Source organism: Polyodon spathula, chromosome 7, assembly GCF_017654505.1.
Source record: "Polyodon spathula isolate WHYD16114869_AA chromosome 7, ASM1765450v1, whole genome shotgun sequence".
Taxonomy (NCBI): Eukaryota; Metazoa; Chordata; class Actinopteri; order Acipenseriformes; family Polyodontidae; genus Polyodon; species Polyodon spathula.
This window is the reverse complement of record NC_054540.1, coordinates 12,168,028-12,312,206: the sequence shown is the minus strand read 5'-3', so window position 1 is coordinate 12,312,206 and position 144,179 is coordinate 12,168,028. Positions and strand designations below refer to the sequence as shown.

Genomic DNA, 144,179 nt, shown 5'->3' with positions numbered 1-144,179 from the left:
AAGACTCATATCGCTTCATAAACAGAAAAACTTCAAAGAAAAACAGGCACAGATTTTAATCTTCCCAACTCCAACCGGGGAACAGATTAATTATATTGCCACAAGCACTTTCAATAAAGCCGTTTGGCAGAACAATTAGTCACATTGACACTGTTCTTCTTTGTCGGTATGCATGGAAGAAAGCACTTATAGGCTAGCTTTTCTAGATCTGGATAATTGCCTACGGGCAAACTAATTTAGTTGGATCTGAATTTCAATTGATATCTTATCCACTAGTTGTGTGTAAAACTGAGGCGTGTAGCTTCATTATACCCTGACCGCCTCTGCTCTGAACATTACATCGATCCTTTAAAAAGTTTGGCCCTTGGCCTTTTTAAAACATGTGAAGTGGGGCAGCATTTTCTCTGTCTCTGCTATTGAGGATGTAGGGGATTATCTTTGAGTATATTGTAATTTGTAATAATCATTTACAAATGAGAAAGGAGAGAAAACCTTTCTCCTTTATTTACCACTTCTCGAAAATTTCTTAGAAAACAAGGTCCTGTACCAACAGTTATGATCTCCAGACTATTTTGTTCTTTGACCGTGACACATTATCTATTGTAAGCGTGTCCAGAATACATAAAGGTGTGTGGATATGCAGTAGTGTATTTGGCCATAACTGGTCATTTTCTATTACAATATGTAAAAAACGTAGAATTTAGTCAACTGCACAGGATTTCAGCCAAGGTAAGAAAATGGCCAGTGGCAGCTTGTGTATCCGGGTGCAAAGGGCACCGCCCCACCAGTTTAAATGAATAAGTAATAATAATGGTCTAAATTAAACAGTAGCTACTATTATTAACATAATTGTTACCTGCATTACAACACATTATTTCTCACCCCTGCCTCACACAGTAATGGGGTGGGAGGAACAGATCAGAAGCCTGCGTTTCCAATTGGCTCTGGGGCGCTGAAGCCTTTCTCCCCTGAAAGTGTATAACTGTCATGACTACAGTATGATATTCTAAACAATCGCCAATTTTAAAATAGGTGAAACATGTTTTAATGTCATAACTACAGTATGCTCCTGCAGAAAAGAAAAGAAAATGAAATAAATCTCGGAGATTCGTCATCTATTGTCTGGTCAAACATGGTACCCTACATTTGTTTTCCCTCTGCACTAAAAGTAATCCTTAAGCACAGGGAGATATTGTATTTATATCAAATGCTAGTTATTTACATAGCCTACTACTTCTGTAGACCTATTTATTTGAGTATACAGAAATCAGTAGCCTAGTATCTCTGGTCATTTATATCACAGGCTTTCGTTTCAGTAATGTAATGCACAGTTGCCATTACGGGAGGATAGCGGAAGAACAGTTAAATTCAGTACATCGAGTGTAAGCAGTATGCAATGTTTTTAAGTTATACATGTATTTGGGAGAGGTGAAATATGGGTGTTATGGTTAGGGGATAAAATAAGAGTTGGTTCTCCGACACCCCACCCCTCTCAAAGTTCACCAGCTGCCACTGGCAGTCTCAGTTAGTTGATTCTCAGCTGATCCAACTGCAGCTGAAAATGCAACCCAGTAGTGAAAAGTCCAATAACAATCATACGGTTTCTTTCCTATAAATATGGCTTGAAAAAGCTGTTAATTACAAAACAATATCACTTGTTTTTACCTTCATATCTTGACTGAGCCTGATTCTGTTTCATCTTATTTTTACTTCAAACAGATGTGACAAATTGCATTCATTGCTCATCGCTGATCCTAATTGCATTTCATTTCTGCAGTCGCCTAGTTTATCTTTGTGCTTTTGTTATTTTCACTCATTTAACAGAGTTTTTTTTCACTCCTGACAGATTTTCTTTGCAGCATAAAATATCCAGTGTGGGGTGTACACTGATAGCAAGCCCATTCTTGATTTGTAGCAAAGAAAATAAAAACTTAAACCCAGTTTGTAATTAATAGTTTTCTCTTCATTAGCATACAGAGACAGCTTAACAACTACTAATTAACATTTAAAGGGCAGTGGAGATTTGGAAAATAAAAACCGAAAAGTTCAAGCCCTCCCTATAAGCTACAAACTATCCTTAATACTGTCCTTGAGGGAATGTTAAAATACAATGACTGTATGATCAAGATTAAATGTTTTATGTCAAATATTGAGATCAGAAAAGCATACATTGGGAAGGGAGCTGTACAGCCCTTGAAATGAATGCACCCTACTGTAATTATAAAGGCATGGCATAAAATCAAGGTTTATTTTGGACAAAAAAGGAATACTTCTGAATCGTTCCAAGGTCACTCACAGTTTAGGCTCACACAAATAGTATCTAGGCAACAGACTTGCTTTGATGTCAGCAGGTCAGAGCTGTGCTCATTTGTTTTCAAGTTCTATCCATGGGATATGCTTCTTGTTTCACTGTTTCATTTACCAGAATCAAAGGCTGCTGCATTTTGTGATGTCAGTAATTTTCCTTAGCTGTTATGTTTTCCATTTATGCAGTACTGGTGTGTTGATCTATACTATGTCATCTTGAAAGCTGTTTAAATAATAGCATCTACTCAGTTTGTAAAATGATTGACTGTAAGAGCAGGGCACATTTGTCTATTTTACCAATCAATCAACTGAAATCTGTCAATCTGTGTTATAGTTAACCTAAACATAAAATAACTGTTTATAGTCTCCATTGTGGTTGTTTCCACACATTCAAAAGACACATGTTAAAAAAAAGCAAAACTTTTTAAATGTGGACAGTTCCAAGTGTAGTAATTTCGATGTAAACAACTTTATTTCCATTTTGACTGAATTTAAAAACAACATACTGTACAAGTAGAAGATAAATGGTCATTTTACAAGACAATTTACTCTTGCTTTTCTTTTCAACAAAATGTATTTTAAATCTTTGTCTGTCACATGTTAGGCTTAAGCTGTATTATAAACACACAAAATGACTGCCGTACACCACCAGCAGAGACAAAGAAAGACAAAAGAGTTTAGTTATTTTTACATAGATTTTCTGTTTTTTTTTTTTTTCTTCAAATACTAGCATGTTTTTATTTGTATATTAATCATACTTGGAAAAATTGCTATACTCATTAGTATTCTTTTGTGTACATTACGGGTATTCACTCGTACTCGTTATTCGGCACAGCCCAATTAGTGGTATTCTCTGATCTCCACAAAAGACCATTTTATTCTTGTTTTTTTTTTTGTTTGTTTTTTTTTTTTTGCAAAAACACTTAACTCAAGGCTTCCTCACAGACCACAAAAGCCATTTTAATGTTGTTCTGACATTTAAAGACACAGTAAAACTAATCACCCATGACTGAAGATTAAGATATCAGCTAAAACTGGTTGGATATTTAATTTACATAAGAATGAATGCCTGCTTTTTATTATATTCCTGCCTTGTATTCTATTTCCCAGCTTTGAAAACCAAATGATTATAGGAGGCTGTGTGGTCCAGTGGTTAAAGAAAAGGCCTTGTATTAGGAGGACCCTGGTTCAAATCTCAGCTGACTCACTGTGTGACCCTGAGCAAGTCACTTAACCTCCTTGTGCTCTGTCTTTTGGGTCAAATGTTGTTGTAAGTGACTCTGCAGCTGATGCATGGTTCACACACCTTAGTCTCTGTAAGTCACATTGGATAAAGGCATGTGCTAAATAAACAAATAATACTATATAACAGTTTTGTTGTAGCTTTTTATTAATGTCAAAGGGCAGAGACAGTAATTAACTTACAAAAAAAGCTGATGCTTATTATCTGTAAGTAAAATAGAATATAACAGGCAGGTTATCACTGTGTACATTTCATACGAATAGAGTATACATGTTATCTGTAATATTCTGTACCATAACCTCATAATTACTTTCAACATAAATGTTATCTGATGACCCAATTTATGGAGTGATGTTATATGCATATGAACAAAGGAGGATACCTTATAATTGGACAACCAATGAAATAATGAAAAATTATCTCCAGAGCATACTAAAAGACAAGCATCACCTCTTCTGCCTATCATTGCTTTCCAAGAAGAGCTTTCGTGCTACCCTTCCCATGTGGGGTCCAGTGAGAGGCTCCGGGGATACGTTTGGTTTTTTTAAATGGATTTACTTATTTAGAAGGTGAACAGGAAACAATTACTCACTGTAACAGAAGTTTCATTTCTTGTGAGTTTTTGGTACATTAGAACATGCAGTACAAACAAATAGACACATTGGCAATAGATTAGCAGTTATTTAAAATAGTTTACTGCTGCATCCTTATGCCATTTCTGCATCTCACAGGGAACTACTAAACTAGCAAGCAGTCCTAGTTCAGCACAGTCAACTTTCTAAATCCCAGGCTACATCCCCTTTGTCTCTACATGACAACCTTTGTTGTTCAGCCACACCTGTGAGCACCAGGGTGCTCCTGAAGGTTGCTTTGGAAGACAGAAGCATGTCAGGGCATATTCTACTGTGCCTTTTTCTGTTTCCAGTAGATATGATTCAAAATGTGTATGTTTTTTCCCCCATGTGGCTACATTTTGTAACTGAAAAGATGGTTTGCCAAAAGTTACATGTTTTCTAGCAGCTGTGGCACATCATTTACCCAGGGTGCAATAGAACAAGTGATTTACTTGATTCTCTAAGTCTTGCGATGAAAGCAAAACAGTTTAACAGTAATATCTTTAGACAGTCAAGTCTAGAATTTGAATAAATACATCCAGAGTAATAATCATTTAAATCAAATCCACACTGTACAGTTACTTGAGAAAATTGAATTCCATAGCAGAAATATTAACAAGTTGAATATTGTTGGGTAAAGAGCATGTGGGCTGTTGACTAGATTAGATTTGTATGTTAAAATGTTAACATTAACAAGAGTGATATGTAAATCAAGCCTTAAACTTAATTTTGTTCTTGAATTAGGAACAAATTAAATATGGAGCTTCAAGTCTTTTACCCCAGAAACTGAACTGGCATCACAAAAGTGCTTTGAAGAAGATTGGGGATTTAATTATGGTTGACACAGTTTGCATTTATTTGGAATTTTAATCAGCATAGTTTGCTTTACATTGTGGCAGACAGGTATAAATGAGTCTTTTCAGTCTTCAAATAGTCTTTGTTTGATACTTTCTTTGACAGTGTTTACTGCTCTTTCTCTAGTCAGGCCCTTCCCTCTCCATCCAATTCAAGGGGCTGAGATGCCATTGCATTACAGTGGCACCCTATAGGAAAGAATCCTGACCTCAGTGGTTGAAACACATAACTTAATGATTGTGATCTTTGCAGTATAAGCTGTAGCATGTATGCTGGTTTATGAGACATATGATTCTCTCAAAGGTCACTTCAAAACGACAGAGAAACTGCCTTGGTCAATTGCAACAAACTAATAGTAGCATACTAACTGTGGATCATCCTGTGGTTAGTACAGAGGACAGTGCTAATGCTAGTCTGCAGGATAGTTTCAATTGCAATGAACCAAGCATCAAGACGTCAGAAATGTCTTCATCTAGACAATGTGGGGAAGCTATAAAAAAGGCCAACAATTTGCTCGGATACATTGTGAAAAGTGTTGAATTTAAATCAATGGAAGTGATGTTACAACTGTACAATGCATTAGTAAGACCTCATCTAGAATATTGTGTGCAGTTCTGGTCACCTCGCTATAAAAAAGATATTGCTGCTCTAGAAAGAGTGCAAAGAAGAGCGACCAGAATTATTCCAGGTTTAAAAGGCATGTCATATGCAGACAGGCTAAAAGAATTGAATCTGTTCAGTCTTGAACAAAGAAGACTACGTGGCGACCTAATTCAAGCATTCAAAATTCTACAAGGTATTGACAATGTCGACCCAAGGGACTTTTTCGACCTGAAAAAAGAAACAACGACCAGGGGTCACAAATGGAGATTAGACAAAGGGGCATTCAGAACAGAAAATAGGAAAATGACACTTTTTTACACAGAGAATCGTGAGGGTCTGGAATCAACTCCCCTGTGATGTTGTTGAAGCTGACACCCTGGGATCATTGATGAGATTCTGGGATCAATAAGCTACTAAAAAAAAAACGAGCAAGATGGGCCGAATGGCCTCCTTTCGTTTGTAAACTTTCTTATGTTCTTATGTTCTAGGTATGTTTTAAGATGTTGTCAATTGCAACAGACATGATTTATCATTTGTCTGCCCCGTAGAGGATTGTAAAACAAATAATTAAGTTAATCCAGTGATTAGTCTGAGTAAGCGCTGTGCTAACTTGTTACTTGAATGGGAGCCTTTGAAGTGTATTTTCAATTTATTTTTAAAAAGTTGTTATTTTTTTTATTTAATAAAGCTTTACGTTAAACATAATCTGAACTGGAAAATCAACAAAATACATTGACTTCTATTTAAATTCTTTCAATTGTGACTGCATGAGAGTTACACTGTTGATACATTTCACAGAAATCCTGCTATTACAGCTCACTATGCTGAAAAGGGCGTTTAATATCATCTTATATTATCTTTTTTTTTTTTAAACGAATTCCTCTCAAATGGGATTTTAGGGTTTGTAGAATGAAAAAACGTGTAAGAAAACGCTTACAATAATGCAGCTTTAAAACTTTAGTTGAAATATGCAGCACAATAATTCAGCACTCCTCTTATTCTCCTGTCCCTTTCCTCACTGGCAGTTTCCATACACAAAGAAACATATATCAGTTTAACTCTGAGGTCTGTACTAAAGTTGGGGATCAGATGATTCCAAACTTTGTTCCCTGTAGTTTTTCTTCACTATTGGTACTAAGGCAGTACAGAGCTGGAGATGATCTGCACATAGTACCGTACTAGCTAGAACTCTACTTAATACAGAACTATGGACTCAGTTTCAAGTTTGTTGAAATACCACCTGAGGCTAGGTCAGGGAACATGAACTTGTGTTTACACTTAAGAACAAGCTTTGATCAAGCCAGGGGGAGAATGTAATGGACCTTCAACCTAACTCCTCTAAAGTTAATAATACCTACATTATACTAAGACATTGACTTATCTCTTATCTACAAAGCTTGCTATTTAGTTATATGTTAGGCCCGTTGCATGTTAACGTCTGTCTTTGAGGTCTGCAGTTAGCATCCACCCCTTCCTCACCATTAAATTCAAAGAGGTTGAGATGCTAATATATTACAAAACTGAATAGCACTCATGGTCACTGGAAAAATGCTGAAATTATAAGCTTTCGGCTAAATGCCTAGAAATTCAAATAAACCAAGACTGTGTAAAAGCATGAATATTTGAATGACCTTTCAAATTAATTCAAGCAACCTTGGGCATAATTTTAATATTCTGTTACATTTAGTTATCTAACTTTTGTCGTATCTGTGCTGAATGAGGTGGTTTGTAAAGGAAGCTTTCGACCTGCAGTAATTACTGAGATCTCTGTCGCAAGAGCTCTAAGGCTGTAACAGCCCCATAATCACTGTAATGTTGCCAACAAGGTTGAAGCTGTACGATTAACCCACGGAACACCCACTGTTGCCTGGCGGTGGCTACCCAAAAAAAATTTTTTTTTTTTAATTCATATTTTGAAATCAAATAATCTCTCCTAGTCTTTCTGTCCTAACAAAGACGCACATACATAACAAATTAAACAAATCAAGGGCACTTTTACAGAGCTGCATTTGTGACATACTTGATTGTGCAAATCGTTACACAGAATTCCAATTATCCAATCCAATCTAAGTTTTCCTTGATTTGATTACATTCAATTTAACTAACCTTTGAAATAAACACATCATGGTTTTATTCCCAATAAAAAGGCATAACACCGTTGTTCTTAGTTTCGTGTACTCTAATGTTTTCTAAAACATGCTGATTTGAAAAAAAAAGGCAGAGAACTTAAAAACTGCTATTCTACTCATTCCATTAATTGGATAACATTTTTGCCAACTGGGATGTAAGATGCCTTACCTAGACAGTTCATTTAACTGTTCATAAATAAAATAGGATTGGAACATAACAAGTAATTCACACAATCACAGTGATTTGGTTCAGAAATTCCATATTACTCAGCAATGTGGTGTTATGATTTTAACCCTTTCAGATACAAGGGACATGCATGTGTCACACTAATAAAATTATGCAGCTTTCTTATTTTAGAAATGAGGTGCATGAATCAGGGTTTAAAATATACTGACAGGTTGGATCTGCTCATACAAATCATCAGTTTCCTTGTGATACTTGAGTCACTGTTAAATGTATTTTAAGAAAAAACTGTTTGAACAATCGTTCAATTCCCTGTCTGTCTTAAGGGGTTACACATCCTGTGATTTTGTAGTATAGTTAACAATAATGAACGTTGTATGAAAGTGGTGATATAACCATTACTCCTGACAGCATTTATGAAGTCCTGTATTCCAGCACTATATAAAATGGTCTAAGCAGAAACAAATTAATTCTAGCACCAGCCAGCCTCATGTATCCAGGGCTTAGTGAGTCACAGACAGCAGCATTTCAAATACTTTCATACTTCAAACCAGTGCCGGACACCTAAATCACGTATCAGCCACAGTTCTGTCTTCAACATTTCATTTTTTTTTTTTTTTTCATGTTGAAGACACATTTTTCATCAGGATATATCTGAGGCTCATTTGATTGCCACCAAGCTGAATTCATTATCTATCATTCACCATTTCAAGAGGACACGATTATATCTGTGTCTCCTAGCAACATGATGAGGCTCTGATTTGAATGGTGTAGGTGTGCTGGAGTGTCTCTGACAGAATTCAGATGTTATACCCATCCTGTTTGTCATCTAATAAAGAAAAATGCACATAATAAATACGGTTTACGCAACAGTTTACGGTTTTCCATTCAAACTAGGATAATTGAAGTTTTCCAGAAATATAAACCAGAACTTGAGAGTGAATGTAATTAAAAGGTAGCAGAACATTTTTTTCAATGATTATCATGTTCACAGTTAATTGAAAAAAGGGAGGGAAGTATGCCACAGTTTTCCCTTTGACTTGAAGTCTGAACCTTGTATGAATCTTGTTTGTCTTTGTCAGAAGCAAAATTCACTTTAATAATTTCTGCATGACCATTAATATTATATTTAAAAATATATATTTAAGTCTTTTTGAAAAATATTCCCATATGAACCATTTTTCGCTTCTCTTAGAAACTGAACATCACTCTCCAGTTTCTCAATTAAATTATATCAGGCATGGCACTACATTTAAAAGGAGGTTGGATTGGAACTTTTGAGCATCCTCTGGATAAGAAACTGACTAGTTTTCAAAAATGTTCTGCAAAGCAGCTGTGGCAAATTAGGCTGCCAATCACAACCATTATCAGCATATGCAGAATGTTTTCCTTAGAGTTGGCAAATTAATTCTTGAATTTCAAATGTAATAGATGCGATATAATACAGGTGTATGTTTTGCAAGAGTCAGTAGCTAATGGTAGATGTAGTGTGCTGGAACACTGTGCTTTCAAACCAGCATAAATCCATTTATTTAAAATTTTCATTGATTTTACTGCATAAAAAAACAAACCCACAGCCACTAAGATGCATGGTCTTGTCTCCAGTACGGAAGGACACACAATGAACTGTGAGTTTAAGAAGCCAGCAGTGAAGCTGGAAGCCTCCTTGGCCCTCCCCCCATTCTTCACATTCAGTGCATATTACCAGCTGGGAAATAGGAATGGGATTTCAATGCTGTCAGTTCTATGATTCCCCTTCACCCACCCAAATCCAGCAACACAATTCTCCAGATATAGGACTCAAAAAAAAAAAGCACTCTTATTTGTATGTAAGCAGTGGAAATATTTAGATCCACTGCTCTTTAGATGAATTAAATGGAGCGTAGAGTGTAATCCCTCGCATGCCTTAACTGTTTTCAGACATGTTAGTGGGAGTTATTTAGGAAGTATCAGCATGCTTCAGCAACAGGATTGCAACATGTCTTTGATCTGTGGTTTGTAAATCTGGCAAGGTAGGTGTATAATATGATTGACATCCAACTTGCTGGCTTTCATTGTCCACATCCCACTCAGTCAACCACAGCATTTAAAGCAGCTGGTCAAAACCAAAAAATAAATTGAGTGCTATAGCAAAAAACAAATGTGATCATAATAAACTAAATGGTTTGGGCATTGTTATGGTATTAAATACCAATTAGATTTCAAACTGTTTCACTGAAGTGTGCAAGTAGTTACAAAACAAATACATTTTAGCACCTTTTAGCATTGACAAAATCAGAAAACCTTTCTAAAATCTAGGTCAACTGTCTTTCTTTGTCTATTGTTTTATTTACTTTGAAGGATACAGTGTTAAGGTTCACCGGGCACTTCTTATATAAAGGATATGTTATCACCAATGAATGATTCATGTGCATGTATGTAAAACATTCTGCATACCGCATTTTGTTTACTGCATTGTTTTTGAGGAAATCAAATGTATTGTGGAACCATAAAAAGCTATTGAATCTTGCTGAACAAACACGTTTTTGTAAGTGGAATGCCATGACCCTAGTTTTCTTTAATATGTCACAAATCAAGGGTTTCGTTCAATTACCGGGAGAGTGATGCTGAGTGACTGACCCCAACTGTTGTTTTATTAGAACAGTTGTTTTACCAGAATAAACCCAAATAATAAAAATATAGGAATGTTATAAAATGGTTACATATTTCCATTTTCTTATTCAAGAGGGGTACAAATCAAATTAAATCAAGCAGGGCTGTCTTTATATGCTGCTGGTGCATGTTGGGAAGGTATTTTCTACTGTTTGGCCTAAAAACAAATGATTTATATGATTTCTGTTTAAAATAATTTGCCTTTATTCTTAACAAATCCATTTTTTAACATCTTACCTTTAGAACACATATTGTGTTATTTTTGTACAGATTAAACAATCATATAAGTTGTGGCTCTTTAGAAAAGCGAAAATGATTGTATCTTTATAATCAGTCATATAGGAACATGTGTGCAGCAAGCTGTTAGATTGCTAGGAATTATGTTTTTGAAAATGAAGTGCGTATCCTAATGGATCTTTTGTTGTTTGTGACCTAAGGTCTACTTAGGAAAAAACTCCTCCTCTTCTACAGATTTTATATTTCGTTTTCAAAACTATACTGGATGCTATCACTGCACCAGAATGTTTTTTGCTGGATTATAGTAGGAATTTTACATTGTGTTTGTAAAAACACTTTAAGATTTGAATATAATTATTACATTTTTACTGTGGCACAATAGGAACACAGATGTCCTTTGTGAGGCAATTAATAAGTTAATAAAAAGTTAAATGCACAGCCTCATCATTATGTCACTCCATAAGAGACTTTAAATTGAAAAAGAATCCTCAGCCAATGCAGTTCTTACACATCTGTATTTAAACCTGCCTCCAACCTACAAGATTTCAACTTCACAAACAGATCAAAATGGGACCACATAGTAGAACCGGGTTTTTGTAATGAGATTCCACTTTTTTGTAGATTGCACAATGTATAACAATGTTGAGACCTCCTCAGCACATTAGGAGAGACAGTACTATAATGGTCACACTTACAGACCAGAGGTGAGGTGAGTTAGGTACAGAGAGTAGTAGACGTTGTATGAGATTTGTGGAGCAGGAAAATCAAACCAAAGAAAAAAAAACATTTCGGAGGAAGGTCAGCAAAATCCTTGAGGCGCACAGAAAAGAAAAGAAAGGTTTTCTGAGGAGGAGCTGAGAGTCCTTACAGCTGAGGTCACTCAGCATGAAGTTGGGTTATTTGGAAAAGCCTCAGCCAACATCAGTTATGCTACCAAAGAGGCCATATAGTCAATTCTGTTGGTGTTGCCAGGAGAAGTCATCCAGGTGATGAAAAGGTAAAATTCAGCTACTAGGTTTAGGATGACCTGTGGAGTGAGACGATAAACCCTTACAACTGCATTTCTCCAGCATCCCAAACAAAGTGACCCTGGATTTGAATATTCAGGATCTTCTCCACCTTGCCCTTCTCCTCCGAAGGTTTTCCTGCCTGTCCTCAACAAGAACCAAGGGTCACTGCACCAGAAAGTGTACCACAGCAGCCATCCTGAGGCCAGTGACGGGTCTCTGAAGTGTGGTTTTACACAGCTCTTACTTACTCACTTCTACAATGGTTTGCCCCTTGTCAGAGGAGGAGCAAAGTTTTTGGAGGGTTAGCAATTGCGCAAGTGCAACGCAAAATTCTTACGTCTCATTATAATGTTTGTGCCTGCCTAGTATTTCAGATCCCTGTCCACTTCCATGCTTTTTTTCTTCATTTGAATACATTTCAATATCATTTAAATGGATTAATGATGGCAAAGTGCTAATTTGATAGCGGGTGCAGAACGGCAGGTGAAAATTCTCCTTTACATACGCCTCATTTTTATTAGCCGCTAAAGTGCCACTTTACGGCCACTAAACATGGTTTGCAATTTTGGTCACAGTACAGGTGTTGTGCAGCCTCAAATCACTTTGCACGTATTATTAGATCAACCCCTTAATTTTTTACCCTCCCGTATAACTTTTTTGAAACTGTATGTATAATTGAATCCTTAATCTATATACATACTATTCATATACATACAATTTTAATATATGCAGACACTATGACTACATCCTGCAAAAGAGTCTCAAAATGTCACTAGCCAGACAGTGAGGTACATGTGATTTATGACAGCCCAACTAGAAAACACATATTCCTCTTAGCTTTTGTTAAATAACAGCTTGTGTGTTGTACCACGGACAACGTGACACTTGAAATAACTAAGAAAGATGATAATATTATGCCCCAAATACTATTATTGTAAAATGGAACGATGCTAGTATGGTAACAGCTTTGTTCACTTTTACCCAAGACCAAAATGTTTTTTGGTTTATCCTATTAGCTTAGAATGAAACATGACAAATTAATAGCATTCACCCAGTGAACATTTTTTTGTCAAAAAAAATTACTCATTTAGAAGCAATTTAAATATTTAATCCTTCAACAAATAACACCTGTGTGAGCAAAATATGCCTTGTTATCTAGGGACTCCATCACATCTGCCTTCGGTTGTTAGGCATCTGTGGAGACCATTTTTGCAATTTATTTCCTATCAGTGAAGTGACATATGAAATATGATACAAGTGCCCTTTCTGTCTGGGCTCTCTTTGTACCCACTCTGTAATATTTGTTCTAGAATTAATTGAATGCAGGTCATTTTATATATCTTTTTTTAAATGACAAAAGAGACATGTCAGCAGAATCAGCAGTGTTTTGTTTGTGTGTTTGCAGACAGGGAAGTTAAAAAAAACGGTGATAGACTGCAATTGAAATTAATATCATGGTACAGAAAGCCTTCATTCAATTCTAATTTCTAACATCAGCAGTAAAAGGCATCTTGACTGCATTGCCATTCTCATCGGCTGTGGCCTGAAGACGCATACTGCGGACAAGGGTCAGTAAGATGGGAATTTTGATTACAAGTGAAGGCCAAAAATAAAATATTTACTATGGAAGTTGTTTCACCTTCAATGGAACTACCATAGGGTATATTTGCATAAACTACTATTAGTCTATTGCCAAAAATTCTATTGTCTCCAAGTGTACTGAATCCGAAATGCAGTTTTGCTCATATAGGTTTTTCATATTTAATTTTTTCTTTCCTTTTACAATGAGGATGTAGTCCAGAACCCAAAAGAGCCGAGAAGATATATACCTTTGTCTCACCAATAGTACAGAAGTCAGAACCCGTAACAGCAGGTCATCAAAAGATATTTAGTACATGTTTCAGTTATAATTCACAGGGTGCTTGCAAGGGCTGAGGGGCTTTTATTAGGGAGTGTTAGGAGATGGGACAGACCCTCACTCTCGGATGACTGAAGAGGCGTTCTCACTTGGTCTGGGAGACTCGGTCTACCAATGAGGGAACAGGCATTCTCGAGTATGGTTGGAGAATTGGAAAACACACAAGATAGGGAATAGTCCCCTCCATTCTGTGTTGGAAAAGGAAAGGCTCTCGAGTATGGTTGGAGAACCTGGAAAAGAAAAGGGCAGTCAAGTGCTCGTCACCAGGATTCGCCCTTGTGGTCGAGGTGAAGCTCGGCTTCTAAGGCTGGGTACGGAGAGGTAACCACAGGGACCTGAGAAAAGGGAAGTGTTTAGAAGGTCCTCAAGGTGAGGAAGCGAGCCTGGACAGAGTAAGAGTAGGATTAGGATAGAACCAGCGGGCGAGGTAAAGTGTATGAGCTGCGAAAGAACAGCTGTGACCGGGGGGGTCCCCTCTGACTCCGTGGAAGAACCTGAGATGCATCAGCAGAGGGTGTTGAGTCCAGCCCCGAGGTCAGGGGAGTGAGCCTCACTTCTCCCCAGAGGGGAACCCTGTGCAGGGCAATGTGGCATAGAAAGAGAAGCGGTGAAGGAGGAGAAACAAATGCAGGAAGTTGTGCTCATATGTATATGGAGGATGGCGTAGCATACTATTGGAGAGTTGACTAAGAGAGAGAGGGCTCCAAGAGGGCTCTGAGAGGGCTCCAAGACAGAATGGGCGGAGCCAGGTCGACCCGGAACTATGCTGGCTGGTTTCCGCGGCGACAAGTGACTGGAGCTGGAAGTAAACAGAGAGAGACAAGGAGAGAGAGAGGAAGAGCTCTCTGCAGCACCCCCAAACTACGCAGGAAGGCTGACATTTAATGCAAGTGTTATTTGGATCAGCAGCTCCCATATTATTATTATTATTATTATTATTATTATTATTATTATTATTATTATTATTATTATTATTATTATTATTGTTTTTGTTATTTAAAATATATTGATTGCATTGAACAGTTGTATTATTTGCTTCCTCTACTGTGCTGATTGATCAAATTAGAAAGTATTTCAAACATGTACTTAATAAAAACATGTTTGACCCAAATGCCCCTTCATCATTTTAAGAGAGTAGTGCCTACCTTCCACCACATACTGGAAACTATCTGGCTGCAGTGACATGTTAAAAGCCTACATTATACTAATGTTTGCATTCTGTGTAATGTACTTTGCAGAGATAACTTCCTTGTAGTTGTCTCTGCAGAGTACATTAGAGTCATTAGTAGACATTATTGCAAGATTCTTAGTTTTCAAAAAGTTTTTATTGTTGAAGTAAACAATATTCAAATTGAGAGTGAACTTGTAACGCAGCATTTTGTTTTTAATGATATTTAATAGACAGAATTGCACTATTTAATAGTCAAGCAGTCGAACAAAATAAAGCACAGGAATACAGCCTTGAATCACAGATAAATACTCTATTTGTGGACTACAAAGTAACATATGACTTTATGTTTTAGTGAAGAAAACATGCTGTGATTTCTATATGTTATTACAATAATAGTTTCCTTTAATCTTCTTTCAAAGGGCTGTTTTGCTGCATGAGATAGTGGTACTGCAGTGAATTGTTTTCTATTTCGAGAAACAACCCAGGGTCTAAACATTGCTATTACCACATTCAATTCTGAGTGATAAATATGTATAAAGAAAAACTTAGATTACAAAAAAATTACATCATTTATTGCAAGATTGAAAATAATTCTGTTGCCAAACATAATAGCCCACTTTTTATATACTTCTGATTGCAGAGAATGTGAGTTATGTGATGATTGAAGGTGGGTACTGTTTTGTGTTGTTTTTTTGGAAGGGAAGATCACAGGCAAGAACTGCAACCCCTGGTATTACAACAGGGTGCGTCATTGTCCAGCCAAAAACCTTTTCCGCCTACTAAAATGAAATGCACTGCTCTTAACCACTCTTGTCATGATGTTGCTTGCTGTTGTCCTTTCAATCAATTAAAAAAGGGGATGATTCCTAAAAAAATAAAAACCAAGGCATCATTTTAAGTCTTTGATCTAGAAAGTTGCAGACCACGTTGTGCACATTAAAATGTACTTTTAATGTGCACAACGTGGTCTGCATACTGTGATCTCAATGAGGTTTGTGAAACTATTCTTTGTAAACTTTTTAGTGAAAAAATAGAAATTCCACTTATGATAGAGGCACAAAGGCACTTGTTTAAATTACTAATAGACAGCTCATATTCACGGTCCTATTTCACAAGTCATAAATGCTCAATGCCCACCATACCTCAGCAATCTAAAACAATTTGAGACCTTGATTGAAGACATACTGGTATAAGTTATAGCTGTGAGATGAGAGAAAGTTAAATGCTCTATAACCACGCATGCAGACAAGCATGACTCTTTTGCATTGTGGTTAAGATTCTCGTTTGCGGTGCACGGGGTCGCCAGTTCGTGCCTGCCCTCCACCCTCCGCGAGGTGAAATGTAAAACAGACTAGCATTTTATATTAATCCTGTGCTATTAGTGAGTCAGATGGCGTCCATGAGGATTGCGTGTATACTCATTTCCCAATGTAAGATTTTATTACTTGCATCTCTTTATGCTTGAAGTTTAGTTTGACCAGCCTTGATCTACCATTTCTAATATCATCACAGATATATACATCTTTTTTAATACACTGAACATAACTAGAGGGGAAATATTCTTGTTCACCATCACTTGGCACTGCACTGAAGTCTTCCTATACCATTCCCAGAAGATTCAGTCAGACCACTAAACCTTAGCATGTGCATTAATTACTTTTCAACTCGATTTTTTTCAATTGTCTTTGCCCAACTTAAATATTCACTAGTGATATTTGAGTGTATGCAAATAGCATGTGCAAAAATTGCCATGGTTTACATTCCAACTGTCTGGACAACTCAATAACTTGTTATTCACTTGCCTGGTATGGAGTATTGGATCAAGAAGGTCATCCATGTTTTGCAGAGACATTCCCAGCCTATGATAGGGATGCATGTTAATTTCTGTCAAACTGCCTTGTTTTCATTTCAGAGAAGGACATGACTGAATTACGTTGCTACTAGTAGGTCTCTCTAGTGTCATTGTAGGATATCTCAAGGTCTAATGAGGCGTCAGAGTTCAATCCCAGTTCTCCTGTTGAAGGTCACTTTCCTAAGTAACGGAATTAATGGTTGCCACGAGGTCACGGATCATCACATATATTTTCGCTCCAGCTCTGTTGCTAGCTGCTTATAAGGTTGTCATTGGCAACAATGGAGCACATGGTCAAACCTGTCATATCAACAGAGATGACTCAAGAAGCGAGAGCAGAAAAAATGAGCAGGAAAATGGCATAAATAATTTGAAAAAGGGGCCTGCCAGACAGAGGAAGACCATTTCTTTTTATTTAAAGTTGACTTTGGTTGCACAGTATTATATTTTATATCTTTTTGTTTACTGCTTTAAAAAAAATTATACTTTGCTATAGTGCCCATTTTTACGTTACTGTATCACAAAGTATTTCAAAATTACAAATGAATACAGTTTTCATTGCAGACATCCTAATAACTGTGCCAATTACATCACTTTTGACTTCAAAATTAGACAAAATATACAAAGAGACGAGGATTTATGTTTTTTTTTTAATTTGCTTGTTTTTTTTGTTTTTTTTGTATTGTTTTTTTTTTTTTTTTTAAGCAGTAACCCCAAGAAGATCACAGTAATATTAATTATGCATTTCTGTTTTGTTTTTTGTGACATACTGGTAATTTATGCAACTGGCAGTTAATTTGATGTCACAATGCCCTCTTGTGGTGGTAAATGTGTACTGTATTAGACAGTCTGGAATTGCAGCCTTTAATAAACTTTTTTTTTTTTTTTTTTTAAATCTTTCAGTCATTCATGTTAGTTATTAATCTCTCATTAACGTCACTTGGATGTGCATTTTAATTTTATGAGGGGGTGAAAATCTAAAGATGTGGTAGCCAATATTGAAAATGTGAGTTTTACAAGTTTGAGAATAGGTTTGGGTGTGATCTGGCTCTGTGGCAGCATTATCAGAGTTGTTGCATGGGAAAGTCAATAATAAAGTTTCATTAAAATAAGTAATGTTTTTTGCACAACCCCATCTTAGTCTTGCATTGAAAAATACTAGTTTAAATTAGTTGGGTCTTTCTATTTGTGTTTGAGAAGTAATGGATTCTACATATAAAACAGAAAAGCTGTAAGCTAAAGCAAGACAAACACATGTTTGTCAAGTCTGCGTTCTGGACCACTTTTGAGTGACAGGATCTTGGTGTGTTTTTAAATACAGGTTACCCTAGCCACCTGTCGTCGAGGAAACCATGATGTAACTACCCTCAGCACATGCATAATGAGATGGTAAGGTAAGGCTGATTTTAATTTAAAAAAAAAATTAAAAAAAAAAAAAAAAAAAAACGTTTTGAATGAATTTTATATACAGTTTAACCTGATCTTCAAAACCTGTTCTTTACTGTTCAACAAGCCAGTAACAGGAATATATTGACTTATATACTGTACAAACTGTAGAGGGGCCTTAATCATCTCATAAGTGTAAACATGCCTGTTTTGATCCCCCACCCCTATAATGTTGCATAATCTGGTGCAAAACAGCAAGACTCATAAAGTATAGCCCATAGCAGTAGTTCAATAGCATACCACAGTAGAAAATGTATTTTTCAAAGGTCTGTGCACATTCTGACTTTAGTGTCTGACATACATCAAAGTACTAGCACGAGTGCCCTTAACTTGCAGGTGTTCAGTTACCCCCCTGCTATCTAAAAGCAAACATAACATCTGCTTTTTTCCAGTATATATTGATTTGATTGTGTAGTCAGTATCAGCAACAAAAATTGTTCTGTTATGTAGGCCTGAGGTCAAATCGTTTCACCTAGAACAGCTGGCTCGATACTGACTCACGGAAGTGGGACTATCAAGCTGTGACAAGAGTTTTTTAAAATATTCAGGATACTCAATTCAGCTAAAGAAATATATAAATAAATGTTGTCAAGAAGATATATAGTATTTCCCATTAAATTGCAAAGAGGTCATAATAATTCCTCATCTTCATTTAGATGTGACCATGAGAGATGAAAGCCTTTTAAAACAAGTCTGTATAAGCCTTTATGACACTTACAGTTTGCCTTTCACCAACAGAGGACATTTTTTCCAGAATGCTGGCATGTAAAAGCACTTTTTTAACAAGATTCTTGTGTTAAAATAACTGTAGCCATTAACAATACATGTTTCTGCGAAGGATTTATAAGCAGTACACATATTGGTGTCAGCTAAATGTGGCTATATTATAGTTTCATTATTTTTTATTACATATTGTAATGAAGGACCCATGCTGGCTGCATAGACTCATTATATTTGTATAAAAGACACTGACTACAACTTTTCCCCTTTAGCAAAACTGTAAGTTGTCTGCCTTTAGTGTAGAGGGTTGGCGGTTTGAATCCAGACTGGGGATGATGTATAATAAATAAATAACAAACAAATAAACACAATCTGTTGTTTAGTTATGGTTTGTATATATCTAGTCATTTTATTATTTATTTATAATAAACTCTTTTTTTTATAATAGCAAACAACTTTGGAATCACTAATGGCCAGGCAAGAATGGGAAAGAGAATATCTTATAAAGGTACTTAAAGGTTAAACATTTCATTAAGTGCTACTAATCATTTTGCACCTCAAAAGGCAATAGTTAAAGTTTATCAGTTTTATAAACTACAGGCAACTAGAAACTTGCTGGAATCTGCTTATTATAATTAGCTATATATATATATATATATATATATATATATATATATATATATATATATATATATATATATACACACACACACACACACACACACACACACACACACACACACACACACACACACACACACACACACACACAAAATGAATTACCTCAGATACTTATTATTGTCTCTCATCTCATCTGTCTCAGAATGAAGCAAGTATACTTTCTCTTCAAGAACAATATGAAACGGAGCTGCATGACTAACAATTAGCCAAACTGATGCAGCTATTGTTCTCACTGCCTTAACTTAACAGTGCTTACCTGCCAGGAAAAATGAGGACGCAGAGGTATTTAACTGAAGAATTTCTACTTCCCGGGCAAATTTCTTTAAAATATAGCAATACATGGGTGACTTTTAAGAGGACTTCCAGGTCCTTGCAACTAGAAACAGATATAGCTGCCAATGCATGTAGCTATCAAGAACTCTTTTACACAGCCAAACATTTATTTAAAAAAAAAAAAAAAAAAATGTTATTTAACTACTGGAACGACAACATGGAGAGAAAGTATAAAGTCTCATTTCAATTTTAACTGCTATCAATAAACTATATACCATATATAAAGTACCATACTAATGAAGATAGTCACTCTTTGGTGGCATGATTCATAAACAATATGGAGTAAGATAAGAAATATGTTTTTACTTTTGTTTTATAATATGCTCTTGTGGAGTGGGTGACTCCAGTGAGGATATGCATGGAGTGATGGATCCCAGTTCAGTGGGTAATCAGGAGACTCTGAATGAGACCAATGAAAACAAGCAGGATCACTCATTCCACCTAGAAAGAAAAGAACTCTGCTCTCTTAAAAGCATAGCAAAATGTACAGGCGCATATGGGAGCACGGTAAAGCACTAACGGCATTAACAATGGCTTTTTTTCTAATTGAGTTTCAATTGGTTATGAATAACAGCACAAAGAAGGATTGTAAAATAAGGAACATGTATTGTATTAGTAGAGTAAACCATGGTACAAACTGCAGGATGACACATTTCCCATGCTATTTTTGCAATGACCCAGGAAGTGCAAGACAGTCTAAAAGCATGGCTTGCAAACAGATATTTCTTTAGCCTAGCAAAGTACCAGATTTCGTGTTTTAAAATTATATTACATGTTTGCTGAAATATGTGTTTCTTTCAAAATTGCACATTTGAGAGCTAAATAATAATGTCCATGGCGGAGAAAATGTATGGAACTATTTGCTACCTACAATTACTTTAACAGTTCCCATTCCATTATGACTTTGTAGCAAAACTCTGTAATGCATTCTGTAAAGGTGAGTTTATAACAGAAGAGGGAGCTTACTAGCTAAAGAGCAAATTGTTGCCATACTGCTGTCATGCTAGATGAGGAGGCTGATGTCCTTTTAAGCACCCTTTTAGCACATGGCAGTTTAATTTACAAAGGCTGTCGTCTAAGCGCTCCCCCGCAATTCTCAAGAATCTACTATTTGATTTTAAGTTTCACTTTTCGAGTAGGTAACATTTTTCTCTTACAATTAAATTGGAAGTAAACACTTAATATGTAGAATAAAATGATAAGCTATGCATTACTGTTGCAACGTCATAATCTTAAGACAAATCAAATGTTTATATTTGATTTATTGACACCTGTTTCTCACTAGCATGTGGAAATGTTTTTAGTGCTGAAGAAGTTCCCTATTTAGAGGTACTATGTGCAGCAGACTCCAACAAGGGGCAGAATGGATTAGATGATATTTGTGTAGAAGGTTGAGGTAATGAGAATAACCTTTGATAGATGCAATGGTAACATCAATCTCTCTTTTCTACTTTCACCTGAAGAAAAGACCTTTGAGGTCCTGAAGGCTTGTAATTATTGTGCTGTTAGTCCAATAAAAGGTCACATATTTGTCTAGATACAGCCTTTACATTTCTGGTTTCAGGGCCACATGGTATCTTTTTACTTTTGCATTTTTCACTAACTCAATAATATGGCAGAACAAACAATATCCAAATGCAATTGCTTCTGCCCTTGTTACAGTATGTTGAGATTGTAGCCTGTGTCAAAGTGTTTGATTGTGTACAGGTGCAGGAGTGATCCAGTGCAGGAGTGATCCAGTGCAGGAGTGATGCAGTGCAGGAGTGATGCATTGCAGGAGTGATGCAGTACAGTGATTAATCAGACAGAGCCTTGTAATACAGTTTGGAAAGAGCACTTTATTTCCAGGTCTGGTGATGAATAAATAATAATCCCCCGGCAATACACAGCACTGTGTACTGCATGGGGTAGACAATAATGGGCTTTTAGACCCTAAACAATAAACAATACATATCTGTCCCACAATTAGCAACAGCTCCGGAATTTTGTTAGCTGTTTAGTTTAGTACAAACAAGATGAAATACACAAAGACAAACAAACAAAACACTCACGATACTGAAACAGGGGTTATGGGGTCTCTCACAGTCCTTCTCAGTTCAATAACACCAACCAAAGCGAAGGAACAGATTACGGTTCTCCAGCCCCTTTTTTGCTGTCACACATGACCCCTTGGTAAATGAGTACAACCACCTCTCCAATCTGCGGCTGCCACGTCGTTTCCCTTCCGGGTCAATGTGTTCTTGCAACTGAGTCTCGACTTCTTCCAGACTGGCTGACTTCCTGACCCTGGGAAAGAACTGTCAGACCAGCCTTTCCAAAGAACTTTCCAAAGAATTCTCGCTGCTTAGCGCCCTCACAGGGAGATTTACAACCAAGATTCATTGGTTGTATACAGTTAAAAAAAATCTGGAAAAACAACTAGTTCTGCTTTGTAAAGATGGTGTTTTTTGTTTTCATAAAATGGCTAGGTGGCTAACCTCTGTGGCTAGTTATACCAACATTGATAATGTGAATCAAAAATACATTACAATAAAACTCCATATGGGTAATTACTATAGACCAATTAGCCATACCCTTACCCAATCTATCCTTATTCTGGTAGTGTTTGTTCCTTATGTTCTGGACTACATTTTTTAAATGTCATGCAATTATTTTAATTTTATTTTTTTAGATGGACAAAAACTGTCAGAAAACTTTAGTAAGACAGAAGCTGGAGCAAGTACGATGCGAGAGGACACATATCAAGAAGTCAAAGAGAGACAGGTAAAATAACCTCCTGTGTCCACTGGGCTGTAAGAATAGAGCAGAGGAAGCAAAGACGAGCTGTTAATAAGACAGTATCCCAGTTCCCTGACTGGCCTGGTGCTGCCCTCGCGAGATGTGAGGCACAGGCCTCCGAAGCCGGGAGCGGGAAGGCATCCCGCAGGGAACCTGCAACAGAGAGAGATGGGTTATTCTGGGACTTGGGCACAGAGATCGTAAAGCGGGCCATGTCCCGAGCGAAGGAAGGACAGCGCCTCACGTGGTGAGGTAGAATAGGCACATGAGCTGCGAAAGGATAGTGTGGCCGGAGGTCCCCTAATGCCCCCCTAGTGCAAGCACGAGGGAGTGTGGCTGACCTGAGATCGGGGGAGTTGATCCGCACTTACCCCCCCAAAGGATGGACCCTCACTGTGAGACAAACAATTGAGTCTCGCCAGTGCATAACATAAAAGAAACAGCTGTAAAAGATGAGAAAGGAAGGGACATGAGACAAACTGGAGAGGTTAAAATAGTGTTAGTGTGGTATGGTTATGTGATTACCTGCCGCTCAGTGGAGAGGAAAAAAAAAACCTTCCTAGAAGGGGAAAAGCTCTGGTGGCCCCAGCAGTCAGGTAGCCCCACTCCGGGCATGCTAGCTAGTCTTTGATGGCTATTGTTATGTCGGTAAGGGATGAACGGATGTATGAATCAACTGCTGCAGAGAACCAGCACCCCATGCTCCTCAACCGGATGGAGATCGATGTTGGCTCTGGCTGTGGAAGTAGCTGCTCGATCTGAAATGACTGGGGAGAAAGCCGGTTCTGCAGATGAGAGTGGTGAGACCATCCTATGTGTTAGTTAATAAGGGATCTTTCAGCGGTTTGCTACTATCATCTCTGCTTGGAATGGAAAAGATGAACTCATATTCAGAGATTTGGGTTTCATAACTCCAGTCGTTCTCCTAATAGTGGAACTCCTTAACTCATAATCAAGACAGATGTTCAGTCTAGTACTACGTCTCTCACCATGTATTAATGTTTGTAGCATTTGAAAGGATGAGCAGACATATGACTAGATTGCTGAGGTAATCAAGCAATCTATTGTGAAGCCTATTGATTTGATCAGGATCAGTCTATGAGTGTAAGGTCCATTGCAGGGTAGGAGCGCAATCATATTGAATGAAATATTAACTTCTGAAGTAAAATTGATCCTGATTTGAAAATACACGACTTTCACAGTGAAAGAGGACCCGCTAAAATGTACAGAACTTGTGGTGTTATACTGCCATCTAGAGGTTATGATTAGAATAAAATCCTTGACTTCAGAAAGTGATACAGGGTAGAATATTTGATTATTGTGATTAATAGCCCTCACGATTAGAATGTTTATCCTAAATGCTCTGATGCTGTATCGTGATTGTATTTTGACAGAGGGAGGTAGAGTGGGCTGTGAATGCGCAGACCCCGCAGACATCGGCTTATGAACCACTGAAAATGTGGTTCACAAGCAACAAAATGACTTTAGCAGAGAATGTTTTACAGTACTCATAGAACATAGTAACCCACTTATCTAACAGAGCTCGATAACGTAGAATAAATATTGATATTGAATAAGTATAGAAAATGGCTATTATTCCCCACAAACTTTGCTTTTGTGACCAGGACAGTGATATTTCAAAATATCACTATTTCCAATGGGAAAACAAGCAAATGTGTGTCTTTTCGTTCACTTAAAGTCAGAAAAAAACAACATATGAATCCAAATTAACATGTATTTATACTAAAGCAATACAAAAATGACTACAAAAAATTTAGAAGCGAGTAGTTTTTCAAGATTTACGATTATACTGTATTTACTGTATGTATACTGTATGTAAGTTATTGTGAACGTGTGATGATACATTATGAAAATATCTTTAGTTCAGTAGCAGTGAAACTGGAAGTGTACAGGATGGGAAAATCCACTATGAGTAGCAGTGTGAAGCCTGTTTCCAAAAATAAACTTGACAATTACAACAACTACTCAGTCATTTCTTTTAGCTGTTGCAAGCAGTCTTAAATTAGAACTGTAATTTAAAATGTTCTCTTTCAGAAAAATAAATTAAAATAAGCTGGAAAATAGCTTTAAGAATCTAGCCTTTAATGTGCCATATGTGGTGACTTGATGGACCACTGAGGGAGGCTGTTGCCAGGTTGTAAGTGGGAACATCAGCTGTGGGGACCGGAAGTGCTGAACCGAGACGGAAGCCATGACTGGAGTGGTGAATACTAGGCTTGATAGAGATTGCTGCAGCGTTGGAAGCAACCTGTTTGTCCATATCGTTGAGCTGTGTATTAATTTAAGCAATTGAGATGGTGAAGGGGTGAATGAGGGACTTCATGTCCTCAAAAATGGTGTTTATGAAGTGGAATGGTGGGGTTTGTTTCGGCTGTGCTCCTGGTTACTGTGCTGGGAGATGAGTGACCATGACTGGAGAGGAGGGCAGTGCTGCCGCCTGTCCCGAAGCTCTGGGCGAGAGAGTTTGTGGAAGCGTGCTTCAGAAGCAGGCAGCATGGTGTAGCAGATATAAAAGATACAATAAATATTTTTATCTCCATAATGCCTGGGAGAAGTCTGCATTAGAAGTAGACGGTACTGAGTTTCCCTTGGAGAAATGAATGAGATATTGTTGAGGAGAATCTGGCAGGAAGGTTTCCTGATCTGAATTGGAGTTGGTTCCTGCCAAAATTTAAGAGTTTTAAATTTTGCGCAGAGAGCAGGTCGCAGTGTATGCAAGAAAGCAAAACACTAGACAAAGAAGGAGTGTGAGATTGGGGTTTAAATAGAAGATTGATGATGATGGACATTAAGTAATTAAGCTGCCCAGCTACCAACCCCCTGAATTTCACAATAAGGCTAATATTAGCTGAAGCAATAATGGGAGAGTTTATATAACACCTGACTTGTATTTGGCTTCATTCTTCCAATAAAGAATAGAGATACTAAGGTCCCCCTGAATCATTTTTCTGCAAAACAAAGACCAAAGGCAATCATTTCTTCTTGTATTCTGTTCAAAACTATTAACAGCCTTCAATCAGCTACTTGACCTTTTAATCAAAGAGTAATATTTTACAGCTCAATAAGTCATGTTCCAAGAGCCTTCAGTTTGACTAGAATACATTATTGTTGCGTGTACCATTAGGCACAGCTATTAGATTTTGTATGTATATGTATAGAATGTATATGTAACTCTGACCACACTGCTATGCATAGCGTAGGCCTGCACAAAGGTTTGTACACAGCAACATCTCTTGTTTGGTTACATGTCGACATTACATGTATGTTATTCAAGGATAAACACAGGAGTAATGAAACAGCCTCCACCTGTCTATTCCAGTGAACAAATGTGATCAGATGTTAACAGACTCTCAGTGTTTATACAACACAGATCTTGTTTTGTTTTTGTTTGTTAACATAAAGGAACAGATTTTTCAATACGCACCATTTTTGTGACAGTAAAATAAAAATTGTAATGCTACAAACTTAGGCGAAACTAACAGTTGTGTGGCTTATTCAATAAAGTATTTTCTTCTTACTTTGCTTCTGTTGTAAATGTTTATTTTCTGATTTTACAGTTTAGTAAGGCACATTAAGTATGACAACATGATTCCAGCACTAGAAGCTGGCTTTAATTTTTAGCTAGTAACCATGAATGATTTATGAAAAATCTGTTCATCTAAAAAGATCCTGAGAAGACCCCACTTTTTCTTAAAAAGGTATCTTGAACAATGCGTGACTTTCCATGGGGTGGAACATATGTTTTGTCCATATGTCCTAAACAGAAATATAGAAAAAAAGCATTAGGATAACTTCAAATGTACAAATACTATTTTATACCATGTAATCATTAGTCATATACACTGTACTGATGTGAAGAAAACATCTTAAATTGGGACATTGATGCCTTAATGTTCTCAGTAACAAGGTCAATGTATTCATAGCCCTCACATTAATGAAATCCTCAGTGAGGGTGGCAGCTTTTCAACCCAGGTTATTCACCTCTGAATGTTTATAGCCCAAATACTGTGTAATTTAAACGGCAGTCCACAGAGAATGTATATTGAGGATTGATGATATAGTGTCTCTGGGTTTCAATTGGCATCATTCCATCTTTAATGCAGGATGTCATGTCGGTTATAAATAAACTTTACAAATCTTACCTTGGTTCCAGCCATACCCCCAGTTAGAGGTGAGTGGGTAGGTGTACTTCTCTTCCGGTTTCTTCACGTTTCTTTTTTGGAGGTATTTGTGCCTGCCCGTCTCATCTTTGGAGAACCCGTGATAAAGCACAGCCCTCGTTTCCGCAGAAACTGGTCTCATTTCTACAAGCTTGTCAACGGATTTGATTTTTTCCTCCACTAAACGAAGTTTCTCAGCCACATCATTTTCTTTTCTTTTATTAATAACAGGAATCGTAGGCAGTGTGGTTTTAATGTCGTGGATTCTTCTTTTTGCAGTTTTCGCGTACTTTTTCCCAATGTCTCTATGCCATGCAAGTCTGATCGATGTTTCCTTTAATAGTGCCTCTTTCCAAAATTCCTGCCTTTGGTTGGTCATGCTCAGTTCTCGCGCCATATTCTCCGTGTTTTATTTTGCTTCACGAAATACACGGCAGGTGAAACGTAAACGTTTGATTGAGGCTGCTGGTCTTCGTGAAAAGTTTTCTTTTCACGTTTTCCCCGGGGGAAAAAATCAGTTCCTCAATGTATTACAATTTCTGCTCCACCCCACAATTTTGTCTGATGCTACATGCTTTTGTCTGCATGTAGGTTTTAACTTTTCTTTATAAGTACCTGTTTTAGGTTTAAATAAAGTTGCTTATCAGTAAGGAACTTCACATTGTCACGTACAAATTTGCTTTGGTGACGCTAAGGATGCATGTTGCTATGGCAACAGTATCAGCGCACAAGACAAGGGATATTGCCCTCAAAACTCCACGAAATATCACACACGGATTTAGACAAGACCTTACAGGCGATTTGCGCTGTGATATTGTTTTTTTATTATTATTATTATTTCCTCCCTCTTTGATACACCACAATGAATCCGAGCTCCGTTAATCTATAATACTGTATACTAGCTTATAACTTTGTACAGGTATCAAATATAGTACACCCCCTCTGATCCACGGTCTTTAACCATATATATAGGAAAAAATCAAAGAGGAAAAGGTAAAAACTGGTATGTGTGATGTGCGATTAAAAAACAAGTGTGTGATGTGCACACATCATAATCTCCCATAGAAAGCTCTCAAGTGTTCTGACCATGAGTGCCCTGACGATGCACATTACAAGTCAGCTAAATCACAGTGCAGAGTACTGACGAGTTTAAGGTGTTCAAATGTATCATAGCGTGACAGACATACAGACAGTCATGTGGACAGACAGGATCGGTGCATAAGGGTCCCTATTTAGTTTGAGAACACTAAACAGCCTGTATATGTATTGAATAATAAATGGCTGGAGTTAACCGTTAAAAGCAAAGATCACTTACAAGAATGACAAACAACCTTTTGTCTTTTTGATTGGTTTTAAAATCCACTGAGGGATATAAAAAACAGAATACTTACATTGTGTCATTTGTGTGGCTTGTGGCATTTACAATTCCATTTACAGTTCCATTCCCTCTATATACATGTAACAAAAAAAAAAAAAAAAAAAAAAAAATCCAAATGAAACCTTAATTATTTCTAGGTAAACTTCACTGTCTCTGAAATATAAAATAAACAAACAGAAAATTAGCTGTACTTAGTGCCAGAAATATTTGTTATAAATAATATATAAATGTATTTAAAAGCTAACTTAATTGGGCTACTCTGAAAGGGATTAACTTTGGGTTTATAGTGGAGAAGCTACCCTGTCTGGTAAAAACATGATATATCTAGGAATGTAAAGAAATCGGTTGTGTTAAAAAGCAGTAATTTTGTTTTGAAGAATTTGAAATATCTCATGCTTCTTACAGATAATTGTGTATCAGCAGTACCGTTTTTCAGTAATGGTCAAATGCGTTACATTTTCATAGAGATACATATTCCAATGATAGTTACACAGTAATTTCAGTGACTACTTACCCTCTGGTAGGAACGTTCTCCTGTGTTGTATTAAAAGGCCTAGGGAAAACCAAAGCACAGCTGAATAAAAACAAACTGAAAGAAAGTACAGCATTCATACTGTAAGAAGCTGGCAAGGAAAAAAATAATGCTCTTAGTTATAAATCCAGTTTAAACCTGCAAATCCTCAGCTGTTCTTCCTATATAGTCCCTCAAAGCGTGCACTGTTTCCAGAATAGGTTATCAGTGTTTCCTGTTGACTGAACATGTGCCAGGAATATGATACTAAACGTCTTTTCCTGGCAAAACAGCTTTAAAATAAATCCTGCATCCAATTATTTGCACAATATGTGTGCAGTTTTACCATGCTTATCCCATGGCTATACTGTGGGTAACCTATATGACATTTAAATAGTTTATCAGGATAAACTATATATATATAATAATATATATATATATATATAATATATATATATATATATATAGATATATATAGATATATATAATATATATATCTCACGTTCTTAAAATAAGCATTAAAAACAATTCTGTCTTATATTGTTAATATATTCAGTACTGTGCAAAAGTTTCAGTCAAGTGAGTGTACAGAAGAAAAATCTAAATCAAATCCATATTTGGTGTGACCACCCTTTGCCTTCAAAACAGCATCAATTCTTCTAGGTACACTTGCACAAAGTCAGGGATTTTGTAGGCATATAGTCAGGTGTATGATTAAACAATTATACCAAACAGGTGCTAATGATCATCAATTCAATATGTAGGTTGAAACACAATCATTAACTGAAACAGAAACAGCTGTATAGGAGGAATAAAATGGTAAGGAACAGCCAAACTCAGCTAACAAGGTGAGGTTGCTGAAGACAGTTTATTGTCAAGTCATACACCATGGCAAGACTGAGCACAGCAACAAGCCACAAGGTAGTTATACTGCATGAGCAAGGTCTCTCCCAGGCAGAAATTTCAAGGCAGACAGGGGTTTCCAGATGTGCCGTCCAAGCTCTTTTGAAGAAGCACAAAGAAACGGGCAACGTTGAGGACCGTAGACGCAGTGGTCGGCCAAGAAAACTTACTGCAGTAGATGAAAGACTCATCATGCTTATTGCCCTTCGCAATCGGAAGATGTCCAGCAATGCCATAAGTCTGGTCAGAAGTGGCCTTCATAGAAGACTTGTGGCCAAAAAGCCATACCTCCAACGTGGAAACAAGGCCAAGCAACTCAACTATGCATGAAAACACAGGAACTGGGGTGCAGAAAAATGGCAGCAGGTGCTTTGGACCGATGAGTCAAAATTTGAAATATTTGGCTGTAGCAGAAGGCAGTTTGTTCGCCAAAGGGCTGGAGAGAGGTACACGAATGAGTGTCTGCAGGCAACAGTGAAGCATGGTGGAGGTTCCTTGCAAGTTTGGGGCTGCATTTCTGCAAATTGAGTTGGGAATTTGGTCAGAATTAATGGTCTCCTCAATGCTGAGAAGTACAGGCAGATACTTATCCATCATGCAATACCATCAGGGAGGCATCTGATTGGTCCCAAATGTATTCTGCAGCATAACAACGACCCCAAACATACAGCGAAAGTCATTAAGAACTATCTTCAGCGTAAAGAACAAGGAGTCCTGGAAGTGATGGTATGGCCCCCACAGAGCCCTGATCTCAACATCATTGAGTCTGTCTGGGATTACATGAAGAGAGAGAAGAAACTGAGGCTGCCTAAATCCACAGAAGAACTGTGGTTAGTTCTCCAAGATGTTTGGGCCAACCTACCTGCCTAGTTCCTTCAAAAACTGTGTGCAAGTGTACCTAGAAGAACTGATGCTGTTTTGAAGGCAAAGGGTGGTCACACCAAATATTGATTTGATTTAGATTTTTCTTCTGTTCACTCACTTTGCATTTTGTTAATTGATAAATATAAACTATTAACATGTCTATTTTTGAAAGCATTCTTACTTTACAGCATTTTTTCACACCTGCCTAAAACTTTTGCACAGTACTATATATATATATATACACAAATAAATTTAGGCTACTACCTGTACTAGAATAGGAATGTATGTTTTTTTTTTTGTTTATTTTTTTAAGTCTTCAATATTTTCAATATAAAGCCAGACATCTGCTTCACACCTAAGAGATATACATTGAAACGTAGCAGTTATCCTTGAAATGTGTACTGGGGTGCAAAACAAATTACAACCATACAAAATAAACCATATAACACTTTTCTATATATCCCTCATAAACATAATTATATGTGTGTGTGTGTGTGTGTGTGTGTTTGTGTGTGTGTGTGTGTGTGTGTAAGTCGTGTCAGCCTTCCTGATTCATTTCGATTAGGTTTTCACATATCTTTAGTAATTTTCATACCCTAGTCATACATTCCTGGGGACCTGGGAGAATGTGACCATTAGGACTACATAAAAAAAACACATTTTAATATAATGTTATAATACAGATGTGGTAGAAAATCAGACAATTATTAATAGGAGTTTTTTTTTTTTTTAATCAAAAAGGTTTTTTGTTTTTTTGTTTTTTTAAATCTTTCGATGGAGAACTAGACGATCATTCCCAAAGGTTCTTTGTATTATTTTCTTTGTTTATTGTTTTTTAATTGACAATTTTCAGATACTTTTGTTTGCTCTAATGTAGACATATATAAAGCTAAAAAGTACCCCTTTATCATGTGTGCACATCTAAAAATGGCAAATTACTAAATATATATATATCACCACTTAGATTTTAACACCAGCCATGAACAAGCACCGGCATGAGGCATTAACACACAACATTGTGCTGTAAAAAAGACACTTAAAAGATTTTGTTTCTAGTCATTTATCAACAGACAAAATAACATTTTGTAGAATGGTAACAAGCACACAAACTCAGTTGCAACACAACATACTCAATATGGTTCATTTTTTAACATCAATTGTTTTGTTTTTAAAGGAATAAATAATTTGTACTGGGCTCTTCATAGACAGGCAGCCATTCAGTGAAGTCTGAAAACACAAACAACCTCAGCCATGTAACTGCAAACCCAAAATGTAGACAAATACAGTGAATGCACTGTAAGACGGTATATCACTTTGTACAATTTCTTGTTCTGAAGTTTAAAAAAAAAAAAAAAAAAAAAAACAGTTGATAAGGTTTTACAAATCATTGGGATTTCTACAAAATCTTATATTAGCAAGAACAAAAATGCTGGCTGGACATGCCAGTTTATTTTACAAACAATAATGTTCTAATCATTTCAATTATCCAGAATAAATCTGGTAAATTTTTTTATTGTTCATTTATTGGTCATTTATCAAATTTTCTGTGAAAATAAAGTCAGACAAATGTTGGAACAATGATGAAAAGGATAGTGGCAGATTAAATGATGGCAATTCATGAGTTCCTTCATCAGCCCATTTGCCCATGATAGAACAGGAACTCTTACAGAAATACAATCATTTTCCACCTCATGACTAGACTTCCTCTTATCACTGATGTTGCTAGCAATTTCATTTTGGGAGCAGTAAACCACTTCAGTGTGTGCTTGTAGCCTTGTCTGCCTGCATGTTCTGGCCTGAGGGGTATCTGTGTTCAGGCATTCTCTGTGGGCTGCCTGTGCTGGGAGAAGGACAGTCAAGGGATGCAGGGGCTACATCGGCTTAAGACACACGGCAGAGGACTTGATGTGGATGAAGCAGAACCTCTTTAAGCTAAAGAACCTCAATTTTTGTGATTAAGGATCACCCGTCTGTAGCATGCATTAAGATCTAGACTTTGAAAAAGAAAATTACAACATGGGTCTTTGATATAAATTATGCTGAAATGTCAACCTCCACCCCATACCAAATTCCTAGTTACCCTTGTATGGAATGACACCTGGAAGAGATAAATAGGCAAATGGCTAACATAGCTACTGTTTCTCCTCCTCAATCCTGCTTTACTTAAACTAGTCCTGCCCAGCCTGCTGTAGTGCTTCTTGTGGGTTTATCGGAAGTCCTCAGCAGAGAACATGCCCTTAGCCCTGCGTAGGATGGAGTCTTTGGAGGCATCATAGGGATGCTCCTTGGACGGGATCTCTAGTACAGCTGGGATTGATTGTACGTGGGCATCAATGGCATGCCGGATCATCTCTGCAATGAACTGGTTTATCAGAATGATTCCAATATCATCACGGGCCAGGAAACCCCTAAAAAAAAAAAAAAAAAAAAAAAAAAAGTCTCACAAAAAAATTACATGAAAATACAGTATTTCTAAAGCATGTATCTAAATACCACTGAGAACATTTAGACTTGGATGGCCAATTGTATGCTTCCATTTGCTAACTTACTCTGCTTTCCATTAATTCAACAAAACAATATAATACTTTTTAAAGAAAGTAGAGAATCTCGCATAAAGTCAGTGGTTGCAGTCATAAATTTTAGTCAGTGGTTGCAAAGAGCCTTACTACCTTTCTTATTGGGAGCTAGCTGAAAATGCAAGAAAGGACAACCACAAACTCATTTGGATTTGGTCATCTTGGGTAAATCCAGTCTGAACAAGCAGTGGATCACTGAACACCCAGTACAGTTTGTTTACCAAACGTTCCATGATGCACAATTGGTTTTTAGTAAAAATACTGGGGTCTTATTCAGTCGATCTAAACAAAAATAGACGAAAGGCGACAGCATAATACAAATCATCGGTCAAAAGGTGCAATTTTTAACATGTTCATTATCCATGGAATAATGTATTTCAGTAGATGTAATACCCCAGCGATATCGCTCTAATTCGTTTCATTACCTCAATCCAAATGTTTGTTACAAATTTTTGTATTTTTTTTTTTTAAGATTCTGTTAAAAACTAAAATATAAAAAAATATAATAATGTATACTTTCGGGAAACTATATACATATGTGTGTGTGTGTGTGTGTGTGGTGTGTGTGTGCATAGTACTTACTTGAAGGTTTCTTCTATCTCCGTAACGCTGGTATCTTTCTCAATCACCAGAAAATTGGACTTGCGATTCTTATTCAGCTCCCCGATTCCTCCAAGCAAAAACCCAGTGCAGGTGTCCTCATCCCCAATCACAGAGATCAGCTTACCTCGTCCAGCCATATCAGACAAATATAACAATAACACGTTGCGAGTCTTCAGGAGGCAATCTGGAGTCTTAGTGGTATTTTTTGCTAAGGTAAATAACTATACTGTAGCAGATGAATGACCCCGAAGCTTCCTCTTTGACAGTCACGGGACAAGTAAGCATGCGCCGTAGCGAGCTAAACAGATCCGCCCCGCAGAGCCGTCATGCGCGCACGGAAGCTACCACTGAGCCTGCTTGTAGTAGACATGTTATGCCAGTCACTGACGCTAATGACGAGTTAAAGGGTTATATTATTATTATTATTATTATTATTATTATTATTATTATTATTATTATTATTATTATTATTTATTATTATTTTGTTTGTTTGTTGTAACTAGGAAGCAATAGTTATACTTCATCAGAAATCCCTGCGTTAAGACATCTAAAATAGTGGAGCTGCTCTAGCTGACATTTCGACTACAGATTACCATAATGGAGTTGCCTGTCAACATGATACCATGTCTGTTAAATGTTTTATAGTCACAACAGAGACCAGACCAGTTTGTGTAGATGGCTAACTTGACAATCACCTACTGTGATACACAGCGTCACCCTAACAGATCTACATGTTCAAATAATTATATTTGGAAGAATGTATTAATTAGGCTTTAATCTTATGCAGTATGAATATCACATCATTACATATACGTTTGTGTTTTTAATGAAATCAGAACATAGTTTACAGTAAATACTGCAAATAAGCAGTTATGAAGCAAAAAAGAATGTCTCTTATTTCAATTGTGTCACTGCTTACAGGAATTCACATTAGAAAAAAAAAATAGTTGCTTTTACCCCCAACTGATGGCTGATTCTGTTTTTTTTTTTTTTTTTTTTTTGCTGGCCACATTTCAGGATAATTACACAATTACACATCGATGCAACAAGTGCTATACGTCTTGCTATCAGTTCACGAAGCATGCCTGTAAACATCCTTTTATTTATTTTTTTCAAGACATGACAGAAAATACGACAACATGAAAAAAGTTAAATGTTTAATAACTACAATAATACCGTCTTATAAATTTGACATACAAACAGCAAAGTATTAAACACTTGCTAAAAGACATGTTTTCAAGACTGAACTGCAGGCATCCTTAAAAAAAGGGGGGGTGGGGGTGGTATTACTATCAAGTTTCCACCTTAGTTTCAGCACTAAATGTTTAAACAATAGAGTCAGTTACCTGAAACAGACATTTCAAACCTAGTCCAGTATAATCTGACATATGTGACTAGCAATACTTATTCATTTTATGTACAGTAGTTGTGTGGGCGTCTACTATTCTGTTGTCAAAGTATTATCACGCCAGGATCTTTTTACAACTCTGACACGCACTTCCAAGCCAATATTAAATTGCCTAAGCGGTTTAGTGCAGCTTTATATGTGTGTTTAGCCAAGTTTTGTGTGTGAGTGTGTGTTGCTTGCATCACTATTATACCTAACACATAAAACAATTCAAAATGTTGGTTTAGCACTTATTTAGAGCAAAGACATACAAAATGTAGCAATTGTATAATAAATGCATGCCAGGATAAATAATTACACTCTGCAGTGTTTTTTTTTTTTTTTTCTTTCTAACCACTGGAATGTAGAGACTGTCTTTTGTATAATCCTGGCACGCCAATGCGGGTGTCACTTCAGACTTCACAGGCAGGCCTCTCTGGTAAGGTGTAAAGAAGTTAATCTGCTAAATGCCTATTAATACTTGTAATGTTCAACACACTTACATTCATATGTTTTTTTTTTTTTTTTTTTTTTTTTCTGTTTTCTCCTCAATTCTTCCCTATTGCTTAACATCTAGTCCTGTCCCGCAAATGGTTGAGGTTTTGCTACGCCAACCACACTAGAATATAAAAATGCTTTGCCCCTCCCTTTTTGCTAGATTTTTATTTGCTTGTACGCGAACATATCTCCAGTATTGCAACTGGTTTGGTCAGTGAGAACGTCAATCACTGTAACGAAACATTGGATTTCTGCCTCACGCCAACAGGTCACTAAGAAGATCCACAATGGGCTGAAAACGACAGTTGCTATGTATTGTATACGTGTTTTGTTTTGCAATTGTAGCTTGTTCGTTTTTTAATCAGTTTTAGTGTGTTGTTGCATTTGTTTTTAAACTATTTTGTTTCGTACCGCTGCTTGAACGACTGCGACTGCGCACGGTAAGGGAGCTGGCTATGAATTCATATATACCAAAAAAGGACGTGAATACAGCACTAGAATGGTTATATTAGTTTAATTCTTACACCCTGTGTTTAGTCAAAAAGAATATACCGTGGTCATACACACATTTAAATCAATGACAAAAATATATACAAAAAATAGTAATACAATACCGTATGAGATTACTATTCACGCATATTTATTATTGCATTCAATGAAGTCATTCAGTCATAAATTACCATGTCATAGTTTTTTTTTATTTATAATTAGTTTAGAATTATGTGTTTTTGCCAAAATCTTAAAGTAAATTTAAATGTGGCGGGCAGAGCTGACGCATAACATTCTGCACTACGAAAAGAGAATGTAATGAGATCAGCCAGGTTGCATGGTAATTCATTATGAATCTGATCAATATTCTTGGAATTGGTGGCAAAGGGAGTCAAGGGATAGAGATACAAATAGACATTATGTTGACTGACTGACATAATTTCCTGCTCTGTCTACAGCAGTGTTGGTTGCCTAGGTAACAGACTCTGTAAATTGAGCTGCTGCTGTGTTGCTGAGAGAATTCCTCCCTCTGCTGCTGCTACAAGGTAAACTTAATAACGTACAAAGATGAGAGGGAACGACCGGGGTCATGACAACAAACGAACGTCGAAATAAGTAAGGTAAGGAAAATTTAAAAAGTTGTGTAAGCAAATATTAATTATTAATATAACTGCTCCATTTTAGCTATGTTTGTGTGCAGCTAATGCAGAATACAAATAATGTCAATGACGACCTGAAAAGCATAAGATTATGGTCCGTGCCTAAGTACTTTCATTTTAAAATTGTACCGTGTATTTTACGGGAAGTTACCAGCATATTAAAACTGCTTTTCCTGTGTCTCCCAGCCACTAGGATCACGCCTTTGATATCATTAGCCTTATCCGATTTGCGTGTTTATTTTTGGAGTGGAAAAGACAACACAGCTGATGCACAGTTAACTCCGTTAAACTGACATCTGGGCAGTTCTGGACAATGATGCTTGACGTTTACAACAGCTTAAACGGCAATAATTAACAATGAAAAAGCTATTCAGCTTTGGGAAGAAAAAGAAAGGATTTTCTCCCAATACTTCTGATACTGGGAGTGTAGTATCAGCTGGATATGAGCTTAAGGAAAAGGATCTAGGAAAGCTACACAAAGCTGCTTCTACAGGGGATCTGTCCAAGCTCAAACAGCTTGGAAAGAAGCATGACCTTAGCCAGCTGGACAAAGAAAACAGGTAAGAATTGTATATGATTTTGTTGAAAGCCATTAGTAAACCCTTATTGGATGTTATAGTGTGGTGGTTTAGCTTATTTAAAAAATAAGTGGTCACTCATGCCATAACAGGAAAATATTATATGCCAGTACTTTTGTAAAAATAATAATAAACTAGATTTTCATTTGAGTGGAAAATGTGGCATAGGTAGGAAGTAGAAACAAGCACAAACCAAAAGGTAAATCGAGGTATTTTGTCAGCAGTTTACCAAATGTACCTGACAATAATCCGGGTAAATAGGAAGTATACTATACACACGTGACAGAATCTAAATACATTATTACCTTGCACGGTTGCAGGACACATGACAGCAACATACATCAAAGCATCTTTGAAGTGCTATGCAGTATGTGGGTGTATGTCAGGTGGTCATGCTTTTTGTAATTTGTTTATTTTGTACAGTTTGATTTTTTTATTGTATTAATCTACATTAATACAGTTGTCAACGGTGGGCATAATCACTTAACCCATTTATGTAGATTGATTTTTACTTTGAAGCTGCATCCACACTGGCACGCGAGCTACGTCGCTTTGAGAACATTTCGCGTCGCTGAAATAGAACCTACTGTAATTCTATTTTATTTTTTTTCCGTCGGGCGACTGGAATTAAACTGATCAATCAGAAGCAAGATTAATACCCTTGAAACACGTCAGACTGAAAAACGTGGTTTATAGGTGGTGCATTGAGTAGCACCGATACATTTCCTTTCCGATTATGCAAGTTGCATAAAAATAGGTCTGTTAATAAGCAAAAAATAAACGGGACCATACACACAGTCAGTGTATCCAGTATTTAAATTAAAACTGCACTTTTGATGGCTTTCAAAAAATGACACACAAAGTTCCCGCATTCACACAACCTGAATATGTGACCTAATTAAGCTATGTTTTTGTTTGTTTGTTTGTTTGTTTTTTTGATAAACAATGTTTTGTTCACTAAATTGTTGTGGCACAAATCTCTGACAAGAATAAAGTCTTTACATACGCTTAAAGTGAACATATGCATAAAGAGATTGACCAGTCAAACAATCGAGGTCCTACTATTCTCTACGTTGTAAAACAAAGCCAGCAACATGTGACACATCCCACAATTCCCAAGCTCATAGTTTCATTATGAGCCATATCTGCTCACCGTACTGTTTTGGAAGGAAAAACTTTTGCATCTTGCCATGACACACGACCTTGTTCTGTATATAATTATTCATTAGTAAATTTAAGTCAAAGACGGCTCAAACACTCACCCATCATGTGATGCGTCAGAGTCTTCAGTAGCGTTTGCGATAAAGTAAAAAAATAGATTTGCATAACGGCATCGGTAGTAATAAAAGGTAAGTGGTGACTTGCGCATATTAACACAAATAATAATGTTGCACTTTAAAATAGGTCAATGAAGGAGTTTGTAAAGAAACACAACTGAGACTGCAGTAAGTTGTAAATATAAATGTACAACAATAAAATAATTTTGTTGAAAATATCAGTTCAACTATACTACTATTGTCCAGCCGACTTCTGACGGCTGCAGATGTATCGGGCTTAAAATCAGACTACTACGACTACTGATACCACGAAGAAAATAATAATGCAACGAGTACAGCTGTACAATTACAACTATTATAAGATAACAATAACACTGTTGGCTATATAGGGATTTTCAGTAACTAAGATCTGTAGATTTTAGAAGTCCAATCTTTATTTTACAACGGAGTTGCTGGATGTCAGGGTGACCTTTTATCAAAACAAGACCTGTTTTGTAATGGGACAGCCCATCTCTAGTATATTCAATAGGAATGCATGGGCAGGGTCATGTATTTATTTCTAGTCTTTTGGATCGTTTCCAAGTCTTCTGGTGTGGATTGACATTGGGCAACTTCGCTAGCTCCAGTGTGGATGGAGCTTGACTTTAATTGTTTTAAAAGCTCCGACTTAAGAGCATAATATAGTAACCATAGGATATGTTCTTCATTCAGGTACATGAATACGGTATTCATGGTATTTTATGCACCTTGGTTTTATTAATGTTTATGCTGATTTGTTTCTATATCAATTTACCGCAGTCCTTGGTAAATGCAATATGAAGACTGGTTGATAAGACATTTAGAGGGATAGTAAAGATAGTATTTATCACGTGCTATGAACACATTTTGTTTGTAACCAAAATAATTTTTAGAAACTGGAAACACAATGTGAAAAAAATTAACTATTGAAGTTGAAAAACTGGCAGAGTGCTTGGGACATACTATTGGTGTGGCAGGGGTAGGCTATATACAGTAGTGGAGGTGTATCTGTCACATTATTCAGTTTTAGGGTACATATAGTTGGCAACTGTTTTTTGTTTTTTTTTGTGATATTGATGCTCCTTTTTTTTGCAGCCTTCTTGGGGGATGCAGTTACTAACAGTACTTGTTTTCAAATAGAAATGGCCCCTAATTGTTATAGACATTATAATGAAAGTATCTAAAGAAACTAATGTTTGGCTTTTGACTGTTCTTTTCGATAAAGCCAAAGATATGCGTCTGCGCAATGCCAATGCCTTTTTTTATGAAATTATTTTTCATATATATATATATATATATATATATATATATATATATATATATTTTTTTTTTTTTTTTTTTTTCACTTGGAGACTAACTAAAGTGTTGCACAGTACCAGTGGCAGTGCAGTGTGGATGAATCAGATATTAAACTGCCCTTGTGTGTTCCTCTGTTTCAGAACGCCTTTACATCTTGCCTGTGCTAATGGGCATGTTGAAGTTGTACATTTTCTGACAGAAAGCAAGGCCAAACTAAACCTCTGTGATAATGACAACCGTTCCCCGTTAATGAAGGTAATAATGTTCAACATGCCTAGATAGGCTTTGAACTGGAACACTGTGATGCATTACACATGCAGACTGCACTGCAACATGAAATGTCTATAAACAGAGGGTTCATTTTTCATCAGTTTAAATTGTACGGATAATGGAGCACTTATGAAAATAAGTTGACTTCTGTATATTACAACAGTGAAACTGAATCACCTATCTGCATTATCAGGTAAAAAAAAAAAAAAGACATACGATAATGTGTGCTGATAACTTTTCTTCATGCTGTCATTTTCAGGCAGTACAGTGCCAACAGGAACGCTGTGCTATTACTCTTCTGGAACATGATGCTGATCCAAATCTTGTGGACATCAATGGAAATACTGCCCTACATCACGCAGCCCTCATCCCTGCCATCTCTATAGCTGTTCAGTTGCTGGAGCATGATGCACGTGTAAATGCTACAAACAAGGTAAGGCATATCCATGGCAAGATTTACATGTATCTACAATAGTAAACTACCCAATTGTAATAAAACTTGCTAAAGTCATTCATTATCACATGTTATTCATATTATTTTAATGTTTATATATATGTTTATATTATTTAATGTGTGTGTGCATATATATATATATATATATATGTTTTTTTTTTTTTATATATAGATATATTTTCATGTTTTTTTATGTATTTCTTTTTTTTTTTCTTTAGGAAGGCTGTACCCCCCTGATTTTGGCTGCTACAGAAAATCATCAGGAGATGGTTGAGTTTTTATTGAAAGAAGGAGCTGATGTAGATGCAAAAGACAAATCAAAACGGTAAATATATTAACCTTAAATCCTTTATTGCATCCAATAACTTAGAAATGGCTACCTGCTGAAACACAAATTGGTCCTGCAAGAATAATAATAATAAAAAAAATGTTTTTCAAAGGTGCAGCAATATTTGATCCTGGGTGACAATGAATATGCCCCCTGCAAGAATATTTTTTTTCCAGTTGTTCAGAATTGTTACCAAAGAGATTGTGATGAACTATGCCTTGTACGGCAACAGACTGAGATGAGTAGACTATTATGCAGGGTAGACAGACAGCAGTTGTAAGTACCCAGTCATAGAAGATGGTTCATTGGTCTCTGTATCTGGAAACCAAGGTTCAAATCAAAGTCACTACTTACTTACCTATGTTTTGTAACATTTTATTAAGTATCCATGTAAGGGGTGCTTGTAAGACTTTGCAAACCCTCTGGCTCTGCCACTGCCATGACACCTGATACTGCAAATGTTGTTGAGATTTCTCTTGCAAAATTTACGGCACCGTTATTGACCTGTGGCCTAAGATGATTGCCATCTGTTTTCCGCATGGCAAAAAGCTAATGCTTGGAGATATTAGCTTCATACTTGGTATACATATGATTCCTTAGGTCAAGTTTAATTGTGGGTGGGTGATATTGATGAGACCATAACCATTTTGTGACAGTTTTTTTGCTGCCACCATGTCAAAGCCTTGTTACTCATAAACCATTTGAGGTAGTGACCTCACATCTGCAGGGTTGTATAAACATTCCATGCTAAATGTGCTGCTGACCATGACGTGACTTATGATGTGCTAAGGCTGCCATATTGAGCTGCTTAGATACAGTCCACTTATTGTTATTGTCTTAATGTTTGGTACTCGGTTGTGATTTTAGATTTTCTTACTTAGTTCTGTTATCTGTGTTATCCAGTAAAATTGAACCCTCTTACAGCTGCATTGCTTTAACCTCTGGCCAAACCAGTGATGTAGACTGGATGCTTTTGAAACAGGGACCTATGTGTTCCACTTGGGATATTCACAGGAAAATTGTCCCCTCAATAGTTGTTTGCCCACAGTGAAAAATCAGTACATTCATTACTTGTTGTATCCAGTGAACATCAGCCCTTTCAATGCCAAATTCTTTTAACCTCTGACTATATTAATGATACAGATCACTTGATTTCAGACTGTCTTTACAAGCTGTATGATACACTGCATAAAGTACAGCTTGTGTCCAGTAGAAATGAAACTTTTCACTGCCAAATAGTTTCTAGCCTCTGGATATATCAACAATAGTCTCTTTCACATTTCACAATCGCATTTCTAGTTTATGTTGAGATTTTATGGCTCAGGTCTAGAGGTTTGGTTTGTGCAGTATTAATGACATCACAATACTAAAACATTTTTGAATACAACTATTTCCTGTAGATCTCTAACATTCTGGTTATTTTTTATTAGGACATCACTGATGATTTCTGCTAGTAATGGCCAGATTAGTTTGGTTCGGTTGCTCTTGCGGTACAACGCGGATATTTCCATAAAGGATGATAAAGGTTGGACAGCTGATGACTATGCAGTGATGAATGGACACCATGCGTACGTATTGAACCACATACTGTAGTTATAAACTGTAATTTTTTTTAAAAAGTGTAACTATTCAGTGGTTCTCTGGTCATACTGTGTTCGGAGAAGGACATGTTCTAATTTTAAAAGAGTATTGGGAAATTGATAAAGTATGATTTCTAACTGGTTTGTGGTTGGTTAGTTTTTCACAGCATTTTCAAATAATTAAAACAGGTCAAACACCCTACTTTACTTTTTATTAAACTGCACACCAGTAATGTTTTCTTTAATCTATCTCAATAACAAAGTGCATACTGTATCTACGTAACACTTAAGCAAGTACATTATTTGTATAAATAGTTGGTGTGTCACATATTTACTAAGAAATAGACAACCTAGTTTTAGTCTCTTCTTATCTGATGGTCATTACTAAAGAACATTCTAGAAAATGTGTTTCTCGAGCTGAATTTTGATGGTGAGTTTTAAATTCCTAATTGTTTTTCAGTTGTTCACATCTAATAATTGAGCATGGAACAAAGAAAAGACCACCCCAATCCCCTCATTTCTATGGTACTAGTAAAGTGAAGGGTGCGTCTGTGTTCGGCAGTCCAGTCCGTGGCACTATGTCAGGTTTTGCTGTGGGTGGACCAGCTACAGATAAAGAAGGTGAGGTAGCTGGGGGGTTCAGGTGGTTTCTGTACAATCTAAAGTACACCTTTCTTTGTTTTAAAGGGAAATTGGAAATAATAGGCTAAATAATGGATAACTGTTTTTATAAGAAGTTAGTCTTTGCAGTGAAGCTCTATTTACACAGCATGCAATACTGTAATGTTGTTTTTTTATTATTTGGCTACCCAGATACATTTTCAAATAGAGCACTGAAACCTAATTATATATTTTGTGCAGGTTTTAATTTGTTTTATTTCATTATTTTACCATAAATAAAAACCATTGTGCGAGAATGGCACAAAGAGACAATGATCCTAGCCACGTCTTACAGCTTTTTATTTGGCTTGTCTGGTAAAAAAAAAATCCTACATAGGGGAAATAGTTGCTGTATAAAGTGGTACTACTTTTGAATGCCACTGGATTGTTAGGTTTAAAGTGCACCACCACTAAAACAGTAATATCATGAAACGTTGTTATCCCATAAATGTGCTTACATAATGATCAAAGACCCAATAACATGTTACAGATAATAGTCTATCTTGATGGATTACTTTTTCAACATGCAGTATACTATAAACCACAATCGATACTTGCAAGAAATACATGTTCCTTTAAATGCAGCCTTCAGTAAGGTTATCATCATTTTGGCACATTGAAGAATCTTGACCCTAAATTATGTAGCAGTAAATTTCTGCTCCTACAATTGGTTTAAAAGAGTGCCATAAATAATGGCATTTGTTTGTTCTCAAAATACGACAACGAAAAGTCATTATTAAACACCATTTTTGTAGTTATTGATTTTTTATTTTTTATTTTTCATGAATTTTTACATTTATTTTCTAATTTAATTGTTTCATCTCTTCATGCCTTTACCTCTGAATGGATCTAGAATTGCAACAGTCTTCAAATCAACAGTCAGGAGCAGGTGATTCAGGGAAAGGTATACTAGCGATAATAGCTGTTTAGCAAACATAAAATACCACTTTGGCTTTCATCATTCTAGTTTTATTCATTTCAAATGTTAATTGTGTGAGTTTGACTAACAAGATGCAATGCTGTTAGATTCAGTTGTGGATTAGTGATTTGTGTTGTTTTCATCTGCAGTTGACCGTACAGTGTTCTGCTCAGTTGTCTAATATTTGGCACATATTTTTCAGAAGGACAAAATAATCGACACAATAGATTCTCACTTATTTGCATTTGGTTTTTCATTTTTCTCTGTTACATGTAGTTGGAGACAATATTTCACAAGAAGAATCCATTAGTAGGTAAGAAAAGAAAATTGGGCCGTAATTTTTGTCTTGTTTTAGTTAACAAACTTTGCACCAAACTGATTCAGTATATCGCTTTTCATTTCCAGGGTATCGGAGAAGGATGGGGCAGGAGACTCCTGGCCTTCATCAGATGAAGGTGAAGAATTGGATTTTAGCCCAAAGGTACAAAGTTAAAATACTGGTATATCCGAAACTGTAAAATCATTTAACCAACATCAGGATTTTTAAAGATTAATCAATTGTCTGATTTTATAATATGCTTTTATTTTTACAGAAACTACAAAAGCCAAGCTTGACAAAACTAATGAATGACTCCCAGAAGAGCAATAATAATGGTGATTTTATTGATTTTTTTCCCCCCTGTAAAGTATTAGTTGTGATGTGCTTTGCTGTATTTTAATTTTTTTTAAGTTAATGCATTTTTTTCTGCTTTGATGTAGTTAATGAGAATGGTAATGCCAGACCCCAACCTGTAGAGCAATCAGAACCTATTATATCAGGGAGTGAAGGAGACTCAGAGAAAGAGAGTGAGAATGAAGATGAGAAAGACCATTCCCCTCCCAAGGCCTTTCCTACCTCCCTTCACCCAGCAAACCCTTCACCTGCTTCCTTTTTCAAACTTCCTCGGATGACTTCCACCCCTCTCCGAAACTCCAAACAGGTAAAGTGTTTGCTAATAACTCAACTACTCAACTAATATCTTTTCCTTTTATTTCTTTTTTTTTTCATCCATCACTTTCCACGGACAGGGACATTGTGTGATGAGCCTGGAGTTTTAGAAAAGGCCACAACAAGCAGGCAAAGTAGTGCTGAGCAGGAAGAAAATGAAAGTGAGAATGAAGAGGAGGATGAGGATGAGGAAGAGGATGAGGAAGAAGATGAGGAGGATGAAGATGAGGAGGATTTAGAAGATGAAGTGGAAGATGAAGAGGAGGAAGCAAGGGAAGAAGATGACAGAGGTGCCGCAAGCCTTGAGCATAAAAATCATGAAAGGCCCGAAATAACCGTGGCTAATCCCTGCAGTGTAGTAAGTGAAACTATTGAAGGACAAGAGACAATTTCAAGAGACTTGGATGAAACTGTTGCTAGAGGCACATCTGTTGCAAAAGGTGACGTGTCTGCAGGAGAAGAAGTAGCAGGTAGAAATGAAAATGTGGCAATAAATGAAGGTGTAGCAGATATTGTTGGAGATTACGGTGTTTTAGTAAATGAAGGTGGTGCAGCAGATGAAGTAACTGCTGGAGACCAACTTGTTGCAGATGAAGAATCTTCAGAAGATCAAGATGTTGAAGTAAATGAAATAGTTCACTGTGCTGTTGTGGGTCATGAAAGCTTGTCTTGTCATCATGATGATGGAAATGCTAAGAGCCCTGACCAAGTGAGTGCTTTAGCTGATTCATGTGACTCTGAAGACGATGACTTTATAGATGATCACCTGGAGCCTAAAACTGATTGGCAGAAAATGGAGGAGACTAATGATGTCCCTGTTTCATTAATTATTGGGCACTATGAGGGCACATTTGATATAACAACTGCAAATTTTAGGAATGAGACAGAAGGAAAAAACTGTAAAGCACAAGAGTCCCAAATAGACGATCAAATTAAAAACATTGGTTATGAAGAGAACAGTAGAAATGAGGAAGAAGTGAGTCAAAGTTCTGATCTGGAAATCCAAGATATTCAAAGTGGAGTTTGCAGCAGCTCTGTTATGGGCCATCATAAACACGAGGAAGACAATAAGGAAAGTGGGGAAGAATCTGAAGCAGGTGTACAGGAGATGAAAATGGAGGTTACAGACATAATTGAAGATTCAGGGGCAAATATTATGAACAGTAGAAAGGATAGCAGTGACAAGGAAAAAGTGGCATTAAAACCAAGTCCATCAGAAAATGAAGAGGATTCCTGGGACACTGACCAAGAAATCCAGAACTGTAGTGAAAAGCTAGTTCAGTGTAAGGATAGGGGAGGGGGTGATTTTAAATCGTGTCAAGAGAAAAGTGACTTGTCACATGGCAGTAGAAAATGGGATGAGGGTGCCTATTCAAACACAAATGATGTGGTTGTGAATACAAGTTTAGAAAAGGGTGCTAATGAAAATGAAGACTCTGAAATAATAAGTTGGGATGAAGACAAACAACACCAGAGTGTAAAGAAGCAGGGAAATAACCAAGACAGAAAAGATGCTGATGACGAACTCCTAGATTATAGCTGTGAAGAGAAAGGGAATGCAATTAAAAACTTACAACAAAATCAGTCAGTTCAAGACATTGAAAAGGGCTCAGAATCAGATATTAGCTGGGGTGAACGTTCAGGTCTACCCCAAGAACCAGAGGTTTTTGATGTAAACATGTCTTCTCACCCTGAGCCACTGCAGATGGACCAGGAAAACAGGGTGGTCAGACCTACAGAAAAAAATCAAAGTAAAGATTTTGAACTATTAAAACCAGGCTCTGAAATGGTGGGTGAAAATAACAATTGCATCAAATAGTTAAAGATGGGAGTACAAAACTTTCAGATTATATATAGGGCTTCTGTTTTTTGTTTTTTATTAATTGTATTTTTCGGTGCTTATTTTTAGCTGTTTGAGTTTTATGTAAACGTTTTTTTCAGGGCTTTCGTTTTTGATATACTGTATTAAATTTGTGTTTTCGGTTACTTTCCAAAATGCTTGAGCATTTTTTTTGTGTATATGTATAGTAGTAACTCCACAGTAGTTGCACACTTAACTTGTACCTTCTTTCCTTTGCTGTCTTCCACAAACAAATCCCTTTGGTCACGGCCACATTGTTCTGGGGTTTTTGTGTGTTGGCATTTTTGTACATTGCGCCATAATTCTGTTTGAAATCCTCAGTATCTTAACTGTAATACAGCTTTAAGTCCCGCTAACAAGCCTCCATTCCTGATTGTAATCTTGTTTTAAATCTTGCAAGTGGAGTCTCCAATAGAAATGTAGGAATGTGCTGTCACTCAGTAGTTGGGGCGGGTTTAAAGTATTCAGAACAAATCAATGATAGATACATGTCTGTAAGGCGGGACATTGTCCAGCAGCACTGGAAAATGTCTTCATTATTATTTTTGTATAGGTTTTATTTTTTAATGGTAAAAGGAAAAGGCAATGTGAATTGATTAACCATTTCCACAGTTTTTCCAGTGTTTATTGGCTATCAACTGATTTCATTTTTTTGTATCTGGGGATGTTTATCAGTTAAAACCGAAAATCAGAAGCCCTAATTATAGATAGTTTAAAATATGTTTGTTGTTCTATTTAGCACCTGTACAACATGTTGTAATTTTTTGTTGTACATTTAGGAGGAGTGTTCAGAAGAGGAGGAAGACGATGAACAGGAAGAGCAGGAATATAAAGATCTTCATATTTCTAGAAACATTCTAAAAGAATCTGGCACAGTCGGCAGTGCTGTTCCACAGAATGATTTAGATGAAAATGGAAGCCATGCAAAAAATCTAAAAAGAGGTAAAGTGTAACCATTTGAACTGCTGTATAGCGTGTGATTAAGTAAAGATGTAGATTTATTTATTTATTTATTTTTCAATCTTTCATAGCTGTAACAACCTAATTGGTGGCTGTTTCCAATATAGTTACTTTGAGTTATTACTGTGCTTCTGGTCATGTAATGTGAAATAGATCTAAAATCTCCCAGTGCATTATAAAAAAAAATGCATTATAGGCATTTGATCTGTTGTCCCATTCATGTTTCCTTAACCCTTAGCGGTCCATTTATTCAGCGCTTGTCAGGCACGTCCGGTCTAATTTATTTTCACACGCGCTGTCTATTTTACGCACTGTTTTTAATTTTTTTTTTTCCAGAGTAAAATGGGTTTAAAAGGCACTGCATAGCAAAGGAGTTTAGTACTGCCTCTCCAACCCAGCCACTCCCCTTGTTCGCTGTATTTTTTGCATACCTTTTCATAGTCGTGCATACTGATAAATTCTCTCCTGATCACTCGTTTTATCACCAAACTCCTCAATAATGCGATCCAAGTCATTAAAGCTCTGTAGACGTCCATGATATTCTTTGAGTGCAGAATCCGGAAGCAGCTATCTTCTTTGTTTGTGTCCGTGTTATCTCTGTGGTGCAGGGCCTATGTGTATTGCTCAGATATGGCCCTTTTGGTGGAGGGAGGGGGGGGGGGGGGGGGTTCTCTCGGCTCCTATCGGTCTCATTCTGCCATTGAAAGGTTTTCTCAGCTTTTTCCGGAGAAAAAACGATTAGAGTCCTGTGCTTGATGCCCTTTTGACTGGAAAAGGTTAAATTATTCAAGCACACTGACTTGGAAAAAACAAAAAAAACAAAAAACAGGATTAATAACATCCAATATAATAAAATAACTTAGTTCATTACAGGGTAACAGGAGAATTTTAAGTTCACTTTTTGGGGTCAGACATGAATAATTAGTAGTCATGACTCTTTCCAGAGTTTAAATAGACAGCCACAATCAAGAAAAAAGAAGGTGCAACAGATATTATACAGTACACCGCTAATTCAGAATACATTGATATGTCATATTTTCTTATGTAAACTAAACTTTGTAACACAGATTTTTTGTCTGAATTGGGACTGGAAGCAGCTGAGGAGGATGAAGACTCTCCCTGGGACTCCGAGGTAATTTACTAGATTGCTTCTATGAGTTACATTAACTGTTTGTAAATAGATGGATGTGTTTGACTGTTTTATCAGCTGTATTAATAATAATAATAATAATAATAATAATAATAATAATAATAATAAATAATAATAATAATTGTTGTATTATCCCTCTCTAAATATACACATTTTTTAATAGTCTACTTCTGGTAGTCCAAGGAAAGAACAGAGTGGTGCCTTAAACGCTGCAGTTAAGGCACAAACAGTGATGCACAGTATTTCCGAAGAGAAGAATGAAGGTAATTCCCTAGAGGATGGGAATGTAGTGGGGTTTTTGCTGATTTATTTATTTATTTATTTTTTTGTGGATTGAGAAGTTGCTGTGTTAATGTTGTAACCATATCTATTCAACGTTCTTAGCTAATATTTCTGTTAAAATTAAAAGTTAAAAACTAAATCTATATTAAATTCCTTCCCTAGACATATTTTACATTCCTTCTTTCTTAAGAGGATCAAGAGACTATAGGATGGCTGAGCTAGAGGACTCAAGGAGTGTAGGCAGGCCAGTGAGCCTATTGGGTATGGATCTCACTCTTAGCAAATAGTATTGCGCAAATGCTTTAGAACTTCAAAAAAAGCATGATTGTCAACCAGAAAGTTTTGTCCTTAATCCAGATTTTTCTGTCTTGGTGCCTGAAGGAGCTCATCACAAAAAATCATCCCCACTACTAACCTCTCAGTCCAACACACTTTCTCATGTTAAAAATAACCTCACCATTTAGTTTGGATCATTGTACTGTGCTGCATATGCCATAAGTGGTGCATGGTTTTTGTAAACTACAGAATTATTATTCTGCATGTAAAAAAATATAATTCTTCAGCACTTTTTATTTGCTGAATTTAAATTTGTCACAATAATGTCTATTACAGATTTAGGAGGAAATGATACAGAAAAGCAGAAAGATGTATTGAAGACACCTTTAAAAATCAAAGAGACTGTTTTTTCCAATCTAGATTTATCCAAGGAGACAAGGGAAAAGCAGAAAACAGGTATACAGTTACAGTTAACACAACAATATTGTATTATCTGTTTATTTTTCTTGATTGTCATTACCACTGAATTATTTTGGTGCCCACACATATGGCAGACTTAATTTCTCCCACGACAGTTATTTTTGTATATTTGTTTTACAGACTTCATGGAGGAACTTGGTTTGGATGATGCAGATGATATTGAAGGTAGATATTTTTAGAAAAAGAAAAATATCACTATGGTATTTTCATTGTTTGTTGATTTTAAAGGGTCACAGAACAAGCAATGTGTTACCTTTTCTTTGCTGTATCTTGTGTTGTCCGCATTACTGCAATATAATTAATATCATAACTCAATTTTTATATTTTTATTCACACATCATGGGTTCAAGCCATGTTTGCCAGTGCACAGATCATGATCCTTTTTGCATAAATGCTTATTTTTTCCACCCACAAAAGATACAATCTCAAGATCTGAATGAAAGATCTAAGTGTGACTTTTTAATAGGCTTATGTGTATTTTTATTTTTGTTTCTTTTTACCCCTGAAGAACATGAGAAATTGTCTAAAGGTCAGTGATATCCCAGCACGTGTGCTTTTGCTTTGATTTGTTTAGACTTTCTGTTTGGTTCTTGGAATTCTTTGCTTAGATGGCAACAATAGAATACATGTCTTCTACCTTTTTAGTCATATTACAAAGTAGATACAAACTAGCTTTGATCCCTGTAGTTTTTCAGGTTTTTTTTTTTAATACTTGAACTTTTTAATTATTCTGAGATTGTGTAGTTTTAGATTGTTTTCTTCAATTTCTTTATTTTTATGTTTGCAATTGCAGATGCTTCAGATTGGGACTCTACTAGCGTTGCAAGTAGAAGTCTGCCTGGCTGTAAAATCCCGTTGCCAGTTCATGATGAAATAAGTGCAAAACTGTCAGAGCCAGAGTTATCCACACCACAAAGGAAGACAAATGTAATACAGTGTGCCAAAGCAGATCAGAAAACCAGTGCTGAAAAGAGTCTGTCTCCCACAAACTCTCCTCCACTGCCAAAAGCAAGATCCTTGCATTCTCTGACACCACCACAACCACAACCACGTTCTAAGTTATTAGCTGTAAAAGCAGATAGCGGAGAAGGTAAACCTACATTGAATATTGAAATGTGTTCCAGTAAAGTACTCCAAAAATATAGCCATTTAAAACAAACCCTTTCATCGAATTGAATTACCAAACTGCTGGATCAGGTTGGACTTCGAGAAATTAAGGTTGCATACTCCTGATCTGTTTTCCCTACTTGTAAAACAGAAGCTACTATGTGTGGCTGGGGTGATGCATTTTAAAGGGAAGTAGTGCCAATTCTATTCGCATTTTAAGTTATTGCCAGTTTTTTTCTCTTGGATGACTGATAAAAAGATTAAACAATGTCTCAATGTCTCATTTTGTTTTTGCTGCTACACAACTAAATGTTGATATATTTGCTGTTTTTTAGATTCAGATTGGGATTCAGAAGATGACGATGTTACATCTGGTCCAGAAAAGTCTGGGAGACTTACGGAACTTCCAGTACAGAACTTTTCTACCAGTAAGCCAGGTTAAAAAAAAAAATAATAATAATAATAATTTCTCTTGTTTACATTGATAATCAGTAGTACAGGACATGAAGTTAAGGTCATGAGGGGCTAGGCAATTTTGCCTTCGTTGGGCGTGAAGACTCGGGCACCAAGGTAGTTCTAGGAGGTAAAAAAAATCCAACCCAAGGGCACCAAGGCGATTTCATAAAACAACAAAAAAGAAATACAGAGTCTATTATGTTGGTGAAATTGTAATTTAAACAAGCAGAATTTTTTTTTTTTTTTTTTTGAGTGATTCAAACCCTAATTGTTACAAAAATAAAATACAGGTCACTTTTCCATGTAAAAATTAAGTGGTTTAAAAATCCAATTTAAAAAACAACATAAACTTTCATAATGAAAAAATATGAGTACTTCGGTAAAAAATAAACACTGTAATAAATAATAATAGATTTAACCTTAGTGATACAACAGCACTGTAAGCGATGTCGGTGAAGAGAAAGTTAAAGATACAGTTTCAGGCAAACTGGTTGAAGATTTATCCTTGGCTGGAGTTTAATAACGATAGTGGTCAAATGTGTTGTATGGTCTGCAGAACTGTAATTAGCTAACTGCTGTTACAAAACCTGTACAAACAATGCAGCTTTGAAAAAAAAAATCGAAATAGAAATTTTGTCAGGCAATGGAGAGTGCTCTGCATCACAATGATGAGCAGCTGGATGTACATAATGTTAGATGTTTACATTTGAAAGACTTTATATAGTTTCACAGTTCTGGAAATTCACAATTGCAAAGTATTTTCAGTTTTGTTGTGGTGCATTGCTGGACACTCGATTCAAGAAAAAGAAAATGGAGAGCTGTTTTTAAGCATACTATAAATTCTAACCTTTTGTGAAAGGACATGTTTTACTAGTTAAAATGCAGAGCTACGTAAGGTAGTGAGAATGTATTGCACAAAAATAAATGAAAACAAATCGATACACTTCTCAAGGTTGTGTTTTGTTCACTATTATGTTATCTCTCCTACTTGTTTCATAACAGGGAACTGCTACTTGAACCAAGTTTTCTTACTTTATGTAAGAATTTGAGCAAAACTAATCACTGTACAACAAATTTTTTTTTTTTTGTTCCTGGGTAGTAAGTGTTATTTCTTAATTGCTTATGCCTCAAAAGTATAGAAAATGGCTATTATTCCCCACAAACTTTGCTTTTGTGACCAGGACAGTGATATTTCAAAATATCACTATTTCCAATGGGAAATGGGCAAATGTGTGTCTTTTCGTTCACATAAAGTCAGAAAAAAACAACATATGAATCCAAATTAACATGTATTTATACTAAAGTAATACAAAGATGACTACAAAAGATTTAGAAGTTAGTAGTTTTTCGAGATTTACAATTATATTGTAAATACAGTATAATTGTAAATCTCGAAAAACTATTCACTTCTAAATCTTTTGTAGTCATCTTTGTATTACTTTAGTATAAATACATGTTACTTTGGATTCATATGTTGTTTTTTTCTGGGGAGTCGTAGTTCCAGATGTATGCATAATCATTTAGCTAGCTTGATGCAATGTATGTAATATACTAATTTTTGGTCATTTAAATTTTCAACAACCCTGTAATAGAACCTACTGATGAAGTGTCCTCAGAAGAAGAAGACCATGAAAACAGTGCTCACCTAAAAAAAAAAGTTAAACAGGTAGGCTACCAATTAAAATGTCAAGTATTGTCCACATACCTTAAGCCTGCCCTGGAGGGATGTGCCTTTTTGTGCTCTGTGCCAATCCTGCTAAATTGTGTGGTGGTTTTGAGATGTTTGCAGCTGTCCACTGAGGACCATGCCATTGCAGTTGTGAACTAAACTTTAACTAAACATTAAATGCAACAGCATAGACCTCTGGGCATTTCACTTGTAAAGCCCACACATATTCTAGTAAGTGTGTAATTTCAAACCACATAAAACTCTTTTGTTTATTTTATATATACACATTGAAATTTCGTTCTGTTTGATATTTTATTTTTAAACACTGAAACTCAGAATCAGTTATCGTAAGGTGACATTGGTTTTATGTTGGGAAATATTTTTAAGAAAAATAAAAAACTGAAATATCTTGCTTGCATAAGTATTCAACCCCTGTGCTGTGGAAGCTCCCAGTTTGCACTGATGAAAGAAATTGCCCTAATGAGGACACAATTACCTTACCATTGGCCTTCACCTGTGAACCATTAAAGTTGCTGTCACATTTTCTGGATAAAAACCCCACTGTTGAAGGATCATTGGTAAGACTGTGAATCTGAAGGAAAATGAAGACCAAAGAGCATTCTACAGAAGTTAGAGATAAAGTAATACAAATGCATAGATTAGGGAAAGGGTACAAAATAATATCCAAGTGTTTGGATATCCCAGTGAACACAGTTGGATCAATAATCAAGAGTGGAAGTTGCATCAAACCACCCAGGCACTGCCAAAAAAAAGCCATCCCTCAAAACTCAGTGTTCAAACAAGAAGTAGACTTGTGAGAGAAGCCACAGAGAGGCCAACAATCACTTTGAAGGAGCTACAGAGTTCAATGGCTGGGAGTGGAGTAATGGTGCACCAGTCAACCATATCAAGAGCTCTGCATAACATTGGCCTGTATGGGAAGGTGGCAAGAAAGAAGCCGCTACTCAAAAAGTACATCCTGAAAGCACATCTGAAGTTTACCAGAAAGCATGAGAGTGACCCAGCTGCGATGTGGGAAAAAGTTTTGTGGTCAGATGAGACCAAGATAGCGCTTTGAGTTTTGGCCAAAAAGCTCAATGTGTGGTGCAAACCTAACACTACCCATGCCTCAAGACACACCATCCCAACAGTGAAGTATGGTGGTGGCAGCATCATGCTGTGGGGATGCCTCTCATTAGCAGGGACTGGGCATTTTGTTACAATTGAAGGAAGAATGAATGGAGCAAAATACAGGAAAATACTGCAAGAGAATCTGCTTCAGTCCACTAAAAAACTGAAGCTTGGGAGGAAATTCACCTTTCAGCAGGACAGTGATCCCAAGCACAAGGCCAAAGCAACATTGGAGTGGCTCAAGAACAAAAAGGTGAATGTCCTACAGTGGCCAAGTCAAAGTCCTGATCTCAATCCCATTGAGAACACCGTGTAACAATTTATTTATTTTTTTGTTCCTGGGTAGTAAGTGTAAATACAGTATAATCGTAAATCTCGAAAAACTACTCACTTCTAAATCTTTTGTAGTCATTTTTGTATTATTAGTATAAATACATGTTAATTTGGATTCATATGTTGTTTTTTTCTGACTTTATGTGAACGAAAAGACACACATTTGCCCGTTTTCCCATTGGAAATAGTGATATTTCAAAATATCACTGTCCTGGTCACAAAAGCAAAGTTTGTGGGGAATAATAGCCATTTTCTATACTTTTGAGCCATAAGCAATTAGGAAATAACACTTACTACCCAGGAACAAAAATTGTGTTACATAGTGGAATCTGTGGCACTATTTGAAAATTGCGGTCCACAAGCATTGTCCAACCAACCTGAACAACCTGGAGCAAATCTGCCAGGAAGAATGGGCCAAAATCACTCCGACACTATGTGCAAAGCTGATACATACTTACCCCAAAAGACTTAAAGCTGTTATTGCAGCAAAAGGTGGCTCTACCAAATATTAATGTGTGGGGGTTGAATACTTATGCAAGCAAGATATTTCAGTTTTTTATTTTTCTTAAAAATATTTCCCAACATAAAACCAATGTCACCTTACAATAATTGATTTTGAGTTTAAGTGTTTTAAAATAAAATATCGAACAGAACGAAATTTCTATGTACCATTTGAAATTCAGTAATATGAGAGAATTGGTCAGGGATCTGAATACTTTTGCAAGGCACTGTATATATATATATATATATAATTATATATATATGATATATATTATATATATTTATATATATAAATTTATTCGAGGCCAGATGCTTTAACTCCACTACAAACTTTGTACCACTTTTTCAAAAACATTTTAAAACTCATAACCACAACTTTCAGTTGAATTGCAGAGGAATAAATTAAAAGATCAAAGGAGAACATAAATTATATTTTAACATTGAGTATTAGTTATGGATGCTAGTTTTAATGCTAGTTTTTAATTTCATTTTTTTGGAAAATTTGGTGCATAAGCTTACTGAATTTGACCTTAATTTCTCAGATATTACTTTATTTGCTTAAAATAATTGCTTTGTGCTTTTGAACCTTCTGATACTGCCTTTTTTCAATAGTCTTTCTCTGTGTGTCTACAAATGCTGCTGAAGGACAAAGAACGGTTAGAACCCCCCTTGGCAGAGCTTATTAACACTCCTGAAGGGGCAGACCAGGCAGATATCATACTCAGAGAGCAGAGCCAAGAAGGAAGTGAAAATCAAACCACAGATACAGTTTGTCTATCTGCAACCAGCTCTGCTGTGCCATGGGAGGAGAGATATGAAAGAATCTGGGTAGAAAATGAAAAACGAGAAGTCAAATCTCATTACAAGGATGTGGCAGCTGAGTTGAAGAACAAGTTTGGAGAGATATGTTTAAAACAATCCAGCGAGCCAAGTTCCATATCGACACATTTAAAAATAGATCTTAATAATGAAGATGATTTTAGTGATGAAGATGAGATTGTACACCAGATGGCAAAGACCCAAAGTGGAATGCTGCAACCGATTCCAGAACAGAAGGAGTCCAGTTTAGAAGACTCTATTACAGAACGCTCTAAGTCAGAACTGAAATGTAGTAAAATACCAGATAAAGCAGTAAACTCAAACAAACAAGCTGAATATCTCTCTAAAGAAGATGAGAATGAAATACAACCACTAGTACAGAAAAGAGAAAACGATATTGCTGGCTACGACACAGACCTGGACTCTGATTCTGAGCAATGCACTGAAGAGAAACCAAAATGCAGCCTTGATGGAAGTGGTTCTGTTGAAAACAATACAAACCCTGGCCATAATAAAAACTACAAGGAAAAAGATGATGACAAAAAATACCATGTGAATGCTGGTCAGAACACTCCATTATCTGAAGATGAGTTTGAATTGATCCCCACCTCTCAACCCGTTTGTGCACCAGCTTCTAAATACCCATCAGATGAAGAGCTTCAGGAAGATATACAGAGGTTTAAGAATGAGGTAGGGATGCTGAAGGTTGTATTCCTGGCTTTGGAGAAAGAAAAAGCACAGCTACAGGAAGAGGTAGAGGATTCTCCAGTCCATTTCCATAGTTTGTCTTCACCTGGCATACTTCAGCTACTTTGTGCAAGGAAGGGCCAATTCCAAATTGTGTACCTATTTGGGGAGCAAAGGGATACTTGCAAATTAATAATTGTGTTATTACATTTGTATTTACCTGCCTAGTCTTCTGAACTCACTATTGTGTTTTCTGCATGTTCTTCCACAAAGTTTTCTTCTTGGTTGCTGCAATTAATTCATGTTGTCATTCTGTATCTTTCACTTTAAAGGCAACAGTATTGCCAATTGTTTGTCCAATTGCATTTACTTTGCCTCTCTCCTCATGTTGCTTTGAATTGAACTTCAGTACAGGGGGGTTTCTGTGTCCACATACTTAACAGTTCATACCACATATCATCCATACTACAGTCCATAAGTATTTTGTCACCTGTGGACCCTCTCATTTGTGTGTGTTAATTGTTGTTTATACTGTACAATTTCTCCTTGTCTTTCTTTCTGTAGCCAAATGAGCTGTCCATCCACGTGTCTGATGAGCATTCAAGCAGTAGCTTGTATAAATACAGTGGCTTGCAAAAGTATTGACCCCTCTTGGCATTTTTCCTATGTTGTTGCTTACAACCTGGAATTAAAATTGATTTTTTGGGGGTTTGTATCATTTGATTTACACAACATGCCTAGCACTTTGAAGATGCAAAATATTTTTGATTGTGAAGCAAACAAGAAATAAGACAAAAAAACAGAAAACTTGAGCGTGCATAAGTATTCACCCCCCCAAAGTCAATACTTTGTAGAGCCACCTTTTGCAGCAATTACAGCTGCAAGTCTCTTGGGGTATGTATCTATAAGCTTGGCACATCCAGCCACTGGGATTTTTGCCCATTCTTCAAGGCAAAACTGCTCCAGCTCCTTCAAGTTGGATGGGTTCCGCTGGTGTACAGCAGTCTTTAAGTCATACCACAGATTCTCAATTGGATTGAGGTCTGGGCTTTGACTAGCCCATTCCAAGACATTTAAAATGTTTCCCCATAAACTACTCGAGTGTTGCTTTAGCAGTATGCTTAGGGTCATTGTCCTGCTGGAAGGTGAACCTCCATCCCAGTCTCAAATCTCTGGAAGACTGAAACAGGTTTCCCTCAAGGATTTCCCTATATTAGGGCCATCCATCATTCCGTCAATTCTGACCAGTTTCCCAGTCCCTGCCAATGAAAAACATCCCCACAGCATGACACTGTCACCACCATGCTTCACTGTGGGGATGGTGTTCTCGGGGTGATGAGAGGTGTTGGGTTTGCGCCAGACATAGCGTTTTCCTTGATGGCCAAAAAGCTCAATTTTAGTCTCATCTGACCAGAGTACCTTCTTCCATATGTTTGGGGAGTCTCCCACATGCCTTTTGGCAAACACCAAACGTGTTTGCTTATTTTTTTTCTTTAAGCAATGGCTTTTTTCTGGCCACTCTTCCGTAAAGCCCAGCTCTGTGGATTGTACGGCTTAAAGTGGTCCTATGGACAGATACTCCAATCTCCTCTGTGGAGTTTTGCAGCTCCTTCAGGGTTATCTTTGGTCCCTTTGTTGCCTCTCTGATTAATGTCCTCCTTGCCTGGTCTGTGAGTTTTGGTGGGCGGCCCTCTCTTGCCAGGTTTGTTGTGGTGCCATATTCTTTCCATTTTTTAATAATGGCTTTAATGGTGCTCCGTGGGATGTTCAAAGTTTCGGATATTTTTTTATAACCCAACCCTGATCTGTACTTCTCCACAACTTTGTCCCTGACCTGTTTGGAGAGCTCCTTGGTCTTCATGGTGCCGCTTGCTTGGTGGTGCCCCTTGCTTAGTGGTGTTGCAGACTCTGGGGCCTTTCAGAACAGGTGTATATATACTGAGATCATGTGACAGATCATGTGACACTTAGATTGCACACAGGTGGACTTTATTTAACTGATTATGTGACTTCTGAAGGTAATTGGTTGCACCAGATCTTATTTAGAGGCTTAATAGCAAAGGGGGTGAATACATGTGCATGCACCACTTTTCCGTTATTTATTTTTTAGAATTTTTTTAAACAAGTTATTTTTTTTCATTTCACTTCATCAATTTGGGCTATTTTGTGTATGTCCATTACATGAAATCCAAATAAAAATCAATTTTAATTCCAGATTGTAAGGCAACAAAATAGGAAAAATGCCAAGGGGGGTCAATAATTTCGCAAGCCACTGTAAATTTAAAAAAGCATATATTTTATAAAGCAGCTGCTTTTATTATCAATTATGCCTTTCCTTGACACTCAAGTTGAGTTATGTTCTGAGAACGACTTGATTTTGTCTTTTGTTGATAGTTTGATCATATATCTTTGGAAAGTATCGAGTACAGTCTGGATGCTTTTACTGGTCATGGTTTGTGTGCATGCACGCACGCATGCATGTATTTGTAAATTTGAAGCTATCGTCTCTTTTTGGGGAGCCATTTTCTTATTTAAATCTGTAAAACCAGAGTTTTTTTCAATATTTTAATTTATTTTAAGTGGGGCTCTGAAGATTGTGTGTTTGAAGAGTAACGGCAATGATTTTCTGTTTTGACTTTGTGTATTTTTTTATATTAGCACCTACTACATATATGTTTTTTATATTGCCTACTACAGTCTGTATGTAATAACTTTAGAGGGAATATAGTTTATTTGGAGATAGAAAAAAAAAAGAGACTTATGCATCACATTGATGCCTGTGCCTAAGGTGAAAATCTTTTACGGCTAAAAATGCATAATAATTAACTAAATGTGTTGGATAAATTGTTGTACTGCAAATTAACTTATTCAGTCACATTGTGCTTGGTTGTCATTAGACACATGTTATTTATATTTGTAGGTTGAAGGAGAAAAGAAAAAGAAACTCCTGGGAATGCAAAGACCAAATGAAATTAAAGGTTTAGAGGGACCAAGAAATGTAAACAGACAAACTGGTGATGAAACAGAGAAGATTATAGAGCATGAAGGAATGCAAGGTTCTGAAAAACTGGACACTTGTAATCAAAAGGACCAAAAGCAGCTCAACAACTCAAGGAGTAATATTAAACATAGAGGAAATGTAACACAAGCGAAAAGGTAATTTTTCAGGTAACTTATGCATTCTGATGAATGCTTTTCATATGTGTACATTTAAATACGATCAGATATGTTTCCATTTAAATATTGTATTGTAAGAAATATTGAAATGTTTTAGAATTTGGAGTTGCATTTGAATGTACAGTATATAGATACAGGTATACCAACAAAAAAGTCATTATGCAGAAAAAAAGTGATGCAAGGTTTACATCATAATGCACACATCTCTGACATAAAAAAAATAAAAATAAAAATTATAAAATTTTGTAGTACCCAAAGAGTTAATGTGAAATCTTGGATCTTTTAGAGCTGACCTTTTCTCGGATGAGGAAGATGTAGATAATAAACGGATTTCAAAACCGAACACAGCTGGCAGGCAGCCACAGCAAGCTACCTTTGTTAATGGAGATCAGCTTTCTGTATTTGATGATAGTACTTTAAGTGAGATGTCAGAAGATGGAGGAAGGTATAAGCAGATGCACTTTTTTTTTTTTTTGTAATGTTACAAAAAACAAAAACTTTGTCCTGGTAGTTCCAGTTATATTCAGTCTATGCAGATCTGGTACACTTGTATGCTGAAACAACACGATATATACCGAGCATCAAAATAAAAATAAGGTGTATAAATGATGGACATTGACGAAATGGTTTCTTTTTAATCACTGGATCATTCATGCTTGACCATGACACGCTTCAGTGACTATGATTGAAACATGTGCACTTAATGACCTAATTAGTGAGACAGTTGATTGGACACTGGATATGGAGTGATTTTCAGCTGTTGAATTGCAAGCATGAATAAAAGCAATAAAGAAGATCACAGAAAAAAAAAAAAACATATGCCACGTCTGTCAAGAGAGCAGCACCTTTGTGCAATTGGCCTGTTGGAGGCTGGACTAGGGCTGCGTACTGTGACTCGCTGTCTTGGGTGCTCACAGCCAGCAATTTCAAACCTGGTGAGATGGTATAACCAGACGCACTCTGTCCATGACAGGCCACGAACTGGGAGACCAAGAGTCACAAATGTCAATTGTAAAAAGTCACTGCGCCTGCTCTAAAATGGAGTTTGTCATTTTTCAATCACATCTAGTGAATTGTATCCAAATACAAGTGATATGTTTCTTTTGATGCTCAGTATGTGTGTGTGTGTGTGTGAGGATGTTATAAAAATATGGTTTGTGAAATATCATTGTCAACTTTAACACAAGGATATATCTTGTTATGAGATCTAACGTCAGATATGTGAAATGGGTATACTGTATGTGCAGACATCAATTATATTAACCTTTAAGCTGTTTGTATAACTGTCAAATTTGAGTAGAAAATCCTGAATAAGTTAATGGGGTCTGATGTAACACTGCTGACAGCATTTGAACATTGCTACCATTTATTTACCTGCCTGTTTTTTTTTTGTTTTTTTTTTATATTTTTGCTTGACTTTAGGCCAACAATACCCCACAATTGGAATGGCAAGGTAATATAAAAGTCAGTAGATCATTGTATAAGGTTATAAGCTTCCCAGTAAAAAAAAATTGCATTGGGATAATCCTGTTTTATCTTCTAACTCCATGCAGAGCAATAAACAAGTGGAAATTGCAGATGACTTTGATGACTTCACCCAGTCCTCTGACATTGCTACAGACAGCATGGAATCACCTACCTTAGGATACAGAAATGCATCTTTGTTGATTAAACAGCTTGAAACTGGTACAATAGGTAAACATAACCTAGGGTTACTAGCAGAAATAATAACACTGAAACCTGAAACATTCTGCCCCTGGGATATTTTAATGGTTACACTGTGGTGTACCAGGTTTACCTGGGGGAATTTTAAGTTAATTCTGAGACCTCTATCGATGCCACAGATTTTTCTGAAGACAGATTTTCATATATTTTCTCAAATTCTAGATTCTGTAACTTTGGTCAAAATTCAGAACATGTTCCATGAATATGAGCGCACCATTGAGAGGGAGAAACAGCGCTATAGTCTGCTGTCAGATAACATCGTCCAGCAAGTAAAAGAGAGGAAAGAACTACAAAAGGCACTGGAGGACATCCAGGAAGAGAAATCCACCCTGGAACACCAGCAGGTGGAATGGGAGACTGATCTTAACACCCAGAAGTAGGATTTCTTATTGTTTTGTCTTTTTATTTGAAAATATAAAATTCACCACTGCTGTTTATGCTCATACTGATGATTTTTTTTAAATGGTTTGTTTCCTTCTGCTTGTCTCTAAATTGTACATATATAACTAATAGAAAAATATATTCTATGTTAACCAGGGTAATAGAATGCTTTATTGTATAAAATAAATCCTTGTGTTATATGTTATGTACATTTTAGGTAGGTGAAAAAATATATTCTTGTAAAATACGCCTTCCTATGTATAACACTTTCCTATCTGAATTTTCTCTCTTGATGCAAGTACAATACTATAAAAACAATTAACTTGAAATAGACATGGAAATTAGAGCTATTCTTTTCCAAGCCTCAGTAAACAGAGGATCAGTCTGTCCAATTCCATGTTTTTCACCCATTAGCAGCTTGTTGTAATAGCACTGGGATGCTGTATGGTTGGTGAAGACTTCAAGACCCAGTTGGATGATGCGCATCTGTAGCCTACCATGTTCAATAATCATGTACAGCACTTCAAATAAGCCAAGGGCTTAATCATGAATGGTTGTTTTTTTAAATCCTAGGTTTATTCTGAAACAGGAGCAGGAGAAGCATAAGAATGCTGAAATGCTGTATGAGAAGAGCAGAGAGCAACTGCGAAAGAAAGAGGAGCAGTTCTGCAAGGAGGTGGAGGCAAAACAGCAGCTGGAGCTCACCTTGAGGAACCTGGAGATGGAGACGAGAGCCTTGATTAGTAACATGAAGCAGGTTTGAAAGCTACTCATTCATACTTGCCAACATTTGGAAACTTTTCAGTGAGGGCTGGGGGAAGGAGCAGGCATTTGGGGGGGGGACAGGACTCATGATCTTTGCTGAACTATATCTAAACAAATGACTATCCGGGATAAAAAAAAAAAAAAAAAAAACGTGTTATATATATATATATATATATATATATATATATATATATATTATATATATATATATATATATATATATATATATATATATATATATATATATATATAAACATCCGTAACCATTTTTTAATCCAACTTTTGTTTTCAATCCATTGTTAACGTTGCCCATCAGATATCTTAAAAATTTTCCGAATAATTCTAGTGTCTTACGATGTACTTTTTATGTGGCTAGCTTGAAGATGAGCGGAACGAAGTGCAACGCTTGTTGTCTCAGGAACGCAGTGCCAGGGCTTTGCAGGAAGGAATACTAAACAACCACCTTCATAGACAAAAGGAAATTGAAGAGGAAAACAAAAAGACTGTCACAAAAAGCTCAGAGGTATTGTTTATTTGAAACGAGGATCTGTTTAGAGTGGTAATGAGGGAAACCTAGACTGACTTCTCTCTTCTTTAACTGCAAAGGTATTTTCCCAGCTCTCTGAAGTGAGTGACAGAGAAAAGGATCTGCTTCAGCAGAACCACAGTCTTCAAGATGAGATATCCGTGTTGAAACTGGAGCTGGATCGGGTTCGAGCCCGTAGCCAGGAAGAGGAGGGGCGGTACCTTGAGGAGAATGAGGCTCTGAAAGAAAAAATTGAAGATTTGAAACGAGATCTAAAACTAAATGAAGAAGCCCTGGCACAGACTGTCTTGCAGTACAGTGGCCAGCTGAATGCTCTGAAGACAGAAAGCACCATGACGACCTCCAAACTGGAGCAGGAGAAGCAAAATAAAGACAAGCTAGAGACAGATGTGGAGTCTTTGCGTACACGACTGGCCTCGGCGCTCCAGGAGCTTGAGCGCAGTCAGTCTGGCAAAGTGGAGGCTGAGCGAACCTTCCAGCGAGAGCGAGATGAGTGGCTCCGCCTGCAAGAAAAGCGCACTCATGAGACCACAAGCCTGCGGGATTCCCTTAACAGCTTGTCACAACAGCTCAGCAAAGCGGAAGCGAAGGTTAACTCTCTGGAGAATGACTGTCACCGTGCCACCTTGTCCCACACAGAGAAATCGCTCCTGTTAGAAAGCATGCAGCGCGAGCGAGAGCAAGCCCAGTCCCGCATGAAGGAGCTGGAGGGCTTACTACAGGCTGAGAAGGAACAGGCGAGCAAGTCCTCAGTTCGACAGGAATCCATGCAAGAAAGGATGGCCCAGGCGCAGAGTGAAAACATACTACTGCGTCAGCAACTAGAAGAGGTGCAGAACAAGGGAATCATCAAGGAGAGGACAGTGAGCGATGTACAGGAACGCTTCAGTGACATCTTAACAAATCTGCGGGCAGACAGCGAAGGGAGGGTGCAGATTGTGGAAGAGAGGAACAAGGAACTTATGGCCAAAAACGTTGAACTCAGGGAGCAGGTCTACGGGCACCAGAATGAAAAAGCAGAGAAAGAGGTAGATGTCAAAGTTATTTTTGCATTGCATAAATCCTGGTAATAACAAGAGCATAGGTAGTGAAAAAATAGAAAATGAATAGAGATTACTTGTTCATGGGGTACTGTAGTTAGCAATAGATAAACTGCTAACTCCTGGTACCTGTGCATTAGGTCACTTAGTCTGATGGGAGTTAGTGGAGTTTGAACCGCACCAAAATAAGTAATTAGGAACCAATAAACCGCAACAAATTGTCAGAGTTATCACGGTATTTAAAATACCAGCATATCCTGAATTTAAAGTGCACAACATCCTCGGTTAACACCCCTTTAAGATTTCTTATACAATAAATGGACTTTGTTACTTTGTGTCCCTTTTGAATTTATGTGGAATAAAACTGTTTACGCACCAAAGACTGAATTCTTTGTAATTAGGTGCTAAATGGGTGTTCAGTGGAAGTTTAAAATAAGAAATATATTCTACAGCTTAGTCTGAAGTGTTCTATCCTTTTTTTTTAGTATTAATATATCTTAAATGCAGTTCATCACAGAGCACGAGTCATCCTTCGATCACAAGAATATAATACAAAGTGTACCACTTCACCACCAGGTTGGCTGTTTACTTTCAGTAATACTAACATTACATGAGCGCTTCCTCTTTGTCCTCTGTTTTTTAAGAGATTTGTGTTTTCTGCCAGTGGTAAAGAAAATTATTGGGAATTATGTATATTGAAACATTAAAAATAACTTACTTTGGACATTACATCTGGAGCTATAAACCTGTATTACATGTTGAGTAACAATGGCCATGTTTTACAACAGCTTTTTGCACCTAGAATGAGACATTATTTTTCCAGGATTCTGATGTCATCACACCGCCATCCTACTACACTTGTCTAGATTTTTTAAATGCATGTTCCAAGTGTGGAATGCGCCTGAAGTGTAAGCAAGCGAAACTCAATCAATAAAGTCTTCGCTTGCATGCTCTACGATCGTAGTATAGAATCCTCCAGTTGGAAAGAACTGAACATCTTTTACCAGACACATTTGAAATTCATATTACAATGTAGCTTTGCTGATGGTTGCATTGCTGAGTTAGGAAGGGCAACCATAAAGAAAAGCCCATATTAGCATGTAGTTAATAATATATATGTATATTAATTTTACTGTATTAGTAGTAGCGGTAGTCTATGGCACACCATTTGCAAAGCACATTAACAAATCTTTTTTTGTGTCCTATGAGGGAATATTAATGGAAACATTTAACCATAAAAAAATGGCAAGTAGAACATTCTAGTTACCTCTGCTTAAACCTAATGTTATAAAGATGTTAAAAACACCCTTTTTAATGTAATGCGTGTTTATTAATGGTATGGTTCTCATGATGCGTGACATAAGAAATGTTAGCTGAGCCCCTTTTAAATTACCATAAATCTACACCCACTAGTGCGACACTTGGAAGTTTTTTGTAAACTCATGTGATAATAAAAAAAAAAAAACAGAGTCAACTAGATATTTTCAGGAATAATAGCAGTACAATCATAGCGCACTTCCTCTATTTTTCTTGTAAACCTAGGCAGTGTCATTTCAAAATTAGTATCCCTTTATTTAATGTATGACTAAAAGGGCATAAAGGAGACAATAATTGAACTATACAGTGAGGTATGATTTTGCAAGAACTAGATCAGTAAGTGTTTAAAAACCTAAACAGAGTGCTGTATTTAAAAGGGACATACATACAGTATATAGAATGTTGTTGGTTTGTTGGTACAACTTGACCCTTAATTCAGTGACCAAGACTGAGTTCTAAAAACTGTTTTAAAACCCATTTCTGATTTCGCTTCTTTTGAAATTCACATTCTTAGTCCATTATTGTACTCGGATAGTATTAGAATTAAGTTTGTGGACCACCCTGTACAATAGACTTGGTGGAGCGTTTACTTAATTGATAATTGTTAATTGGTTGATAATTCATTATTTTACAGCTGTAAATGCACTATAGCTTGAAAAACGTCTTTCATTTGTGTTTGTCAGGCTGCTTTAAGGCAACTACAGCAGGAACTTGCTGATGCTCTAAAGAAATTGTCCATGTCTGAGGCATCACTGGAGGTCAACACTCGCTATCGCAATGATCTTGAGGCAGAAAAAGTTTGCTTTCAGAAAGATATCGACAGGCTGAAAGGAAAGGTATTGTAATTTTAAAACGGCAGTCTTAATTTTAACAGAAGACCAAACTTTTAATAAAAGTGTCATTCCAGTTATAAAACAAACAAATTCCACTGTAATGTCACAATGATTACGTATGTCATAGCAGCAGATCAGTGCAGTAATTACAAGGTATGTGAATTTCAGCTGCAGGAAATGGAAGACCAGTTCATTCAGTCAGAGCGTCGGATTCACGAATTAAAGAATGCACTGCATGACAAAGAGCGAGAGGTTGTTGCCTCCTCACAGAAGCTGCAGGAGATTCTGTCTGCATCCTCTGGAACGGAGAAGACAGTCAAGCAGCTGGATGAACATATTCAAAGGTGTGTACTGTCTAGAAATCATTAATACAAATAAATCATATAAGGAATAGTGTACACCCAACTGTAATAAGTCCTTCAAATTTAAATGGAATTTCAAGTATATCTCAACTTCTGTGGTAACTAATTACTAAGCTGACTGAAATCTGTAGGCTATTGTTTGCTTTGTAGCAAATCACTAGAATAGAGGTTCAAGCTCCCATACCTTTTGAAATAGTACTTTTGTATTTTGTAATTCAAGTCTTTTCTGAACTGTGATTTGTGACATTGTTTTAGACTTGAGATTGAAAATGCCAGATTGGAGGCTACTGCCAAACAGCAGACAAATAGAATAGAGGTTCTGCAAAAAGAAGTGCAGGAGTCTGCTTCGGTAAGTTCCCACTTGCATGTTCTTTTACAAATCGGAAATATTTGTTATATAGGCTGTTTCATTCCATAAAAATAATAATCATTGTTTTATTCACTGCATTTATCAATTCATAATTTTATCAACTGGAGTGCCTTATTTATTCATTGTACGTTTATTTATCCATTTTACTGAATGTTTTTATTTGGGAAGTTGCAGGAAAACAGCATTTCAAGTCCTGTAATTCATTTAAATGCTCAAAAGAAATAATTTATCCTAAAAATAATTGCGTTCTTACAATAGTAAAAATACTGTTCAGTTTTTAAACAGTTTATCTGTGGATCTGGGTTGGAGTAGACAGACAGGGTTCCTAAATAAGAAGCCTTCTGTTTCTTCTGTTTAATCGGTAGCAGTACACTGTAGGCTTTGGTAGAGTTGTAGTGTTAGATTTATCAAAATGATGTGATCTCTGTGTATAGATTACTATTAAAAAATAATGACAACTTATCTACCTGGAGTTACACTACAAAGTAATTCAATCTTTTTTCAGACATCAGATCAACCAGCTCAGATGGGGGTTGGTATTTCAGATGTGATTTTGATGCTAACAATTGCAAATAATATTTTTAATATTCTTTTTCTAGTGGTGCTGCGTTTTTTAGTTTTTCCTTCTTCATTGGGTAACTTTTTTTTTTCAACCTGACATTCTGTTCTCATAGTTAATCAATGAGTTGGACATGTTACTCGTTTTGTTGTAAGACACCAAAAAACATTATATGTAGCTGATTTATTACTGCATATATGTTATACTTTTGAGAACAAAATGAATATTATTAAACCTGCATGAAGCATGTTTTATCTTTTCAGTTATTTACTGGACTTCTCTTTTTGTAGAGTTTAGCCATTTTAAATGTAGTTGTATTATTGTTTACTTAGATGAGTGGGTTAAATTCAGAGTTAAGTACAGGTGACAGAACTTCCTAACTGCTGCTTTTATTATTTCTGTAGGTGCGGAATCGTTTAGAGGATTTGGTTACAAATTTACAAGGAACCAAGATCAATTTAGAAGAGCAGCTTAATCAAGAGGTTGGTCTAATCTTTTTTTGTTGTTGTTGTTTAAAAATAAACAAAATGATTTTTTCATTGTACTTACACATTTATAAAAAGAGGAAAAGTCCAAAAAATGAGACACTCATTAAAAAAAAAAAAAAAAAAAAAAAAAAAAAAAAAAAAAAAAAAAAGGTTACAAAATAGTTCTGTTGTTACCTTGGCACACTCTGTCTATGTGTCCGTCCCCCGTCCCCCCCCCAGTTAAGTCCCATTACATGTGTTGTGAATGCATTTCATACACATTTTTGCTTTTGTAACGTTTCTTTTATTTAACCTGGGTGTAGGTTCAAAACATAACAGAATTTTTTTTTAAATGTGATTTGTCTTGAAGGTTCTAAAACAAAGTATGCTGTCGCATAATGCACAAGACTCGCATCTCCTCTGGGAAGAAGAACTGAAGTCAAGATCCAAACTAGGGCTTAGACTGGCTCAGCTAGAAAGAGAAAAAGTTGTAATGACAAGCCAGGTAAAGTCAAAAAGTACTTTTTGAACTGTTTTTTTCTTAAGCCACAGCTGTAATTTTTGTCTTGCATTGTGAATTACCCTGTATTACACACCAATGTGTGGTTATTCTGGGAAGTGATGAATGCTGTAAACTGTTATTAAAAAGTTGATCAAATCAACTCTTACAGTAGATGTTCTTTACAATTTAGGTGTCAGAGATGAAACTGAGAGAAGTGCAATAGGTTGCCTCAAAAGCAAGGGAATACATTCAAAATGTTCTGTAACATACACATGAATGAGTGTGGCAAGGCTTACTGCATACACAGTAGATTAGCTTAGCCCAGTCAATCTTTTCATGCACATTGACCACACTACAGACTATGCATTTTGCATTCTACTGTATAACGGGAATACAAAACTAAAAGCACAGGTTTTCATTTAAAAACACGGATATCGATGATTTTATAGTGGACTTGTCCTGTTTTATAGTTACGACTTTTCTTGCAGATGGAAACAGAAAAGAAAAAGGGTAAAAAGATAGCAGAGCTAAAGCGATCTACAGAGGCAAGGCTTGACCAGGAGATGAAGAGAAACAGTGAACTTCAAAAGGAAATGAACAGGTGTCTCATGCGTATTGTGTTGTATGAACTGAAGTTCATTTTTAATATTAATGTGTGGAATATAACTGTAGGCAGATATCTTTTCAATGCACACAAAGCCTGTTCTGTGATACAGTTAACTTAACTTTTCTTCTGTATTTTGAAGGATGAGAACACTTGTTAAAACCGCCAAGAAAAAGCTGAAGCAGCAGGAGACTGGGGAGTTTGCATCCCAGCTCAGCAGCATTCAGGGGGATCTGGATAACAGACACCTGGAGACAGGGACCACTGTTGCTAGATTAAAGTCCAAGGTAAGAATTTGTTGTTGTATTGTTGCTTAGTATATGAGTGGAAACTCTCTCATTCACTTTGATTGATTGGTATTTCAAATTCTGTCAACTTTTTAGATAACAGGATCCACATTGAAAGCAAACCTGTTGTTGAGTGGCAGATGCATCAGAAGTCAGACAAGACCAGAAACAGTACACAACTGACCTTTTAAATAAAATAAATAAATAAGTAAACCAGAGCACTTGTCTTATAATAGCTAACACTGGAGGATATTGTACATCAAGGGTACTTGGAGGCAATACTCTCCCTGGATTTTACCCACTTAGAATCTTCTCACTCTATTCACCCTGTAGTTATGGCTAAAGTAAATGAAAACTGCCTTTTAATTTACACTTCATTTTATAGAAAATCGATGATCACTAGGTATTAAAATGGGGTATTTTAAAAGAATGCTGTTGATTTTGCTTCCAAACCTTTTTTTGTAGGCCAAATAGATTATTTTTTCCTTCAAAATCTCTGTTGTGACTTTACAGATTGATGAACTCTCCCAGCAATTAGAAAAAGAGTCCTTGCAATCGTCAAGGCTAGAATCCACCAACAGTGATTTGAGGGAACAACTGTCTTCAATGAAAGCACTGCGCAAAAGCCATGAGAAGCTGGAGAGGAGCAAGAGGAAACTTGAAGAGGAAGTGTCAAGTGTTCGTCGCCATATAGAAACAAATATGATGGACCACAGCCAGATAGAGCAATGCAGACGAGAGGCCGAGGAAAGAGCTAGACAGGAGATAAGGCAAAAACTTGAAGAAGTCAATTTGTTTTTGCAGGTAAATGTTTTTTAACCTGAATGCATCATTCAACATAGAAAAATTGAAAAAAACTAGAACTTCTGTGGAGAAAAACTGGGAATATTCATTTGACAAAGTTGAAATGATACACCTGAAAATGCTTTTCCTGAAATCCCGTCAGTAAGGATACATTAGGCAGGGGTGTGTCCTCCTATATACAGTGGACCGCTCAGGACAAAAAATAATAATAATAATGATTGTTATGATCACAAGATAAATTGAGAGATTCTGAGCTCTTAGGATCTTGAAAAGATGTATCGTTTTCTCCAAGTGAGTTGAGTCACAGAACACGTTTTCTCATATTTACCCCCATTCTACATCTTACCCTGTTCATATTTAACTTTTTGGTTCATTTAATTAACATATAGAAAACAATTTTTATGTTAAGGCTTTATGGTTATTTAGACCCTGAATCACAAATGAAATGTTAAGTAATACAAGAAAATGAGTGTAACCATTTATCTTCCATGCAAGTAAATGTGCATACAGGATACATTATATCCATATGGTCAGTTACTGCTTTTTCTTGTTACAGATGTCGAGTTTAAGGTGCCAGTTAGTTTAGAAGAGCATGTTATTGTTTATTTTTTGTGTCAATTAAGTAAAATGTGCCATTATTTAAAAAACAGGGGTAATGAAATCATTCTGTACCAATGTTTTGTTGTAATTGTTTATCTCTGTTTTTTAAGACCCAGGCAGCCTCTCAAGAAGCCTTAGAACAAATAAAAGCCACCAATGAAGCAACTTTAAGAAACCAGCTGGAACAAAGAATACGAGACCTTGAGGGAGAGCTGAGCAGAGCATGGAGTACACAGCAGAACAGCATGAGCCAGCGGGACTCGACACAGACCGAGCTGGAGAGATACAAGGAGCTTTATTCACAAGAACTAAAATTACGCAAGTCCTTGGCAGCCAAACTGGACAGGTAAGACTGCATGTCAAATGTGTTCATGTGCCTTAAAATGAATTATACTGAAATTGCTGTGCAATCACTCCCTGAAATTATATGGGCATTAATAATATTGCAAGGTTAATGTAAACGTTACTGATTAGCAGGAATCCTAGTTTTAAATAAAAAAAAATAAAAAATAAAAAATCTCAGATAAAAAAAAAATTCAAATCTGCGTTATTCCGCAATTAAAATAAAAGGTTAAAATTGAGTCCTCCCCATCACATTATAAGATACACAAACAGTACTACTGAATAACAGTTAACACTGGAAGTATTTATTGGTACACTTTTAAAATTCTAAGGAAGTTACAAGCTCACCAGTGCCATCAATCAATAATATAAACAAATTTGCCATATTACTTTAAACATTACAAATATTGCTGTGTAGTAGTAATAATAAAAATCAAAAAATGGTATAGTATATATAATAGTGTTTTCAACATCTGTACAGCTTGTTCAGCAGTAACAATGCACTGGATTCTGAAGTAAACAGCAGCTACGTTTCAACATGAAGGTGACAGTGCGTCTCGTTCAACCTTGACCTCTGTACACCAGAAGCAGCTTTATTGAACAAGCATATTTACTTACATTTAAAGCAAAATTGCTTGTGATGATTATAAATGATAACTGTATTGGTTATCAGAAAAACTAAAAAGCTTATCGTGTTTTTGCCCCACCCTAAGTGTAAAACAAAAATTTAAATTGACAGCATAGAAGATCTGTGTTTTCTACAGCAAAGGGGTGCCTAGGATTCCTGCTAATTACTGGTATGTTAATTGGAATACCCAAAAAGATACTGTATTCTAACTGTACATTACTAAGTAATTGCAAAAAAAAAATAATAATAATCAATTGTGGCTTCAAGCACATCCTAAAATAAAAGGTCTTCTTGTGTTTCAGATCGAATGAGAGGCTGGCTGAAGCCAACACTAAGCTGCTGAATGAGCATCAGCGCAACAAGTCGTTCATAGCTAGCAGCATTGGGAGCCTGACTGCAAGTCCTGTCCTTGATGTGAATCAGCTTCAGGGCAGCATCGGAAACTTTGGTGGCACTCTGGGCCCTCTTCATAGAAATCTAGGGCTTGGAGGAAGTTTCCTTAACCCAGTGGGAGAAGGCTCGTCTCCAAACAGCAGAGTGGATGCTTACATTGCAAAGGTTAGTAATAATAATAATAATAATAATAATAATAAATAATAATAAAAAAATAAAAGCTTAGTTGAACTACTGGTATGGGGGGGGGGGGGGGGGGGGGGGGGGGGGAGAAGGCAGCGCACTTCGTTTTTTTTTTTTTTTTTTTACACCTCACAAATAAATTAAGTCACAGCAATATTAAGATATATATATACATTATTGTTTTAACAATTTTTTAATGGCAGCGAACAGGGCAGATAAAAACCAAACTCTATGTTGGAAGATGCAGATAAATCAACAGCATTGTTGTTGTTGTTATATAACTTTGTATTTGTTTTTAAAAACACCAGAAACTCGTTTTTCAGTAGACTAGCACCACATTAAAAGGCACATTACGGTTTATTAATCTTGCCTCGTATGATTCAACTTACTCACTACCTTTCCAACTAGTGATTTTAAAAAAGATTTTTAAAAAAATTCTCTAGGTAGATTTCTGAGTTTTCTGAAAGTTTTATTTATGTGTTGTATTCTAAGATTTGAAAAGAAATTATACTGATCATTTTTGCAATTATTGTGCAATATATTTCATTTCTAAACTGTCATTTTCAAATATATAAAAAAAATACTATATAGCATTTTAAATACTGGTCTTCAGTGTTTGTGATGTCCAACAAGAGATCAGGTTGTCTGCTTGAAATGGGCACTTCTTGAACTGTCAAACCTGTTTTTCACTTGTTTGAAAAAAAAAAAAAAACTGTCAAGACTATTTCCTCTTCCCTCTGTTTTTCCATTTTCCTTTAGTGTGGGACTCTAGTAGCAAAACTTTGTACATAACTACTTTTGTTTCTCACTCTTCAGCTCCTAGCTCAAAAGTCTGTTTCTCACCTATCTTCTCTTCAGCCCGACACATGACAAGGTGTGTAGCTGTGTGCACTACTAACCTTAACCTTCACCGCTTCTCTAATGTAGCCAGATTTTCAGGGAAAAAAACAACAACATTGAAGACCATTTAGAATAACTTATGTAATGCAAAAGACTGAAAAAAATTAATAAGTACATTATTCATTTGCAGTACAACCAATTTGAATAAAAAACCAAAAAAAACACTCAGCTTATTCTGCTCCAATACCTGTCTGGTCAGTCACATCCCCTTTTTCCCTCAACTCCCCTGTACTGTTTTTATTTCTTTATTTTATTTCAAATTCTGCTTTTCAGATGCAAAATGAATTGGAGAAAAACATAACAAAAGAACTAGACCATGGTATGTTATTTAAATAACCTTTTTTTGTAAACACAAATTGTTAACATAACATTGTCAGAAGAAATCTTTTATTCACTTGATCCCATTTTTTTGGCATCTATTTACAGCCACAGCCGAGCTGGACGGTGGATCTACGAGAATGCCTCCTGTTGGATCAGCTGCCAGCTCTCTAAAAGGCCTAACCCTTGACCAGGATCCTGTCGCCAGAGCGACTCAGCAATACTTAGAAGTCTTAAAGAAAAACTACATGATTTAAACAGAAGATTACACATGTTCCATGTTTACATTAAATGTTAAACATTGAATGTAAAAACTAGAAAACAAAATCATTCAATTTTCCATTATTTATTTATTGCTAGAATATTAAATGATGCACATTGCACTTGTATGCTCAGGAGGGACACAATGTTGTTTTTAAGTATCTTCATATTTAGAGCCGTATTTTCATTAAATCAGCATTATTTATGTTTAAACCTGTAATCCAACTGTTCCAGGCTACTTTTTATGTAGTAAATAACACATTGTTCAATATCTGGTATTGTTTTTTTATGTATACCCTATTTTATTGTTATGCTATTTATATCATTTGTACAGTACATTCTGCCTATATTGTCAGTTGCAGTCTGTTTGAGGTAGTTGTTTTGTATTTTACAGTTTCTTCCATTTTCCAAGCAGTATTAGATGCATACTTGCCAAGGTATTTGCAGACTCACTACATTGTGTACATGCCATTAAATGGTGCAATGATCATTTGTTTTTATGTGAGTTTTATTTGAAAAGTTTTAAGATGACATTTGGTGTAATGATATGTGGTATTAGGTGTGACTGCGATAAGTTATCAATTTATTAATAACAGGAAATTGCAAGCAAGACTTTTCTTTTTCATTGCTTAAAACAGTAACTGTTGCAGTAATTTAACCATATTTTACAAGAAGATGGACATATTAATTTCCTTGGGATGTATGTAATATAAGTCACTTCCATGAAATGTAGTGTGGCTTTTGACAACCTTCGTTCAAATCAGCTCCTATAGACTGCAATGTTTATCTGAACAGTTTTTTTTGTATTTATTTTTTTAATATCTTTAAATCGGTGATAAACAAGATACGTATTACTGTAAAAAAACAAAAAAAAAAAAAAAAAAACAGGTAATTTAATTATAAATGTTGGTGAAATAAATAGCCAAGTAGCCCAAATAATCATATATTGCAGTGTTACAACTGACACAGAACATCAACAATGCAGATTGCATGGCTAAGTGATTTTTATTTATATTTAATGAAGTTTTAGCTAATTTAAGAGCTGTTAATCATTACTCCTTAATAGATTGTTTGAATTTTTTTTAACCAGATAACGGTTGATAATTGTATAGTGGATAAGATTTCAACCTTCAGACCACGCTGGCATAAAATGAATAACAACAAACTCAATCCCCATTAAATGTGTCTGTATGTAAAAAAAAAAAAATAATAACCTCACTATACAGTCCCAAAAAAGTAGCGAGTCCTTTTAAAATGGATTCTCAAACCACAAGATCAACAGAACAAAATACATGTGAAAAGTCCTTAATTCTGACCCAATGTCAATGTACAACTGAATTCAGCGGTTCAGCACGGATGTTTCCTAAATCCAGAGCAGAATCTGTTTCTTCATCAATTTCTCCAATTACTGCCCTGCAATATTAAACATATAGGCACAGTATTAATGCAGCATGAATAATCGTCAGGTACATAAGGCTGTTGCATTACATTTGTACTGTACCTATCCCAGTAAAAAGCACGACATTTTTGTTAATAAAAAAATGGTACTAACTCAAAAAAAAAAAAAAAAAAAAAAAGTTGTACGGCACTTTCACCCCATACTTACACGTTATCTCCTCTAACAATATACAATCCCAACACCACTTGTTCAACTCCTTGAGTAGAACTGAATACTCGTTCGTGACTCTCATCCAGGATTAGATTAATAGTCTGATCAAATCCTTTTAATGTCCCCTGTTGAGAAATGAAAAAAAAAAGTTATATAGCAAGTCTTTTATTGCTCCATATTTCTTTATTTTGATGTGGACACTAGAAAAGCAATGCAACCACAAACTGCATATTCTCACACTGTAACACAACTGTCTGTAGCATGAAAATTGGCCCCTCACACACAACTGGAATAGCTCAGCACAGTGAATCACACAAAAAAAGACGGGCGTTTCACGTAACGTTAATACATGTATTTATGTATTAAGTAAATACACAGATGTGCAGTTACAAATTAACATAATTTATTGTCAGCTTTTTTAATTGGACGAAAGCAACACATACAGAAATATTTAGTGCCAATTAATAAACACTATGTCATACATAGGGCTTCTGTTTTTTGGGTTTTTGATTGTATTTTTCAGTGCTTATTTTTTTAGCTATTTTCGAGTTTTATGTAAATTGTTTTTTTTTTTTTTGTTCGGGGCTTTCGTTTTTGATATACTGTATGAAATTAGTGTTTTCTGGTTACTTTCCAAAATGCTTGAGCGTTTTTTTCTGTCAAAATGTGTATAGCAGTAACTCGACAGTACTTGCACACTTAACTCGTACCTTCTTTCCTTTGCCGTCTTCCACAATGAAATCCCTATGGTCACAGGCACATTCTTCTGGGGGTTGGCATTTTTTTTACATTTTGCCACAATTGTGTTTTAAATCCTCTGTACCTTAACTGTAATACAGCTTTAAATCCCGCTAACAAGCCTCCATTCCTGATTCTAATTTCGTTTTAAATCTCACAAGAAGAGTCTCCAATAGAAATGTGCTGTCACTCAGTACTTGGGGCGGGTTTAAAGTATTCAGAACGAATCAATGATAGATGCAAGTCGGGAAGGTGGTACATTGCCCAGCAGCACTGGGAAATGTATTTATTTTTATTTTTGTAGTAGGTTTTATTTTTCAATGGGAAAAGGGTAAAGTCAGCGTGAATTGATTAACCATTTCCACAGTTATTTCGTGTTTATTGGCTATCCACCAATTTTATTATTTTTTTGTATCTGGGTGTTTTACCAGGTTTTATCGGTTAAAACCAAAAATCAGAAGCCCTAGTCATATATTATCGAAACTACCTGGGAGAAATTATGCTGACATTATTTGTATACCAAGTTTGAAATATTTACATTTTTACTAAAACAACGAAGCACCGGTGATTACCAATATGTAAAATGACAATTGTCATCAATGCTTTGGCAATAGAAGGATCACGCTAATAAAACACTTTGAATTAGATTACCAGTACACATGTAAAATAAATTAAAAAAAAAAAAATAGAATGCATTAACATACTTACCACAATCATTCTCCCATCAGATGTAACAATAGCAACAGTGCCTGGTGTCCAACAGTTAAGAAATGTTAAGCTTTTTTTTCAAATGCAAATGTGCTTGACAACAAAATGACAACTAGTAGCATGTATGGTGTTCATATTAGGACATATTCATACATCAGGCAGAAAGGAGTCATTATGTGCTCCCTCCTACCTCACCTGAATTTCCCTCCTCTGAATCTCCCTCCTCCCTCCATCATGCTCCATGCTCCCTCCCACATAATTTTTGCTGGTCTGAAGAGATCAGCCGATAAAGAACCATTTCCAACTTTTACGCATTTTTTTCATTGGTTAGATTAAATGCCAGTCATGTTGCCGGGGAGACCAGTTAGATAACTGAATGGGTCGTAGCTAACTATACACATTCACCTGAGAGCATTTAAGAACTGAAAAAAAGTAATAATAATAATAATAATAATAATAATAAATCTCGTGAGGTAAAATACACACTTGTTTAAAAAATGTTTTTTTTTTTTTTTTTTTTTTACTTAAACACAATTTTATTTATTTATTTATTGTGTTTAACTTAAAAAAAAAAAACAGTCCTTACCACTTCATCTCTCAGGAGGGAGTTTTAGAGGAGGAAGGAGGAGAGGGAGATTCAGGAGGGGGGGAGTTTTAGAGGAGGGAGATTCAGAGGAGGGAGGAGGGAGTTTTGGAGGAGGGAGATTCAGGAGGGGGGGAGTTTTGGATGAGGGATATTCAGGAGGAGGAAGTTTTGGAGGAGGGAGATTCAGAGGAGGGAGGAGGGAGTTTTGGATGAGGGAGATTCAGAGGAGGGGGGAGGAAGTTTTGGAGGAGGGAGATTCAGAAGAGGGAGGAGGAAGTTTTGGAGGAGGGAGATTCAGAGGAAGGAGATTCAGAGGACGAAGGAGGGAGTTTTGGATGAGGGAGATTCAGAGGAAGGAGATTCAGAGGACGAAGGAGGGAGTTTTGGATGAGGGAGATTCAGAGGACGAAGGAGGGAGTTTTGGATGAGGGAGATTCAGAGGAGGGGGGAGGAAGTTTTGGAGGAGGGAGATTCAGAGGAGGGAGGAGGAAGTTTTGGAGGAGGGAGATACCGAGGAGGGAGATTCAGAGGAGGGAGGAGGAAGTTTTGGAGGAGGGAGATTCAGAAGAGGGAGGAGGGAGTTTTGGAGGAGGGAGATTCAGAGGACAGAGGAGGGAGTTTTGGAGGAGGGAGATTCAGAGGAGGGGGGAGGAAGTTTTGGATGAGGGAGACTCCGAGGAGGGAGGAGGGAGTTTTGGAGGAGGGAGATTCAGAGGAGGGAGGAGGAAGTTTTGGAGGAGGGAGATTCAGAGGAGGGAGGAGGGAGTTTTGGAGGAGGGAGATTCAGAGGAGGGAGGAGGGAGTTTTGGAGGAGGGAGATTCAGAGGAGGGAGGAGGAAGTTTTGGATGAGGGAGATTCAGAGGAGGGAGGAGGAAGTTTTGGAGGAGGGAGATTCAGAGGAGGGAGGAGGAAGTTTTGGAGGAGGGAGATTCAGAGGAGGGAGGAGGAAGTTTTGGATGAGGGAGATTCAGAGGAGGGAGGAGGGAGTTTTGGAGGAGGGAGATTCAGAGGAGGGAGGAGGGAGTTTTGGAGGAGGGAGATTCAGAGGAGGGAGGAGGGAGTTTTGGAGGAGGGAGATTCAGAGGAGGGAGGAGGGAGTTTTGGATGAGGGAGATTCAGAGGAGGGAGGAGGAAGTTTTGGAGGAGGGAGATTCAGAGGAGGGAGGAGGGAGTTTTGGAGGAGGGAGATTCAGAGGAGGGAGGAGGGAGTTTTGGAGGAGGGAGATTCAGAGGAGGGAGGAGGGAGTTTTGGAGGAGGGAGATTCAGAGGAGGGAGGAGGAAGTTTTGGATGAGGGAGATTCAGAGGAGGGAGGAGGGAGTTTTGGAGGAGGGAGATTCAGAGGAGGGAGGAGGAAGTTTTGGATGAGGGAGATTCAGAGGAGGGAGGAGGGAGTTTTGGAGGAGGGAGATTCAGAGGAGGGAGGAGGGAGTTTTGGAGGAGGGAGATTCAGAGGAGGGAGGAGGGAGTTTTGGAGGAGGGAGATTCAGAGGAGGGAGGAGGGAGTTTTGGATGAGGGAGATTCAGAGGAGGGAGGAGGGAGTTTTGGAGGAGGGAGATTCAGAGGAGGGAGGAGGGAGTTTTGGAGGAGGGAGATTCAGAGGAGGGAGGAGGGAGTTTTGGAGGAGGGAGATTCAGAGGAGGGAGGAGGAAGTTTTGGATGAGGGAGATTCAGAGGAGGGAGGAGGAAGTTTTGGAGGAGGGAGATTCAGAGGAGGGAGGAGGGAGTTTTGGAGGAGGGAGATTCAGAGGAGGGAGGAGGAAGTTTTGGATGAGGGAGACTCCGAGGAGGGAGGAGGGAGTTTTGGAGGAGGGAGATTCAGAAGAGGGAGGACGGAGTTTTGGATGAGGGAGATTCAGAGGAGGGAGGAGGGAGTTTTGGAGGAGGGAGATTCAGAGGAGGGAGGAGGGAGTTTTGGAGGAGGGAGATTCAGAGGAGGGAGGAGGGAGTTTTGGAGGAGGGAGATTCAGAGGAGGGGGGAGGAAGTTTTGGATGAGGGAGATTCCGAGGAGGGAGGAGGGAGTTTTGGAGGAGGGAGACTCAGAGGAGGGAGGAGGAAGTTTTGGAGGAGGGAGATTCAGAGGACAGAGGAGGGAGTTTTGGAGGAGGGAGATTCAGAGGAGGGGGGAGGAAGTTTTGGATGAGGGAGACTCCGAGGAGGGAGGAGGGAGTTTTGGAGGAGGGAGATTCAGAGGAAGGAGAAGGAAGTTTTGGAGGAGGGAGATTCAGAGGAGGGAGAAGGGAGTTTTGGAGGAGGGAGATTCAGTGGAGGGAGGAGGATGTTATGGATGAAGGAGATTCAGAGGAGGGAGGAGGAAGTTTTGGATGAGGGAGATTCAGAGGAGGGGGGGAGGAAGTTTTGGATGAGGGAGATTTAGAAGAGGGAGGAGGGAGTTTTAGAGGACGGAGATTCAGAGGAGGGCGTGTCAGGAGGGAGGAGATTCAGAGGTGGAAGTTTCAGAGGAGGGAGATTCACAGGAGGGAGTTTCAGAGGGAGATTCAGAGGAGGGAGGAGGGAGATTCACAGGAGGGAGTTTCAGAGGGAGATTCAGAGGAGGGAGGAGGGAGATTCACAGGAGGGAGTTTCAGAGGGAGATTCAGAGGAAGGAGGAGGGAGATTCACAGGAGGGAGTTTCAGACGAGGGGGTTTCATAGGAGGGAGGAGGGAGATTCTGAGGGTTTCAGAGGAGGGAGAAGGGAGTTACAGAGGAGGGAGCACATAATGACTCCTTTTGCCTGATGTACGAAGATCGTGCATAATGAATGTCCTGCCTCTGTCATGGGTTGGTTTTTATTGTGTAGCAACAGGCGAAATACATGCAATACTAATCACTATAACCATGGAAAAGCAACCTCAAGCAGGAAACAAACTCTATACCTCGCATATGGCTAGATGATGCAGGCATCTGGCAATTCTGCGTAAGTATGGAAAGTTCTGCTATTGAACTCTGCAGTTTTCAACTTGACGTATAATTGAATACTAATCAGCACAATCTGAATTTTTTATGAATATAAATGTTCTAGTAAACATAAATCATAATCCCAATACTCATACTTGGAAGGTTTTTGTTTTATTGCCCTATAGCCTACCATTTCATAAAACATCGTCTCAAGTGCTTTGAAACTGGAAGAATGCAATGAAAATGTTAAAGTCGTACACTTAACTCACGCACTCAAAAAGAGAAAATGATGCCAATGTTTTTTTCGTTAAGCTTTAATAGTTCATTTAACGACAAATAAAGTGAAATGCTTAAGTTATTTATGAAATATTGGTTAAAACGTTACTGCGTACTACCTCTTAGTTCAGATAGGTTTACTTCTGGCGTAGTAGCCACTAGAGGGTGCAACAGAAACGGTGTTGAAATAATAGTATACGTTTGACAGCGAGTTAGGGGTTGGGGTAGACGGTCACAGCTTTCATTTTAGGGTTAGGTGTAAGTCGCATATGATGTGGCGTGGACTGAAGTTGCAGCTGGATTTTGTTTTACTATGTTGTTGTAATTTTTTTTTTCTTTAAATTAATATAATAAAGGTCAAGGATGAGAACTTTGGTAGGATTGTGTGTTTTGAGTGTGTGTTAAATTAATTTCCACCCTCTAGTGGCCACTACATCCGACGCTCGCGGCCCTGAACTGACAGGTAATACTAATACGCAGTAATGTTTTCACCTATATTGCACAAATATTCGTAATTTCTGTATTTTCCTCACTTTATTGTTCTTAAAATGACCTATTAATGCTTAACGAGCAAACATGTGGCAGAATTTATGTTAAGTGTACCGTACCCCATTTAAGTACAGTAATCGAAGAAGACACACCACGTGTGCAATGTATTTCTTTTTTTGCGTGTGCTTCGCCCTTTGTGCATAAAATCCTAGTCTTTCTTGTAGTGATACTGAAAACGCCTGACCTTGGTTCAAATACCTGTTGGCGTTAACATAAATACTTTTTTTGTTTTATTAAACGGATTCTACCCTGGATGCCTATGGATACATATAATAATGCGTACAATATGCAATTATATCATATATATATATATATATATATATATATATATATATATATATATATATATATATATATATATATATATATATAATCTTGCACAGTCTCTTGTATTCGCATAAAATGTACACTTATCCAAAAACAATCTCCTTCGGACAGTGAATAAATAAATCTCACAATGCGCTTCAGCGGCACAGTTCTGACACGGCCGTCACTCGACCAACCATCACTGTCTTTCATTCATTCAAACACTAAAACACTGCAAAAGGATACGGTTGATATAGCTCTCCAGTGCGGTAGACATGGTGCTGTCTTCAACTGATATTTACCTGATGGGTTTTTTTAATTTGAAAAAATAAATTAAAGCAGTACTTCCAACGAAACACACACACAGTACTCGGTCATGAAGGCCGACGGGAATAACAGACTCAACTAGAAGAGCACGGATGTGTGCAGGTTACGTACGTTAGACCAAACAAGCAGAAACCGCTCGCTTTGTGTATCGTTATGCGATAATCTACTCTTCAGAATGTACGTTGTTTTCTAGCGCATTGCTGGCATGCACACACATACATACATACTCATGACAATGTCCGTATGTGCATACATGTATACATCAGACATATACACACACTGGTATGTATGATGCATACGTAAACGCATATATGCATATATATATAATATATATATATATATATATATATATATATATATATATATAAGTATTATATAACCCCCCCCCATATATATCTCGCACTATGATTATCACGTAATTTCGGTGGATTTTAACTAATTAACCTTGCAAAAATGTGTTTAGGATAAAAAGTGGAGCTGGGTTCATAACCTTCTGTTCCAGAGAGTAAACTCAGCGAGTCTCTTTTACTGACAGGAGTGGCATTACTCTGCACGCCCTCTTAATGGTTCTTTTTCTATATTTTAAGATAAGCTATATTTGAAAACGATCCTGTAAAAATATTAAAACATACAGATACATAAATACACCAAATATTCCTGATAATGTCTTTATTTATGATTTAAAGCGTAATCATAAACAACATTAAATATGTTAAAAGTAAACAAAGAAAGTCAACTACTCGTACATTTTGAAATCAAAGCCCAACAATTCACCATTATTATTATTATTATTATTATTATTATATTATTATTATTATTATTATTATTATACGAGGGGTCCACGTTCTACACAATCAGCGGGTTAACATTAAAATTGATGAGGCGACTGGAAGAACTGGATCGAGGACATCTTACATAATTCAAGTAACACCTTGGGAAGCAAAACAGTGAGAACATCTTTGATTAGCTCTGTAAATACAGATACACTTATTAAATAATGCAACATAAAAAAATCCGTGTTAGTGTTATCCAGCAATGTGGGTTTAATTTTGTCTTCTAATGCACAGCTATTAAATAATGTATTCGTATATGGGCGGAGAGTTATTATATGGGTCGGTGTTCCTAGATAGAAAACTACGTAATGTTTCTTTAGGGGGTGTGTGAGCACATTTTGGCATGACAGATTAGACATCATGGCTGCAGAGTAGAACCGTTTTTTGTCCCAGTAAGAAACTTGAGAGTAAGAAGAATGGCCCGACTAGCCTTGGATCTCAGGGACGTACTTAATGTACTTCCAATCTTCAAGTTGTATATGCAACTAGACAAGTGGAATTTGCATTTGTCTTCTACAATAGAATGCAACTTCCCTTAAACATTGCAACCATCGATTAATGGTTTACATTGGCAACAAGATGTATGGGAACATGTTACCCTGATAGAAACCCCCACAATCCACCACGGTTGGCAATGTTTTCTGATTTAGTCTTAAAGATCTAGATTAACTTTTGCCTACCCTCTAAACAGGCACCATGCATGCATGGAACGCATATTTAAAAAAAAAAAAAAAAAAAGTTATTTTATATGCTTTACATTACAGCATCTTTGTAATAGGGTTTTCTGTCTGCTAATCTTCCTTCCTAGTAGATTACCTTTACGGTTGCCTTTTCTTCAATAGATTGTAAGCCATGGAGATAAGGAAAACAAGTGTTTGTATGAAGGTTGTTGAGATAAGCTTTCCCTCAAATACTAGAAATGTGTCTTATTCCGTGCAGATAACACTGTAGTTATAAACTCAGCTGTTGTGTAATACTATATAGCAAAGTTTGTTTTGTTGTTGGTAATCTTGGTCCTCCAGATGTCCATCATCCTAAATAAAATGTAACTCCATTGACAAAGCTAATACAGAAATATTATTTTTGAATAGTCAGAATACAGACTACAGTCTTGAAATACCAACCAGCAAAAATTGGACACTGACTGGATTGAACATTCAGCATTTGTCATTTTTCACATAAAGTTGATATATTCTGGAGCTTGCAGCACCCAAATAAAGCCACTAAGGTTACGCAAATACATTTTTTGCAATGAGTTATTGCGAGACAATGCATAAAGTTAAATACAACAATCAAACCCACATCATCTTTCTGAAACCATTTCTAAGCATACAGCGTTAGTAGAGTGTATATTATACAATAGATCTACACACTGACGTGCAATCATGGACAAATGAAAGCTCACCCTAGAAGAACAAATCATCTCAAGTTATACACCACCCACTGCACTGTAGAACACAGAAGGAAATGAAGGACGGATGCTGGTTTTTAAATGTGGTTTGCTGAATTGTGTTTACATAATTTAGAAAGACGCAACTATATGTTCTGCTTTTTGTTTCAAGGCCTTGTGTATATTCAAACAGGTTACAGATTGGGTTTTAATAACAGTGTGCTGTGACACAATGGTGTTCACATATGACACAAGTACATATGTTCGATAAAATAAACTTTTTTTTCAGATACTGTACTGAGAAAAGCACTTACGAGTCAAGAGCACTACAGCCCTGGCTCATTTATCTCCCTGTTAACTGTTACCGGCTTGTACCAAAGTGCAAAAGCTGTAATAGTAAAGTTATGAACAAAACTGTTCAGCATACCAGTTGCCATGGGAACGTTCGCTCCATTGCATAACATCCAGCAGCACACAAGAGCTCGGTACTGCCACTAGACAGCTAACTACCTTTCTCCTACTAGATACTAATGCAGAATAGAGGTTCTAGCCTTTTCCTAACCACTGTCACCACCCCCTACCCCACCCCAAGTTCACATTTAAAATTGCAGCAGTTTTGAATTTGTATTTGAAACAAATACAATTATTACTACTTTACTTCAAAAGAAGGTTGTGTATCTTTTTATAGGTCTGCTACCACAATGCCAGGTTTTCTCACACTGCCTGAACAGAAACCCTGTCAGTGGATGAATGTATCAATTCTCACGTTGATCTCATAATTGTGGGGTGTAACAAAATCCCAAAAGTGGCTTCAGTTGAGACCAAACTTGTTTCTTTTGACCTACTGAATATTCCAGGAGGCGCAAGACCTGGCTTCACCATGGAATTGAACCCAGTCTCCTGTGATCCAGTCAACCTTTCACAACTGGACATCCTCACACTGCTTCGTTTGTTTGTTTGTTTTATTTAAAAACATGCAACTTGAACATAGTATTCCTTTGGGCCAAAAAATAAAAATAAAAAGGAAAAGACTAAGTGACACAGACAACAAGAAAGACCAAAAAAAAAAAAAAAGATTTTACATCAGGAACGGATTGCAATGTCCATAACTTCAAGTTCTACCAGACAGACACTGATAATTTAGGCTTTTTCTCTCTGTAAAATTCTCAGATTTTCTATCTTGCACTCTCTCTTTTTGCTTGCTTGGGTTCCAGCTCTCTTCATCTTTGATTTAGCGCTTTGACAGTTCGCTGGATAACCAGTCCAATCCTTCATACAAACCAGTACCCTGGGTGGCACAGGTTGCCTGGACATACCACTGCAGAAAAAAAGTGGGGAGGGGTCACAGATGTTAGAATATAGGCAATATGAGAGAGCATCATTATTTTCTATCACATAGTGTTATTGCTTCAGGCTGTATGTCTCACATGATCAAAACACATACTGTATACTAATCCTAAAGACTTGGCAAGCGATTGCTAATCCAGTAAGTGGGTCTAGGAAAAGTAGCCGACTGCAAACTTACAGTTCTATGGCGGAGGGTCTGCAGTCCTAGTTTGTCTGTAAGCTCACTCACTGCCATGGCGTTTGGCAAGTCCTGTTTGTTTGAGAATACCAGCAGTACAGCATCTCGCAATTCGTCCTCTTGCAACTGGGGGAGCGAAGACAAAAAAGAAAAAAATGGATTAGGGCACTCTTCGATTAAAAAAATGTGCCAGTCAAGGAGATTATGAAAATCAACTTTTTTTGAATAAATTTTTTTTTTTTTTTTTTAATGTAAATGACCTAGCACTTTAAAGGCAGAAATACTGGCTCAACTTACTAGACCCATTGCAAATCAATTTTTGTCTGAAGCGATTCTCATTGTGGGTCACAACCAGTACAATACAAATATATTTAATGCATACAATGTCATTTAGTGTGTCTTCTTGGGGTTACATACCATCTTTTGCAACTCTTCTGCAGACTCTTGTACTCTTTCTCTGTCATTGCTGTCAACTACAAAGATCAGGCCCTGCAAGATCAGAAGCACAGAAGTTAGTGAAGGAAAAACTTTACAATGCAAAATGTGTAAAATTAACATGTCACTATATCCCTGCATTCCCAGTGGAAAAAAGAATGGAAGTTAGTTTTGTATTATTGCTTTAGGCTTCCCCCAATGTAAGTGCTTGGATTTGGGTAAGTTGAAGTTTTTTAGCCGTCCTTTCTCTGAAGATGCACCACTGATCTGTGGCAAATTGAAGGCTACAGTTATAGCTTGTAGTTAGAGATCAAGACATCAGATCATGTACATCAATTGGCTTACAGAGAATTAGTGCATTTTTGAAGTTCGGTGTTGGTTATGGACAAACCGTTTTACTACAGTATGAGTACAGAGTATTTTGTATTTTAAAAGTTCTTTTACAAAGCAAACTCCAAGGATCACATCTAGTCATGTCTTCAGTCATTCAAGTCAAATCACATCTTTAGGTAGTTGTAGGCAGAAATTCGAGACCAGTGCATACACTTTTAATCCACCAATCCACTATGACACAAGGTTGAGGTCAAACAAAACTGGAAACTGACCTACAAGGAACATAACCTAAAACCTTGGATTGCAACTTTGGTTTTTCAATGACAAGGGTCACTTTCAGCACAGAAAGGCAGTAGTGTGTGAGTGGTTTGCTGTTTCTTTACCTGTGTGTTTTGGAAGTAATGCCTCCACAGGGGACGGATTTTGTCCTGGCCGCCAACGTCCCATACTGTGAAACAGATATTCTTGTATTCCACTGTTTCAACATTAAAACCTAGAACACAAACACAAAAGGCTTTAACATTGTTTTTCCATAATGTATTTGCATCCATCATTAACAACATTCACTCGTTAAACCACGTACATATCTGGCAAAAAGTAAAAAGTGTTGGTTCTGAAGGCTTTGCTACCCATGCAGTCAACGTGGTGAATAACAAATGGAGTCAGCCAAAGGGGTGTTTAGAGATCTGTTATCATAGCAATATTTGTTGGCTTGTTGTCACTTGTAGTGGGACCATGACATCATATTTTCTGTTTAATTTGTTTTTCAAATAAAATAATTTTATAGAGCAGCATATCTGTTTCAGGTTGTGATAACTGATGGTACAAGGTTTCCTAGGCACGATCTTCCCACAGCCCACCTTTTTGTATCTAACAGCACATACATGTGTTTCAATAAGGTAGGATGGTACAATTCAATCCCTTATTGTTCACAGCAATGGGAATAGTGAAGGTGCATGTGTCTACATCAAAGTAGAAGCTACATCTTGACTGTTGCTAATCAAAATTGTAATGAAACTTGTTGGTAAATATTATTCCTTAACATAAGCTTTCAAGGCTATCAGAATCTAGTCATGGCTACACTTAAATGAACCTGCCATGCAAAGATTTGGGATTTTTATATCTTCCAAACCAGACTCAGTGGCTCAAGTGCACACTGAATAAGCACAACTTACCGATAGTTGGAATAGTGGTAACGATTTCTCCCAGCTTCAGTTTGTACAAGATAGTGGTTTTACCAGCAGCATCCAAGCCGACTGTGGAAACAGACAATTGAGGTCACCTACACAGCTTTAAATAGGCTACGTAGTCATTAAAACATGCATGTTGAGGCCAACGACCCATTTTTCAATATGTCTGCATGTAACGAAGCAACTGCAATGTTAAGAAAATGCTAATGTGGATGTTAATAGAATGAGTTTACATTTGTGTCATTTAGTACAAAAAATGGAGAGGATATGAAAATCCATAATATTTACACTTTTTAGACTGTGCACATGGAGCTCTTTCTAAATCTTGCAACAGCAAAAAAGGGAAGCACTGCACATACTGTTGCAACATTAAAGGTTTCCTTCCCCAAGTACACAGACGGTAAAATCTGGATACCATAATCGGAGGCTGTCTCACACACAAAGCTAAAGATCACCCTTAAAACTGCAGCAACTAAGGGGACATCTGTTTGCAGGAGAATGTGTTCTGTGTTGACAGACACCAATCACTACATTTGATTATTTGACTAAACATAGTGTCTGTGAAAATGCATCATACAGTAAATGGTGAAAAAAACATACTAAAACAAAAGATGGAGATGGGGGAACGAACACTGTAAAATACACACTGCTGCAAATTCAACTACACAAACTGCACTGCTTTAAGCACACAGGATGTTGATGACAATGGTGGGGGGGGGGCCCACAGGAACTACAGATACAGCATTAACTTTTGTTTCAAAATAATGAATGCATGCTCTGGAGCTGCCTGGCACACAAAGACCAACTTGAAATTTACATATAATGTCATGTAACAGACTCCCCTACATTAAGAGGGTGTAGCTGTTGACGTCAAAGCTTTAGCTTCCTGGTTGCATTAAATAATTGTGATTAATTCTAGGGATTTTCAGCCTAGTATTGTAATACTGTAACTAAGCACGCAGACCAGTGGTTATCTAGGAGTTTATCAATACTTGTATTTCTCTTTTGCCAAATAAGACAAACTCTGTTCAAAGAGAAGGTGAAACCAAATGTCTGCTAGTCAAAACTTTGTCTAATTATATTGTATTTAGGAATCAGTGCATGTTTAAAAGTGAACTATAATAATGATGTACTCAGGTTCAGAATTTAACATTTACAGTCAGCACTCAGATATCAGTTACCCAGTTTTACCACCCTTATATTTCAGCACGGAGTACCCGCTTTGAATGAATGGCATTGAATGAATGATGATGATGATGATTGTGATTGCAATTTGCATCCCTCCAAAAAGACAAGGCCATCAAACCACGAATGGAGAATAACAATAAATAATTAACACACTCCACAGTGGCACTCTGTCAACTATCCCCCAAATATTGAATTTAACGAAAATCAGCAGCTGAGACACGGCCCGTCCCCCAGAGCATGACTGCGCCGGGGGAGAGAGCCCAGCCTCTCCAACCCGACCACGCACCCCGGTTAACTAAATATGAACCGCTCAACACAGGGTAAGGAAAACCCCCTTACCTTGCATATTTTTTATTTTTTAGGGGGAAACCTCAGGAAATCTGTGGCTGAGGGCAGCCCTTCCTCCAGGCTCTAAGCGGTCAACTCCCGTTTCGGCTTCCCAGCGCTTGACTGAGCGGCCGAAACAAAAAGAAGCGACAAGAAAGAATAACACAGAGCTTTTATGCGCTTGCTGGTGACGTTTTTTGGTTAGGGGTGGATTCTCCTTCCAGAAAAGCAACCAAGTTTACAAATATGTAACAAATGAATGCACTTACCGTCACACGAGATTGCCAACTCCGTCACCAGTTTTCTGATACAAAGCTCATCTCTTCAATGTTACAATTAATTTAATTATCCGTCACAGCCTGCATTTTTTTCTTGCATGCGAAAATCATTATTTGCACTTACACAGCGCTTCCTCCATTTATCACCCGACAAATATGCAGCCAAAACAAAGCGAACAAGACCAGCGACGATAACGTAAATGTGAATCATTAAACAGTTTTAGATACCGTGATGCATTTTATTTTATTTTTAAATCTCTGATCTGGATTTTCATTTGCAAGTGAACTGTGACATTTGGGCCTTACCAAACACTATATTCTTCAATTTTGACTACTGACTTCAGATACTGTTTTACTTCTGGAAACTGGTGTTTCTTATTTATTTTTGTTTTTTTATCTTTTGCTAAGTTGCATTGCCTTTTACATTTTATGCAGTTCTGTGCATAGGTAAGATTTTGGTTTCATTTTGCTGTTGGGTCGTTAATGGGGAATTTTACATACTCAATATGTACCGGATTTAAAAGTATGTACTGTATCACGTGTTGTCTCTTTTGGCAAGTGATAATGCTGAACAATATGATTCTGAAAATAAAATACTTCTGTTGAATATAGTACTGCACCAACAAAACCAACTACAGTACATCTAAATGGAAGCCTACTTATTTTAATAAACAGTCCTTTCAGCTATGTATTTGACACTATCTTTTTTTGTGTTCCCTGAAGAAACTGACAAGTTTTTGTCTTTTACTGCTGTTATTCCCTCAACTCGTGTGCTAACAAATTTCAATGAAAGAATGAAAAACGAAACAGGACCATCTTCAAATATTTGAACATTCAAGACAGACTGCTATAAATATCCTACCTTGACCCTGCTGAACAAAATCTTCCAGGAACGACCTACCATCATCATGATCCATCTCTCTCTTTTTTTTTATCAGATATAAAAAAAAAATAAGAAAAAAGAAAACAGCAGCAATATGCTCTACAATATACGTCTCCCTGTACAGTTCCTCAAACCCGCGCCATATTTTTTGTTTCTGTACGAAATGTGTGTGTGTGTGTGTGTGTGTGTGTGTGTTTGCAAGGCAGGGGGTTGTTTGGGTGGTAGAGGGCAGGTTACAACGTGCTCACCTGCATACACGTCAAATCAGATGAAATAATCAGATATGCGTCACACTCGTTTAACCCTCACTAAAGTCAAAACTTTATAGGGTTAGATATGCAAGTGCTGACTGTATCCCACTTATACACATTATAAAGCTTTTGAATTTGACTTCCAGATCTAAAATGACAATTCTCCTCATTGTTTCTGAACCACCAGTATCCCTGGTTTAGATTTTATTATGTTGTGTTTTAATATTTCACTGTTGGATCTGCCACCTTCCGAGATATCCATCGCTTCCTTATCTCCCCACAACAGTGGGCACATACTGTAATATCTCTCTTTAGCTTGAGCGTTTAATATTTTTTGGTTTATGAGAAACTAAAAACATGTTCAGGCAGAATAACAGTAAATTGGTAGACCCATTATACTTGATATGCAATGTCTAGTATGATGAAAACCATGTTGAATCCCTGATTAATTCTGTCAGCCACATATTAAAGAAAATGTGCATTCTCTTTGCTGTTCCACCAATACAACACTAACCAATTTATTGAATCAATCACTTTATGTAATAAAGTATGCAAAGGTTTTCATTGTATTCAGTTTTCTCCCTTCTACAACTTGTGCTAAAAAGCACTGGGCTCTTTTTTAAAAAAAAATTTATAATTTTTTTTTCACTGTAAGACACGTAAAAACACGACAAAGGCAGAAAATGCAAGGAAATAATGACGACATACAGAAGGTTTAACCCAGGTCCTTTGGTCCCTTAGTTGGACCTCCACCAGCTAAGCTAGAGACCCACTGCAGATGTAAATGTCTACTGGTCCAATGCTTGCATTTGCTATGTATTGTACTTCGTTTGCATCTAATATCATTCAATAACTACTCCAGTGTCCTATAAATATAATTGTTTGTTTGCGGTTGTACAGTATGCATTAATTACAGTATTAATTGGACACAAACCCATAAGTGCTCCACTGAGAGACACTTAAATTAATACTTACTGCATTGTAGCGCTAGCCGACTGTGGCAGCAAAAAGCTATTATTTTTACATTATAATGGGAGTCTTGGTGGCATGCATGGTAGCACGTTAAAATGAAAAGCTCCTAAAAAAATATCTGGGGGAGGTGGGGAACAATTCAAATAAATCTAACTAATATATAGTATTTCTGTTTACCATGCTTTTATATCATGGGTAATTCAAATTTTCAGATCATAACAAATTAATACAGCCATTGTTATAATTACCATGTAGGCAAAACCAAGTCTGGCACTTCTTTAGGGCGTACGTGTAGAAAACAGGTTGACACATTGTATTAAATATACTGTATACCTGTCGAAGAACAAATTGTATGCCAATTTAAGCTTGTGTTGTCCTTATCCATCCTGAACCAACCTTTTTATTCACAGAACACCGTCAAAAACCAGTTGCTGTATTTTTACAACTACAGCAATCCGTCACATATCCACCCTAACAGTTTATCCGCCATGGCCAAGCTCTTCAGCAACGTCACCCACGTGTACGGTGCCAATGCAAAATGGCTACAGGAAAGCGAAAGAGAGTTGTGCATAGAATTAAAAATGTTTTTTTTCGTAAACCTATACATTTTGCTACTGTGTAAACTACCCGACACTAATGACCCCTGCGTATGAAGTTTATGTAAATGTGTAAATGTATATTGTAAATATTGTGTATTTATTGTAATTAATGAAGTCCTGACGCTCCTGAGAGAGTCTGTCTGCTGTGTGCGATTACCAGGTGTGGAATCTAATCTACAGGTAGGGGTGTTCCAGCGGGGCGTTGGGTATAAAAAAGGTTCCATTTATTCACCTCTGGGCTCCTGCAAAACCAAAGCCAACTGGGCTAAAGAAGCTGAAATTCACTGGTGTACGTGAGTGAGAGCGAGAGAGAACCAGAACCAGGGATGGATACTGAAGAGTGGGTAAGCAAGTCGAAACTGCCCACAGCTGTGTGAGTAGCCGGAGTTCGTTTATTATTGAGAAGATTAGTTCAGAGATTGTAGATTCCACCAAATTTTTAGTATGTTGTGTTGTATGTACTCTGTGCACTACCATTGCTGGCAGTGTCACGTGAGCTGTTGAGTGTGTTGATACGTAAATAAATCCTGTTTGCCTGGAGGTTGTATCAACTTCAACTTCAACCTCCACCTCGATCTCCTGCCTGTCACTCAACAGCGAACACACACACCCACACTTATACCTCTCTTCTACTGTACAACCGAGCCGCGCCAGGGCCATACTGAGCCCTAATGGTGCGGTTAAGGGGAGCCTGAGTTGTTTTTCCACTGCAGAGCTGGGCTACGACATCACACGCACTGAGATAGTTGTTATTAATTATTGTTATTAATCAACTCAGTTTACCAAACAAATGGTGTTCAAAAATTTACAGAACAACGGTCTATATGGCTGTGTCTTGTTTCGCTATATTCTGTAAATATATTTAGGAATTTCTTTATAAAGCCACAAATTTTACTGATAATAATCGACTTACTAAACTTCAATTAGTTCTGTTGAAGTGGAAAAAAAAAAAGGTTTTAAAAATATAATTTGCCAAATATATCCCATTTAAGTATAGTTGTTTTTTGTTTGGTTGCAATCTGTGCAAGCACGAGAGCCGTAGTTGTATGTATGGTACAGCTGTACAGTATTTAGTTGTACTGTATTTTCGTAAATAAGTTTGGAATTGTTTTATTTTCCCATTTTTTCCTCTTTATATTAATATAATAAAGGTTAAGGATGAGCAATTTGGTAGAATTTTGTGTTTGAGTGTGTAAGTGTACCACACCCGCGGTTTATGTCCATTTGCTTCTAATCATCTCATGTCTGACGCACGACTCCAGATCTTCCTGAAACTTTCTACCTAGCCACAGAGAAACTAGAACCTGCACATCCTCAGCATCCCAAGGCTGTACTTCTCTCATCACACTCACTGCTTGTCGTGTTTGTTGTTTTTCTTTCTGGAGTGTACTGACTGATTCAACGTAATGACAAATCCTTAACGCCGCCCCTGGCTCGGCTTGCAGCCGGATTCAGATGTCTTGTGAGGCCAGAGTTTCACGGTTTGGTTCTCGCTCAGCTCGACAAATAGATGGCTACCCTGTCACAAGCATTAATACCCTGTATCTTTCTAAAACACAGATTTTGGGGAGCTCCCTAATGAAAGCTAAATCTCTAAACAATAATTGTGTAAATATAGTAATTGTTCCAGCTGTGGATCATGGTATTTAAAACAGGACTCATTTACCCAACTTTCTACTTATCCGCCCTTACTCTGGTTCCACCGAATGTCGGATAAACAAGGACTACTGTTATAATGGCTGCATCTTAAAAATAGGACAAATAGCTTGGATCTGTGTGTGAACATTTGACAACAGTTAACTGTTTAAACCTGTCCAGCCACAAAAACAGGCTATATTGCTACTGCCACAGGTTGGTTTATCAAGCCCTTTTTAAACCCCCACACTTCTTAGCAAGTATTCATGTGCACAATGTACAGTCCTATGGTATCTTGTTACAGTTATTGTATCTAGACTAAAATGGTAGGTTTTGACCCATTAAGTAATGCGATCCTACAATAGAGAGTGTTACAGTGCTAATATCCTTGGAAGTTCTGGCATTCAGTATTTAAAAAATTGTATTTGTCACACAATTCCCTAAGAAATAGATTCACCCTGGTCTGTTAGTACAACACAATTCAGCTGGCCTCGTTGTAATGCATACATTAATAATTATGTATAGGCTACTGACAATATTTACACTATTGTACCGGTTCTGCTGCGTTAATCTTTTTTATTTATTTATTTGTTTATTATTTTTTTACAGTGTGTGCTATTCATAAACCACTTAAACCCACAATGTGATTAGTTTGTTTTTAGGTAACAACCAGGCCTTAGAAGTGTCTGACATATCTGTAAAATAATAACACCACCACCAATAATAATAATAATAATAATAATGATGTGAGTACTATTTAGAAACACAGCGTGGTGCCTCCATCTTTATTTCCCATGTTCCACAATTACAAAACGTTTATATGAATTTGTTTGTTCACAGTAAATATCGTCTCATAACACGGTTGTGCCAAAAATACACCAGTATTTACAACCAAATGTACACGCACGCCTCTCGCTTACAAAAAGTGACAATGGTTTTGACCTTTCGTGTTTAAAGTAATATGGCCTTTATCGTACTTAAGGAATCTAAAACATGTGTTTTTTTCCAAGCCATATAAAAGAAGGGCATTCGTTTTACGCAATTTAATTACTGTAACCATCGCCTGTTTAGCCTCTTAACAATACACTCCCTTCCTCCCCAGCACCTTACTTACCCATGAGTATCCGCATCTGTTTCTTGCCAAAAAGTCTCGAGAACAACGATGATATAGTGAGCCCCATGTTGTTCGAGCGTTTCCCTCAGCGTTGTAAAAGTGAAAAATATTTAGAAACTAAATGTTATACGACTTTTTCTGGGAGTATCTGTGTTGCGCTTCTATCTCTCCTCTGTGATGCAGTTGCCACGTCCAGGCCAACGCGGAAGAAATTACGTCATCGCTAAAATAAAATTAAAAACAAAAACTTTATTTATACAAAAGCACAGTATTAAAAACGAATTGTAGAAACAACATCCCAAAAAATAAAGCACATAAATTAGTAAAATAATGTCATTTAAATCAACTTTCTAATAAACATATTGTTTATGATTTTGGTACACTATTTATTTATATTTAAACAATACTACAAACTTAATAACTGTTTTGTTTTTAATTGAAAGATTTAATACATCATTGTATATGAAGTTTAAAAAGTGATTTAGATACTGGTATGTATTTATAAACAGGACATTTTCGACCTTCTCAACATGGCGAATAATTTGGTCACTTTCAATTTCTTGGCCGTATAAACGTTTTTAAATAACAACAACATTAACTTTATTGATTCTTCTGCGTTTCATTTTTCCGCCAGGAAGTGCAGGTTCATGGGACATGTAAGATGTACCCTGGAACAGGGCTTAAAAATATTCATATTGTGAAACTGATGTAGTTTCGTCGTTTTTCAGAAGTTAAATTTGTAGAAAACAGTGCAGGTCTTTTAATATACGTGTTTAATTTGCGTAGAAAAGTACAAAACCAGTTGTCTAAGGCCTGAATACAATAACTATAAATAAAACAGAATTATCTCTATGCGTGTTGGAAGAATCATTTTAAATGTATTGTAACGTAGTATTTTTCCAAATGTATAACGTTCATGCTGCACTTCTGCATTCACATTTAATATATTCAGTTTGTGATGATACTGTTTTGAAATTGTCGTTTGGTGAACTTACTGGAGACAAAGGACCAAAAATGTATTTAGCATTTTCACCTTGTTGACCGCCTAGCAGATACAGTTGGCGATGTCGGCGTTTTTTTTTTTTTTTTTTTTTTTTTTTAAATGTTTTCCAGCATCTGGGGTACTGCTGTAACACAATATACACGCTATTCAAACATAAAGAAAAATAAGAGGAACTTTTACAAACCCAGTTTTTATTGTTGTCAGCCAGCAGCTGCTTACACCGTTTATTTACTGAATATGGCACCAATACTATTGTTTACATGTGATTTACAAGATACAGATGTTTGAAGGGACCGCTTTTAAACGGGTTTTTTTTTTTTCTTTTGTAATGGGTTTTATAATTTCAAACGCAAAAGTGTGCCTTACAGGTGACATTTAAAATAAATTGGACAAGTATATAGTTTTTTTTTTTTTTTTTTTTTTTTTTTTTTATCTGAAGTAGTTTATTTGATTCCAGTTAATAATCGATATGGTAACTGATCATTTGTTACTCATCTTTTTGTTTTTTGTTTTTTCAGAGTAAAAGATGACACTTAGTTGAAATAGAAAACCATGGAAAAGTTTGGTATGAACTTTGGTGGTGGACCAAACAAGAAGGAGCTGTTGGAAACTATAGAAAGTCAGAAAAAGCAACTGGCCCAGTACCAAACCCGTTTCAAAGATGTGGTGAGGGCTTACAAAAGCCTTCTGAAGGAAAAAGAGGCTTTGGAGGCAAGCCTGAAAGTTCTCACTGTGTCCCAGGAAGCAAACTTGAACTTACGAAATGAACAACCTTCTGGGGGCACAGACACTGGTCGGTGCTCTTCCGACCATGGAGATGACAAATTTTCTGTGCACAGCGAAGACAGCGTTGGCACTGTTGCCAGTGCAGACACTGCCACCAGTGTGGCCAGCAGCAGCACGAAGGGGGAGCTGAATGAAGATGAAAGGGGTCTGGCTGACCAACTGGATGCTGGGCCGGCTTCCCAAAAGTCTGAGGAGAACAATGGATCTGAAAGCGGCATCAGCTGTAGCAGTGGCGAGCAGCAGGCTGCAGGAGAAGCAGACAGGAGGGTCTTCCAGTTGAAGACTCAGCTTTCGACCTTGACTAACTCTTTGGCAACGGTGACCCAAGAGAAGTCTAGGATGGAGGCTTCTTTCCAAGCGGATAAGAAAATGATGAAGCAAGACTTTGATGATCTCACTAAAAAGCTAGAAGAAGAAATGAGCAAACATGAAGCAGAAGTCAAAGGTTTGCAAGAGCAGCTGGCAGAGACCAAAGCCCGTGTTATAACCCAGCAGCATGAGCGGGCGCAAGAGCAAGGTGACCATGTCCTGATGCTGCGGGAGTTGCAAAACCTGCTGCAGGAAGAACGGGACTTGAGGCAAGATGCAGAGCTGAGACTGGAAGAGATGAAGGAAGCACTTGTGGAGAAAATGTCAGCAGCTGATCGAGTGGTGGACTGTGAGTCCCAAATGAAGCAGCTTTCCAAGAAGATGGATGGGATGAAGAAAAGTTTGCAGGCTGCAGAGGAAGAAAAGTGCAAGCCTGATCCACGCGTAGGGGAACTGCAGCAGCAAATAGCAGAGTTAAAGGCACATTTTCAGGGGCAATTGCAACAGGAGATGAAAAAGGTATTTTACTCCTGTTTTGTTTCCATTACACCAGGGATGGCCAGCCTTTCACAGACCAAGAGCCAAGAAAATCAATTCTACAGTGACAAAGAGCCACAAACTTTAAAAAGTGCTTAATTTAGCATTTCACTGATATTTCTTTTACAATTACTATCTCACACACACACACACACACACACACAAACATTATTCAATGAAGCTGACCTTTATTTTTTCCAGTACATATGTAATATTGATATCCAAACAAATACATTCACTATATATAAAAGCATAGTTTTGTTTTTGTTTCTTATTTGGGAGAGTAGCTGACTATCGTTTATTTTCTTATACCATTTGGCATTCTTTACTGCGCACATTGAACTACACAAGCATTCAGAACAATGTCGCTCTTTAGATCTGAGATGGGTACGTTCTACCGTGTGATGTGAGAGCTGCAGGTCTGAAATTTACTTTTGCAGTTGATTATTGTTTGGACATAGGATAGCAATAACATCCCTAAGGCAAGTTTTCAAACTCACCTTCGGAGTAGAGCTTTATTTTTTTATTTTTTTTGCACGGGCAATGTTCCAGGCCACTTGTTAGGAGTAGGCTAGAGTCGCGGTCTCAGATTGTTTGGCAGATTTGGTCAACATTTGCTTGTTTGTCCATTTGCTTTTTACTGACAGCAGTCATTTTGACGGGTACATTTTAATCAGCTCCGATATGACAATGAAATACAAACTTTCAGCTACAACTCAAAAGATGTATTCATTAACATAATATCTAACATTTGCATAGCAGAAACACCATATTTAAATTGAAAAAATAAACATAAAATGTTTATTTTCAAAACTAGCACATATAAGGCATGACTATCGTGGCGGTTCTACCATTAACTTTTAAAGATAGAAGTTCAGAATCTTTTGGAAATTCTTTGTCAATGCGGGCATGTTTTGTAGTGAAGTAACGCTGCAGATTTGAAGATAAGGCAAGTGCCCGGTTGCATAACCTTAAGTGAAATTTCCTCCTTAGTTTTCCCAAATGTTCTACTTAAGTAATATTAGTATTTAAGTATTTCTCTTCAGTTAGTTAACCGTTGCACAAAACGACTTTAGGGTATAACTAAGTGAAAATACTTAACTGTCCTATTGAGGCCCGTTAAATCGAAAAATCGGTATGGCAGGGTTTTTGGAAATTGAAGAGGGCAGAATCATACTTAGCAGAAGAATTTGCAGAGAGGAAATCCTTTGTATATAATGGATGACGAGCAATTAATAACAAACTATTCATTTGACTGAAATGCTGTCTTTTAAATGTCTGTATAATGCTGGAAGCAGATCAACAACCCCAAACAAGAAGAAATCACGCATTGCTCCCTGTTCTTCAAATACAGCAGCAGCGCATCGTTTTTTCGCAACTGGTGGCTTTTTATTACTATAAAAAATGTATACTTAAAAAAACAAAAAAAAACAAAGCACATTTGGCCAGTTATGTTTAGTACACAAATAAACACATATGTTTAGTGTACATTTTTTGTAGATTTACCTGTTTTTTGTGATGCTCTTCTGAAATCAGAATATATAGGTTTTTTTTGTTTGTTTGTTTTTTATCTCGTGAATGCTGCGATTTACTGTTAAATTTCTTGCATTCACACATTCAGTTGTTTCTGCCAATTTCTTCTGCTTCATGGCAGTTGTCAAATTCGGACATGGTTTGCCTGTTATTTGCTTTCTTTTATTATATTCCTCCGTAAGTATTATGTTTTTCCTCCTCTGTCCAGTTTGGGTTTCTTTTTTTATCAGCCATACTGTAGTTTTCCTTAACTGCCCAAATGTTGCCATGGAGACAGGATTTACAGAGTACAGAAAGCTACTTGCCTATTGGTTGAAATCTTAAATAGTCCATGCTTACTTAAGCATTTTCCCTTGGCTAAGGAGAGTGGTTAAGATGTTTTGTGCAACATCCTTAAGCTTTTCCCTTAGCTAAGTGAAGAACACACTGAAGAGAAATACTTAATAAGATGTTTTATGCAGCCGGGCACTGGCAAATAAGGCATAGGAGTTTTCCATTACGTTCAACAAAAATATACATGACTCTCCCACTCTGGTAAGAAGGTTCGATATTCATCTTCAGATTTTCTTTTTCGCTATTTTTTTAAAGTAAAGTTAACGGTTTCCAAGCTTCTGTAACTTGAGTCCCAAAGTGTGCTTACCTAAATTCAACGGTACTGTTGCGCGTTGACTCAACAAAAATGTCACTATTGTAACAACACTTCCGGGTATTTAGGAACGCTTTCTTGCATTCCTAAACTTAACGGTAAAATTTAAAACGCGCGATTCTGCATATCGGCCTGCAGCTTCAGAATCTAGTAAAAAGAATAATCCAAAATCTTAAATACAAGTTTGTATTAAATATGCTGCATTACTTTGTAAAATATTGTATATATATATATATTATATATATATATATATATATATATATAATATATATATATATTATAATATATAATGTTTATATATATATTATATATCATCAATGCAACAGTATATACGACACAAAATGAACAATTGTTATTATGTCTTCAATATTATTATATCATATATTCTATATATATAGATATAATATATATATACTATATATATATATATATATATATATAGTCAGATGATTGCGGTATCAGTGTCTACATTTAAATCCCATTCAGAATTTTTGTGGGTGTCACCATCTTTCTGTTGAGTAGGTCACCAGCTCTGAGAGTCGTTGAGTTGTGCGTCACTAGCTCTCCATGGTGAGTTTAGGAATGGTTTTGAGAGTTGTTGCTTCTCAGCGTTGAATTTAGGAACGTAGCAGAATGAACAGTAAAGTAAGGGTGGATATGATTTGTTGCTATGTAACAAAAAAGTGTTGCTGCCACGCTGCTGATTGGCTAAGGTCAGAAATGGATCGGCTTGTGATGGAAAAAAAAACAACTGAGACTTATTGTAAAAATAATACACACAAAAAAGAAGAGTAAAAATAAATAAATAAATAACTTATTCGTTGTGTAATGAAATATATGGGAAGGTCGAAGAGCCGCATTTTGACCACAAAAGAGCCGAATGCGGCTCGGAAGACACCGGTTAGCCTCCCCTGCCTTACATAATAAACTTGATCTAGAAAATAATATTTTATATTTTTATTGTACCAAATAAAACACTAGGATTACAGTTGGGAGTTCAATATTACTGCTTCTGTAATTCTAGTTCTAGTTAATGGATTATGAAAATATTATTTAAAGTTAAAATTTTTAAATCTGTTCCCTGGGCTAATTAGCTTTACTATCCCCAGCTATTGTTTAATTCAACTTGTATTTTCTTATCTGTGAAAAAACTTTGAGTCACCCAAGGATGTCACAGCACGTGCTGCACATATTAAGTTGAATTCGAGCAGGAAATTAACTCTCTGTCCACAGTCTGACACACATTATTTATTTATTGCCTAATATTTCTGATGTGTTTGATCACAGGTAGCACAAGCTCAGGAACAGCTTCAGGAACATTCCCAAATGGAAGAGGGACGTGTCGCCAGCCTGGAGGACAGAATTTCCGAGCTTTCTGAGCTTTTGGGCACGTACGAGAAAGCCAAACAAAAGGACCAGCTAACTATTCAGATGTTCAGAGACCACATATTGCAGCTTGACATGGAAAACAAGAGTTTGGCTAAAACTGCGACCACCAGGACCTCAGTAGATCTTACTATTGATGAGGCCAATTTGAATGTGAACATGTTGAAAGACAAACTGGAAAAGCTGAAGAAACTGCTGTTATTGGCAGCACAGAAATCCCAGCAGTCTATTGACATTGAGAAACTCTGTGAGGCATCAGATGGGGAAAAGGCGTCCGTTGCTTATTACCAGCAGGAACTGAAGCAGCTAAAGGAAGAGTTTGAGCGATACAAGATGAGGGCTCAGGTGGTGCTCAAAAACAAAAACGCTAAAGATGGTAGCATGGCCAAAGAGCTGGAAGAAGCGCATAATCAGCTGTCTGAGCTCAAAGAAAAGTACATTTCCCTCCGTCTGTCCTGTGATGAAATGGAAATCAAGCACAAACAGGAGCTTGAAGTAAAGCAGCAGCATACCTTAAACGTACAGCAAGGTCAAAAGCAAAGGCTGGAAAAGTTAGAAAAAGACTATCATGAAAGGGCACTTAAACTGGAGGAGGAGCTGCATAAGCAAAGAGACCGGACCCTTGCCCTGTTGACAGAAAAAGACCAAGAGCTAGAGAGGTTGAGGTCCATGTCTTTTGGTTACAGCTTGACTGGGCATAAAAGCTACAGCGAGAACAATGCAGCAGTGGAGAGGGAAGGAAATAGTGGTAGCAGTGACTGTCCAGATGAGTCTCAAGACATCATTGCACAGGCTCTGAAGCTGGCAGGGCCTAACGAGCCTAATCTGCTTCTGTGTGCTGAGCAGTTAGCTCGGAAGCAGGTGGAGGTCAGTACTTTGAGGAAACTGAAACACGGACTTGAAGGAGAGGTGCGTAAGCTTCAAGATACACTTCTTACTAACGAAGAACGACATAGTGAAGAGATCAGTTTGCTTAAAGATCATATTCAGAAGAGTACTAGAGACCAGAGCCGGGAAGGTGCCAATCTCGAGTACCTGAAGAACATTATCTACAGGTTCTTGACTCTGCAGGACACTCTTGGGCGCCAGCAGACACTAACTGCCATTCTGACTATTTTACACTTCAGTCCCCAGGAAAAACAGGCTGTGTTGAAATATCAGGCTAGCAGCTGGTGGAGTTCTGGAGCAAGATAAAACAGCTCAAAGTCGTAAAGTCGTGCATGTGCGTGTGTGAGTGTATGTATGTATGTGTATGTGTGTGTGTGTGTGTGTGTGTGTGTGTGTGTGTGTGTGTGTGTGTGTGTGTGTATGTATATATATATATAGTATAATATATATATATATATATATATATATATATATATATATATATATGCACACACACACAAAATAATGGAGAAAATTAATCAGTAACTGACAAAATTTATTAAAATAAAGGAATTTTCTGGTGCATACAGTAACTATGCTGCAGTTACATTTTTGCAAAACAGCCTGCTATCCATTTCAAATCCAGAATATGCAGCTGAAATTCACTTTCACCACTTTCTGGATTCTCCTCCCCACAAAATGTTGTATTCTTTTTAATTAAATAAAAAAAAAAATGTAACGTGTTGTGTGTAAAATAGTTCAACGTTTACTTTTGGTGTTCAAACGTTTTAAAATGGGTGAGTAGTACAAATGTGCTACTGTGATTCACTGGTATGGGGTTATTGTAAGTTATTGAAAATGCTTTTTATACAGTAGCTGTTCTCCAACTATGCTAAATATCATGCAGTTTTGGGGTCTCTGGTAGAACTGTGTAGATAAACTCAGCCACAGGGTCAGCAATGACATTCATTGTGAAACTGAAGTGACAGTTCTTAACAGACAGTAGAGTCTATTCAATAAATCTAAATGCAGCCTAGATTATTACAATTAAACATTTAACAGTGTGGTTTGTATCTGTAGAAATATGACCAATCTTTGCAAGGTTAAGATTTGAATTATTTTGGTTATGGTGTTATTTCTGTACCTCTGCTTAAATCAGTTGGGTAGAGGTTAGGATTACACTTTAATTTACTTTCTGCTTGAATTCATTTTAAATATGCAGACATTTTTATTTATTTTCAGGGCAACAAAATATTTGTTATTCAGGTGTTATTCCTATGCAATCCTATGAAATTGTTCTGAAATTCATATGAATTTATGTCCATTATTTTGAAGTGTGCCAAGATGCTTTATTTTTAGATTGGACAATAAATAAATGGCAGAGATGTTAAGTCTGAACACACAAAAGCACATGTGAAATTATACATTATGTCATTTAAGTTTTATGAAGCATTTTCAGAGAATTTGAGGATGTGCAGTCTTGCCAAAAAAAAAAAAGAGATCATTCTCCTTTAAACTGTGATCTTAGGGGATCTGTGATTAGATAATGGAATGATGGTTTTCATCTTGGTTCTTTTATTTTAACTTTAGTAGTTACAGATTCCTAGGATTACGTGGTTTGGGATCTTGACTTATTGTCTTTGTTTGCCACAGTGTTTTAACCACCGTCCATGTCAATTAAAACTTTAGATTTGTTGTAGAAACTGCAGTAGCTTGCACACCCACACTATTATAGCTGATTATAGGCCTGGTTTAAATAAAAAATAAAGCACAACCATAGCCATTAATAAATATAGCTATGGCATCACCAAAAACTTATTTATTTCAGACCATTGTTGCAAGTTTTCAAACTGACGGAAATGTTTTGGAGCTTCAGTTCAGTGTTTTGCAGCATGCCCAAATGGCACTGGTTTATGTGCACTGGTAAGCAGAGATTTTGAAACAGAAACAAAAACAGTAGTGGGCAGGTCCCAGGGTGGAGTTGGGAGCCACTGTTGTAAAGTAAATCTGGAACCCTGTTTTAAAGTTATATGGTTGTATATTAAGAAACAGGTAGAAACTTTGGGTCTTTAAGAATTTAAAATTATTACAGCAAACACTCAATATCGTTATGCACATGATAAAATACCTTTCCTTGTTACTTTATGTAGGTCTAATCGTTTGTAATATCAGCCATTACAGTCAGATGTAAGATATTTTCTAACTTTTAGAAAACTGACATGGTACAAGTTTGGAAAACAAGTATTTCTTATATGATGTGGTAATTAACCCTGTGCCTGAGTATTTTTGTAGATAAATGTATATAACTATTCTGAATTGTAGTCTTTCTTTAGACACAGTTTTTCCTTGCTTTGATTAGTGGTTTTGTTAGTATACCTAAAACGTTCTGTTAATGTATTTTTTAATTATTATTATTCAATTAATAGATAAAACAGTAGTTGGGATTTCTATTTTAGAATTGTTGATTTGGATTTGCTGCTGAAATCTGATTAAATAACATATTGAGTTGTGTGTATACATTCCTAGCTCCCTTCTTTAAACAGTTTTAATGCAAATTGAGACTGCACGACATTCTGGGAACACTTTCTAAACAATAAAAACATCTGCCACTGGGTACTGAAAACGTTAAAATAATCAACAATGTACAACATTGTAAGTATTCTTTCTAGTTTCAAAGGTTATTCGGATTAACCAAAAGTAATTGCTGGAGTGCACTAAAGAGTTGCCTTGAATATCTATTGGTCACCATTATGCTTTGTCATTGTCATCAAATAGATAGCACAGCCTAACACAGAAAGGGCTGTAGATAGTGCTGCACGAACAGATTATTCGATTCGTTAGATTAAACTATCCACAGAAATACAGTGCTGACAGTCAGCTGAGAGTCATTTGTGTTGACTGGGCTAATTTGCCCTTCAAAGTAAAACAAGTGAAGAAGCAAAGCTTAGATTTGTGATGACTGCTGCTTTCCTTCAGTTGTTTAATTTCAAATGGTAAATTACTGCAATCAACACCAAGGACCCTAACCGGTGGAGAACTCAATTCAAAATAATTTAATAATCTGTTCATCCAGCTCTAGCTGCAGAAAGGATTAACATTAGAGTCCCAACATATATGACAAAAATAGTTTTATGTGGATGTCACTGACTCTTTATTATACAATTAAGTTGAACTATAATGTGGTATTTTCAATAACAAGACAGAATAATGTAATGTATTACTCAGATTCTGGGATTCAATTGGAAATATTTAAAATACAACTATGAGCCTGTAGACCACAGGGTAATGGAGCATCACACTCAGGCTGTTTGGGTAGGGAGCAGCTTCTTAACCTTCTCCTTATCTGTTCTATATGAGCTGAAAAGTTGTCCATTAACAAATACATAACTAGCTATGAAATCTTATTGTAAGGATTAGGGACTGCCAAAAATAGTAAAGAAGTCAGATATTGAATTACATTTAACTTGTTTTTTTCGTATTGTAAATGAATGAAAAGGCATTGTAAATAGGTTCAATATTAATGGCACTTGATCAAAAAGACGAGTCTGGTCTACATACAGATGGAAGAGACTGGTGACATAGGAGGTGACGACTGCAGAGGATTGTGACATGTTAGGCTGTTAATTAAATGCAGGAAGTGAGAAAGCTGCTTTCTTAGTGGCCATATCATGTATAAAATACACAATGGGGTAATGTCTTGGAAGCATTATTTACAATATTAACTTGACATACTTCATTAGCAGCAAAACTTCCAGATTCAAAAGGAGAATCTTATTAAAATACTTGTCTGCTGCTTGTGTCTTGAAAATTAAATCAGTTAAGCAATTCTCTGTTTTATAATTATCTTTATCACAGATGGAATAACTGGTATTATTAACTGACACAATAGAAATCAAAAACTGGATTATCAGGTTGTGTTTGGAAAGAGTACTTTTCAGTCCTTTTTTTCACACATTATGCCTTTTGGTAGTCCTCAATAATCTGCTTGTTTATAAAAAAATGTTGAAAGAAGTAATGTGAAGGCCTTCTGAGGAGAACCCCTGCAGAAAAAGCTAACAGGAGATGTAATATAAAGGTCTATGCAAACAGTATAGCAATAAAGGAGAGGATGTTGGCGCATTTTGGCTGCCGCTTCTCCACCAGGTTTTTAATCTTTCTAATTATTTTTTATATTTAATGTTTGATATTTTTATTTTTGTCTTTTTATTTGTGTTCTTATGTACAGCGCTTTATGATGACTTGGCACTGGCAGGAAGAACCATACATTGTGGGTAGGTGTTGAGCTGACTTTGTACTGTATTAACTGTTTCACCTGACAAGCACAATTGGGAACTGGCAACGGCAGAGTAGACTTACTGCAGCTCGATAGACAAACAATGGCTTCACAAGAATGTAACGCATGTAACATTAAACTGACTGGGTGTTTTCTAACTGGGACATTAGAAGAGTGCAGTTCTAGGACGACAAAAGTGGTAAAACAGGAAAACCTCATACATGTGAAAATGACACACAATGCAATATAGATGACAGCATTACATATGACTGAACGTTGTTACATTATCAGAGAGCACTTGCTCTATGTCTTGAATGTCATAAAACTAGTAATGTTTTAACATAGTCTTGCTCATGTCATTTCTTATGATATTTACGCATATTACCACTTCAGGATCACAGGGTCCACTCATGGTTTTATGCTTTTGGAACTGAAACCGTTTCAGTGTACCATATCCACAGTATAAAACAAGTGGTTGCATAACTGTGTTGGGTTGCATTAATGGACCTGCTTGTTTTAAACAGCCATACACATCTTTGTTATTCTTATTCACAAAAGTCTTGTTTTGATATATCAAAAACCAGTCATCAAATCAAAACCCCTTTACACCTGGAATCACTTGATGGGGGGATGCCTTTCACCTCTGCTGGCCCCGCCCTCCTATTACTATGGGAGGTCAGCAGGTCATGTGATCTTTGGTACAGTATCTGGAAATACGCAAAAGAAGCCTGGCAACTAGGATTCCACTAGCATAGATAAAGTGGATTCTGATGCAGAGCAAAATGATAAAAATCCAATACTGGATCAACAGAACTCAAGGTTAAGATATACCTAAGTAACTATATGTACTAAAGCGAATGTAATCATACATGTGTGTCATGTAGACAATATTAATAAAGGCTATATGTTATTAGAATATTCAGTAGCCTACATTATTTATTAAAAGGTTCAGTCAATCCTCATACTGCGCTTCAGTTCCCTTTGTCAACGTATTCTCCCCTAATGTATCCAGGTACTGTCTGAGAGGCGGGCATTCAAATCAGTGATCATATGACCATTTCATCCTTGACTCTTCAGGTATTTAATATCAGATAGGAGCATTTGAATGTCATGTGGTTCAGTGCTGGCATCTGTCCAAGGAGGAGGTGTAAAAACAAGGAAGAGAAGGAGCGTTCAACCCTTTACTGGCTCTCTCCATGACTGGGAATACTGAGGATTACCTGTTTGGTTGTGCAGAAGAGTTTTCTTTTTTTTCCCTCTTTTTTTCTACACTGTTGTTTGATTTTGTTTTGCCATGATTTACCAGCATGTAGGTGTTTCCTTTGATAATAGGACAGTATTATCAGATAATAAGGTAAAACTACTTGACTGTGATTCTACACAATTAAGGAAGTATGTATTACAGTCCTAGTCTTGAAAGTTAATGCGACAAAACAAGAATAATTTGATTAATTTGTTTAATTTAGTACGTAACTCAGGAATAAAAATTGTTATTGTAATTCAATATAGCCCTTGGTAGACAAGAATCGCAAATCTATGTTAGCTTTTTACAAAAAATATTAGAATGTATGTCATACCTGTCAACATTGAGTTTCCAAAATATGGGAGCATTTGTAAACTGAAATCTCATACCTGTCAAGTTTTTTGAAAATACTACTGGTCCACCACCCCCCCCCCCACCCCCCACAAAATCCTGATACCCTATGGGATATAAGACGGGGGGGAGGGGGGGAGGGGGGGGTAGTGCAGGTGCGTGACTAAGTATGTGAACTTGCCTCGCCCACTGAGTGGATGCCTGCCACAGCACTGCCCTGGGTCCTAAACCCCGGTATGTACAGATGGGGACTGCAATAATCACACACAGGCCATGAGGGTGTTTACAAAATCCCAGAAATACATATTCTTTAACTTTCAGATGCACACTTTGGCGATTATCTACATATCCTCTTTATCGCTAAGGTAAGCCATTGTTCTGAACCTTCTGTTATTCTTCAGAGAACACCATGTAACAAAGGGAATTATAGAGCAGATTTTAATAAGTATAACACCCCTTTCAGTTATCTATAGACAGAGATCAATGGAGTGACCATTAATGCAGACACTGCAATTAGGTCTTGGCATATGGAGAAATCTCTATATGATGCCATTTCTTGAACTTAGATCTATTCAACAGACTTTTTCCTAAAGAATTAAGACAATGTTGAAACTGAAGACCTTATAGTTAGTTCCTTAGTTTATTTATATTATTACAGGGTCCCATTTTATTGTGCTGAAAATATTTTAGTGCTTGACTTGATTTATTTAGAACATGCAAATATTTCAAATGCATAATTATGAGTAAACTGCGACATCCGGGCACCTTTGCTGTAGGTTACATACAGTCTGATTGCAGCTAGACGATTGCACTCTAATGCATGTAGTGAGGTAACTGAGAAGCAGCATTAGCTTTGCATCTATTCTATACCATTATCTATGAAATATCTGCAACTACAGATTGCAGTATAAAATGCAAACTAAGAATCAAAAGAAACAGAACAAACTTGGGACCAGTCTTAAGAAAACAGATTTTAAAACCTTAAGATGTAGAGCTGTATTACACCCCACAGGGGATGAATGCCTGGCAACGGGTATAGTGGAGGCAATCGTCTGTACGTCTGTCTATACGTCATGTGTTATGCTTTTGTTTTCTCATATCTGTAAACCTACTGTTGGGATCAAGCTGTCTGTACATCCGTCCGTCTGCCTGTCACACTTCCATTTTTACACGTGTCTCGGGAACATAAGAAGTTATTCCACATATTGTAAATCAGTCATGTTATGTGACTAGTAATAATGTATTTGACCCATATTTCTCTTTGTCTTAAGCCACTGGCATCATTCTATGTAAACAATTTTGCTGACAAAATCTAATTCAGTCATAAAATAAATATTTACAAGTCAGGATTTGAATGAGTTTAAGGAGGATGAAACTAACCTGCCTTTTCTTTTTTTATTTACAGAAGAAAAATGTCTGTGGATATTTAAATATGCATGGACCATGTAATAGTTTGAAGGTCTTAAATACAATTGTAACAGCAAAAGAGCTATGTGTAAATTCATTGATCTGTTTATTTCTCCCTGTAATCCATGTTAACAAGCAAATATTTTCCTTTTGTTTTCATTGACAGCTTGATAGGAAGTGGTTCTGTAATTGTTGTTTCTGTGATCAAGAAGAGATATCTTGATGAACAGGTAGGCTGTTAAGATGAAAAAGCTGTAGAAAATGCTAGTGTGTAACAGGACCATCATATTTCAGTCATTGCTGTGTCACGTGACCCCCGTGTTTGTGTCTGTACTCTGTGGCTAAGCTCATGGTAAAATGTGGAATGAATCACACAGCTGTGCAATCTGACTCTTGTTTACATTAGTTACATTAGTTTTACATGTTTACAACAACTTTTGCCACCCAGAATGCATAATGGTTTTTCTAGAGTTTTTATGTCTGTGATCCTACTATACTTTTCTAGATTTTGGAAATGTGTCCCCAAAGCGTGGAACGCCTGGAGGGGGTCGGCGACTGCCAGCTTGGTACTATTTACTATTTATCATTCCATGGGTCACAATTTGTCAAATTCAATGAACAAATTGAAGAATCGTCAGCTTACTGAGAGAAATATGCTTTTCCTGTAATCCAATTGCAAATTCTTATCGCATAACAGGTATCCAAAAAATATATAAAATAAATGCCAACCAGGGAAAGAGCAGAGAGCCACTTCAGTGTTTCCCCATGATTGTCAAAATATAAATGACAAGATTACAGTATAAAGTCGAGACATACACAGCTTCAGACTTTCACTAATAAAAGCCTTGAAACCTCAGCAGCAAGCCGAGGTTTCCATGCAACTCAATCAGTAATGCCTGAGATTGTGCTCCTTGAGTTACAACTTTAGCCGAGCATATTACCAGATCTCTTTTGTGTGAGGGGACCTTAATGGAAACATTTAATTACATTTAAATTATAAAGATTTAAAAAAAAAATTAAATTTGAAACGTTTCTGTAATATCATTCTAAAACCTTACAAAGTTGTTGTAAACACCCTTTTTAATGCAATGGGCATTGTTTCATTAATGGTACAGTGCTAATGATGTGTGGTATGTGAAATATTAGCATAGCCCCACCTTAACTATCATTAAACAACACCCAGAGGCGTGACAAAGTTTGTTATAAATCCATGTCTAAATATAAAAAAGACAAGTGTTTTCTTTTTTTTTTTTCTGGAATCATAGGGTTACTTCTGTGTCGTAGCGTACTCCCCCGATTCTTGCTGTAAACACAGCTATTGTAAAGTTTGGAAAGATGCAATGCCACTGCCTGTGTTATCTCTGCTCTGTGGGTTAATATTCAGTCTGTAGTGCTGTCAATACAGTTACATGGGCTCAGGGCAGCAATGACTGGAATGAATTGCATCTCACCTGAAGCAGCTGCAGGAAATCCCCAGGAGGAAAAAGCACCTGAACCTGCAGTGTGATTCTAAAGAGTATGCTTCTGGTATGGAGTAAGACGTGTTATTATCCTAAAGGAAAGCATGCACTTTGCTCTCACTTTGATGCACATGTCTGTTTTTTTGTACTGATAAGCCACTCTGCAAAGGAGAAAGTTTATATTTCTGTATGCATTAGGTGAGTTTTTTTGCTTTTGTTCAAAACTGTATTACAGTAAAATATTACAGTATGCAAAACCCAATGTGCTATACTGTATAACCTTATCTATAATTTAATGACCAGGGCAGGTGAAAGTTCAAACGCACTAACAGAGTCCACTTTCCAGTCAGTACTCATCTTATCACATGCTGTGTCGTTCTGCTTTGTGAAAACTCTGGTAAGGTAAAGTCATCCTCTGCCAGCAAGTAGAAACTTTCTTTTTACCCAGCGTTGTCGACCGAGATACATTTGTTACTGTATATTAACTAGATGCAGACAGAGATTGTTAGCTATAAAAATGAGTGACCTCTGGGGTTTATTTCTGCAGGCCCGACCCCTGTTCCAGCTGGCTTTGGCTGACTTCTTGGCAGCTGCTGCCCTGCTTGCTACAAGTACAATTGAAATACTTCCATCTAAACTCCTTGCATTATGCAGGTTTTGCCCATATGGAATCGCACTGGCAATGGTGAGTACAAAATAAAAAGTAAGAAGAGAAAACATGTTTTCCTAATCTGAAAAAAGGTTGAGTCAATGGGCTGTGGAACTGAAGCCGAACGTATTTAGGTAAATGACCTAGCACTGCATTGTTATAATGGGCCAGAGTGTGTCTGGTGAAAATGTGTGCATTTTGGAATTCACAATAGGATAGTTAAGTTAGTGGGGTTGTAGATCACAATAAACAGGTATTGGGGGCTGGGTGACCCTGTGTGGATCAAGTACCACATAACGACAACTGCTGCTAAATTAACCTAAATGATCATATAGCAGTTCTCTCTGCATATTGTTGCTACTGTATTTTCCAACAATAACTGCTTCTACAAAATATGTATTCCATGATAAACGATATTGATAACAATTTTAAAAGAACTTATTGGCTATTACACAATAGCAGGTCTTTTTTTTTTTTTTTTACCAGAGTGGACTGATTTGTATCAATGACAAACACAGAGCCCCCTGGTGGCCAGTGCTGAAATGGTTACTGGCTACACGTGCAAGTTTAGCGACCAGTGATTCCAGGTTTTGTGTAATTCACCTTTGAATGGTCTGAGCTCGTGTCCCATAGCAGCTGGTCTTTGCATATGTGAAATGTGTGTAGAGAATTTGCTTTGGTGTCTACAGTTAATGTTACTGTGTAAGGTCTGACAGTATTATAAAACTACATTTTTCTTCTACAGTCCTTTTACTGTACCATATTCCTGCTAGTTATGGTTTACGCTTACGAAGCCAAACAAGCAGTTCAAGGGTGGAGGGAAGCATCAGACCCAGACTCACAGGTAAGATGGCCTGGTAGGACGAGGCAAGACACTATTGCTCAGACATTATGTTTTCTTTATTATTATTATTATTGCTATGCAAAGGTATATTTTGCTATACTGTCCCAAATAATTTAATTGCTCGATTGCTTGTCAAACTTTATTGAGGATCTTTTTTTTTCCCAGCTGTGGAATTCTGTTTAACTAGTATATAGGACTGTAGCACGCTAGATGCACTTCGGATCAGTCCAGTGCTGTCAAGTAATTTACAACAAGCTCCCTTACTGCCCTCAGTTAAAAGAACCGCTTATATATATAAATAAATAACTTCTTACATACTGTTGTGGATATCTCATGTTTACCTTTTTACTAATCTTTTTAAAGGAAAACAAGGAAAATGAGCCTGAGCCTATGAGAAGGCTTGATTGTAATGTGCAACCAGTCAGTCAATAAGATAGACACAGTTATGTTTTTCTTTCTTTATCCAGCAAGAAAATCATTGCCCAAGGAAAAAGAAGACTCTTTATTTATTATATTTTCTTGCATGGTAAGTTGTTCTATATAGTCAGCACTCGAATATCCGTTACCCAGATACACGCGTTTTACCGCCCTTGTATTAAGAATAAAATCAATCCCCATTATATTGATGTAACAAAGGAATGCACTTACCCGTCACGTACAGTTTCAGACTGTTTTTTAATACAAAGCCCATCTCTTCAATGTTGCTGCGTACTTGTTTATCTGTCACAGCCCTCTTCATCCAGTTTCACTGACGAAAATGCAGCAAAAACAAAACGAGTGAGACAATCTAGGGTAATGTAACTGTTAATCATTAAACAGTTTTAGATACTGTGATGCATTAAAAAAAAAAAAAACATGTGTTTTCATGTGTATTTTCATGTACAAGTGAACTGTGACATTAAGGCCTTATCGAGCACTATATTCTGCATTTAAATCTTTTGCTAAATTGCATTGTCTTTTACATTTTACGCAGTTCTGTGTGCATGGATAACATTTAGATTTAATTTTGATGTTGGTTCGTTAATGGGGAATTTTACATACTGCTACAATATGTACCTGATTTAAAACTATGTGTTGTATTACAGTTCATGAGTCCAGTCGTTTCTTTTGGCAAGTTATAGTTTCAGAATCATATCGTTCTGAATTAAAGTACTTCTGTTGAAAATATACTGTCCCAACAAAACCAATACAGCACATCTAAATGGAAGCCTACTTATTTTAAAACACAGTCCTTTCATGTATTTTTGACATTGTAACTTTTATGTGTTCCCTGAAAAAACGTACAAGAGTGAAATGAAATAATCAGATATGTGTCACACTCGTCTAACCGTCACTGAACTCACGATGTTATAGTGTCGGATATGTGAGTGCTGACTGTAGTACATTTTTGGATTTTCTAATAATGCACTTTTACAAAAGTAGGGATATAATTGCCATAAATGGAGACCTTTTGCAAGTGTGTATACTTTTACTAGGAATTAGTATGTTTTTTAAATTGCCATTATTTTATTCAGTATTGCTGTAGCTTCATGCTGTACACTGATTGCCCTCCCTGGATGAACATTTTGTTTTAAACGTCAGGGTTTGTACTTTTTACAGGTCTCTTCCAGCACTGGGCTTTCTCGCTAAAGTGATCACCATTCTGAATTCTGCAACCGAAATCACCCCAAGCAACCCGAATGTTACTAATTGTTTCTATTGCTCCAGGTAATTAGGCTCTGTATTTCTACAAAAACACAGGACCACATTTCTAAAGCATTTTCTCCAGTCTAATTTTCAAAACTAGAACCAAGCGAGTGAGTCATGTCATTGACAGTTCCTCTGAAGTTGTTTCTTTTACATTATGCAACAAAATGTAAACTTAAAAAAAAAAAAAGGAGGCAATCTAGCCATAGTATTACAATTCAACAGTACATGAGGGAGGGAGAGCCACCCTTACAAACCTTTACAGCAGATTCGATCAGAGATTTCCTTTAACCTGATTGGTCAATATGGGGTCTTTTCCTAGTAAACGACCTTGGATGTTTCCCTTCAACTATTTCAATCTATGTTCCAAATCAATCCATCGATAAATATGTACCAGTAGATATTCCTTATTCTAACTGACCTATTTCTGCTTGATGAAAGAAAACCTCGCCCTCTCAGTGTTGTCTTTCAAATCATATAGACTAATGGCTGTTTCCTTGGTGTCCTGTACAGTCAATGTATCTTAATCCTTTGATCACATGACTCCTTATTCTATGCTTCCCATTGGCTGATGGGTGATTTACATCCTGCTGCTCACTTACATCATGGTTTGTTTCTTTCAAGATCTTGAATGTACCTGATAGACTAGTTCAGACCGTTATCTTCTCTTACCTCAGGTTACTAAATATTCCTTTAGAACTCCTTGCCCTTCCTAGCTTATAGGCCACTTTGAAATAAATATATGTGTTTTTATAAATATCATTATTGGATACTGAAACCATAAATCCACAAATAATTCTGTAATTTTTCTTTACAGTTGTATTTTGGTGCTTATTCATAATGATGTCTGCGGGGTGAGTTTTTTTGTCTGCCTGTCAGTGTGTGACCAAGTTAACCTGTGAAAGTTTTAGAGTATAAACAAAGGAAGCCATAATGTATTTTCAAACACTTTTTTGCACTTAAAATGCCCTGCAGCTTGATAAGAGCATTTCCATTTTTACAGCCGCAAGACACATTGAAAGAAGACCTAATAAAAATCCTGTTCTTCTTGTATGTACTGGTGGTGTTGACCTCCTGCACAGTAAGTCATTTATCTGAATGTATTGTGTTTGTTAACAGAATGTAGGGTCACAGGAATATTACAAGAAAAAACTATTCAACTGGGACAGCAGAGTTTAGGAATTATTTTACATTTCTTTGTAACAATAACTCCTCAAGGTACCATCATGCAATGGTACATACTGTAGATTAAACTAAATTACACTTTTTTTTTTTTATCAGCAACCTGATTTTTTCCTTGTAGGTTTGGTTTTGTTAAATTTGTTTGGTTCCCATTGTTAGGTGTGGTGGTTACAGTTTTGCTAGTTATTATTATTATTATTATTATTATTATTAGTAGTAGTAGTAGTAGTAGTAGTAGTAGTATATTGAATAATTTATTTTGCAAAAATAAATGTAGTGTAATTACTGTATTACAGTACCGCGTCGCATATCCGGCTCCCTGTGGACTGGGGTATAGACGGATATGTGAAAAAGTCGGATTTGCAAACACCTATAGAAAATTACACTTACACATGCATAAATAGGTTAGTGAACAAAAACAACACCCAAACTGCTTTAAACACGGGGAAATTCATTGCTTTAAAAGTTTGCAAACGTAAACGACATTCATTAGGCTACAATACACAGTGTTGTTATGCGGTTTACTATAAGCCATCTCCACGTAAAGCTTTAAAAAAAAAAAAAAAAAAAAAGAAAAGAAAACTAACGGTAAATGTACAGTAACCTGCAACTGATGGCTTCTTTCTTAACTCTAGAAGTCCCTGCCTCCCTGGTTGTACTTGCTTAATATCTCTGTCATGGTACTTTGTGCTCTTTCTTGATATTGTCATTCTTGATTGATAAGCAGCTCGGTTTGAATATTGCTTCGGCTAAACAAACGGCCGGTAAGCATTGTGTTTATGAAGCTGGCTTTGTTAAATTCAAATGCACTTAAAAGCTACAAAAAAGAGTAAATCACAAAGCTTTCTCAACTGGTATATTGAAAGTTCACTGCTGCACACAGCTGACGGACACATACACACAGCCCGTCTCTGAACGCACCAAAAGGCTGATTACTGCGACGTTTTCTTTCGTAGCACTTACTGGCAATGCCATTACTCTCGTAGCCTAATTTTAATATTTAATTATGTATTTATTTATTTAGCGAGGCGGTTAATTGACCGGGCGGTTATGAGACGGTCAGATGTATGTGATGTTCCACTGTATTTCACATTTTAGATTTTTGCTAAACATTCATTATACATTTTGCTTAACATGACAGTAACATAGCATGCCACTTAGTAGTTGCATTACACACTGTGTTCCCTCCTCCAGGTTCTGTACTGTAAAGTGAAGCAGTGGTGCCGGAGACAGCAGGAGGAATGTTTACTCCCTGTAGAAGGAGACGGGTTTAGCAGCAGAAATATCCGGGGCATTTACGTGACTGTTCGATCCATCTTGCTTGTATTTTTAATCTGCTGGACGCCAGGTTTGTGTCATTCCTTGAAATTTTAAAATGAACTAATTGTTAGATTTCCTGTGTCATTTGCTGTGATTGAAACACCCTGACTTTTTTTTTTTATTATTTCCAATAGCTTTTATACTGGTCTTAGTGGGCTTGTTATTACACGATGTTAGTCCACAAAGCCTGCACTTCCTTTATATTTTACAGGTTTTACAGGTAAGAGTTTTTTTTTTATTATTATTTTTTAACTCAGTGAGCCCATAATCATAGGTAGAGAAGGCGTAATTAAATTGATAGAATTTAAGGAATATGCAAATCCTGATTTGCCAGCAAAATAATAATGCCTATTTTTTAATGTCATATACTCAACGGTAATGTTTTTTTTTTTTTTAACTGTTGCAGGCATCCACTATGCCTCTTCAGGGCTTTCTGGACAGTTTAGTCTATGGATGGTTCCGACGTAACTTCCGTGAAGTTGCGCTGGGAGAGAGAGTAGGTCTGCTGGCATATGTGCATTCTAGAGCGTTCTATGATGAATCACTTGCCACCTAAATACTCTGAAACAAGTGAAACGCAAACCCCCAGACAACCACAGCAGCCGCTGGTGAAAATCACGTCCTACTGCCATTCCCTTCCTCAGAAAAAGTTTAAAGATGAAACGGTGTACAGCACACGGTCAGCACAATTATGTATTCATTATTTGTGTGTGTTTTCCTTTTAAGCTTATGTGTTGTTGATTTTAAATATAAAAGCAACAGATTGTGTTTGTAAATGTTTTTATGCCTTTGTTTTGGTGTTCTCTGACAGCACTGATAGAGTGCAGTACACAGGGACACAATAACTCCACAAAATGAAAACCTGGGTGATGTCTTAGTTAGTGTGCATTAAAATATTAACCCTTTGTTGCCCAGTGTCCAATATATTTGACATTGAGAGAATAGGCATTAAATAGGTATGGGGCATACCCAGGGCAGTACAGGGTTAAAATAAAACAAGCAAAGAACAAAAAGAAAAATCACAATGAAGAGAGCCAGTGAATAAAAAATAAGGAACCAGTTGCCTTTTATCACCTATAAAAGTGTATCATAGTAAAAGCATAACAAAGTATAATAAAACATAGTAAAAGCATGGTAAAGCATAGGTCAGCATTGTAAAGCCCATGACAAACTATGGTAAAGGCATGGTATACTGTAAAATTATCATGCAAACTTTAGTGGATATGACTCCTATAATCTGTTTTGACATTTATAATAACATCATTTAATAACACACAATGATATAACTATATCATTAACCTTTTATTATTCTTATTCTTATTCTTATTATGAACAGTCAAATTGTGAAGCAGACATATGGTATAAATAGCTACTCAGAATTTTAATCTACACTACATCAAAATGAGTATCATCATGTAATGACTGTTTAGTTATGTCTACAAAAAAGGCAATGTGGAAATAATAATAATAATAATAATAATAATAATAATAATAATAATAATAATAATAATAATAATAATAAACCACCCCGATGAGCACTTAATGCAGCATGACTTATTAGATTAATTTGGCTTTATGATTCTTGACTGCAGCAAACTCCTAACACACCAGAGGGCTTTGAAGATATACATCATTGCCATCTGAATAGCTGGGATATTTGATGCACTCTGATTTGTTTTTCTTTTAAATAAAGTCTAATGAAAGCTGTGAGACAAGCACTGTCACAACATACAGTGAAATAATAATAACAATAATAATAATAATAATAATGCATACCCATTCAGCTGGTGAAATTCACAGCACAGGGAATAATCTTACTTTCTTACTTTCAAACAGAGGACCTGTATTTTTGTGTTTTAAAACTGTACATATATTATTTTTCTACAGTGGCTATTTGAATGTAAAATAATGTCACAATTACACTGCAAGAATGCAATGTAATACCATGTTATGTGTTGTATGTACTGTATTTATTTTGTTTTGCAATTGCACTGGACCTAACATTCCTTGGGTGTAAAACCTAAATTACACGGCTAAAAAGGAGTGTTTTTTGTGGCTGTTTAGGTGCCATTTACTGCATTCAGTGCTTTTAAATTCAAGGACAGTCGGCATGCAAATCCTGATACGAGCACCCTCTGCCCTTGAGTACTGGCTCTCAAGCAAATTGAGTTTTGTGATGTGGATTTACATCCACAGGAAGATTCAGAAGGGGAAAGACTTGGCTCTACACCTAATCGCACACAAGCCACACTCTTTTGTTTGTCGTTTAAGCTGAAAGTAGCAGTAACTGCTCCCACATGTGAAGGGTTCATGGATTACTTTCAATATGTACATCATGTAAAATAAAAGGCAATAAACTTGACACCTTGTGTAATAAAAAGTGAAGTCATTTTAAATATCAGAAAATAAATGTCAAACTAACAGCAGGATCATATGAACTGTAAAGACGATTGTGGAAAAGCACCTGGTATTTGTAGGAGTAGAATTTACAAAGCCAGGTCAATATGACTCAGCACTCAAAGGGCTGTCTACCCTTGATAAAACTTGTCTTTTAACATACATATTGCTCAGTTGTCTGTGAATACTGGAATGCCATTCTGTGGCTTCAAAGACGGTTAAAGTTTAGTGTTTTGATTGGGGAATGTGTCTGCCTTTTTCCTGGGATCCAGGCCAAGGTGTTATTACTTTGCAGAAGCGCAGTGGTTATTTGGGTGAAGATGCAGAATACAGAACAGAAATGTCACTTGGGAAGCTAAGCTGCTGGTGCAGAAGTTATGGAAGAAAATAAACATTAAACAAATCAGAGCGCAGCTTTGTGAACACAAAGGCATTCATGTTACATTTGCGGGAAGGTTGTTTCCTAAATCACAATGTTTTGCACTCACACCACCTGGACCTTTGCACAGTGCTTAGCAATGACACCTCAGGAGACAGCTGGTCTCCATTAGCCACTTATACTGTTCTTGTCAAAGCGCTGATCCTAAAAATGACAATCTTACAGTGGCACCATTTGAAATGGGTTTATGTTATGCTGGAAAACTCTTTCATTTGTGCTTTGAAAGTTCCATAAAGTCTCACTGCTCAAATCAACTTTACAGCTGTAGTTGCCATGTTTTGATACAATGTAACCAAAAAGATTATTTTATAAAAAAATGTACATAATGGGTGCAATAAATACTAGTTTACTGTTACCTGGTGGAAATGAAACGGAAATGTTGCTAAAGTAATAATAAACCATTCACAGCGATATTGTTTGCATACCATATCTAGAATATTTTCCTCTCCGTAGTTATCATGACACATAGTTTATTATGGTACACAATAATACACATTTTGTTTTCACTTTTAATAATATAGTATTTATACAGTGCATTATTCTGCACTATTAATGTCAGTCTGGATTAAAACTACAATATCTATGAAACGTGCCCATTTCAATCAGATCTACGTTCAATTATTCTACACTACTATACATTTAAAATTTGTTTTCACAACACTGTTAAGCTTGCAGGGAGTTCAAATCCCAGCTGAAGAAAGCTGAAATGTGCCTTTATTCTGCCCTGTCTTCCCTGATTCTAGCAACAGCTCAGCTAGATAATCTAAATGACCTTAATTACTGTGCTGGGAATGAATGAGTTGTGAAATGGTAATACATTATGCATTATGTCTTCTGATGAATGTCCACATTCCATTGATAAGGATTAACATATTTAAAAAAGGGCTGGATTTCCCTCCCCTCACTCAAAAACATCAAATGGAAAATACATACCTAAATAGGGATGGGCAATACTACTAAATGTGGATTGTTAACCTCCCATCTTCATCATTTAGACAAAACTCAACAGAATCTTATCTTGATTGCTCACCCCTCAATATGTTGTACTGTACTTGCTCTTACAACACGCAAAATTAGATTAAGTTAGTGTCAATGCTTCAAGAAAATAACTGTTATGATCTTGAAAAACAGCAGTATATCATTTTTGTGAATAAGTGGCTATGTCAAACATGTAAGGAGCATTAAATTAAACTGTATGTCACTTCTTGTTTTCGACCAGGGTATACTGTCTTTTCAGTTCGCAAAATTGCAAATAATGATCTAATCACAAACAAGAGAATCATTACAAAACAATCATATTAAAATTATAAGGCATTAATATTACAAAATTGTAGATAATACAAAGTACACCTTTAACAGCTTCATATTAACTGTGTTATTCATTTTTCTGTATAATGTGGTAAGATTGAGTCTTTTATAATTTATTTATTTATTTACTCCTTGCATAAAACATGCATCAGCTGTGTAAAACATCGATGGGAGATTTAATAATGTATTTATTTAAAAAAAACAAAACAACAATAATAATAATCGCAGACCATAATTATCTACATATTGTGCTTCAAGTATTGGTTCCTTTTTATTTTCATTTAAAAAGAGACTGTGTTACTGAAACTACTGTGTGACAGCCAAAGTAGAATGGACTTACAATCCTGTGTAATTTATTTAATTTCCTTTGTTTTTTTAAACAAAAAAATCTTATTCAAAATCACACCAAGTAGGATTCAGCTGTGTGGTAACAAAGGTGTATATAGAAGTACAAAATAACCAAAATGATAAAATTAATGGAATAATTATTGTTGCGTTATATCCAACAACGCTAGAAAAAGTGTGACTTGTTCACTAGCCAAGAGATTTACTATTTTGTGTGTCCGGTAGTTATATTAGCAAATGTAAAGTTATGCCAAAATAAACAAACATCTAAAACATACAACATTGGCTTGTTATACAACTGAACAATGTTTTCTGATTTTACTTTTTAACACTGTTTCTGTAAAATCTTACTTTTCAAAATAGCTTTAACTCACTTTTCACGACTGTGTAAAATGAACAAAGGAATTAGGTGAGCTAATGTGAATGGTTTAGTCCACTTCTGTTAGTACTTACTAGTATACCTTTAATCAATATGGTACCATGTATACTGCTGTTAAAAGCTGATGCTATGACATTCCTTATTGTCTTTAAATGGCAATTCCAAAAAAAGGATGTTCATTTTTTTTTTGGTATCCTTTAATGTATCAAGTAGGCTATTTTACAAAACTATGCACACGTTGTTTTCTGGGTTTTGTTTTAAATCTGTCTTTTAAAAGAAGACATCTGGTAGAACACTTTCAATACATAAAGTCAAGACAGGAGTTTAAATACAATTTATGTGGAAGAATTAATTCATAATTTAATAAATAAACAAAATACATAAATAAATAGATAAATAAATAAAAACATAGAAAATTATATATATTATATATATAGATAAATAGATAGATAGATAGATAGTTTTTAGCATTTTTTAACGAACTGCTAGAAGAACAGTGGAGGGGGGATGGGACCCTTTTAGAACAGGGCATTTATTTTTACACTTATGCAAACAAAGGAGATACAATTTCTTGTGACATTTTGTCAGTGGCGATGAAGAACAACCTGCAAGTCTTCAGGTAGGGAGCTGATGATGGTCTCAATGTATAACTCTAGTTTCTTGAGCACCTCCTCTCTGACAGGGAGCTGTTGGTGATGCGCTTTAATCTGCAATTGAAAGAGAAATTGAAAATATGAAGTCTCTGGCACTCCTGCAAGAGACTCAAAATATGAACAGTCTTACGAGGGCTTGGTTTGCCCAACCACCATTAGTGTATCATTATTATGTACAAGTATCTTACTGATGTTCTGATGGAATATCATTTTCAATCCAAATGGTATTGCTCTATTTATGAATGTAGAAATTCTATGCATCTGTGTGCACACATCACATCTTTATGGTGGAATCCATTGTCTGGCTACTGTGAGCATTTCTTTGTGTAGGTTTGATTTTTAGGGGTTATTTGACAGAATTAATATATTTACCAGCTTCTCTCGTAGTTTCAGTACTAAATCCACAATCTCAACTTCAGATTTATCTTTAATCCATGCCAACAGGTCCTGGAGAAAGACAAAAGATGATCTGATCAGCTCGAATGGAAATACAGGTCGCCGCTGCTTTTACCGGTACACCACGGGAGAAAAAAAAATATCCTGAAAGCATCTGTCCCAATTCAACGAGAGGCAGCTGAGATGACCTCAGTCACACTTTTTTGTTATTTAATGAAAAGAAAAAGAATGAAATCACATAACATTATGATTAAATGTTAAATGCATCATTTTACATTTTAGTCAGTTGTTTTTTTTTCTTTTAATTCTTAAATCACATCATATCACAAGGCAATGAACCTGCAATGTTGACACGTTAAGGAGGAGACTCCTCCTTCAAGTCCAACATGGTTTATACAATTTACACAAGTCACAGCGTAAGCATGTACTCACTGCACTGTACTACGTGACCTGTCAAATGCGATACTGTATCCCAATTAAACTAAGTGACGTCCCAATTAAACAACATAAATAGCATTGGGAAGAACCAAATACCAGAGTTTTATCCCACTTAAACAGAAATCCCAATTATCAGTATCCCGATTAGGTAGTGCTGACTATACATTTATTGGAATCAGGAAAGCCAAGTTTGTGCTATGTGCAATACATCTTGTCCACCAAAAAAATAAAAATAAAATAAACATTAACAGTTATGAGACAGAAACTTGTATTATAATAATCACCATCTCCTTCTATTACTTACAGCCTCGCAGATAATCTCTAAGTGAAGGCACTCCAGTTTCTGGGTCATTTCATGGTGCCGCTGGCGATACCAGCCGTCAAAGTTTGGTGACCTGAAAAATCGGCTAGAGGAAAACAAAAACAAATTAGTCAAGGTAAAAAAAAATAAAAAATTTAAAAGCTAAAAAGTACCCCTCCTGAGGGAAGCAGAAGACCTTGCCTAACCTGTAAAGCCCAATCCAGTCCCCTTTGAGAACAGAGGTAAGTTGAGGTCCTGAATGTTCAAGTGTCCTCATAAACTCCTCCTGACTGAAGGGTCTGATTTGAGGGGGGTTCTGAAAAAAAATTGAATTAATACATGATTAGTAGTAGTGGCAGTGAGCAACAATAGCAGACCTGTATATAATCCAACAGTACCAATACAAAATAATAGTAGATTTATAGTAGATTCAGTACAGCCCAAAGGTCAACAAAGTATTCTCAGACAGGTCATCTGTCAAGACAAACAAGGTACAAATAAGCATTTACAATTCTAAAGAAAAATAAAACATATACCTTCCATGGAGTTACAGCTCTTTGCAGTGGCATTAGACTCACCAGGTAACGTTCCTGTAATCATATGGTAAAACAACAAATACAGCATAAAAACGTCATTGCCTTCAGCAAGTGAAAAGTTCCACACAGAATATTATTGCTAAAAATGAAATACATCTTAACAATATTCAAAAAGGCCATTTCTTTTTCCATTGCTGGTGCCAGGTGATTTAAACAAGGAACCCTGAAACACTGAACGAACACTTCACTGCTGCAGTAATCTCCAAAGGTGACGTCACTTGGCTCATAATCAACACGGAATCTAAGCAGATAGTTATTTTTTTCCTTCTTGTAATTACATTGCTTAAATTACGCAGATTAAACAAGACATTCAATTTACTGGCATTACTGAAATTTATATTATTTATGTATTTTGCAGGGGACTGTGGAGCTTCTCAATATCTACCATAGTAACTTTAAAATAAAGATAAAGGGCCATAAACAGGCTAAATAATCTCCTGCATTTGGAGACAAAGTACATTTTACTCATGCTGTACTTAAAATGTTAAACATATACAAAACCTAGATTATTTGAAACATCCGGCTATCATGTTACCAGATTGTCTACTGCGCATTCAATATGCAATCATAGTTCAACTGGATATAACAAGTCTTGTTCTGTAAAATATTACAGTACAAAGAACATGCAGTTTCAGCAGCAGGTTTTCCTTACCAAAGGTATTATGAAACTCTGAGTGAGCTCCAGTAAGTGTCTCCTCAAGATGGCGCTCTGTACCTCCGATGGTCGCTTCCTTTGAATCCCCTGTGTGTAAGTCAAGTTGCTTAATTCTCCAGCTTGCACAAGTTGTACCATTCAGATATAGATACTTTGCAAATAGAGAGTCGGTTCAACTCATGATGTTGTGTAACACAATAGCATGGGTATGCCCAGCACTGCTTATGCTACTGACTAGGGGTGCAAGGGTACACTAATATCACGATATGATACATACTATGATATGCAGGTCACAATATGATATGTATTACGATGCATGTGATGGTCCTAATGGGCCACTTGTGTGATACATAATAAGATAAAATGATCATTTAATAACTATTTTGTCAGAAGACTAAAATTTAATTAGTTAGGGAGAGTATGTATTTATATCAACTATAAAACACACTTATTCTTCACTCAAGAACCATTTGCTGAACTACAATGAGCTCTGTTGTGCTTTTGGTCTTGTATCATGATACAAACAGTACATACTTCTGTTATGACACAATATATGATGTCAAACCCCTACTAGTGACACACTTGCAGTTTGGAGACTCCTGCGGTACAGTATTCTATAGCAGTTTGAGTTTTAGATGTATTGGCATGACAGAAGTTCTGCGTTATTGTTCGCAGCTATCTACTTGACCTTGGAGGAACAAGGTTTCAGACACATACAGTGTCATAATTGCATCTTTGAGCTACAAATAACTAGCAGTACAACCATATCAAAAGCACTGCACGGCCCGGCCGAAGGAACGGATCATTTTACAGAGCAGGAAGAATCAGTCTACTTACCTTTAAAAGTCTTTTGATAAGTGTCTTGTCCTTGTGAAGAAATGTTTTATAAGCTGTGTAGACCCCTGAGAACATAAATTATTGTATTAGGTGCGTTAGGGGAAGGTGAGAGTTATGGCTTTTTTTTTTTTTTTTTTTTTTTTTTTTAAAACAGCATAATACTTTTTTTTTCTTAATAAAAAATCATAACCTACCAGGTTTTGTATCTAGTGTCTTCAGCTTTGCAAGTTTCTTCACTTTTAGTTGTTTAGGCAAGTCACCTTTAATGCAATTCAGAGAAACGTCAAACTGACAGTTCATGACACCATAAAGTTAGCAATGTGCTACAGAGATGATCAAATATGTGGTCTCCTGGTTACAGTTACAGTCCCACTCCCACATCAGTAGGTTTATTCTGTTTATTCTGACTGTTATTCATGATATAGTGCCCCTTGTTAGAAGGTTCTTTATAACACAGAACAGGTTATAAGACGGTATGGTTGTGGCTCCCATTTGCCCCATAATGCCATTAAACTATAACTTTAATTCTTGTTCTAAGGCGGAAAGCAAATAGCATGGTCTCTTAATTATGACCCCTGACTACAGCAGTACTGTATTTAGTGTAGCGCTGAAAAGGTCTGTCAAGGTATAATAGATTTATATGCAATTCTATCATTTAAGTCTTTGGATTTTAAATCTGCAAACATTTTGCACATTTCTCTAAATAATATTTTAACAGGACTGGGCATTTCCTCCTGTAGCCAGTTTCTTCTACACATTTTTTGACAATTTGTTAACACTGACCTGATAAATATATTCCCAGAAGCTGTACAGAAATTGTGTCTGTCTACTACAGTACAATAAACAGCTGCTCAGTAGAATATAAAATATCAAAGCACTACAAACCCTGCTATAGTAAATCTACCCTTGGATTTGTTCATATATAAGAGTATGCAAGAGCATACAATAGCCTTTTAGTATATGAAATATAAATGAACAACATTTTATGAAAACTACACATGTAATGCAGTCTTACTTTAATAAATACACTTGCTAGATAGTTTTTATTTTCTTTCTGTGCTCATACCAGACATTTTCAGCTCTCCTATGCGGATGATATGGGGCCAGTATTGGAAGGTTTTGATCAAGAAAGGGTTTGTTACCCCCAAGATAACATTGGGCCTGGAAAACAAAAGCACAGACTTCTAATTAGGCAGTACAAGGTTATACTGTACTTTAAAAAGGGTTATAAGGACTCTCTATCCATGTGTGTTTATACATAACCCATTTTTAAATATGAAACTGACAGTCTTTAAAACAGGAAATATCCAGTTAGACTCAATTCTGCATGACCACTTTAGTTTTAATTTGGTGTATTACTTACGGTGCTTGTGTCCTGGTTGTGTACTCTTTAAATTCACTGTCGTGAATTGTAAAGTAGGGGCGATAGTCACAGCAGTATTTTAATGGGGAAATAGAACTGGAAGAGAACATTCAAAAAGTCAATATAGTAAAGATAGACTAAACAAAGTTTGATATTCATTAAACTATTTTGGACATTTTTTGCAACATTGTAATTTACAACAGTCTAGAAAATCTTAACATTTTGTGAATAGAGCCCTCTTTCTGACAAATAAAATAATAATTACTTGCCAAACTGACGTCAAATGACCACTTTTGACAACCTTACATTTATCAATTTTATTTCAAAATAATTCTCAGGGGCTTACAAACCAGCTTTTGGTTCTAAGAAATAAAAACAAGGCTGTAAGAACCTGGTGAGCGCGAGAATAGTTTCGGAGGAAACGGCAGGAGATGGCGCCATGACAACAACTGGCTCTCCCAGTAACATCAGCTCCCACAGCATCTGAATATGAATCAGGATCGGCTGGAAACATCTTAAAAAGGAAACCACATTCTATTACAGGACTGTATTATAGAGGTGGAGGAAAACTCAAATGCTTATAATAAAATGCACATGTGCCCCACCTCTCAGGTTAGAACACAAGTTGATTCTGAAAGCATCAATAACTTTTTTTAGAATTGGAAGAGATCTTCTAATATGACAGGTACCACCACAGTATCTCTAGTCAAACAGAAAGTACATACTTGAACAGATCCAGTTCATGGACCGTAGACAGAATCATAGGTGCTGGCAACAAATTCTGAGTAAAGAAAAACAAAAAGAATGTTTTCCATATGTATCAAATTCTTTAGCAACAGTCTTAATTGTAGTTAATGATATAGTATGTACTACATGCTCAGAGGTTGACTTTACAATACCAGGGAATACTTGGATTATTTGCATCAACACTCCTCTAAGAACCAAGGATGGCTGACACCATAGGGCGATTCCCCGGTGCCTTAAATTCTGGTGGGTTATAGGTTAATCATCCCTTGTCTATACAAAGAAATTACAGCTCACAAGAGCTTTATAAAAGCAACTGACCAGTCTTTTACTGCTTTATTGTGATAGTTACCTCCTGACAGTATTGCTTAAGAGGACTGGCTCCTGGTTTGTCATTCTTTGAGGGAATTCTCATCTGTAAGAAAAGTAGTAATTCCTAGATGGAAGTTGGGGACTGCAGACATATTTTTGTAATGTGAAACAGAAGAAACAGAAGCTTATAGCAAGGTAATCCACAATGCTAACCTAAAACCAGCCACACTCAAGTAGGGTAGGGCAGTTCAGCAAGCTTGGAGTTAAAGGTATCATGGTAACAGTGTGACATTTGGTTAATTCGATTTGTAGCACTAAGGCACAGTAGGAAGCAAATACCAGGTTGGTATAGCTTGGGCCACTGAGGATCATAATAAATTAAAGCATACCGTATAAAGATCACAGACTATGTACAGTAGTCATGAGTAGTGAGCATAAATGCTAGCGTGTGCACAATTCACATATGTATAGACCTGTACAACTTACCTGTATAACCACCCCCATCACTGGCAGGTTCAGAGTTTGTCCAGGGATTGGAGCAGGCCATAGATCAATCTCACTGCACACTACAAAGCAGGGGGAAATTCAGAGAATAAGTATAGGTATTTGCCTGCTGATGTGAAAGTAGATGTAGATGTCACCTTCTAAAGACAGTTGGGTTTCTTATGCTGTAAAACTACCCAAATTAGAAGTGATAAACAGCTTCTTGTCAGACATAAAAAGGCATATTATAATAATGGTAATAAGAAACTCTGGTTGTATTCAGTTATAGATGTTTGCATACAGTAGCAGCAAATAAAATGAAAAATCAGCTCTGACAGAAGGAAGTTGCTTTAGCAATAATCTTTGTTGCCTTGTTTCCTATTAAAATGCTTGCCCTTCATGAAAACAAAATGTACTTATCTGGACAGTCCTTTTAAAAATATCAATTATTTGACATTTCTGTTTACTGGATATGCAAAACATCTCATTACACAGTTATATTGTGCATTAGGTATCTTTAACCGTAGGCTGCTGACATTACTTAGTTCCTATTCTGGAAGAGCAGAAAATAAATTAATGAGTTGAGAAACCATTTCCTTCCTGAAACATGCACAATTGCATCCATATATGGTGTAGTAATACCAAACAGAATGATTTAAAAGACGTCATAAGTAGTCTTTGTTTGATTAACAGATCCCCATCAAACAAAGGTGATGAAGCAGGGACGCTGTTATAAAACCTAACTCAGAAAAGTGGGACATTGCATTGTCTTGAATACAGTGTGTATGCAAATTTAAACAGGTCCATGCAACTATCTTCGTAAGTCTATAATGACTTAAATAGCTTAGGCGGTGAGCCACAAAGTTGAGTACTTGATTAAGAAATAGATTTAAAGGTTTATTTATTTATTTCTAAAGAATATTTTGCTTGTGGTACCAGTATGTAGCATTTTTTTCACATACATATCTGTTAAATTCAGTACAATGGATTTATTTTGTAGTAAACAGCCTTCTGCTATATTCATTTTTAAAAATACATGGTTAAAAATAGGGGTGGGAATTTCGAGTAATTTAGTGATCGAGCATTCAAGCGTTAAAAATTCTGAGTACTCAAACCTAATGCCAGACAATGTTATTCTACATATGCGCCACAAAAAGTACCATTTTAACAGTAAAACTGCTGCGGTTATACTCATACCTATTTATTTTCTAACATATAAAGCACTACTTCAAAAAATGAAAAAAATATAATAAACACTTTAAAAGAAACTACTGTGTAAACAGGTATATGTACATACAAAACTGTAAAAACGAAAGTAGTTTTTAATTTAAAATGAAAGTAACGTGTGTTAGCTCTTGTGTGTGTCATTCGGTGCAGCACAGAATCCAGGTTGAGCTGCTGAAAGCATCTTTACATAGAGGTCAATCCTGAATAAATCTAAATATTAATTACATGACACTAACATTTGTAGTCTTAGGTGCATTCATATTTCAGTTAGAAAATGTATTTAACCCAAATAGATTCCCTTTATTATTTCTTACCTGCCTCCAGACAAGGCTCTAGCTTCTCAAAGTATTCAGGTGCAATGAGCTGCAACAGGGATTGGAAAAGATTCACATAGGGGAGTCTGGAAATCAGCACAAGAGACTGTAAACAAAAATAGAGCTGTTAAAAGGGCAGGATACAGTAAACATATCTAATATGTATATATTGGCTCAAGTATAAAAGGGCACTGTGACAGAAAGAATAAATCTTGGTTATAAATCTTCCTCCCAATCTGTGAGGACGCTGTGTAATGGGAACAGTGTGCCCCGGACTGGATGGTCTGCCAATTCATTCCAGGCAAAGGTGGAAGTCGGACATCTAGAAAGGGGGCGAAGCCACGGTACACCAAGTCATTAGCCCAGACGGGAAGCAATATGGCAACCGCGGATTGGAGGAAAAACCCAGGGGGTGTGACTGATGGTACAAAAGGGGGGACGGGGGCTAAGCAATCTGTTCCTTTGTTATGGCTAAGAGAGAACCTCTGAAGGAAAATAAAAAGTAACCGTGAGTGTTTAGTGTCTGCTTGTTTTGTCGTTTCTAGTTGTAATCATTTGTTCTCTTGGTAGATGGATAAAACATACCAGGAGCTGACGCTAAGGCCAGCACCAGCCCGGACAACACTTCACCACTGTGCACTAATACATTGTATTTAACACTTCCACATTATACTATTTTGGGACTGTAACCAGTGGTTTAAAACTGTGCAATACACATTGCTGTGTATTGCCTGGGATTATTATTTACAGTCGCCATGACCTGGAATAAAAACGGAACTAATAAAGAATTGTTTGGACCATGAACTTTGTTGTCCGTCACCTGCTGCGCATTGCATCACTTCTACACCTGCAAACCACTTTGCCACAGGCACATACAGGTGAGCCAGGACATCTAACACCATGTTATGACTTTACAGTAGCGAGTAGCTTAAGATTTTAGAACAACTATGGGCACCCATCTTGTAAGTTATTAAAAACACAGAGAGTGTATCATTTTTTTAAGCAAGCAATGCTGTCGAACCTTTAAAAAAATAAAATAAATCCAATCACAGAAAAGCACAATGGAGTTCAATGTTTCAAAGCTGTTTGCAAACCATCAATATTTGCATATTTATTTTGTATAACATAAAATTACCTTTATTAGTCTAAAGATTGCAAAGTTAGAATCTCAATCATAATAAACCATGCAGCTAGAGTAACATTTTTTGGCTGATTTGTATCCAACGGTAATACATTAGACATTATTAGTTAAACACGTATATGTTATATAGTATATTTTCCAGCTGGACATTAGAATTTGCGAAATGTCACACACCTTTTGAAAATATCCTCTCTTCACAGAAACGTCCTTAACTTGCCTGAAGTAGACATATCCATAGAAATGTGATGTATCCCTCTGGAAGTAATAGAATTGAAGTAAAATTCTTGCAAGCACAGTACATGATAGCATTAAGGTTGAAGAAAGGATGACCAAACTTAAACTGTAGATGGCTATTACCATAGTATTTTTTTTTTTTTTTTTTTTTCACCTTCAGCGCCACTGGTGCCTCCCTGGTATATGCATTCTCCTCACGAAACCATAATGTCTTCCGTCCCACAGACTGACAGATCCGGAAACTGAACTGGGTATCTCCGAGACAACCTGTGTATCATTTTGTATTACAGGTTTAACAAATATATGCATTCATTGATTGTAACATGAATCTATAAACATCACATTGGTTTGATAACTTGCTTTGATAAATGGATTACTTAAATAGATGCCTGAAATGTAAGTCATCAAAATCTAAAACCAATCATCACTACCAATTGAGTGGTTTCAATAACATATGAGAATGTACTGCAAGCCGCCTTATTTTATCCTACAGTACAAAGCTCCAGTAGCTGTCCTGTTTATCAAGTAGCCAATGTTGTTATTATACTCCACCTACTGTTAACTATTAGACTGATTACGTGAAACTAAAGCATAGCCGCAAAAATAAGACTTTTCTGATCCAGTTATGCCCCTCCGATGAATAGCGGTCTGCCTTCTTAAAACATTCACATATAAAAACAATACTGAAATAACACTTATTTTATATTGTACAAAAAGCTAACAAAATACAGTTGATTTGAGTTACCTGAATATGAATCTGGAAAAGACAAGTAGCATATGCTTGTTTTCTAATAAAAAAGGGAGAAGAAACACAGTTACAAAGGTATTCAGATTCTGATTATAGCCCTACCTATGTAACTTATTAGTGATGGCATAACCATTCATGTTAACTATTTGAAAAACACAATCATAGGATCGCAGAGCCGCATTGGGATATATGGTACCCAAAGCGCATTGGGGTATATGGTACCAGAAGATCGTAGACATAGGTTGGCGCTAACCCACGCAGAGCCATAAAAGTCAGTAATAGGATTAAATTTTACTCTGAACTCCACTGGAAGCCAGTGCAGCGTGGCTAAGACTGGAGCAATATGATCAGTGAATTTGGTTTTAGTTAAAATTCTGGCCTCTGAATTTTTTTTATAATTTTTTTGAAACACCAGCAAGCAAAGCATTACAATAGTCTATACGAGAAAAAAACAAAGGCATGAATCAGATTTTCTGCACCTGCCTGAGTAAGACAGGCACAAATACAAGCAATATTATGTAGATGGTAAAAAGAAACTTTAGTAATATTACGAATATGCTCATCAAAACCCAAGTTTTGGTCAAAAACAATATCAAGATTCTTTAGACTAGTGCTAGGCTGGGTCTCAAGTCCGTCTACTAAAACCAGTTTAAAATTTCCAAATTTAACTGATGTGAGGAACCGACCAGCATTACCTCAGTCTTATCAGGATTCAACTTTGAAAAATGTAGCTGCATCCAATTCTTAATGTCACTTAGACAATGCGTAAGACAAGATATCGATAACTCGAAGACTGGAGAATTGCGCATGTAACCCTGTGTATCGTCCGCAGTTGAGTGTATATCGGATTATATCCTCGTGTGTGACAGGTGACAGTCCTGCTGTTGCCTTCCCCACTCTAGTTTTTTTTTTTTGTCTGAGTGTTTTGAGCGTACTACTACAGCGGTGCGTATTGGAGACCGGCGATAATTTGAAGTCTTACGGTATTTAACCTTTGATATGAAATGTTTTTGGAGAACTAGACTGATTTTGGACCAAACTTCCAAAGATAACTTGTTATTATATACAGGAAAGGTTTTTTTTTTTTTTTTAAAGAAAGATTATACATGAATTAAACAAAGAATTAAACAAATGTTTACCTCTTTTTCTGTCAGTTTAACGTCATGTGGATACACGAGCTGGAAAAAAAAAAAAAGATTTGTAAAAGCTTTGTTACGAGTACTGTAGCATTAAAAATGGTACTTCCTTTTTGTAGTTGCGTATCCGCAGTACTGTCTGGTCAGTGCAATTAATATGGGGACATCTATTCTGGCTATAAAAATAAGAACAAATTATCATGCGTCGTTTTTTAAACATTCAGCCTATACATTGCTGTGAAAGTGTAACACTTGGTCACACACACTGCAGTAGTCAATTAATAAGAAAAAAATTGCCAGGCTCCTAACATTCAAATATATTAAAAAACTCGAATCAAGGAAGTTGATGCATTCCGAAATCCCTTTCCAGAGCTGGTAAAGGCAGCCTCCCTTACCCCAGAATATATATATACACACACACACACTAAAAAAACGTTTATGAAAACACAAACCTTCTTGCTGTATTATACAAAATACAGCGATTTGCACTTTCTAAATGCATGCACACCCCTGATTTATATTTTGATAACAAACTGTGCTGGCGTCGCAGATTTAACGTTAAATTGTGCCTAAATTATGTATTTTTTAATATTTATATATACCCAGTACTATACGATTCATATAACCCTTCGGCTCATGTCCTGTTATTCCCCTCCCCTCGACTCGACTTTGCTTCCTGCTCTGGCCCGGGGATGCTTTGGTACCTCAATGGCCTGCCCGAGCTCCAGGTCGAAGGTGACAACGCAGACACACTCGAGCCAGGATGAGAAGCGGGCCCAGGGCAACCGTCTAGCCGAAGCCCCAGAGTTTAGCTCCGATTTAAAATAGCTTCGGGGTTCATTATTTTCAAACAGGTCCATTACGGTTTGGGTAGCTGTTCCTTCATTGTTCTGGTTACGACTGTATTTTGGGGGACTTAAATTAATAAAGTGTCACAGCGCCCTCAAACGTGGAGGACTTGCTGTTCAAAGCTTGCTCAAATTTTAGCAGACTTGTTGCGAACTCCAGATGTTGCATTGTATTGTTGAATTCAGATCCAACATTAAACTGTCTCTACTAGTCTAAATACTGCAGCTGTTTAATCTTAATCGTTTTAAACCATGCAGACAATTTTAGTGATATTGGAAATGGTAACTATATATAAAAAAAACAACATTAAAAACCCATCAAAAATAATTGATCTGCCTGTCAGATTTTGCACAATTAGCAGCACTTGCCTGCTGGTCTGGCTTGGGAATGGGGCAAAACATAAATCGTCAGATTAATTAAAATGACAGTCACCTAGCGCCAGTGTTTTAGTTGACGAGGGCAGAATCAATACTTTGTGATATGAAGTAAACTTGCTTCAGCCAAGTTTACTTCATGCCACATTAACTACCGACATCAGACTTAGCGCAAGTTATCCTCCGGCCTAATATTTGGATTCATGACAAGTGAGAGCAGTTGTTCGCTGTGCATTTTGATATTCAGATTTCAAATAACTGCATGAAAGAAAGCAACTGAGGAAATATTCCTTGTTCATTTATGAGCGCTCCCGTGAAAAAAAAAAGTGCGAGCCTTTCTCTGGCTGCGCGCGTCCGTGGTAATGTCCGCCATTTTGATTAGAATATATGACAGATATTGTCTTCCTTGAGCTTAAATTTTAAGGTTGACGGTTGGATTATTAAGCATTTATTTTATTTACACGAAATAAAGCACATAACTACAGCAAGCAAAAATAAAATATACGTTTGAACTGCATGATTACCTTGGAAGAAAGCCGAAGGGAAAAACGGTAGCACGAATGTTTACGCTAAACAAATCACAATAAACTAAACGACTTTTTAAATTTATATATTAATATATATATATATATAAGGTAAGTTATTTGGTACAAAATGTAATGGCTATTTTTATGTTAATACTAATTCTGTGTATATAACGCGTGCTAATTTTATTTAAACTACTTTCCCTAGTGCGTGTGGTATTCGCACGGTGTTTACAATTAGATATTGTCAAGGACAGGAAAATATTAACAAAATAAAATGGATTGCCTTGCAGCACAGTTATAAAAAAAATAACAATTGGATAACTTGATCCAATAGTGTTTTGCATTAAGAGCACCTTTTTGTTTTGTTTTTAAAAGGCCCTCTGAAACTTAGCTGGAGGTCGATTGGGTTTCCGAGTGTAAGGCGGAAGGGTAGATCAGTACCCCTCTATATTTGTGGGGGGGGGGGGGTTTGAAGGCTAATTGTTGTTTTAATTTATCTGTGGCGAAAGTTGCTCGTTGTACTAGTTTAGCAACCAGTTAATAATGCCCAGCTCCACATGTGACCATACATTGCTCTATGTGTGTAGGACTTAACTAAATGAATGCACAGGCAGAAAGGGCCTGGTGGGACTAGCTTAGTAAAATTATTAAGAATAATACTATTTATGAAAAATGTTCAAGAAGGTAGGCTACATCTGTTTTTAAATGTAAATTGGGATCAAGTGATCAAGACATCGAACGATGCTCAATAGCAATCTAGTGATCCTGCGAGGCCGTAGTGCAGTTTTTGAAGATTGATAATAGTGTTGTTTAGACACAGAACATTCCAATGCGTTTAAAATAATTGCTTGCAAATTTAGTGTGTAGCTTCATTGTCATTACACAGCCATTACCCGCTAGTGAAGTATTTTCTAATTAAGTTAGCATGTGGTTGGTTTTGTTATTGTTGAATTAGATAACAGAGATACTGTTTGAGCCTATACTGTAACAGCAAGTGGGTACACATTGATACTACAGTATTGAAATGAGAAGCAACCACTTTTTTTTTAACCAAAAAAAAAAAAAAAAAAAAAAAAAACAGCAGACCACATTCAGTAATAATTGTAATAATATAAAACAATATTTGCTACATTGAAATACATGTTTTTACTACTGTTTATACTGTAAACCTAACGAGTTTGAAGTACTGCTGATTGTTTTTGGCGATTTCTTGATGGAAATGGGGGCGTTCGCTTCCACATCATGATACACTATAAATTAAAGTGTTCTGTTTTCCATGCATTTGCTACCCAAGGAGGTTTCCCTTTGTATATAAAAGGGGAGCTAAACACTGGCCTAATTTGCATAAGACAGCAGCAGATTGTATTGGAAAAGAAAACGATTACAGTATAAATGCATAAGAGACAGTGGAGGCCTACTATTGTATGACAATGGTGCTAAAAAAAAAAAAAAATGCTGTGTGTGTTTGTGTCAAAGGATTTTTGTGCTGGTACTGTAGTGCTGGTAAAGCTGTTCTTTTGACTTGAATGTATGTCTACATTTACTGTAAACCGGCTTTTAAGCTGTCAACTCTGCAGGTTCTGGAATAGCTTTGTTTAGCAAAGGTTGCTTATACAAATAGGATTTGCAGGCAGTAAAAGTAAGTTATTCATGCTATTCCAAATAATATGGACACTGAAAAGTTATATCAATGTAATACAGAAAAAGCAGGGTTTATCTGCAATTAAATGTGCAATGCCCCACATAAAACATAAGAAGTTTGTTTATATTTTTGTTTTGCTTCCCTGAGCTGCTGTGTACAACAAAGCTTTTAGTACATACATACCCATAACTCCCTGCTGCTCCTGCAGAATGGTTGTTTACAGTAGTTCAGTCACAGAAAGATTAAAAAAATGGAGGAAACCTGTGCCTGCTCCTGAAACTACTTAATGTATAACAGTGCCTTGTTTCCAATGAAGCAGTGAGTAAAGAAAGACAATACATGGAAAATCTGGTTAAAACATTCAACTGTGAATCAGACTCGGCATAAAACAAAAAGCATTAAGTCAACATTGTGGTAGGGTATCTGAATGGAAGTACATTACAGTACATTATTACCATACAGGCACATCTTCACATTTTTATAGCAAAACATATTAAGTCAATAGCAGGAGCAGGTTATTAATCAGTTTGTATCAGCAGCTGAATTGAAATAACTTCCTACTGTACATTTCAACTTGACTATCACATGCAGTAAAGCACTACTGTATCAGTCCAAAGGACAGCCTGAAATAAGTACACAGGCTGAAATTTGTGTTTAGTATAGCTTTCTAAATCACTAACATACAGTACTGTAACAAAACTTGTATTCTCCCTTTGAAATGACTGTAAGGCTGCTGCCAGAATTGGAGTCTCAAACACAATGTCCTGTTTGGTACAGGTAAGCCAGCTTGTATGGAAATGGAATCTATATTGCAAAGGCACATTACAAACCTCACACCAAGCCACACGCCTGAAAGTGAACTCACACCTGGGTTGCTAGACAGTGGTTATTGGTACTTTGTGTTTTGTGGATTGCCTGGTTTACTGTATAATATCTGTTTAAACTAATGAAATCCATGTTGCGATGGATTTTCGTGGTACTTAATATCCAGAGTAAAATACAGCACAGTAGATGGTTATGCATAAAACTAGATCATGTTTGCAGTGGATGTGTTGAATTGAAACTGGAGAGGGTTTGGTAGTTTAAAGTTGTACTCTTTATTTCTGTGTAGTGTACGGTACAAATGCATCATTACAGTACATAATTAAAATGTCACTGTGCTTTCTTATCAACATGAACATACTTTTTATCAAGTAGAATTTTTTTAATGGTTGCATTTCTTAGGATCAATCTGGTTACACTGAAATTTGTTGACCCATCTTTTGTTTTGCATTTGTGGATGTAGACTTCGGCTTTATTAAGTCTTTTTTTCCTCCTAAGCAAACTTTATTCTCAATCACAAAATAATTCAAAAGGTAAACATAGTCAAACCCAAGTTTGTATTTCTGTATACTGCATTGTTACTCAGTGATATTACAGTTTATGTTTTAATGACTGTGTACTCTAAATCTGTATTATTTTAATATGATATCAGTATTTGTAGCAATATTGTAAAGCAATACTGTAAAATGCTGTAAAATAATTTAAAAAAAAAAAGCATTATTCGCTTTTAGCAAGACTAGTGTCTCTGGTTTATTTGGTGTACATTATTTAGTGTGAAATAGTGTCAGACCTGATATGTAGTGTACTTTAAAAGCAAAAAAGGTTTTACTTAAGGACATTGTGAATTCTCAGGAGCTGGTCATGTACAGTACTGTGAAACAGAGTCACTTGAGAATTTACCAAGAAGAAACAAACCTGAAATGATGGCAGAAATCCCAATCTCAGAGGTCTGTCTGGTATAGTATTTAGCACTGATAATCTTCTGACACATGGTGACTAGAGTACAAGTATCCGTCGACTGTAAAGTGCTGTTTGAATCTATTATTTTTTATTTGTTTTTAAAAATAGTTGACAGCTGGAAGTGCCTGATATTTTCTAGAGACAGCAGGGACATATTTGTTGACATGATGGTTTCAACCTCCAGGGCAAACAGTCATCTTATTGCCAAGCAGAGTTGTACTGTACAATCTCACTGAATGTGTCCGTGGTTGAAATCCTTAAACATTTAAGTTTCAATACCCACCGCATTCCATAAAGGCTAGGACATTTTTTTTGTGCTTCACTGGATCCACAACTTACTGTACAGTGTGTATCAAACAGGTCAGTTTCTTTTTACACATTTCTTCTTTAGACACTTTCACTGCCTGCTGGTTCCATTGTAATCTAGTACAGTAAGACTGCATATGGGTCATCAATGTCAGACTACAGTACCTGCAAGCCTAAGACTTTTAGATAGTTTGACTGATACAATCAGTTCCAATTTAAAAGTAGATTTATTTAAGGTGGGTTGGCATTTATTGGGGCTCTGAGTGTTGAAGTAATTGTTGTACAATTTTAAATTAAAAAATGATCTAGTATCATGTCAAGTCGGGAGACAATTTTGCTTGCCTACCTACTGTAGATTCAGGTCATGCCAGGATGTAGCATTTCAAGGGCACTTCTGTAATAATGCCTTCTGTTTTTGGTTGTTGAACAGATCATAAAGAGATATTTTTGTTTGCTCCTGTACAGTACTGTACAGCAGCTTGTTGTCTGATTTTCTAGAAGTAGTTCAAAGATACAAGGTTGCTGATTATTTCACTGCACTTGAAACACTACTGCTTTACAAGTAGAATCTACTATTTCAAGAATTGAGAATATATCACTGGACCATTTTTTCTTTTTTTTTTTTATACTGATTTTATCTATTTATTTTGTAAATTGGCTCCTATATTCAGAGTATGGATATTCCATTATCAGTTCAGAATATCATACATTAAAAGCCATTAAAAATGAAAACGGTAGCTTGAAAGGCTCACTCTTCCACACAATTTGCTTATGTTATAATTACACGGAATTCAACCACTGTGTGTTTTTAAGATGGAAATACCATACCTGTGTCTGTAGGTGTCTAGGTAGTTAGAAATAAAAAAATTGATAGACAGGTGTGGCATTAATGTCAGGGTGAAAGTTCCATGATTTAGCTAAGCTTCTGGTCTTAACAGTTTGTTTGGCTGTTGGACACATACTGTAGCCACAGCCCTTTTTAATATATGCACATGTAAATGTCACAATGTAACTACATATAGGAGAGAGACATATTTCACATACCGGTATGTTCAACACTATTGAAATAAATTGCCCCAGGGCTGATTTGTTATGGCAGCTAACTGTTGTCTTGCAATAAGATTTGGTACAGAAGAACTGCAGATGGGCACTGCAGAAGCTGATTAGTCATCCGACCTTTACTGCAGATCTGCTAAAGCCAGCTGAAGAGGGGGAGTTGGGGGGGGCACTCTATTTTGTCTATTTTTATACTGTAGGAATTTAAAAGCCTTATTTGTTGTTTTGCTGACTTTTTGGTTGCTGTATTTTGTACATTTTTCAATTTAAAGAGAAATGAAGGCAGTGTTTTTTAGTTTTACAAAAAGAAACCCATCCCAGTACTATATTACTGTACATTCTAGCTAACATTTTTATTTCCACTTATAATGTGCAGTAAAACAACAACTGATATACTTTTTTTTAAAGCCGCCACATTGCATCACTGTCCAGGCAGTCTTGATCTTGAACTAAGGTATGTAAATAAAATACACATTGACTGTTTTGAAATTCTTCCTGAAAAGACCCACTGATTGTTTAATTATAAAAAAGTCAACCTTTTGAGTGAATTGAAAATACAGAAAACTAATGCTTCATAACGTCCGTTTTGGAAAAGACAAAGGTAGTATACTGTAGGCCAATGTGTTGTGTAACAGTAAGTATTGGAAATAGTCATGCAGGAACCAGAATGAAATGAGTTATCTCACCAGCTGTCCTTGAAAACAAGGAAATTCTATATTGCTATTGATTTTGCCAGGCAATGGTATTGTGGAGAAAGCGCTGTCTGGCTGTATTTTTCTATGAGGTATTTTATTCCATTGTGTAAGCTCCCAAATCGAAGGGAAAAAACTGCACTATTGCTGTTGCTCTTCAAGCCTCTACATTTAATAGGTACAGGTATTCCTGGACAGTTGTTACTGCATTTCTGGGTTGACAAACATGGTGCTTTGTACATTTTAACTAAGTAAGGTCTATTCGGGGAACTTTGGTTCAAAGGAATAGGCTGAACAGTTCTATCAAGGCTTTTTTTTCTCTTTATGTGGAGTAAAGAGAGTTTGGTGGTGGGTAGGTTTGGCGTATCGAACAGAAATACCAGGTTTGTTAAACTGTTAATCTAGTTTTTCCCCCACAAGTCCCACAAGTACTTGCCACTTCCCTTTTTATGTAAGTAATTCCAGTTGATGTCTGGTTTTGAATCAAGATAAAGATAGCTTTTTCATATTCATTGACTTGGAATTATTTTTCATGAACAATCTTCTTTGGATATGTATGGTACTGTAACAACAGTTCAACAAATGTCACATGGAATGTAAAAAGGTGTTGGCTGCTGCCACATCACAAAACTGCACTTTTAGGTTTAACTCAATACTGTAAATGGACTGTACTATATAAACCATGCTTAAATTAATTAATTTGGAAGCAATTTTTTTTTCGAAGGATGAGTTATGGGCACTGTGCTGTATTTTGGGATGCCTAATTGAAGGGTGATCACTGAAGATGTTTGTTTTTTGTTTTGTTTTTACGCCATGTGACATTTTAATGCAACAATTTATATAACTAAGGAGTAATGATTTAACAGTCTTGTCTTTTCTCAGACAGGTTTGGGAAGATTTTTTACTTAGAAGTGGAGGCTGGGAGGGGTTCCGGAAGACAAATGTTTGTCTCCCTGTGGAAGAGATTTAATTAAAGACACACATTGTTTATCAACAGGTATTGATAAAATGAGATTTCATATGCACACTGATTTAATTGGTACAAAAAAAAGCTTGGAATGTACCACTTTAAAGGAGTGATACTGTAGCTAGTGCTTTAAAATCTGTTTACTTATTTGCTTAATTCATCTAATTAATGGTCTCCCATTATCTTTTGTACTCTATAAACTTTTGGTTCTTCACTTGTTTTTTAGGGTCCTCATTCAAAAAATTGTGGACCCTTATACAATACACTGATTGTGTCTGTCCATCTGTCTGTGTGCATCTGTCACACTATACCCGGTAACTGCTTTGATTTTGCACCAGTCTTCACCAAGCTTTTATCATACACTTAGCTTCTTATAGTCATAAGGGTTTGCATTTGGCTGATAAACATTCGATTCACTCATTCACTTTTATTTCATCACATACTTAGGGAGAAAAGAGTTACAGTTATTTAATGCTTCTTTGTACATGAAGTTGAAATTGAATTTACGCAAAATAAATACTTAACTTAAGTGGGCAGCAGTAATTCTTGCTCCCACTAAGTTGACAAAGGCAGGATAATCCTGTTCCTTTACCTATAGTGTGTTAAACATTAATGTACATCAATATAAATTAGAAAGGTACTGAAATACATCCCAATGTAATATCTCTTACTGTAGTGTCAATAGAAACTGTGGAATGTCCCAGTTCTTGATGTTACAGTTCTGAGATCATTAATGTTTTGTTTGTGTTTGTTTCCTTGTGTTTGGGGAAGACAGCTGGCTTACTGCTAGCTTGAAATAATGGTTGTTTTCAAAAGCAATTGCAGTGGAACATTTAATCAATTCTTAATGCCTGCCATTAATACAAATACATATATAGAAATATATATGCCTCAGGTGCGGAAGAAAATATAGTTACATTAATTACTACAGAAATGTTTAGAAAAACCAACATTATTGGAGTACAGTTTGCAATTTACAGTACACACATACACTAGGATTATGCTTATGCTGATTTAAGTAATGTTACATCTGAACATTAGCCATGTACTGTACAATTAAACAGTGTAATTAAGAATGCAGTTTAAATCATGCCTGTAAAGGTCTGTCCTGCACATGCACAAATATTTATATATAATATATATATATATATACATACATACATACGTGTGTATGTTTTTGAGTTTGACCTCCTGATGTTTCTGTCTTTACCAAATTGCACTTATAAAGTCTTTAACTCAGTCTTTTTAGTGTGAAAAAAATGAAAAGAGCATATTCAGCTGTTGATTGAGCCTTTAAATGGAAAAGGTTTGTGCATAAAATAATCTCTGTTGCCTAAGGGTATTTTTTTTTTTTTCTGGTGAGTTGCATGTCCCTAGTAATAATGGTCACTATGTAACACAGTTTTTGTTCCTGGGTAGTAAGTGTTATTTCTTAATTGCTTATGCCTCAAAAGTATAGAAAATGGCTATTATTCCCCACAGACTTTGCTTTTGTGACCAGGACAGTGATATTTCAAAATATCACTATTTCCAATGGGAAAACGGGCAAATGTGTGTCTTTTCGTTCACATAAAGTCAGAAAAAAACAACATATGAATCCAAATTAACATGTATTTATACTAAAGTAATACAAAAATGACTACAAAAGATTTAGAAGTGAGTAGTGAGTAGTACTGTAAATACAGTATAATCGTAAATCTCGAAAAACTACTCACTTCTAAATCTTTTGTAGTCATTTTTGTATTGCTTTAGTATAAATACAATATTAAGTAATGTATATCATTTGGATTCATATGTTGTTTTTTTCTGACTTTATGTGAACGAAAAGACACACATTTGCCTGTTTTCCCATTGGAAATAGTGATATTTTGAAATATCACTGTCCTGGTCACAAAAGCAAAGTTTGTGGGGAATAACAGCCATTTTCTATACTTTTGAGGCATAAGCAATTAGGAAATAACACTTACTACCCAGGAACAAAAAAAAAAAAAAAAAAAATTTGTTACACAGTGTGGTTTATACACATATATATACTCTGTTTTTTCATGGAAATGTACTATTGATGCATTGTAAAAAATAACAAAAATGTAGCTGCAGTAAATAGGTTTTAAAGTACTAGATTGGCAGTAGTGGATACAACAGTCTGCTATGGGTACTGTATTCACAGAGCTTGAATATGAGGTAACTTGAATTGCCTTGCTAGGATAACTCAAGCCTTTCCTGGAGGGACCACCCTCTCAGTGGGTGTTGGTGAGGGAGCGATGTATCCAGTCAACAGAGATATGTGAGAAATTCTGTGATACTGTAATTCAGTGATCTTGATTGCTCTCCCCTGAGGGCTAAATTGAGATCACCATTCTAAAGTAAGAAACCTTTTACTCTTTTCTTGCAGTTCTGTGTGCCTGGTCACCATGTTCTGGAAGTTCGACTTGCACACCACCTCGCAGGTCGACAAGTTGCTGGATAAGGAGGATGTGACGCTGCGAGAGCTGATGGATGAAGATGACATCCTGCAGGAGTGCAAGGCCCAGAACCGTCGGCTCCTACTTTTCCTGAGCCAGGATCAGTGCATGGAGGACCTGGTCACCCTCATAACTCGGGAGCCACCAACAGACATAGACGAGAAGATACGTTTCAAGTAAGTCAGTTTATTGGAAGAACCTGATTTAGTGCTCTTGGTAACATTAATGAAGGATTTACAGGGTGTTATGCATTTAGGAGCTTGCTGGCTCAAGTCCTGGTTGCACCGAGTTGCTGATCTTGGCTGGGGATCCATTCGCAGAAATGTAGGTAAAATAACTGCACAAGTTAGTGTTGTAAATGTAGCAATACCTAGTAAGATTCCTAAAATGCTTATCAAGAGGCAGGCTCTT

At 36.6% G+C, this 144,179-nt stretch overlaps 8 protein-coding genes across 22 annotated transcripts in view; 4 read left to right on the top strand and 4 right to left on the bottom strand.

The window, feature by feature from the left end:
- Positions 1-31,614: 31,614 nt before the first annotated feature.
- Positions 31,615-34,036, bottom strand: LOC121318176 (V-type proton ATPase subunit F-like). Its single transcript, XM_041254581.1, has 2 exons — positions 33,729-34,036; positions 31,615-32,978 (listed from the first exon to the last, which is right to left on the bottom strand). Exons 1-2 carry the CDS (start codon positions 33,884-33,886, stop codon positions 32,777-32,779), a joined length of 360 nt encoding a protein of 119 aa, XP_041110515.1. The 5' UTR covers positions 33,887-34,036; the 3' UTR covers positions 31,615-32,776.
- Positions 34,037-35,861: 1,825 nt separating this feature from the next.
- LOC121318173 (ankyrin repeat domain-containing protein 26-like) lies at positions 35,862-74,242 on the top strand. 6 transcript variants are annotated; one of them, XR_005950582.1, is made up of 44 exons: positions 35,862-36,074; positions 36,582-36,743; positions 36,969-37,342; positions 40,095-40,209; positions 40,484-40,657; positions 40,897-41,003; positions 42,437-42,574; positions 43,047-43,207; positions 44,100-44,150; positions 44,442-44,478; positions 44,571-44,646; positions 44,759-44,819; positions 44,925-45,145; positions 47,794-47,956; positions 49,042-49,106; positions 49,288-49,387; positions 49,569-49,667; positions 50,019-50,138; positions 50,283-50,327; positions 50,671-50,691; positions 50,956-51,252; positions 51,605-51,697; positions 53,318-53,391; positions 59,786-60,021; positions 60,329-60,487; positions 61,465-61,495; positions 61,596-61,737; positions 61,930-62,143; positions 62,722-62,905; positions 63,290-63,436; positions 63,520-64,488; positions 66,501-66,653; positions 66,819-66,994; positions 67,268-67,361; positions 68,346-68,423; positions 68,779-68,913; positions 69,399-69,511; positions 69,657-69,801; positions 70,315-70,605; positions 71,316-71,551; positions 72,478-72,733; positions 73,568-73,625; positions 73,925-73,970; positions 74,078-74,123. XR_005950582.1 is itself a non-coding variant. In XM_041254574.1 (43 exons), the coding sequence occupies exons 3-43, from the start codon at positions 37,140-37,142 to the stop codon at positions 74,224-74,226; spliced, it is 6,375 nt and encodes a 2,124-aa protein (XP_041110508.1). In that variant the 5' UTR covers positions 35,862-36,074; positions 36,582-36,743; positions 36,969-37,139; the 3' UTR covers positions 74,227-74,242. The 6 variants fall into 6 exon arrangements, 5 of the variants coding, with proteins under 5 accessions (XP_041110508.1, XP_041110510.1, XP_041110511.1 ...); XM_041254574.1 differs by lacking the exon at positions 73,568-73,625 and having other exon boundaries at positions 74,078-74,242; XM_041254576.1 differs by lacking the exons at positions 44,100-44,150; positions 73,568-73,625 and having other exon boundaries at positions 74,078-74,242.
- Positions 74,243-74,299: 57 nt separating this feature from the next.
- On the bottom strand, positions 74,300-82,303 carry LOC121318175 (U6 snRNA-associated Sm-like protein LSm8). Its single transcript, XM_041254579.1, has 4 exons — positions 82,150-82,303; positions 77,286-77,326; positions 75,837-75,964; positions 74,300-75,643 (listed from the first exon to the last, which is right to left on the bottom strand). Exons 1-4 carry the CDS (start codon positions 82,178-82,180, stop codon positions 75,553-75,555), a joined length of 291 nt encoding a protein of 96 aa, XP_041110513.1. The 5' UTR covers positions 82,181-82,303; the 3' UTR covers positions 74,300-75,552.
- A 3,094-nt stretch (positions 82,304-85,397) lies between these two features.
- Positions 85,398-95,400, bottom strand: LOC121318172 (ADP-ribosylation factor 4-like). Its single transcript, XM_041254573.1, has 6 exons — positions 95,184-95,400; positions 87,922-88,002; positions 87,130-87,239; positions 86,396-86,467; positions 85,979-86,104; positions 85,398-85,771 (listed from the first exon to the last, which is right to left on the bottom strand). Exons 1-6 carry the CDS (start codon positions 95,248-95,250, stop codon positions 85,685-85,687), a joined length of 543 nt encoding a protein of 180 aa, XP_041110507.1. The 5' UTR covers positions 95,251-95,400; the 3' UTR covers positions 85,398-85,684.
- A 403-nt stretch (positions 95,401-95,803) lies between these two features.
- Positions 95,804-102,662, top strand: LOC121318171 (GRIP and coiled-coil domain-containing protein 1-like). 2 transcript variants are annotated; one of them, XM_041254572.1, is made up of 3 exons: positions 95,804-95,839; positions 96,705-97,800; positions 101,285-102,662. In XM_041254572.1, exons 2-3 carry the CDS (start codon positions 96,739-96,741, stop codon positions 102,575-102,577), a joined length of 2,355 nt encoding a protein of 784 aa, XP_041110506.1. In that variant the 5' UTR covers positions 95,804-95,839; positions 96,705-96,738; the 3' UTR covers positions 102,578-102,662. The 2 variants fall into 2 exon arrangements, with proteins under 2 accessions (XP_041110506.1, XP_041110505.1); XM_041254571.1 differs by lacking the exon at positions 95,804-95,839 and having other exon boundaries at positions 96,634-97,800.
- Positions 102,663-107,680: 5,018 nt separating this feature from the next.
- Positions 107,681-117,633, top strand: LOC121318170 (kappa-type opioid receptor-like). Of its 5 annotated transcripts, XM_041254565.1 has the most exons (12): positions 107,681-107,877; positions 108,439-108,482; positions 109,691-109,754; positions 111,532-111,669; positions 112,379-112,477; positions 112,945-113,003; positions 114,077-114,184; positions 114,981-115,017; positions 115,167-115,244; positions 116,540-116,693; positions 116,800-116,885; positions 117,072-117,633. In XM_041254565.1, the coding sequence occupies exons 1-12, from the start codon at positions 107,818-107,820 to the stop codon at positions 117,219-117,221; spliced, it is 1,077 nt and encodes a 358-aa protein (XP_041110499.1). In that variant the 5' UTR covers positions 107,681-107,817; the 3' UTR covers positions 117,222-117,633. The 5 variants fall into 5 exon arrangements, with proteins under 5 accessions (XP_041110499.1, XP_041110500.1, XP_041110504.1 ...); XM_041254566.1 differs by lacking the exon at positions 107,681-107,877 and having other exon boundaries at positions 108,448-108,482; positions 109,691-110,090; XM_041254570.1 differs by lacking the exon at positions 107,681-107,877 and having other exon boundaries at positions 108,448-108,482; positions 109,691-111,051.
- Positions 117,634-122,032: 4,399 nt separating this feature from the next.
- On the bottom strand, positions 122,033-134,034 carry LOC121318169 (protein DENND6B-like). Its single transcript, XM_041254564.1, has 20 exons — positions 133,816-134,034; positions 133,115-133,153; positions 131,973-132,015; positions 131,382-131,494; positions 131,168-131,248; positions 129,853-129,958; positions 128,315-128,394; positions 127,869-127,931; positions 127,498-127,553; positions 127,164-127,286; positions 126,773-126,868; positions 126,476-126,570; positions 125,604-125,669; positions 125,410-125,474; positions 124,570-124,659; positions 123,858-123,911; positions 123,528-123,637; positions 123,325-123,427; positions 122,559-122,633; positions 122,033-122,240 (listed from the first exon to the last, which is right to left on the bottom strand). Exons 1-20 carry the CDS (start codon positions 133,969-133,971, stop codon positions 122,118-122,120), a joined length of 1,737 nt encoding a protein of 578 aa, XP_041110498.1. The 5' UTR covers positions 133,972-134,034; the 3' UTR covers positions 122,033-122,117.
- A 655-nt stretch (positions 134,035-134,689) lies between these two features.
- The window catches only part of LOC121318166 (serine/threonine-protein phosphatase 6 regulatory subunit 2-like), a 46,367-nt gene continuing 36,877 nt past the window's right edge, over positions 134,690-144,179 (top strand). For 3 of the 5 annotated variants that reach the window (XM_041254557.1, XM_041254561.1, XM_041254560.1), the window contains exons 1-3: positions 134,690-134,969; positions 141,222-141,336; positions 143,699-143,944. In XM_041254557.1, the coding sequence (XP_041110491.1) occupies positions 143,718-143,944 (227 nt within the window). In that variant the 5' untranslated portion in view covers positions 134,690-134,969; positions 141,222-141,336; positions 143,699-143,717. The remainder of the gene's footprint in view (positions 134,970-141,221; positions 141,337-143,698; positions 143,945-144,179) is intronic. The other 2 variants (XM_041254558.1, XM_041254559.1) reach the window with 2 other exon arrangements.

Excerpts from the sequence above, each read along its gene's own strand:
- LOC121318176 (XM_041254581.1), bottom strand. The coding sequence starts at position 33,886 with ATGGCTGGACGAGGTAAGCTGATCTCTGTGATTGGGGATGAGGACACC. Across the intron at positions 32,979-33,728 it reads GAGATAGAAGAAACCTTCAA|GGGTTTCCTGGCCCGTGATG; the intron begins GTAAGTACTATG and ends TTTTTTTTTTAG.
- LOC121318173 (XM_041254574.1), top strand. The coding sequence starts at position 37,140 with ATGAAAAAGCTATTCAGCTTTGGGAAGAAAAAGAAAGGATTTTCTCCC. Across the intron at positions 41,004-42,436 it reads GCAAAAGACAAATCAAAACG|GACATCACTGATGATTTCTG; the intron begins GTAAATATATTA and ends ATTTTTTATTAG. Across the intron at positions 62,906-63,289 it reads TGATTAGTAACATGAAGCAG|CTTGAAGATGAGCGGAACGA; the intron begins GTTTGAAAGCTA and ends TTATGTGGCTAG.
- LOC121318175 (XM_041254579.1), bottom strand. The coding sequence starts at position 82,180 with ATGTCTACCGCACTGGAGAGCTATATCAACC. Across the intron at positions 77,327-82,149 it reads ACTGGAGAGCTATATCAACC|GCACTGTTGCTATTGTTACA; the intron begins GTATCCTTTTGC and ends GTTGGACACCAG. Across the intron at positions 75,644-75,836 it reads ATTGTTAGAGGAGATAACGT|GGCAGTAATTGGAGAAATTG; the intron begins GTAAGTATGGGG and ends TTAATATTGCAG.
- LOC121318172 (XM_041254573.1), bottom strand. The coding sequence starts at position 95,250 with ATGGGGCTCACTATATCATCGTTGTTCTCGAGACTTTTTGGCAAGAAA. Across the intron at positions 88,003-95,183 it reads ACAGATGCGGATACTCATGG|TCGGCTTGGATGCTGCTGGT; the intron begins GTAAGTAAGGTG and ends CTGTTTCCACAG. Across the intron at positions 87,240-87,921 it reads TACCACTATTCCAACTATCG|GTTTTAATGTTGAAACAGTG; the intron begins GTAAGTTGTGCT and ends TTTGTGTTCTAG.
- LOC121318171 (XM_041254572.1), top strand. The coding sequence starts at position 96,739 with ATGGAAAAGTTTGGTATGAACTTTGGTGGTGGACCAAACAAGAAGGAG. Across the intron at positions 97,801-101,284 it reads TGCAACAGGAGATGAAAAAG|GTAGCACAAGCTCAGGAACA; the intron begins GTATTTTACTCC and ends GTTTGATCACAG.
- LOC121318170 (XM_041254565.1), top strand. The coding sequence starts at position 107,818 with ATGATTTACCAGCATGTAGGTGTTTCCTTTGATAATAGGACAGTATTA. Across the intron at positions 111,670-112,378 it reads ATGGAATCGCACTGGCAATG|TCCTTTTACTGTACCATATT; the intron begins GTGAGTACAAAA and ends TTTCTTCTACAG. Across the intron at positions 113,004-114,076 it reads TTATTATATTTTCTTGCATG|GTCTCTTCCAGCACTGGGCT; the intron begins GTAAGTTGTTCT and ends TACTTTTTACAG.
- LOC121318169 (XM_041254564.1), bottom strand. The coding sequence starts at position 133,971 with ATGGACCTGTTTGAAAATAATGAACCCCGAAGCTATTTTAAATCGGAG. Across the intron at positions 133,154-133,815 it reads AGCTCGGGCAGGCCATTGAG|CTCGTGTATCCACATGACGT; the intron begins GTACCAAAGCAT and ends TTTTTTTTCCAG. Across the intron at positions 126,571-126,772 it reads ACAACCAGGACACAAGCACC|GCCCAATGTTATCTTGGGGG; the intron begins GTAAGTAATACA and ends TTTGTTTTCCAG.